Source organism: Aethalodelphis obliquidens, unplaced genomic scaffold, assembly GCF_003676395.1.
Source record: "Aethalodelphis obliquidens isolate GAN/ISIS:26980383/991018 unplaced genomic scaffold, ASM367639v1 scaffold10, whole genome shotgun sequence".
NCBI classification, from domain to species: Eukaryota; Metazoa; Chordata; class Mammalia; order Artiodactyla; family Delphinidae; genus Aethalodelphis; species Aethalodelphis obliquidens.
This window is the reverse complement of record NW_020837954.1, coordinates 20,234,283-20,372,765: the sequence shown is the minus strand read 5'-3', so window position 1 is coordinate 20,372,765 and position 138,483 is coordinate 20,234,283. Positions and strand designations below refer to the sequence as shown.

General features: G+C 35.7%; 4 protein-coding genes across 11 annotated transcripts in view; 1 reads left to right on the top strand and 3 right to left on the bottom strand.

The window, feature by feature from the left end:
• The window catches only part of PRPF39 (pre-mRNA processing factor 39), a 37,021-nt gene extending 25,998 nt beyond the window's left edge, over nt 1-11,023 (bottom strand). The window contains exon 1 of one of the 2 annotated variants that reach the window (XM_027111139.1): nt 10,877-11,023. The gene's annotated coding sequence lies outside the window, so the exon portion shown is untranslated. The remainder of the gene's footprint in view (nt 1-10,876) is intronic. The other variant, XM_027111140.1, reaches the window with a different exon arrangement.
• A 6,572-nt stretch (nt 11,024-17,595) lies between these two features.
• On the bottom strand, nt 17,596-99,243 carry TOGARAM1 (TOG array regulator of axonemal microtubules 1). 2 transcript variants are annotated; one of them, XM_027111132.1, is made up of 21 exons: nt 96,928-99,243; nt 82,120-82,276; nt 78,590-78,724; nt 72,130-72,435; nt 70,581-70,843; nt 68,375-68,607; nt 65,469-65,569; nt 61,679-61,831; nt 50,819-50,917; nt 48,582-48,754; nt 47,952-48,096; nt 44,328-44,481; nt 39,225-39,330; nt 36,913-37,148; nt 36,351-36,509; nt 33,162-33,288; nt 31,817-31,935; nt 24,661-24,850; nt 22,871-23,090; nt 20,171-20,257; nt 17,596-19,545 (listed from the first exon to the last, which is right to left on the bottom strand). In XM_027111132.1, exons 1-21 carry the CDS (start codon nt 98,971-98,973, stop codon nt 19,292-19,294), a joined length of 5,463 nt encoding a protein of 1,820 aa, XP_026966933.1. In that variant the 5' UTR covers nt 98,974-99,243; the 3' UTR covers nt 17,596-19,291. The 2 variants fall into 2 exon arrangements, with proteins under 2 accessions (XP_026966933.1, XP_026966934.1); XM_027111133.1 differs by having other exon boundaries at nt 19,432-19,545; nt 22,875-23,090.
• Nucleotides 99,244-99,388: 145 nt separating this feature from the next.
• KLHL28 (kelch like family member 28) lies at nt 99,389-124,916 on the top strand. 4 transcript variants are annotated; one of them, XM_027111136.1, is made up of 6 exons: nt 99,389-99,543; nt 113,953-114,023; nt 115,379-116,277; nt 118,555-118,998; nt 120,971-121,179; nt 122,303-124,916. In XM_027111136.1, exons 3-6 carry the CDS (start codon nt 115,379-115,381, stop codon nt 122,464-122,466), a joined length of 1,716 nt encoding a protein of 571 aa, XP_026966937.1. In that variant the 5' UTR covers nt 99,389-99,543; nt 113,953-114,023; the 3' UTR covers nt 122,467-124,916. The 4 variants fall into 4 exon arrangements, with proteins under 4 accessions (XP_026966937.1, XP_026966935.1, XP_026966936.1 ...); XM_027111135.1 differs by lacking the exon at nt 99,389-99,543 and adding an exon at nt 99,560-101,255; XM_027111134.1 differs by lacking the exon at nt 113,953-114,023 and having other exon boundaries at nt 122,303-124,771.
• A 12,891-nt stretch (nt 124,917-137,807) lies between these two features.
• The window catches only part of DORIP1 (dopamine receptor interacting protein 1), a 9,501-nt gene continuing 8,825 nt past the window's right edge, over nt 137,808-138,483 (bottom strand). For all 3 annotated transcript variants that reach the window (XM_027111130.1, XM_027111129.1, XM_027111131.1), the window contains one exon: nt 137,808-138,483. This exon is cut by the window's right edge and continues 1,476 nt beyond it. The gene's annotated coding sequence lies outside the window, so the exon portion shown is untranslated.

Genomic DNA, 138,483 nt, shown 5'->3' with positions numbered 1-138,483 from the left:
CAACTAGCAATATAAAATGGCAAAGGGTTAAAAACCAACTATCAAAAGGAAGAAGACAACAGTGTGGTATTGGCATAAAGACAAACAGACCAATAGAATAGAACACAAAGCCCAGAAATAAATGTTGGACAAGGGTCCCAAGATCACTCAATGGAGAAAGGACAGTCTCTAACAAATGGTGCTAGGAAAACTGGATATTCACATGCAAAAGAATGAAGCTGAATCTTTATCTTACAGAATACACAAAAGTTAACCCAAAATGGATTAAAAACCTAAACATAAACCCTAAAACTATAAAACTCCTAGAAGAAAACATATGGGAAAAGCTTCATGATATTGGACTTGGCAATGATTTCTTGGCTATGATACCTAAAGCACAGGCAAAAAAAGCAAAAATAGACAAATGGGGCTACATCAAACTAAAACTTTCATGCATCAAAGGACACAATCAACACAGTTAAAAGGCAAATAGCAGAAGAGGAGGAAATATTTGCAAATCTTATGTCTGATTAGTAGTTAATATATAGAATACATAAAGAACTCCCGTAACTGAACAACACTCAATTAAAAAATAAAAAAACGACTTAGACATTTCTCAAAAGATGATAAACAAATGGCCACCAAGCACATGAAAAGATGCTCAGCATCACTAATTATCACAGAAATACAAATCAAATTCACAATGAGATATCACATCAACACCGATTAGGATGGCTACTATCAAAAAACCCCAGAAAATAACAAGTTTTGTCAAGGATGAGGTGAAATTGGAACCTTTGTACACTAACTGTGGGATTGTAAAATGGCATAGAAAACCAAATGGAGTTTCCTCAAAATATTAAAAATAGAGCTACCATATAATCCAAAAATCCCAGGGACTTCCCTGGTGGTCTGTCCAGTGGTTAAGACTCCGCGCTCCCAATGCAGGGGGCCCAGGTTCAATCCCTGGTCAGGGAACTACATCCTGCATGTCACAACTAAAAGATCCCACAAGCCTCAACGAAGATTCCACACACAGCCATGAAGATCCCACGCGCTGCAACTAAAACCCAGCACAGCCAAAATAAATAAATATTAAAAACAAAAATCCCACTTGAGTATATATCCAAACTAACTGAAAGCCAGGTTTCAAAGAGCTAGCTATCTGTATACCCATATTCATAGCCGCACTATCCACAACCACCAAAGGAGCAACCCAAATGTCCACCAACAGATGAAGAAGTAAATAAAATGTGATATGTACATACAATGGAATATCATCAGTCTTTAAAATGAAGGAAATCTTGTCATGGATGAACCTTGAGGACATTATGCTAAGTGAAATAAACCAGTCGCAAAAAAAGACAAGTACTACATGATTCTACCTAGAGTCGTCCAATTCATAGAAAGAGAAAGCTAAATGGTGGTTATGAAGGAGTAGAGAGAGGGGGAAAAGAGTTGTTTTAATGGGTATAGTTTCAGATTTGTAAGATGAAAAAGTTCTGGAAATCTGTTAAACCACGTTAATATATGCAACACTACTGAACTGTACGCTTAAAAATAGTTAAGAAGGGACTCCCCTGGCAGTCCAGTGGTTAAGATGCTGCACTTCCACTGGAGGGGGCACAGGTTTGATCCCTGGTGTGTGTGGGGAGACACACAACTAAGATCCTACACGCTGTGCAGCATGGCAAAAAAAAAAAGATTAAGGTAAATTTTATGTGTTTTTACCACAATAAAGCTTTTTTTTTTTTAAAGGAAAACGACAGCTAAGCTATAACTAAATTAGAAAAGGCAAAATACAAGAGACTAGGAATTAGAATTTCCAGATCTTTCTTTCACCATAAGACAAAGTACAGTGTGGTAAATATTAGAAAGAACAAAGAGGTAGAGGAGGGTGAGTCCTACTTCTCTCCCTTAATAGCATGAGATTCTAGGTCAGTCTTACTTTTCTCACTTCCAAATAAGACTAGTAATACTTGTATTATCTGCTTCACAAGGCTGTTGAAAACTTCGGATGACATAAAAGCATGTGAAAGTCTTAAAAACTATAAATTCACATAAATGAAGATACCACTGCGAACAATTAATTCCCTGGAAATTGTTATCCAAACTTAAGGTGTTATACTTTAAAATTAATAACGAAAATAAAAGTGAACTTTACAATGCATTTAGAATTTGTTTTGCAGAGGTTTTAAGAGGAGGAAGAAAAAAATCTGTTGACTTTAACTTCAAAAAACTGGTAATCAACACAGCGTTTATCTGAGGGCATTATTTTATTTCTTGACTTTTCCATTTTAGATCTTTTTTGCTATTAGAGAAGATATGGGTTTAGTTATTATACCAAACATACATGCACAGCTTTCCTCTCATGTGCTCCCAATACAGTTCTATCAGGTTGGGCTTGAATCAATATTCAAGTTTATATTATTATGACCATGTAAACATTTTTTTCAAGCTATCTTGTAAACTATAATTACATTTCCTTGCTTCTCTTTCTTTAAATATTTCCTCATTTTCATATGTTTCATTGCCTTTGAAAAATGACCCCACATCCTTGAGGTCTTATAAAGGTCCTTCAAAAGCAACTGTCACTCATACTTATCAATTCTATTTTCCCTTCCGGAGCCATCCTTTCTGAAACCATCTAACCTTCTGCAACAGTTTAGACTGGCTTGTCCTGTCTAGGTTTGTCTCTTCATTTTGATCCAAGGAATTCCCTTCACTTGTCCCCTTGGTTGAATCTCATTTATAATAAAATCTTTTTCTTTGCTGATTTACTCCCTTTTGTAGAGAATCCTTTCTGTAACTCTGAAAAAGGGTATGTAGGGTGAAAAAAAGACTTTCCAATTCTAAAATCCTCATAACTGAATGACAGATTGTGAGTTTAAAATTCTAGAATGAAAATAATTTTTTCTTAAAAGTTTTGAAGGAATTTATTCATTGTTTCCTAGCATCTGACGTTGCTGTTGAGAACATCTGATGTCTTTTTACTTCTTATCCTCGATATGTAACCTTTTTTTCCTCCACAGAAGCTTTTAGTTTCTGTTTATCCCAGGTGTTCTGAAATTGCATAATGATGTGCCCTAAGGTGAGTCCTTTCCATTCGTTCTGCAAGGCATTCATTTGGAAGGCCTATTTTAATCTATTTACATCATTCAGTTCTTATGTTCTGTATCTATTATTTATTTGATAATTTCCTCCTACTGATTTTCTCTTTGTTGAATTCACGCTGCTCAGGTGTTAGACCTCTCGGATTGATCCTCTACTTTTCTTACCTTTCCCCACATTTTTCTTCTAACTCTTTGATTCATTCTACTCTGCCAAAACTCTTTTACTGGATTTTTAATGTGAGTCAAATTTTTTTTTTTTTTCGTGGTATGCGGGCCTCTCACTGTTGTGGCCTCTCCCCTTGCGGAGCACAGGCTCCGGACGCGCAGGCTCAGCGGCCATGGCTCGTGGACCCAGCCGCTCCGTGGCATGTGGGATCTTCCCGGACTGGGGCACGAACCCGTGTCCCCTGTATCGGCAGGCGGACCCTCAACCACTGCGCCACCAGGGAAGCCCTGTGAGTCAAATTTTTAACTTCCATTTTTTATTCTCTGAGTAATCAATATTCCTTTTTCACTGCTGTATCTCCTGCTATCTCTCTATAATTTACTTTAAATTTTCTTCTGTTCTCAGCACTATCTGTCTCTTCTGAGCAACTTCTGACTATTTATTTTGGTCTCTCAAGTACAGTGATTTTCAAACTTCTGTTCAAGAATAAGTGTGAGGCATTACAAAACATATTAGAGGCTGGATAAAGCTTGGCAACTGGTGGGCCTCAGTGCAGGATGGCATTCTTTTTTTTTTTTTTTGGCCACATCATGCAGCTTGCAGGATCTTAGCTCCCCGACCAGGAATGAAACCCATGACCTTAGCAGTGAAAGTGCAGAGTCCTAACGACTGGGAATGCCCAATGATGGCATTCTCTGAGGGGGGAACCCACTAAATGTCAGTGCTCTACATTATTTCCCTTGGGTTAAGTTTTCCCAAAGAAGAATGTTTCAACTTAAGTAAGGCAACAAGCATTCTGGGAGCAAAGAAGACAAACAGGGCTGGTGATTTCACCATTCAATATATAAACTTTCATTCAACTTCCCATTTTCGCTAAGACCCTTCACCCCTGCCCCACCTCCCAACAGCTGTGCTAACTTCTCTGCTTTTGCCCTCTTCAAATAACGAACATCCAGTTTTTTGCTGGCTATACTAGATGGAGAAGGAAAATCTAGGGTCTAAACTACTCTAGACTTTTAACAAATCTTACAATTTTTAGTTGCATTCAGCACTCCTATCTTCAGAGGCCCTTGGAACCTGAAATTCCTGAGCCTTTCTGGGATTTTGTGGGAATATCCATCTTGTTTCTTATTAACTTCCCTCTCTGCAGGCACTGAGCTGAACGCAAAAAAGTGAAAACCTAAGTTAATCAGTTAAAACTGGTCCATCTGCTTTCTTCCAAAACGTGAATTCTCATTTGTTGATACCTCCTCTTCTGTTCTTTGTCCTTTTGGGTTTATACTATTTTATTTCTTTCTTTCTTTATCTGATTTATATTTTTCATTTATTTTACTGAATTTAGGTATACAAATTACTCTATGCTGAACCCCTTTTATTTAGTATTTTTAAAAATCTCTAACCAATATCATATCCTAGTGTAATAATATTCATTCAACAGATATTTAATGAGCTAATTCTGTGTGTCGGACACTACTATTCTAAGCACTGGAAATTTAGCTGTGAACGAAACAGAGTTCCTGCTCTCAAGGAGCTGACGTTCCAGTGGGGAGATAGAGACTTTTTTTAATCTAACTATATTTCTAATATGTATGTGGTACCGAGTGCTAAGAACAAAATAAAAGAGAGGATGAGGTAGTAAGAAAGCCAGTCATGCAGCTGTCTGGAGGAAGAAAATGACAGGCAGCAGAAAGAGCAAGTACTGAGATAAGTAAATGCCTTGCCTGGCATGTTCACAGAAAAATAGATCAGCAAGAAGGGCAGTATGGCTGGATTTGCTTAAATATTCCTCAATTTGACTTGAATTCTTTCTAAGATTTGGCTTTACTAAGTATATCACAGTAAACTCCCTCATGTAAATGCGTATTTGTAAAAAGCAATTTCCTTTGGGTTATATTCTCAAAATTCAGTATGTAGCATAAACCATAAAGTTAAGCACAGCTTTGACCTATGTTTAAAAGAAAATATTCTAGAATTTTCTCCTTAAGAAATAATGATGAATCTACAGGCAAATTATTAGAAGTATTAGACTTACAAAGTTATTGGCTAAAAGAGAAATATGTAAGAATAAGTAACATTTCTATTAGAAATAATTTTTAAAGGCCATATGAAAGAATTAATCATGAACAACCATGTTCTACTGCAGTATTTTTCCTAAGAAAATAACCATTTGTTGGTACACTACGTAGTCCAGCCCATATCACTCCGATGAAAATACTAATTTCTCATATTGACCTAGCTGCCACAACCAACAGTGGGTCAGGCTTTATCCTCCTATATCTCCATTAATGCCCTATTTCCTTCTTAAAATTCTTTATACCTCCACGAAGTAAATCTATTATGTTACCATTCTCCCAATCCCCTCACCTCTTCTATTCTTTATTATTTTTTTAAATTTCTATTTTATATTGGAGTATAGTTGATTTACAACGTGTATGTTAGTTTCAGATGTACAGCAAAGTGATTTAGTTATATATACATATATCTATTCTTTTTCAGATTCTTTTCCCATACAGGTTATCACAAAGTATTGAGTAGTTTCCCTGTGCTGTACAGTAGGTGCTGTTGATTATCTATTTTACATATGTAGTGTGTATATGTTAACCCCAACCTTCTAATTTACCCCTTCCCCCCCAACCTTTCCTCTTTGGTAACCAAAAGTTTGTTTTCTATGTCTGTGAGTCTATTTCTGCTTTGTAAATAAGTTCATTTGTATCATTTTTTAGATTCCATATATAAGACATATCATATATTTGTCTTTCTCTGTCTGACTGACTTCACTTAGTATGATAATCTCTAGGTCTACGCATGTTGCTACAAATGGCATTGTTTCATTCTTTTTTATGGCTGAGTAATATTCCACTGATATGTACAACATCTTCTTTAACCATTCGTCTGTCCATGGACATTTAGGTTACCTCCATGTGTTGGCTATTGTAAACAGTGCTGCAATGAACACTGGGATGCATGTATCTTTTCAAATTATGGTTTTCTCCAGATACATGCCCAGGAGTGCTTTTGCTGGATCATGTGGCAGCTTTATTTATAGTTTTTTAAGGCACCTCCATACTGCTCTCCATAGTGGCTGTGCCAATTTACATTCCCACCAACAGTGTAGGACAGTTCCTTTTTCTCCACACTCTCTCCAGCATTTATTTTCTGTAGACTTTTTGATGATGGCCATTCTGATCAGTGTTGAGGTGATACCTCACTGTAGTTTTGATTTGCATTTCTCTAATAATTAGCAATGTTGAGCATCTTTTCACGTGCTTTTTGGCTACCTGTATGTCTTCTTTGGAGAAAAGATCTTCTGCCCATTTTTTGACTGGGTTGTTTGTTTTTCTAATATTGAGCTGCATGAGCTGTTTGTATATTTTGGAGATTAATACCTTGTTGGCCACATTGTTTGCAAATATTTTCTCCCATTCTGTGGGCTGTCTTTGTGTTTTATTTACAGTTTCCTTTGCTGTGCAAAAGCTTTTAAGTTTAATTAGGTCCCAATTGTTTATTTTTGTTTTTATTTTCCTTATTTTAGGAGATGGATCCAAAAAGATACTGCTGCAATTCATCCTGAAAAGTGCTGTTCTGCCTATGTTTTCCTCTAAGAGTTTTCCCTCACCTCTTGTATAATCTTCCCTCCCTTTTGCTCTCAAAGTATTTGTTCTGTACCCCTATTATAGCACTCCTATAAAAGTTTAAATACATAACCATTTTTTGTCTTTTGCTCTCTAAGTATTTGTTCTGCACCTCTATTATAGCACTCTTATAAGAGCTATATTATTTGTCCTCCTCCTTACCTTGGTCACAATGGATGAAGTATCTCTGCTGCTACAAAAGGTCAAACCCTGAACTCATGACTTGGATCACTTCTCCCACCCATCTTCTCAAGAATGTTGCTTCTTAAATTATCTTGACTCTCTCCTTATCAGTTTCTCTCAGTATATTAGATTATTTCCATTAGCCTTCAAACATGTAAAAATATCTCTCATCTTTTATATAATAATTTATAATATACATACTATAATTTAGTTTAAAAAACAACCAAAGGGCAATCATAAGCTATGTTAAGGATTTGGATTTTGTTCCAAATACAACGGGAAGACAATGAAGTTGTCTACTTCTACACCCTCCATTTACTCGTAAATTTGAATTCTTCTTTATCACGACTCTGAAATTCCCCCAAGATCACAATCTCCCTGTTTATAAATCCAACTGGACATGTTCTGATTCATCTTTCTGATCTGCTCATCACAGCATCCAACAGTAATGATGACTTCCTCCCTGAAAGGCTCTCTCTTCTTGCCCTTTACTGACATATCACAGTCACCTAGTTTTGTTGTGTTTTCCAGTTCAGCTCATTTCAGCTTCAAGGCCTTAGTGTATGCAGTTTCTTCTACCTGGAATGCTCTCCCACCCCTGTACCCCACCCCCACACTCCCACTCAGAGCCTTCAACCTAACTGAAGCCCACTCATTAATCTGGGCACATTTAAACATCCCTTCCAGAAAAGTATTCCCATACCCTCCAAATTAGTTAGGTTCCCCCAATGATGCTTCCATAGCATCCTTTTCCCCCATAGCACACATCACATTTGTGATACTCATTCAATGTCTATCTTCCTTTGTCTCAAATTCCCTGAGAGTAAGAACCGGGTCTACAAATACGTAGATATACAGTACACACGCAGGCCTAGTACACACTTAATTCACTGTATGATAAACAAAAAACACCACAGGCCTTACCCTCCACCCAGAGTCCTAAACCTAGTTTATTACTTTCAAAATCAATTGGAAAGTTGTATAATAAAGTGCTTGGGCTTTAGAGCCTGATAGAACTGAATTAAAGATCTGGCCCAGTTTCTCATTAGGGAACTTTGAGCAAGTTACTTAACCTCTCTAAACCTCGTCCACAAATAACCACACATACCTTGCTATAAAGATTAACTATCCTCTTCTTTTATACTGCTACTGTTACAATATAAATAATTATTCTCTCCCCTCTTGAATAATGTTTTTCAAACATTATTCAGAATGCTTCAAACCAGCTTATTTTTTTTAAAAGGAAAAATACAGAGTAGAAAAAATACATCAGAGTGCAATGCACACGTTAAGGGCATACTGTTGAAATACACACAGAATTCAACTATTGGATTATTGGATTGAAATGTTACACATACATCCTATTATGGGTTGCAGTCAAAAAACTTGAAAAACATTGCTACACTATTGCTACAGATAAATTAATATTATTAGAATATTAAATTCAGTGAGATAAGGGCCCTTGGTTTTGTTCCCTACTATGTCCCTAGAACCTAAAACTGTCTAGTATAAAACAGCACATAAATATTTGCTGAAAGACTTGAATGATATATCTGGTCCCAATTTAACTTTTCAAATGTATTAATCCTACAGTATTCCTTACTGTCATTTACAGAGGACAACACATTCCCATGCCTGAGCCTGGGCTCATGCTATTCTCTCAGAATAACAAAAGTTTCCTCCTTTTCTGAACTCACTAAGCCACTCAATGCCCTTTTACTACTCTGTACTTTCTTATATAAAACCATATGAGAGGTATAAAGTCCACAAGTATAAAAGAAAACATGATATATTAAAAGTGAATATGCAGTACATGAAAAAATACAGTTCTACATCAAGCTCATACAGTTCAAGTTTTAGTTCAGTTATGACATACATCTAACAATTCAGCATGCCATCTTAAAATTTAAAAGCTCTTTCAAGGAATGACTTAAATAACCCATACTCAATTAAAAATGAGAAGTCTGATCTATTACCTTCTTTTTCCTCTCTCTATAGGCATTTATGCTGACAGAGGTACTCAAAATCATACCACTGATTATTCTTTTCATAAAGAGGGCAACACATAAAAATCTTAAGTCATCACTAAGGAATGAAAGTCAGGAGTTTGAGTACTGCAATCAACTAGCTTTGCAATCCAGAAGTCACTCTGTGCCTCATCCACACATAAGCCAATTTGAAGACTCAAAATGTTTAGAAGAAAAGAGGCTATCATAACCACTAGTTTTGGAAATTGTTTTCAGAGGCTGAGCAGAATGTTCACACATTGACCTTTTTAAAGTTTCCACGTATTAAGCACTTACTATGTTCCAGAAATTGGGCTTTATTTATTTACATAAATGTTTCTATCATCTTTGGTCTTTGAAAAAAAAAAAAAAAACACCATTTGGCTGGAACTACTTTCTTCCCCCTTTGGCTACTTTTCAAAAAAAAAATTAAAATCCTATGTTTTATGCAGAATTATTTGTTAGCATACCACAGAAGGTTCTGTTCTTTCTCTCTCTTCTTTTTTTTAGGTTATTACAAAATATTGAATGCAGTTCCCTGTGCTATACAGTAGGCCCTTGTTTATCTATTTTATACATAGTAATTTGTATCTGCTAATCTTTCTCTTGAAAAAAAGCCACACACACTTTTTATCTTTCCCATATTCAACTACAAGTAAGCAAGTAAAAAGACTACCAAATATTCTGACACTAAAAACATTCTGCTTTTCAATTCTCACTTCAAATATCTCTCACCACCTACTAATTAGCCATCTTTGGTAACCCCTAATTATTCCAGAGTTCACAACCTTAAAAACTTGTCTTCTTTAGTACAACTCCTTTCATTCACTTTATCCCTACCAGAGGCTGAAGAGTGGAAAATTCCAACTTTTGCAATTTTAGAATGAGGTTATAAAGGGGGGGTGGGGAGGGACACCTGAGAGTAGTTGCTTGTTTTTTTCAATCCACTTAAGCTCTCAAAGCCAAAAACACTTAAGTTCCAACATGAGTTTCATATTTCCCTGTATGAAACCTGCTTTCTTAGGTTTCAACCTTTACAACTGTAAAAAGAAAAGTGTTACGTATTTCTGAACAAGGATCAGTTGCCAAATAACATGACGTCCTCAAAGAAAAGGCAACATGAATATTACACTAAAATTTTAGTCGGCATAAATATAGTACATAATATGGTACTTAATAACACATTAAGAGCAGTACTACTAATTAACTTAAAGATGTGATTTTTGGAACGAGAAAAATATCAGTGTTGGTCTCTGGCTACAAAAGGTAAACATTATTCTTTAATGTTTGGTTTTTCTGCTTCTACCCCATCCTGCCAAAAGCTTTAGCTGATATTTGGGGTGCTGTGACTCAGGGTCCCAGAGTGTGGCTCTGGTCAGAACGCGAAACGCGTCCTACAAGGCGCCTAAAAGTTTAACACAATTTGTATTATATTCTCCCAATCCTCTAGGTTCCTTCCACTTCCAGCCGTCCCAGCCACAGTGATTCCGAACTCTCGGGAAAGCTTTAGACTTACCCCCAAATCTCTTCCTAAATCAAGGTGGCGGCCCACATTTCCCCTCCCGTCCTGAAGCACCGGCAGACAAACGTGGGGTCTAAGAAAAGAAACCTCGCACCGCTCCACCCAACAGGTGGGAAGGAGGAGGGATGGACAGCTGGGCCCCGAGGCCAACGCAGGCCTCAAACAGGGCGGGAGTCGGAGGCCGCAGCCCTAGCGCGGCCTGAAACAAGGCAGGCGCCTTGCTGCCCCGCGTACCACCCACTCCGGCCAATTCCAAGGCGCCCGCCCCAGCTGACCTGACGATGGATGCCACTCAATGCCATGAGCCGCAGTGTGGGCCAACCGAGCCGAAGAGGGCACTTCCACCGTCTCTGTCCCCACAAACACCGGAGCAGACGCCACCAGCGCCACAGCCGCCTCTTCGAGAGTGCGGCGCGCATGCGTCGGTGTCCCCGGAGGCGAGGAAGTCACGTGGTTGCGCAGCGCGCAGGCCTCGCCCTCCGCGGGATCCGGCGGGGGCCGGTCCTGCCCGGCCACGCCTCGCCCAGCCCCGCCCCGCCTCGCCCAGCCCAGCCCCGTCCCCGCCCTGCCGCCACGGAGGGCGGGGCCGCTGCTCCAATTCAGTGTTTCCTCCTCTACGGGGACTTGCAGAGCCGAAGGAGAGTCTTCAGGGCCTTCCACACCCCTGATTTTAAACACAGACAGCGCCCCGCCCAGTCCAGGAAAAATACTGTTACTATTTTTTGGCAAACAACTGCCTAGGCTCCACGCCTCTACCTAAAAGTGGTCAGAAATTCAGCCTTAAACTCCTAAATCTCACGATGGTTTGGACTTTGGGTCCACCCAGGTTTCCTGAAGGTGAAACAATAGTGGAGTTAGGGGCTTGAGGAACTGATTATTAAAGGGATATGTAAAATTATTCCCTGGACAAATGAAGGCTGCATTATTTTGATAATCTTAGCAGTACTCTTCAGCTATACTCCCATCCTCAGTTTAAAAAAAAAAATTTTTTTTTTTTTTCAAATCTGGCCTCTCTCCTGTTTATATTTCGAGGCTCCTGAATTTACCAGGCAATCGCTTGTTCAAGATTCAGTAGTATCACAACTGGGCTGCAATTTCCTCCTCTGGAATCTGTCTGTTTCCAGAAATATTTCTCTGCAAGATGATGTTTTCTGTCTATTAACCTGTTAATCATAAATCTCCTCAACAGCTCCTTTGCTTCCAAATATCAAAACCAGTCTTATCTTTCACTTACATCAAACTGCATCTAGTTGCAGCTTTCCCTTTGCATTGCCTCTTCTACTCTTCAAGCTAACTTTTTTGAATTCTCTGACAGTGCAGCCATGCTTTTTACTGGTGTACCCAGTGACGTTTATGTTCACTATGGGAAGGAGCAGTTAAGGGTCTCTGATATATTGGGAAGGCATGCAGACTTTGCCACAAACACTGTCATTCAGTGGCTCTGAGTGCCACAGCTTTCACTTCTCTCCTGGTTCTTTTCAAACTTTCCTAAAGTAATCTCAAATTCTTCATCAGTAAATAAGATTATCTTTGAGATTCTCATCTCCTCTAAGAGCCATTTTCTAAAACTCTACCTGCTTCTTCAGCTTTATTCACTGTAGATTCATTGTTTCCCTTTATCTGGTTTTCTACATCTTAACCTTTCAAGCCAGTACTATTGCTTTCACGGTCCTGCTTAAAAACCTTCACTGGTTTCCCCCCATGCTTTTAAGAAAAACCTAAACATTTTAGCATTGAAAATATAGTTCTTCGTAATAACACCAGCCCTCTTACTGGTTTCTGCCTTCCCATAAATTTACAAAACCCACTGTTCCCTTTTAAGTGTCTATGTCCCTTTTATGTGTCTCAACCTTTCAGTGTGTTTTCCTCTGTCTACAGTGCTTGCTCTCCTCACAGGTGAAAACTCAATTTTTTTTTTTTTACTTGATGTAGCTTTAGTTGACCTTAAAAGAAATTGTATATCACAATTATAAGCTTTGGGAAGAAAAAAAAGATATTATACCAAATAGTGCAGTTTACAGGGTGGCAAGTTCTAAAATACAGTATTTAAAGTCAGGTGATTCAGAAACAGAACAAAAAGTTGGGACAGATGGGAAAAGGTGTTGTTTATTAATGTAATGGATTTCTTCCATTTGCCTCTCCAAATCAACTGTCCACCCTTCTCTATCTTGACCTTTGCTCGATGGTTTCTGGTTGGGTCTGGCCAACACGGTCCTGGAAGAACAGAAGAGAGGAGTGAGGTCAGAGTATTTATTCCCCTAGCTCCTTCCATGCGGTCTCCGTATCACTTTCTTCTTCCAGATTCCAAGTTTCCCTAAACCATTGTAAATAGTCCCTTATTAACCACTTCTCAAATTACCCTGATGTTGATAAGCCATGTATTTCCTTCTGGGATTGTGACTGATAAAAGAGCAAAAAACTTCTTATACCCAGTGTTAGTCGCAGCTTCTTTCTGGGCTATTCAGTAAAGATTCCTGTTTATTCTGTTCAAAATGTAACATGCAATGAAAAAGCACATAAAACACCACATGGCTCATTTATTACAGAACATATTTTCTCTAGGGAATGCTATTCATTTACATCATAAATAAATCCATCATTGAATAGTGGTGGCTCTTGTATTCAAAACATTTAGACTCCTGTATTTAGTGTTCTTTCTTACTGGTTAAAGCAAATAAAATTGTGGCTCTAGGAGATTTAAATCCAAACACAATATGGATATTGTCCCTCTCTACTATTATATGATCTGTGAGATTTAGTTCAAATGGTATCGCCTCAGTTCAGTCTTCCTGAGAGTTATTCGGATCCTACAATGCTCCAATTTGAATAATTTATTTTTTATTTTATTATTTATTTCGGCTGCTCCGGGTCTTCGTTGCACCATGCGGGATCGTTTAGTTGCAGTATGCGGGCTTCTTAGTTGCAGCATGCATGTGGGATCTAGTTCCCTGACCAGGGATTGAACCTGGGCCTCCTGCATTGGGAGCCCATAGTCTTACCCACTGGACCACCAGGGAAGTCCCCTGAATAATTTGTTAAATGTTAATCTGTGTAATGTTTTCCCAGCTGTAGAAATGTCAAAATGAAAGAAAGAGGGAGATTTGCATTTTAATTTCTCCCACCCCAGCCCCAATTTCCCTATTCCAAGCCTTTTTGTTCTCTTGTCACAGGGCTATGAAACTGTATCTGTAATTGTTCATGACTTCCTATAACAGGTCCTAGGGGATAAAAATCCAAATCCTTGCGTTTACCATTTTGTTCTTGTTCTTACCTCTACTTTTATCTGAAACCTCTCTGTCCTGCTCACTGTGACACATGGAAGATTGACTTCTTTCATCTTCTTAGTTTTTGATCTTTGCAGGTACTTAGAATGTGCTTTTCCTTTCTTTTCTCATTGTCGAATAACTCAATCTTCAGAACTTATTTGAAATGTTGCTTCCTTGAAGATATCTTCTCTGATCCCACAAGCCTGGGTTATGATACTGTTATTTTGCCCATTAAAAATCATGATACCTACATTTTCATTATGGATTTTATCTTTACTAGACATGGAGTGCTGGATATAGTATGTTGCAAGATTGAAGTAAGGCTGTATGTTGTTATAAGTTAAGGACTAGGACATTTCTACATTCTTCACAAATAATGCTGCAAAAAGAGAATAATGTGAATGCAAGAAGAGGATAGGGGTTATTCTTTCAGGGTGATTGAGTTTTCAGGCTTTAATAGCTAAATCAACTGGGGTACCATGAATGGCTTGTGAAAGAGATTGCTGATATTTGCAAATATATATTGTGTGTGTATGTGTATTGCTGTTTAGCTACTGTTTATGTATTCCATGTATATTCATACATATACTCTTTTTTTTTTATTTTTGGCTGTGTTGGATCTTCGTTGCTGCACGCGGGCTCTCTAGTTGCAGCAAGCGGGGGCTACTCTTCGTTGTGGTGAATGGGCTTCTCATTGCGGTGGCTTCTCTTGTTGCAGAGCACAGGCTCTAGGCGCACGGGCTTCAGTAGTTGTGGCACGCGGTCTCAGTAGTTGTGGCTCACGGGCTCTAGAGCACAGGCTCAGTAGTTGTGGCGCATGGGCTTAGTTGCTCCACGGCATGTGGGATCTTCCCGGACCAGGGCTCGAACCCATGTCCCCTGCATTGGCTGGCGGATTCTTAACCACCAGGGAAGCCCCATACTACTCTTTTAAGTATATTCATATTGCTGTGTTAGGTATATATTTTGCTTTTTAAAGTTTTTTTTTTTTCTTCAGGTATCAGGTAATAATGTGCCCAACTCCAGGAGCTGAATCATAATCAATACAAACCAACTGTGGTAATCCCATTCCTATTTGCCAATGACTGATTGAGGGATAGAAGGGGTGACCCAATTCTGGTCAACGAGACATAAAGAGAAATTGGCTGTTTCTATGGGTGAAGGAGAGAGAAACTAGTTCTAGACATTATTTGAGCCCTGAGTCAAGCCAGCTTTGAAGCCAGAGACTTTGACTTCTGTTATAAGCATCAATAAAAATAATTTTCCTTTTTGCTCATGCCAGTTGGTTTTTTTTTTCCTTTTCTCTTTCTTCTCTTCCCTTCCCTCCTTCCTCCTTCCTTTCTTTTTATCCTCTTGGCCATAGATTTAATAAATGTAAAGCTGTAATTTAAATTCAGAACTCTGCCGGGAATCCCCTGGCGGTCCAGTGGTTAGGACTCTTGTGCTTTCACTGCCGATGGCCCAGTTCGATCCCTAGTCGAGGAACTAAGATCCCACAGGCCTGGCGGTGCAGCCATAAATCAATCAATCAATAAATTCAGAACTGCCTTCAGAGTCAGTTCTCTCACAGGGGTCTGAAAGCATTACATTCCTCTTTTTTCCACCACCTGCTTCTCCTCCAGTGTTCTCCATTTCAGTTAATGGCATCAGCATTCACCAGTCTCTAGTGTGAGAAACTTCTTTAACTTTGACTCCTTTATGTTCCAAATCTAAGTATGTCATCAATTTAGTCAGTCCTGCCATCAGAATACCTTTCAGATCTATTCTTTCAATTCTCACTCTTGTTATACTATTCTTTAGACCTTTACTATCTAGAATCTGGCTCTGAGCCCTGGATAGTAAGATCACTATATTCTTTCCTATTGAAACTTGCTAGAACCTCACAATCTTTTTCAACACATTGAACAGGCAGACCTTATCTATCCATTAGGCTGGGACATCCTATGAAATCCATTTGCCACAGGAGGCCTTTGGATCGGTGTTTCCATCCAACTATCCCTCTTCTACTAGTTAACTTTTAAAATACACCACCCCCACCCTTGAAAACATTGCTCCAGAATAAATTTCAAACGTATATAACATTTTACTCAAGTACTATTTATTCGGCACCCAGTATAGGCCAAGGCACCCAGTAAATGCATAGAGGTGAACAACTCATTCAAGACTGGTCATACCACACCATTGTCTTCATCTTACATAACATTGTCTCACACATTCCATATTTAATAAGAAAAAAAAAAAGACTATTTGCTAAACCTACAATTCACTTTGAAATCTGTTTATCCCATTGTTGCCCAGAGAAGAGTTTAAGTATGAATTTAGGTATTCTTTTACAGAACACATTATGAGACTTGAATTCATTCTTGTTGATATAGTACTTAAATGATTTTGCCTTCGTTTGATGTATTTAACCTTCTAACCAGCAATGAAATAAGTAGAGTTAGCTTATCTTGGCTCTAAAGATCTCTGTAGTGTTTCTGCCCATCTCTCCTCAACTTCATTTGCTGCTGGGAATAAGTTACCTTTGCACAGAATTTGAGGTTTACAAATGCTTTCTTATACATAATCCCATGTTAATTTTGTACCTCACACCAACTGCAGGATATATGTAAGGTTTAACAAGTAATAGTAAACCTGGGTTCCAAATCCATGCTTTCTGAATCAAAGTCTTATGTTCTTTACCTTCACAATTTCTTGCTTCCCTTTCTTCTCATCTCTCTTCTAGTCGTATCACTGTCTACCTCCCTTAGCACTTTGATATTCACTACTGTCTCTTTTTTGCCATGTTTTCTTCTCTTCACTTTACCCTTATTTTCAGATTCTCCTCAGATTACCATATCGTCATTTAAACTTTATTACACAGGCAATACATGTTGCTCATTTCTGAGAAAATAGAAATTGCAGAATAGTGTGCTGAAAATATTAAAATAACTTCTTTACCCACAGATTACCACCATTAACATGTCGGTGTATATAATTCCAGTTCTGTTTTCTCTGTGTGTATATATTTAACAAATAGAGACACTGTATTTTGTAGTCAGGCTTTTTCCCTTTAACACATTGTGCACATGGCCCTGTGATTAAAATGATTAACATTTTTAGTAAATATATGCTATCAATTCCATTGGGTAAATATGCCATTTAAATTTTTTGCTGTTTATTTTTTAGTTGCAGTGCTGGTGGGGTTACACTTTTATCACTATCACTGCTTGTAAAAAAAAAAAACAAATTCCTTTATTTCAATTTATTCAAGCCTTCAGCTTTTCTTTAGTTCTTTCCATCAGTGATCAGTCTCCAATTCTTTTTGATTTCTGGGTTGGTTAACAGTTCTTGGCAACAGAATGCTAGACTTCTGAGTGCTCAATATCAAGAAGTTACTAATACAGAGAAAAAACTTTTAGGCGTGGGACTCTGTTACATTATGGCTATTTTCTTTATAATAAAAACACACAGATTGTGTGAAGTAAAGTTTCCACATTATTAGTAGCGATATATTTACTGTACTTTTTTCAATGCAAAATTCAAACTATATCTACTGAAAATAAGGGATGATTAAGCTTTAAATAACGTAGTGCTCTTCTTTGGCCTTTGAAATTTATATATTTCAATATATCCAACAATCAATCAATGGAAATTTACTAGGCACATTTGCAATGAAACAAGGGCAGTGGTAAAAATTAATAAAATTTAGAATCTGTAACTATTGTTTCAATAATGAATATCACAAAGGTTGAAGCAAAATTTAATAATGATTTCAGAGTTACAACTGAAGTCAAAAGAATCTAAGCCAGGTGTTGGCAAACTATGCCAGAGGCCTGAGCCAAGAATTTATTTACATTTTTAAAGGGCTGTAAAAAAACAAAAACAAAGAATATGCCAGAATCTGTGGCTTACAAAGCCAAAAATATTGATTTTCTGGTCCTTTACAGAAAATGTTTGCCAATTTTGGACCTAAATTATAGGAACATAATAAAATACATTTAGAAGAAAAGGAATTTTAAAAGTATGTATTTAATTATAAAACAGTGTATATAAACAGAAAAAGTAGCCACATCTTTACTCTCCTTTCAGATTAGCTTCAAACTTTTTGTTTTTTGCTTTTTTCCTCAGAAATTGCAGATAATACAAAGAATCACAATTTAAAAAGTAGCCAAATATCAATACATTAGAAAACTAGTCAGTGACAGAGAAGTGAAAAAGAATGAAGGTAGTTCACAATGGTAATAAAGTGATCTTAGAGTAAACTACAACATAGAATCACAGAATTTTAGAGCAAAATGGAACCTTAAAAATCATCTAGTCCAGACCTCACATTTTAGAGATGAGAAAATTGAGGCCTAAATCTGGCAAGTGACTTGCCCAAGGTCACAGAGTGAATTTTCTGTAAAGCTAGAACTATAACCCAGGTCTATTGTTAGGTCAATAGAGATAGGTCAATATTGTATCAAGTATAACAAGTGAAAATGATAGGTCAATATCAGAATACATATTTTCCCCATTTTAACAAATACGGAGTTGGAAAAATAGGACACCTCTCACACATCTACAGAAATAAATCCTTTTATTTTATAACATTCCTTTTCGTTTTTAAGATGCATACAGTACTTGTTGCCCAAGAATTCTGAGAAAAGCTATAGAACACCTGGCACTATATTTGAGAATTACACAACTGGGCAGCAAAATAACACCTTTATAAATGTCAGGACATATAGAAATAAAATTTAGTGTTTGCACACAAAAATAGGGAAATTACATTCAACACGTTTTCTTAAACGTGCATTTAAAATATTTAAATGTTTTCTAAAACTTTGGTCGTCATGCTTTATTATAACTTGTTAAATTTCACAATTATATAGATGATTAAACCCAAATGGTAAGCAAATATATCACATTAACACAGCAGCAAAAGCAAGCTAATACTGCACAATCATATTAGCAGACTGATTTCAGAAATACATGTTTTTCACAAATAGCACACAAAACTTTGTGATAACATAGTTCAGTGACTTTTCTTCCACTTCATAAAATAAGGCTGAGTAATGAGACATAGCAAAACATGATTACATAATAAACAGTATATTTTTAATTAAAAGTCTAATTGTACATATAGGGCAACAAATTTCAGTTTCTACAAAATAGTGCAAATGAGCAGGACTTTTCTCAAAAATATTAAAATTGGATTCATTCCACATGCCTCAGATTTCATGAATATTAGATTAGATTATTTTAGATTTTTGTGTGATGGGTGCAAATGATAGGGTTGATATAGGACAGATGTGTACTCATAGGCTGCAAATAAAAATAGCTATTGACTTAATTTACGGGATGAGAAGTACAGGCACTGAAAATCTAACTTTAAAAAACTTCCATTTGTCATCATGTAAACAGTTTTGTTCATATTTCATCAAAAATTCGTAATTCATTTCAAATTGTCATATCAAGCAATTCTTCTAAACTCTTTTTTATATGTGATGGTTGAGATGCAGCCTGATTTAACAGATTCTGACCCATCTGTGTAAAAAGTGCTTTTGATAATTTAGCTGTGGCTGTGCGTATATTTCCTCCAGCTCCAGGCAGCGAGCCACTATTTGTCATGTTCCCTAAGAGGTGCCATAAAACAACCAACACTTTCTGTTCTGTGGCATGGGGCTTCCTTTGATAAAGTTCCGTAACAATATCTGAAACACAAAAATATGGTAAACAGTGAGGTTAAAAAAAAGAACAAACAAATTCGAGTTCTGAGAATTAAAAAGCATATAAAATAAACGAAGCTTCTTCCCTATGCCATTTGCCCTGAAATGTTTGGTATCTTAAAAAAAAGTAAAGTCAGAAACTTTGCTCCCAAAGATTGGGATCTTCAAGTATTAGAAATCTATATATGACAGGCAAAAGTAGTAAAGACAGAAACCAAACCAAAAATTCATCACAATGTTTTCCAAATGTAGTTAAATCAAGACATATACAGTTTTAACTCATGGACCTTTTATTAAATACATAATTTGAAATAGTAGTTTTCCATCTGTACCAATATTTGATTTTAATGTCTTTTTATTTATCCTGTTTATTTCTACTAACAAGAAGACTAAACACTTACTGGGGAAAAGAGGAATAAAATTCTTTTGAAGAAAATTTTTGGGTAAAAGTCTTAAAAGGTCCTCTTTCGGATCATTATACAATTTATTTCTACTTCTTGGATAATGATATTGAATTTAGTAGCTATCCTAAAATTGAATTGAAATGTCCATCAGTTTATCCTTAGTCAATAAATTATTTCTTTAGAAATAACAATTTAAAAATATTTACCAGCAAGCTTTTCGGTCATATCCTGTTTTGCCTTTCCATTTAAAAACTGGGCTTTTGTGCAAAATGGCTGTAGAAGTAAGTAATTATCTAAACAAAAAGAATAACACAGAGGCACATGTTTAAAGAGTTACAAGATCTTATTTATTTTCCATTACACAGCATTGAAAGGAAAAAAAATCCATGCAAGTGAATGCAAGTGTGTTAGAAAGATTTAATCTACATAGTTAAACACTTTTTAAAATTCTCTATAAACCTTAACAGAGTAATATTCTTACAGCAAATGAGAAATAAAAATAGCTCACAGAATATTAAAGGAGCTGTCATACAGTATAAAAAAGAAAAAGAACTGCCCATCTCCTAGGCATCTTATTCCAAATGATAGTACATAGGTTTATCAGAAAAAAAAAAAAAAAAAGAATTGAAATTTTGGGGATAGTTTTTACCTTTACTGATTTTTTTCAAATCTCTAATTTCATAGTTTCACAGGAAGTTGCAAAGACAGTACAGAGAGGTCTTGTGTACTTTCACCCAAATGTTACATCTTACATGATTATAGTACACATCAAAACAAGGAATCTGACATTGGTACAATATGTGTATATAATTCTAAGTCACTTTATCACATGTATAGATTTGTGAAACTATCAGTACAATTAAGATACAGAACTATTCTATCACCCCAAAGATCTACAGTCACATCTAGCCACTCCTCCTAAACTGCCCTTAAACCCTGATAACCACTAATTTGTTATCCATCTCTGCAAATTTGTCATTTTGAGAAAGTTATACACATGGAATCCTACAGCATGTGACCTTTTGGCACTGGCTGTTTTTCACTCAGCATAATGACCTTGAGATCCATCCAAACTGCTTCATGTATCAATAATTCATTCCTTTTTATTGCTAACTAATATTTTATGGTATGGATGTATCAGTTTTTTTCACCATTAACACACTGAATTATATCTAGTTTTTTGCTATTACAAACAAAGCTGCTATGAACAATCATGTGCAGGTTTTTCCATGGACATAGGATTTCATTTCTCTGGGATAAAGGCCTAAAACACAACTGATGGGTAAGTACATCCTTAGTTTTTTAAGAAACAGCCAAACAATTTTCTAGAGTGGCTATGCCATTTTATTTACATTCTCACCACCAACGTAAGAGATCCAGTTTCTTTGCAACCTTGTTAGCATTTGGTGTTGTCACTATTTTTAATTTTAGCTGTTCTAATACTTGCTGTGGACTGAATGTTTGCATCCCCACTCAAATTTATATGTTGAAACCCAATCCCCAGTGTGATGGTGTTTGGAGGTGGGGCTTTTGGGAGGTAATAAGGTCATGAAGGTGGCACCCTCACGAATGGGATTAGTGCCTTTATAAAAGAGACCCCAAAGAGCTCCCTTGCCCCTTCCACCACGTGAGGACACAGCCAGAAGATGGCTATTTATAAACCAGGAAGAGGGCCCTCACTCAACACCAAATCTGCTGGTGCCTTGATCTTGGACTTCCCAGGCTCCAGAACTGTGAGAAATAAGTGTTTGTTGTTTTTAAGCCACCCAGGCTGTGGTAGTTTGTTTTAACTACCCGAACAGACTAATGTAATGATTACTTGTGTAATGATTATGGTCTTAATTTGTATTTGCATTTCCCTAATGACTGGGGATGTTAAACATCTTTTCATGTGTTTATTTGCCATCCATATAAGTGTTTCTTCACATCTTTTGCCCATCTTCTAATTAGATTTTTTTTTTTAATGTTGAGTTTTAAGACTTCTTTACTTATTATTTATTTATTTGTTTATTTATCGGCCAGGCCGTACCGTACGGCTTGCAGGATCTTAGTTCCCCGACCAGGGATCGAACCCAGGCCCCCTTACAGTGGAAGCCCGGAGTCCTAACCACTGGACCGCCAGGGAATTCCCAAGAGTTTTTTATATATTCTAGATATGTGTATTTATCAGATATGTGGTTTGCAAATATTTCCTCCAAATCTGCAGTTTGTCTGGGAGGATAATTGGGATGATGACATAGAGGATGACTTGTCCAATTAGTTACGAGCTACACTATAGAAATATGGTTCTAAGATGGAGACCTCATAGCATCCAGAACAAGTATGAAGCAACCTAAACTTGAATTGTTTACTAACTTCTAGGACAGAGAGCCCAGGATGGGACACTTAAAAAATATGTTTATTTCATTATCTGCTTGGATATATTTTTGTTTTTGTAACACAAAAATAAATATTTTCATGTAAAAAAAATAAGGTCTTTTGCAAAGTAAATGTTTTACATTCTGATGAAGTCCAATTTATAGACTTTTTTTGGATCATACTTTTTTCTTTTTTTTCACCAAGCACAGGTCCTAAGGATTTTCTCATGTGTTCTGAAAGTCTTACAGTTAAATTTTACATTTAAATCTGTGATCCATTTTGAGTTAATTTTGTATCAGATATGAAGTTGAGGTAGAAAATAAGAATTGAAAAAGTCAAAAAGAAGGGAAGAGAAAGTCAATTTAATGGGATGGTATTTAATCACTAAAAATAATTAAAACTTTTACTGAGAAAATAAAAAAAATTCTGTCACAACATGAATTGACAAAAATTTAACAGCTAGGTTTTCAGTATTAAAAAAATTTGTAGAATCAGAAAATACGAAAGTAAAGCCAAAATAATTTGAATGCCAAAGTAAGATTTCTTACCTACATGCTGACTCAGTGCCTGAACAACATTTGTGGCAGCAGCATAGATGCCTGGATTCTTGGAATTCAGATTGTTATCTACTATTGCTGGGATGAGCATGTTGATTATAGGAGATAAGTTGTCTCTAAGCAAAGGAATCATTTTGTGCATTGTTTCTAGAGCCACCAGGTTTACTTTACTATTGGAATCATGAAGTCGAGATTTAAAAGCATCAAAGATCTGGAAGTAAATTGGTAAATTATTTAAAGTGAAATAATGTTGATATCTATTATATTTAAATTCCTTATGACATTTCATAGTATCCATCCTACTAAAGGAGAAATGTACTATTTAAAAACACACACACATCTTACTTAACTTGAACTTAGATAATAGGAACTTTATAAAAATGTTGATGCTAAATCTAAGTGTCCAGTCTTCTTATAGCAAAAAGAGAAGGCTTCAAACATCACCTAAAAAGACATCCTACTAAATTAAGGTTGAGAAATTTGGTTCAGTACACAGATAACTGATTTACTATAAATGTGATAAAAATGCTGTTTTCTGAAATGTACAGGTTTAGCTAACTTTAAAAACTTAAGAAAAGTTTCTATTCTTTTCTCTATTTGTAACAGAAGTAGACATGTCCATTTTACTATAGAGATTTAATCTAGTTTCAGTTTAGGTTTCTCATGAGAATTTTAGATGCAATTTCAGAGTTAAGTTTTTATTATTACCTCTTAACCTGAGTACTTAAACAATTGTTCCTTGCTCTTTTAATTCTTAGCTTTCATAACTTCAAGATATAATAAAGTGAATGCTAAGCAATTCTTTACCTATATCAGGTGAGGGAAGAGCTATTCTGTGAAACCAAGACTATTAACTAATAATTCCTGATATATATAGATATAGATATATGAAAATTACTCAACAGATATCAGAAAATGTAACTTTCTGATTCCCATGACATGGTAACATGGTTCTTTTCTTCTGAAAATTAAGAGACACGACCACTAGAATAGAGTTGTTATAGTATGTTTGCCAAGTTTAATGAACCTAATACAAATTTAAAATGGAATTTAATGAATAAATTACTAATGGGATTAACTGAACTAAACTCTGATGAAGCATAAGTAATCTATACTCTGGTACCACTAACATTTATTAATTTACTACTGTCTCCCTTTCTATTGCTTCTTGTCTTCCTATACAAATTATAAAATATAAATATATATTTATAAATATATATTAACATAATATATAAAAATTAGCATATGCAGATTTCTAACCTACATATGAAAACTTTTATTAACTATTCCTTAGTAATATCAACTCTCTTAAATGCCCTGGTTTTTAAAATATTTATTGATTAACTCAGCAATTTTTTTTTTTTTGGGTCATACCTCATGGCTTGCGGGGATCTCAGTTCCCCGGCCAGGGACTGAACTCAGGCCATGGCAGTGAAAGCCCGGAATAATGACCATTAGGCCAACAAGGAACTCCCTCATTCAACATATATTTACTGAATGCCAGGTTCTAAGAGCTCTGAGAATACAGAGCTTTCAAGGAGTTACCATCTAGTGGGACGAGTCAAACAAATAAACCTATTTTCTTACCTTTTTCCTCAATTACTTTCAATTGTTCTAGAATGCTTTTAACATTGCAAAACCTAAGCAGTGCATTCTTTTCACTAAGTTTAACACTTTACAGTAATATATATATATAATATTAAGAAAAAGGGCAATTTTTTATGCTAATGAACCTTATTAACCACAGATTGAAAATGAAAATTAATTTTGACAGTCCTTACCTTCACAATGTTTCCAACAACAAGCTCTTGATTGTTTTCAGTATCTGATAAAAGCTGCTTAATCCCATTAATACGATCACGAAAGTCTTTTGCATTTAATAAACCTGTTATGACTTTAATGTACTCAGCACTTTCTAAGGAATTGCGGGGAACTGATTTTCTGGTGATTTCACGAATTTCAGTTACCTCTCTAAAGTGAAAGAAAGGTAAAACACAAACACAATGAATAATTCTCATCATGTATTCATTTTTGAAAAATTCAAAAAATGACTTAACCCATAGCCACGATACCTGTGTTGGGGGTCCCTAATATCTCCCCTGGGTTTGGTGATTTTCTGGGAGAACTCAGGATTCAGCACGTAGCTTTACTCATGGTTAAGATTTATTACAGCAGAAGGATATAAAGCAAAATCAGCAAAGGGAAAAGGTGCATGGGGTAAAAGTCTGAAGGAAACTAGATGGAAACTTCCAAGAGTCCTTTCCCTGTGGAGTCACACAGTATAAACTTAATTCTTCCAGCAACAAACTGTGACAACACATATGAAATGTTTTCTACCAAAGAAGCTTATTAGAGGCTCTGTGCCCAGGATTTTTATGGGTAGTTGGTCATGGGTGGTCCTCTGCCTTGGACATACCAAAATTCTAGACTCCCAGAAGGAAAGCAGGTCTTCAGCTTTAACCATACTGTTTGCCTAAATAATAGAGGCACAGTAAATTACTCTTATCAAGTTAAAGAATGGGGGGGAAATCCTCCTGAAATTCTAGTTTCCAGATGCTAGCCAAAGGCTAACCTCACAAGCTGGCCTTTCCAAGGATACCAGTCTCAGGCCCGATATGTCAATCCTTTTCTGAAAAATAGCCATGTGAATATGCCTGGGAAAATTAGAATCTCAAGACCAGTGGGATTTACTATTTCAATGACTTAGTATTAGTAACAATACATTAAAAGAATTATAGACAATGACCCAAATAGGATTCATCCCAGGGATGCAAGGATGGTTCCACATCCACCAGTCAATCAATATAATATATCACATTAACAACATGAAGGATAAAAATCATATGATCATCTCAATAGATGCAGAAAAAGCATCTGGAAAATTCAACTTCCATTCACGATAAAAACTCTCTACAATTTGGGTATAGAGGGAACATACCTCAAGATAATAAAGGCCATATATGACAAGCCCACAACATCATACAACAGTGAAGGGTTGAAAGCTTTTCCTTTAATCTCAGGAACAAAACAGGGATGCCTACTCTTTCCATTCTTATTCAACATAGTATTGGAAGTCCAAGCCAGAGCAATTAATCAAGAAAAAGAAATAAAAGGCATCCAAATTGGAAAGAAAGAAGTAAAATTATCTCTATTTCCAGATGTTATAATATTTTATATAAAAAAACTCTAAAGATGTCACCAAAAAATGTTAGAACTAATGAAAAATTCAGTAAGGTTGCAGGATACAAAATTCACATATAAAAATCAGTTGCATTTCTATATACTAACAACCAACTATCTGAAAAAGAAATTAAGAAAACCATCTCATTTATAAATGCATCAAAAAGAATAAAATACCTAGAAATAAATTTAACCAAGGAGGTGAAAAAGCTCCACACTCAAAATGAAAGAAATTGAAGAAGACACAAATAAATGGAAGACATTCCATGCTCATGGATTGGAAGAATTAAGATTATTAAAATGACCATACTACTCAAGGCAATTTACAGATTCAATGCAATCCCTATTGAAATAACAAAATTAGAACAAATAATTCTAAAGTTTGAATGGAACCACTAAAGCCCAATTAGCTAAAGCAATCTTGAGAAAGAACAAAACTGGAGGCATCACATTTCCTGATTTCAAACTATATTGCAAAGCTGTAGTAATCAAAACAGTACGGTACTAGTTTAAGAGAGACCCATAGATCAATGGAACAAAGTAGAGCCTAGAAATAAACACACAATTAGTTTATGATATATGGTCAATTAATTTATGATAAAGGAACCAAGAATATACAACGGGAAAGCATAGTCTTTTAAATGGTGCTGGGAAAACCAAACAGCCACATGCAAAACAGTGAAACTGGACCCCTATTTTACACCATACACAAAAATCAACCCAAATGGGTTAAAGACTTGAATGTAAGACCTGAAACCATAAAACTCCTAGTAGAAAACATAGAGGATAAGCTCCTTGACATCAGTCTTGACAATGATTTTTTGGATTTTACAACAAAAGTAAGGCAACAAAAGTAAAAACAAACAACTGGGACTACATCAAACTAAAAAGCTTCTGCGCAGCAAAAGAAACCATCAACAAAATTAAAAGGCAACTTACAGAATGGGAGAAAATATTTGCAAATTATATATCTGATAAGGGGCTAATATCCGAAGTATAAGAGGCACTCATACAATTCAATGGCAAAAAAACAAACAACCTGATTAAAAAATAGGCAGAGGAACTGAGTAGACATTTTTCCAAAGAAGACACAAATGCCCAACATGTACATGAAAAGGTGCTCAACATCATTAATCATCAGGGCAATGCAATCAAAACCACAGTGAGATATTATCTCACACCTGCTGGAATGGCTACTATCAAAAAGACAAGAAATAACAAGTATTGGTGAGGATGTGGAGAAAAGGGAACCCTGTGCACTCTTGGTGGGAATGTAAATTGGTGCAGCCACTATGGAAAATAGTATGGAGGTTCCTCAAAAAAATTAAAAATAGAACTACCATGAAGAACTCCAAGTGCAGGAAAGGGAGTGAGGCAGCCATTCACTGTTTTGGAAAATAACAACTGGGTAAAGAGGCCTCTAACTATGCCTCACCAGGGTCTTTAAAAAAAAACAAACTACCATATAATTCAGGAACTCCGTTTCTGATTAATATATCCTAAGGAAATGAAATCACTATCTCTAAAATATATCTGCATCCTCATGTTCACTGCAGCATTATTTACCATAGCCAAGACATGGAAACAACCTAAGTGTCCACTGACAGATGAATGAATAAAGAAAATGTGGTATATACATATACATTCAGCCCTAGAAAGCAAGGAAGTCTTGCTGCTTGTGACAACATGAATAGATCTTGAGGGCATTATGCTAAGCGAAATAAGTCAGAGATAGATAAATACTGTATGATCTCACTTAAACCTAAAAAACCAAACTCATAGATACAGAGAACAGATTGGTGGTTGCCAGAGGCAGGGGTTAAAGGGTGGGCAAAATGGGTGAAGAGACTCAAAAGATAAAAATTTCCAGTTGTAAGATAAATGAGTTCTGGAGATGTAAAGTACAGTATGGTGACAATAGTGTAGATTTGGAAGTTGCTAAGAGAGTAGGTCTTAAAATTTCTCAAGGAAAGAAAAAGAAATTGTAACTATGTGAGGTGACGGATGTTAACTAAATTTATTATTGTGGTAATCATTTCACAATATATTTACATATTAAATCATGCTGTATACCTTAAACTAATACAATGTTATTTTTCAATTGTATCGCAATAAAATTGGGGGAAAAAAGAATGAATGAAAATAGTTCATGGCAACATTATTAATTATACAATGTATAGACTATTCAAAGCAAATATTACAATAATGTATTGTGGGGATTATAGTATGTAGAAGTTAAATGCATGACAAAAATAGCATAAAAGGGGCTTCCCTGGTGGCACAGTGGTTGAGAGTTGCCTGCCGATGCAGGGGACATGGGTTCGTGCCCTGGTCTGGGAAGATCCCACATGCCGCGGAGCGGCTGGGCTCATGAGCCATGGCCGCTGAGCCTGCGTGCCTGGAGCAACGGGAGATGCCACAACAGTGAGAGGCCCACGAAAAAAAAAAAAAAAAAAAAAAAAAAAAGATGATAGGCTTAAACCCAACCATATGAACAATAACATCAAATATAAATGGTCAAACATCCCAATTAAAAGGCAGAGATTGTTAGACTGGATACAAAAGCAAGACCTAATCACATACGATCTACAAAAAACATACTTTGAAAAATTTATTCTGAAACTTGATAACTGGGGATTTATAGCCAAGATTGAGAGGGTCAGTGGATGGAAGATTACTAAGAGTAGACATCAAGAGTAGGGGGTTTCTTACTAAGCTGGTCTAACAAGATTTTTGCTGAAGACAAGCCAGATACTTATATATCAAAGATGGAGGATGAGGAACCTGCTCAGATATCAAGGGTGATAAGTATGAAGGGGTAGAAGGAAATGACTTAGCAGGATTCTTAACTAAGACTAGCTTAGGCAGGCCAAGGACATGGCCCAAGGATGAGGCCTGGTGTAAAAGAGGGCTCAGAGGAGGCTGTCTAAAGTTTGTCAAAGAGAGACTCTTTGTCAAATAAGAAACCAGTTTACACCTACATGGAAAATAACAAGTATTGATGAGGGTGTGGTGAAATTGGAACCCTCTTACTATTGCTGGTGGGACTGTAAAATGGAGCCACTTTGGAAAACAGTCTGACAGTTCTTCAAAAGTTTAAACACAGTTATCTTACTACCCAGCAATTCCACTCCTTATACCCAAGAGAATTGCAAACATGTCCACAACAAAACCCAAATATCCATCAACTAATGAATGGATAAACAAAATGTAGTGTATCCATACAATGGAATATTATCTAGTTGTAAAAACGAATGAGGTACTGATATATGCTACAACTTGGATAAAGCTTAAAAACATAATGCCAAGTCTAAGGAATCAGTCACAAAAGACCACGTATCATATGATTCCATCTGTATGAAATGCCCAGAATATGCAAATCCACAGAAACAGAAGGCATATTGCCTAGGGCTTGGAATGGGGGGGTTGCAGGGAAATGATAGTGACTATTAATGAGCATGGGATTTCTTTTAGAGGTGATGAAAATGTTCTAAAATTAACTGTAATGATGGCTGCACAACTCAGTGAATATACAAAAAACATTAAATTGTATGCTTTAAATAGGTGAATTATGTGTTATATGACTTACATCTCCACAACACTGTTATTAAAAAAAAAAGACATATCATGTAAACACTATTACAATAAAATGGTTAATACTAGACAGAGTAGACTTCAGGAAAAAGTGAGAGACTTCATAAGGATAAAAAGGTCGTTTCATCAAAAAGTCACAACTATCCTAAATACCTGAACATAAGCACATTGCATCAAAATACATAAAGCAAAAAATGACAGAACTTAAAGTATAAATAAAAAAATCCACTACAGTTGGAGATATTAATACTCCTATCTTAGCAATTAATAGAACAAGTAGACAGAAAATCAGTTAGGGTATAGAAGACTTGAACAACAGCTACAGAAGGCCACACCCCATGCAGAGAAAACCCAGCACTGAGGAACTGAGGCCTTGGACACGGAGGTGAAGATGCCATGAGAGAAGAAGAGAGAAGAGAGAAGAGAAGAAGGGAGCTAAAGTGCAGTGAGAAAAGTGGCCAACTGAGGAAAAGCAGGACCCTAGGAGGCAAGAAATGGGGCAAAAAGGGCCCACAGACTAATGAAGTCAATCAGACTGAGAAGGGTATTGAGGAGGAGAAAAGAGCTGAGGTGGCAGGTGAAATGAGCCCCTCATTGGTAAGGTCCTGGAAGTAGGCCCTATTTACTGCATGAAGAAGTCAGCGATTTCCTCTAGAGTCCTCATAAATTAAATAATAATTCATTCTAAAATAATTAAAAGAAACATAAATACACATCTTCTCTCACATTTTGTTTTGAAACTTTTGCCCCAAAGTGGTTTGGTCCTTCCAAGCTATAGAATAACGTGGCATACACAGTCTCTGCTCTGGAAGCAAACTAGTTCCTATAGTATATTATTTCCTCTAAAGAACTCTTTCAACATTTCTTGCAGAGCAAGTCTAATGGAAACAAATTCCCTCATTTTTCGTCTAAGCAAGACTTTGTTTATCCCACACTTTTTTTTCTTCCAATTTTATTGAGATATAATTGATATACAGCACTGTGCAAGTTTAAGGTATACAGCATAATGATTTGATTTGCATATCTCATGAAGTGATTATCACAATAAGTTTAGTTGCACCTAAAGAAACAGAAAAAAATGTTTTTAATAAATAACTTTTCTCCTTGTGATGAGAACTCTTAGGATTTACTTTCATATATAACGTACAGCAGCATTAATTATATTTATCATGTTGTACATTACACGTCCCTCTGTGAAGTACACTTTGAATAACAAAGTTCCAAAATTCCATTGATTTTTATTTTTTGTAAAATTTATTATCCAAAGACACACAAATATAGAAAATATGAAAGATACCTATGTATCTACTCATATAATTTTTAAAGTAATGTTTAAAATATATTTTAAAATATACCAGAGATCATAATAATTCTGAAAGATTTTTATAAGTTATATAATCAATCTATTAAATATTGCTAAATAGCTTAAACAGGTTATGCAATTACATATACAATTATATTTATAAAAATTTTAAGAGTAGTTTTTTTTCCTAGTTGGTGATATTATGTGATTGGTTAAATTCTTTTTTTTTTATTTTAAATTTTTATTACATTATAGTTGATTTACAATGTTGCATTAATTTCTGCTGTACAGCAAAGTTTATCAGTTATATATATACATATATCCACTCTTTTCACTTACTTTTTTTTTCTCCTTTTTTTATTTTTATTCTTTTGAATTTTATTTTTCATACAGCAGGTTCTTTTTGGTTATCTATTTTATACATATTACTGTATATGTCAATCCCAATCTCCCAACTCATCCCACCACCACCCCCCCGTTAAATTCTTTTAATGTTTGTATTTTCTCAAGTGTTTTTCCCCCTTAACCATAATTATGTATTACTTTTATAATCAAGGGGGGAAGTAAAGCCTATAAATTGAAAAAATTAATCAGAGTTGTCCAACACTGGTCAACTATTGACAAGTTCAATAACACTAAAGTTTTACTAATGTTTAGCTCATGTAAAAGCAAGTTGCTGTGAATATACAATTACCTTATTAAATCTAACTACCTCACACTTTCTAAATCCTTACCAACTTTTAAAACTCCATTAAATTTTGACAAATACCCCTGGGATAGTTCATGAAAACATTCAAATAGACTATCATCACTATTAGGGAGTAATTTCTGTAATAATGTGGACAAGCAAACGCTTCTACCTTTCAGCTGAATTGAAAGCATCTCTAGAAACAGATGATGACCTTGTATTTCCAACACTGCCAGTATGAGATCGTCTTCCTTTTGCTGAAGGAGTATCTAGTGGTATCTCTCCCAAACCCTATAAGAAAGGCAGTGTAATAAAAGTCTTAAAACTTGTAAAGTGAAAGAATGTGTACAATGGAATTTTCATAGCAGTCATTGTTGATCTCTTATGGTTGAAAGCATTTTAATAATCTGCTATACTTGTGCTTTAAAGGGTTTCAGATATGTAAACTATCTTGTAATTAGTAGTAAATTAACAAAATATGTACCCAACTACTAGGAAATGATATTGGCTTGGTAAAACTGTTTAAATACAAAACTTAACATCTATGTTTTGTAACTACTCTTCTTCAAGCTTAAAATCTATACAGAAAATATGAACACATTATATAAACAATGAATTCCTATGCAACACTAGTATGAAAATAAACATTTCGAAAGAACTATTTAAAACCTCTTTTTTTTCCTGATACCTGTACTTGAAATAACTCACAGATATAATCTGCCTCATTTTAGTAAGACAATCTTTTTGCATGGTTATTTTGATAAATTCTATATGAATTAAGCTGAAATCTTTAATATCAATAGGAAGAAAAAAATGCTCTAAAATGTTTACCACAATACATATTTGAAGTAGTATCCCTTCATAAATGAATCCTTTGCCTAAGCTTACCAGAGAGGAATAACATAAATTAACACAGAAAAATTCTACATTATTAAATTAAGCACATTTTTGCAAAAAACAATGTGTAAACAGATTACTTTATTATAAGACACTTTTCACATTTCATTTCACTTGATATTCCCTCAGTCACGCATTTTACAGACATTTTTGAATCCCCATTATCTGTCATGATATATAAGACATGGGGCTTCCCCTCAAGGATCTCCTTATCAACACTCCACAGTGTGGTAGGAGCTCTAATGGTAGAACGTACAAGGTAAAGTAGGAATCAATTGTAATAAACATCATTATCCTCATTTTATAAAAATAAAAATTCTGGGTTAAAGAAATGATGTGCCTAAGATTATATAGTTGCTAATTCTGAGTTGTGATTCAAACCTGTCTTGTAATTCCAATAAACCACACTACATTCTACCAAATATCAAGCTTCTGTTCAATAAACATCTACTGACACTATGAATGTCTACTCAGTACTGCAGTTGTTGAAATGCTACTGTAGATATATTCTAAATGGTTAACAGAAATAATCAAAGAAGTAATTATTTCTATCCTTTACCTTCCTCAGCAAATGAACTTTGTTTTTAAAGTTGTTTATAAAATAAACTTCTTCTACATACCTTTTGCCTTAAGCTTTTAACAGATTCCTTAATATATGGCAAATCTTTAGATGGGACATACTTTTCAAGCATTTTATCAAAGTTAGGATGACACATCATGAGGAAAAGCATCTTTCGGCCATAATACCTATGGATATTTAAGAAATACATAAATAATTCTATAAATCTTAACAAGCTCAGTTTCTGTCCTTAGATACAATTTTTTTTCCAATAGAAAAAACCTATCAACATCAAGATTATCATCTCTATTTTAAATAAGTCATTGAAATGTAGTTACACTAACTGGATTAGAAAACACAGCATTCTCTTGCCACCCATCTTTAAAAAAACATGGCTTCAAATCTTTTAGCTATGTGTCAGATCAGAGCCAAAAGCTCTGACTCTATTTTTCAGGCACCCGAGGGTCCATATCAAGGCTGGCATTTGGCAGAACTATGAATTAAGAGAACTGTGTCTTTGTCCTGCGCTCCTTGCTCGGTGACCTTTTGCTGCTCACTTGCTGGCCAGATGTTCTGGCCTGAGACAACCTTCCAAAGGTTTTGTATTGCCGACCCTCTCTCTTTTCCTTTTCCTGCCAAAACTTACCTGGGTTTCAATTCTTCAAAAACCTATTCTTTGCTACTTAAAATACAACCAAAGTTAGTTGGTAAATCGTGGCTGATATATTAATGAATGTCTAATGTTCTCCAAACTAGGTTTTTTATGCTATATGAATTTTAAAATAATTCTTTTAGGATAATACCTTAAGCCAAGATATCATTCTAATGGGTAAATGATATGGTGGAAGTGCATACTGGAGATATTTTTGGATGGGGTGGTCGGTATAGTACTTCATAATAAAAATACATTATTATTCTTCAAGGAGGCTTGGCCCTAAAATAATTACAGTTATACTTTTACCTACAACTTGGAATTATGACACTAGAAAAACTAGGGAAGGCAAGGCTTTTGTGGGGGAGATGAATAGGATGATCTCAGCATCATTTATATCAACCAGACTCCTTCAAATGTAGTGAAATTACAGAAAGGGAGGTTAATAACAAAGAATAAAAATTACTTTTCTTGCCCCACAACCAGAATAAGGTCAACACCCGGATAAGTAGCTCCTAATCAGTTATAGTTTCAAAGGTGACTCTGAAGTTTATCCCAGAATGTTAAGGACTGTAGGTCTATCATAGGCCTTAATGATATGGGAATGGCTAAAGCAAACAAGTAAACATGCAAAAGGGACACAAAGTGTAAGAAATACTAAAACTGGAAAGTTGTAATTATTTTGTAATTTTAAAATTTCAAATAAGAATCTAAGAAATGACAAAATGGATTAGAAAAGTTACTATGCCATTAAGGAAAGGTTAAGATGTACACAAAACAGCTATTGTAAATTTTATTTTGTTCCTAACTACTCTATTATGATCCAGCCCTCCTAAATTGTTTTGAACTTTACTGTAGTATGCAGAACTTCTAAAATGGTTCCCCCAAAGATGTCCTGCTCTAATTCCTACAATTTATGAATATGATGAGAAATAACTTCCAGGATTATGTTATATGGCACAGTTGACTTTAAGATAGGGGGATTGGGCTTCCCTGGTGGCGCAGTGGTTGAGAGTCCGCCTGCCGATGCAGGGGACATGGGTTCGTGCCCCGGTCTGGGAAGATCCCACATGCCACGGAGCGGCTAGGCCCGTGAGCCATGGCCGCTGAGCCTGCGCGTCCGGAGCCTGTGCTCCGCAACGGGAGAGGCCACAACAGTGAGAGGCCCGTGTACCACAAAAAAAAAAAAAAAAGATAGGGGGATTATCTGGGTGAACCTAATCTAATCACATGAACCCTTAAATGCAGAGAACTTTCTGTGGCTGGTAGAAGAAAAAGAAGTCAAAGAGATTCCAAGCATGAGAGGGATTCAACTTGCTGTTGCTGGCTTGAAGATGGAGTGGGTTGTGTGAGAAGGAATTCAGGTGGCCTTAAGGGAGCTGAGAGAGGACCCTCGCTGACAGCCAGCAAGGAAACAGGGACCTCAGTCCTATAATCACAAGAAACTGAAATTGGTCAAAAACCTGAATGAGTTTGTAAGCAGATTCATCTATAGAGCCTCTAGATAAGAGCCCAGCACTGTTATTACCTTGATTTCAGCCTTTTGAAACCCTAAGCAGAGAACCCAGTTGAGCATGCCAGACTTCTAACCTAAGAACGGTAAGCTAAAAAAATCTGTGTTGCCTTAAATCACTATATTTGTGGTTATTTGTTATGCAGCGACAGAAAATGAATATATCTACTTTCTATGTTAGCTTTTGGCATAATGACTTCCACAAGATTAACTGTAGTTACCTAAAGTACTGAATATCTTTGTCTTAAAATGTTAAAAGTTTGATATCCTTCTTTCCTTTTTAGTCTCCATGAAGTCAGGATCCTACCTTCTTCCTTTAATCTATGATCATATATAACTGCCATAATTTTTAGATTTTGTATGGGACATTATAAATATCTGGTCCAACCTTACTAACTTGATAGACGAGGAAACAGAGGCTAACAGAGGTTAAGTAACTTGCTTAGGGCAGACAGTGACTGGAGCTAGGAGTTGAACCTTGGCTTCTGACTACTTCCAAAACTTCTGTCAGCATTACAGCTATAGTACCATCCACATCTTAATTATTTTGTTATCTTTCTCTGATTGTTCTTAACCTTCATAAAACTATTCTTCAAGTACAGACAGCAATCAGAAATTCATGGAATTTTCTAAGTGAACGTATCTCATGTTATCCATTTTGCTTCCTGTATTTTTCCTTGATTTTACCAGGCTACTTGGAAAATATATCATTTTCCCCTAAAGGCATTACCTTACATTTGCCCACAATGAAGTTCTTCAGCCACTTTTCTGCCCACTCATACAGTCTTGTGCCATTTTCATGCAGATCATCCCTGTGACACAGCATCTCACTACCCAGAAGTATGTAGTGTCATCTGTAAATTTGGAGAATTCACTGTGCACTCCCTCAAGACCATTTACAAACTGGTTAAATAAGATCATCCCCCAGCACTAATCCCTGGGGATCCCACTTTTCCATTTAGAAAAATGTTCATTCTTCTTTAGCCTTTGTTTAAGCCCTTAAAGTAAGACATTTAAGCCCTTAAAGTACGCCATTTAAGCCCTTAAAGTAAGAGATTCAGCAAATACTATTAGCAGCTACTCACCTGGTTTCTGGTGAGCTGTCCTGAGCAAATTTAGCAGCAGCTGGTAATATACGGTCAGCCATATCCTTTGTTCCAGATAGAATACGCTCTGGTTCCATAAATTTTACTACATCTGATAAGTGCTGGGCTGCACATCTTCTTACCGCAATGTGTAAATGGCTACAGGGAAACGTGGTCAATTAAAATAGAGTTGATGTATAAACAATTTTTCAAAGATATACCTTAAAAGTCAAATGATTACTCCTAAGCCTCAGCAATCATTCTTGCAGGCTAAAATGACAAATTATTTGCATTAGCTATCCCTCCCCAAGAAGTTAAAAACAAAACTCATAATCACTGACATTTATTTAGCTCCAGATGTATGAATGTAAGTAACATTAGAATAACAATATTATCCTCTGTATGCTTAGTACCTAATATGATGTTTATCATGTAGGAATTATTTAATACATGTTTTTTGACTGAAATAACATTGAAATTTGCTTGTTTTTTTCCTATACCCCAGATTACAAGCAACTGTATTTTTAGTTTAAGGACATGTCCAGATTATTTTGAACATTACCTTTGTCCTCCATTGATAAGAGAAACAACTGCACGTGCAGGAGTTACATTAGTGATCATAGCTCTCAATGCCTTGTCAACATCTTCTCTTATAAATGTATTTGATTCTCCTGATTTATGCAACAAAACTTTTACTGTATTATCTAGTTCTTGATCCATGTTCTTTTTCAGGTAAGTGAAAAGGTCACTTAAACAAACCACAGCAGCACGAGAAACTCCAGAGCGTAAATTTTTCACCTAAAAAAAATTAACATTGTGAAGAATTAACATTGTGAAAATGACTCTACTACCCAAAGCAATCTACAGATTCAATGCAATCCCTATCAAACTATCACTGGCATTTTTCACAGAACTAGAACAAAAAATTTCACAATTTGTATGGAAACACAAAAGACCCCAAATAGCCAAAGCAATCTTGAGAACGAAAAATGGAGCTGGAGGAATCAGGCTCCCTGACTTCAGACTATACTACAAAGCTACAGTAATCAAGACAGTATGGTACTGGCACAAAAACAGAAAGATAGATCAATGGAACAGGATAGAAAACCCAGAGATAAACCCACGCACATATAGTCACCTTATCTTTGATAAAGGAGGCAGGAATGTACAGTGGAGAAAGGACAGCCTCTTCAGTAAATGGTGCTGGGAAAAATGGACAGGTATATGTAAAAGTATGAGATTACAACACTCCCTAACACCATACACAAAAATAAGCTCAAAATGGATTAAAGACCTAAATGTAAGGCCAGAATCTATCAAACTCTTAGAGGAAAACATAGGCAGAACACTCTATGACATAAATCACAGCAAGATCCTTTTTGACCCACCTCCTAGAGAAATGGAAATAAAAACAAAAATAAAAAAATGGGACCTAATGAAAGTTAAATGCTTTTGCATAGCAAAGGAAACCATAAACAAGACGAAAAGACAATCCTCAGAATGGGAGAAAATGTTTGCAAATGAAGCAACTGACAAAGGATTAATCTCCAAAATTTACAAGCAGCTCATGCAGCTCAATAACAAAAAAAACCCAACCCAATCCAAAAATGGGCAGAAGACCTAAATAGACATTTCTCCAAAGAAGATATACAGATAGCCAACAAACACATGAAAGAATGCTCAACATTATTAATCATTAGAGAAATGCAAATCAAAACTACAATGAGATATCATCTCACACCAGTCAGAATGGCCATCATCAAAAAATCTAGAAACAATAAATGTTGGAGAGGGTGTGGAGAAAAGGGAACACTCTTGCACTGCTGGTGGGAATGTGAATTGGTACAGCCACTATGGAGAACAGTATGGAGGTTCCTTAAAAAACTACAAATAGAACTACCATATGACCCAGCAATCCCACTACTGGGCATATACCCTGAGAAAACCATAATTCAAAAAGAGTCATGTACCAAAATGTTCATTGCAGCTCTATTTACAATAGCCAGGAGATGGAAGCAACCTAAGTGCCCATCATCGGATGAATGGATAAAGAAGATGTGGCACATATATACAATGGAATATTACTCAGCCATAAAAAGAAACTAAATTGAGTTATTTGTAGTGAGGTGGATGGACCTAGAGTCTGTCATACAGAATGAAGTAAGTCAGAAAAAGAAAGACAAATACCATATGCTAATACATATATATGGAATCTAAGAGAAAAAAACAAAAATGTCATGAAGAACCTAGGAGTAAGACAGGAATAAAGACATAGGCCTACTAGAGAATGGACTTGAGGATATGGGGAGGGGGAAGGGTAAGCTGTGACAAAGTGAGAGAGTGGCATGGACATATGTACACTACCAAACGTAAAATAGTGGGAAGCAGCTGTATAGCACAGGGAGATCAGCTCAGTGCTTTGTGACCACCTAGAGGGGTGGGATAGGAAGGGTGGGAGAGAGGGAGACGCAAGAGGGAAGAGATATGGGAACATATGTATATGTATAACTGATTCACTTTGTTATAAAGCAGAAACTAGCACACCATTGTAAAGCAATTATACTCCAATAAAGATGTTAAAAAAAAAAATTTCCAAAATGTACATTTTGCTGAAATTCTGAAAGAAAATCAGTAATAATGACTTTGAAACCAAATTTACTATCAAAGTAACGTGCTTTAAATATGTATTGTATTATTTCCTAAAAATATCAACATTTTATCAATTTTTTCAAATGTGGCAAAGTAAGGCATTAGTTACTTTACATATAAGCCTACTGATTTCATTTAGTACAGCTTTTCTAAGGTCAAATAAATGTGGCATATTTATACACTGTTATTCAAACAATCCTTAACTCAGCTGAAACATAGGATTACCTCTTGAAGTACTGCAAAATTTGTTTCATGCAACTTTGTGTTCAATATTTCAGAATGAAAAGCAGCTAAGCATCTAATAAAGTTCAGTCCCTCAATTTTCTTCTCCCTACGGGAAAAAGAAAGAAACAACAAAATCATGCATTAAATGGGGCTCAACTGGAACAGGATCTCAGATTTCTTCTTTTGTGTGTATGGAATACTGTCAACGAGAAGACCCTGGGTATTTTCCCTTATCATGTAGGAAGCTCAAATAAAAAGATATGGAAAGTTTTGTTCACTCCTATAGTTCTCTTTCGTGATCCAGAACATCTTTTAAGAGCCAAAAGCACTATTGACAGTCAAACTAAGTTCATGCTTTATAAATAAAAAGGAACATTTCTCCACCAGTAAGAATGTCATATTCTTTTTAGAGAACAGAAGGGAAAGGAATGGCAAATCAAATGTGAGGGAATCAGTAAAACAAAAATGGAAGGAGATTAAGTAACTACGTATTACTTTGTTGGTGAGTATATAATCCAAGTGCAGAAAACCATCAAGAGATGTTTCTGTAACTTGTATTTCTTTTTCATTATCTTACCTAATGAGCCAGATGAAGGGTAGGTGAATACTAACAAGACGGTAGATTCAAGTGGGATTGGGATATAACATTTTAAACTTGATGGTTTCCATCTTATATGTTTGAAAAATGCAAGCTGAGTTTCCTTAGTTGGTAATATTGATGGTGGTTATTTTTCTAAGCATTTAAATCCCCTGAATAAGTTACGGAAAATAGGGAGAAAAGACCTAAGATTCCAAGGTGGCAAGAGTAAACCTATTTAATAGCTGTCTGGTTCAAGATTTTCATTTTTTGATTAAGCATAAAACTGTTACAGTTACTGTTCAGATGCACAAACAACCAGATTCTGTACACAAAGTAAATAACAGAAAGTGGAGTCAAGAGAGAGGAAAGCAGAAAAAGAAATTAAGAAATAGTGGCTGAATTTTTTTCATCAAATCTATAAATTCTCAGATCCAAGAACAAATCCTAAACAGGATAACCATAAAATAAACACAAAATGGAACATCATTATCAAATTACTAAAAAGAGTGTTGAAGGGAATATTCTTAAAAGCAGCCATAGAAAAAAGGGCAAATTACACACAGGAGTAACAAAGATAACAATGATAAAAGACTTTAGCTCAGAAATATGCAAGCCACTGAACAAAATTTAAGTGCTAAAAAGAAACGGACAAAAAATCAACTTAATTTAAGGAGGAATATACAAATCTTAAACTATAGTTGGAGATTGCAAAAGCCCAGTAACTGATGAAACAAATAAACAGGAAGTCAGTAAGGATACAGAAAACTTAACACTGTCAACCACTACCAACCAACCTGATCTTCTTAACCTTTATAGAACACTACGAACAACTTCAGAATGCAGATTCTTTTCAAGTTCATGTGAAACATGCATCTGCATGGTTTTGACATCAGGGTATACTGGTTTCAAAGAATGAGATGCGAAGTATACCAGCCTCTTCAATGTTCTAAAAGTTTGTATAGAATTTCTTTCCTAAATGTTTGGTATAATTCACTAGTGAAACCATCCAAGCATGGAGTTTTCTTTGTGGGAAAGAAACTCAAATTCAATTTCCTCAATAGATATTGGGTTATATAGATTATCTACTTTTTGAGTGAGTTTTGGTAGATTCTGTCTTTCAAGGAATCTGTGCATTTCACTAAGTTGTCGAATTTATGGGCATAAAGCTGTTTATCATATTCCTTTATTATTTAATAGCTGTATGATCAGTAGTGATGTTCCTTCTCTCATTCCTGATATATTCATCTGTTTGTTCTCTTTTTTCTTCATCAGTCTGACTAGAGGTTTATCAATTTTATTTATTTTCTCCAAGAGCCCGCTTTTGCTTTCATTTATATCCTCTATTGTTTGTTTTCTATTTCATTGACTTCCATCATGTTGTTTATTATTTTCTTTTTTTTTTTTGCTTATTTTGGGCTTCATTTGCTCTTCTGTTTCAGTTTAAGATGAAAGCTGAGGTCACTGATACAATGTTTCATTCTTAATTTTATTAAGTTCAAAATATTTTCTAATTTCCCTTATGATTTCTTCTTACAGCCATGGGTGATTTATAAGTATGTTACTTAGTTTCCAAATATTTAGAGATTTTACAGGTATGTGTTCCTAACTTCTAATTTAATTCCACTGTGGTCAGAGAACAAAATTTGTATAATCTGAAACCTTTTAAATTACTTGTTTTATGTTCCAGAATATGGTCTTTCTTGGTAAATGTTCCTTGCAGACTTGAAAAGAATGTGAATTCTGTTGTTTTAGGTGGAGTGTTCTATAAATGTCAGTCAGGTCAAGTTGAAAGTCTTCTATATCCTTACTAATTTTCTTTCTACTAGTTTTATCAATTAATGAGAGGATTGTTTGAGTTCCAACTATAACTGTGGAGTTGTTTATTTCTTTGCAGTTCTACCAGTTTTTGCTTAATGTATTTTGAAGCTCCATTATATGGTAATATAATTTATATAATATTATATTATATAATAAAATATGGTTCAGGATTGCCATGTCTTCTTGATGAATTAACTCCCTTATCAATATAAAATGGCCCTCTTTATTCGTGATGTGATAGAATTCTAAGATGGCACCTTGATTCCTGTCCCAGGTGTACATGCCATGAATAATACTCTCCCCTTGAGGGTAAATATGATGGGATATCACTTCTCTCAATCATGTTACATTATATAACAAAAGGGATTTTGCAAGTTGTCCTACAGCTCACCGATCCTCTGTTCATGTCTTTCTTCTAGTTTCTTTAACACATGGATTAGAATTATAACTATAGTTATAATGTCTTTGTCTACTAATTCTATCATCTATATCATTTTTGGATTAGTTTCAATTGCTTTCTTTTTTTCCTTTTCATTATGGGTTGTATTTTCCTGCTTCTTTGCATGCCTGGTAATTTTTTATTGGATGCCAGGCATTGTGAATTTTTATCTTAGATATTTTTGTATTCCTATAAATATTTTTGGGCTTCATTATGAGATATAGTTAAGTTACTTGGAAAGTCTGATCCTTTCAGGCCTTGCTTTTATGCTCTGTTTGGAGAAACAAAACTAGTCTTTAGCCTAGGGCTTATTCATTCCATAGATGAAGCAAAACTCTTCTGAGTATTCTACCCAATGCCATGTGAATTATAAGGTTTTCCACGCTGCCGGTGGGGAGAGAAAGTATTCTTGCCCTTGTATACATCCCAGGGAACATTCTTTGTAACTTCTATGAGTGGTCCTTGTTCTGGTTTCACAAGCATGCCTTGACCAAATACTCAGCTAAACATTTGAGAATAATCTTCTGAAGGTTCTTAGAGTTCTTTAAGGAACTGTATCCTCCTCTGGCATTCTGCCCTGTAAGCTCTAGCTATCTTGGCCTCCCCAAACTCCCAGCTCTATCTCTATCTCTGCTGGTATCTACATGGTTTTCCCCTCCCTAAGCTGTGTAGGAAGTTAGCAAGGGCTCATCTTTGTTTCTCAGGGATCACTGTCTTTCACTGCCTGGTTAACAATACTCTGAAAACCACTGTTTCATATATTTTGTATTATTTCTTTAGTTCTTTCTGATGTGAAGGCAAATCTAATGCCTGTTAATCTATCTTGGCAGGAAGTGGAATTTCAAGAGTTCTGTTTTGGCCATGTTAAATTTAAGATGTCTATTGGCATCCAAGTGGAAGTCAAGGAGGCAGTTCAATTACAAGTCCAGAGCTCAAGAAGATACCAGGGATTCAGATAAGCATTTATGAGAAATCAGAGTACGGATAGAATTTAAAGCTATTGAATTGAATGAGATCATTTAAGAAAGGGGTTGGCAAACTATGGCTCACAGACCAAATCTAGCCCCATCAGAGTTTACTTCTATAAGTAAGATTTTTATAAGTAAAGTTCACTGAAAGACAACCGTGCCCATTCATTTTCACACTGTCTAAGGCTGATTTTGCACTATAACGGCAAAGTTGAGTAGCTGTAACAGAGACAAGTGGCCTGAAAAGCCTAAAATATTTTACTATCTGGCTCTTTATAGGGAAAGATTGCCAGCCTGGATCTATGGGATGAATGTAGATAGAGAACGCCAGTGGATTAAATTCTGGAGCACTCCTCAATTTTGAAATCAAACATTAAGTACTGAAGCAGGAAAAGAACCAAGAGTCTCAAATTTTTCCAGGGTGAAAAGAAAAAAAGTATATGAAGAAGGGAGTGTCAACTGTGTCAAATGATGCTGAGAGGCTAAGTATGATGAGGACTAATAAGTGACCAGTGTTTAGCAAATGGCCACTTCTGCAGTTTTAGTGAAGTGGCAGTCACAGTGGGGAGGGCTGAAAGCCAATCAAAGAAGGTTGAGAAGAGAACATGAGGTGAAAAAGCAGACACAATGAATTAGCCTTTTTGAGGACTTTTGCTAAAAAGGGGGGAGAAAAGAAATGTGAAAATGTGAAGAAGATGTGCAGTTTCGGAAGGAGTTTTAAAAACAGGAAATATTATAGCACATTTTTATGTTGATGAATATGAATCTAGAAAAGAAGCAAAACTGATGATGAGGTATAGGAGGTGGTTGCAGAGAGAGACTGAAGATTGACTAGGGGAGGAAATGGGACAAGGGGAGCCAAGAGATGTTCCAGCTGAAGCAAGTGGAATGCCACTGTCTTTTTTTTCCCCTTGAGTTATTGGCTGGGTTGGCTGGGTGGCTGTTGTAGCTGTGGTAGGAACAGATAAGGATTTTCAGGATTTTTATAGGATATATTTCACAGAGAAACACTTGGAGAAATGATGAGATTTATACTTAATACCAAAAGGTTTGCATAATCCATAATAAAGCTAACTATGTCCTTATGGTATGTAAGTTATAATATAACAGGTAATACAGTGCTATTAGGACCAGAGTTCAGCTACATTAATAAGTTGGAAAAAACTCAGACTGCCTAAGAAGTAAAATAATCATTCCTAAGACTATTTTAATAGGAAATGTTTCAAGGTTTCTAAAAATAAACTTTCAGAAAACTTTTGGAACTCAGCTTAGTTTTAAGTTAAGGATGGTGAACTCACCAATCCTCATCAGCTAAAAGCCTCAGAGCTTCTGTCAGTGCTACTTCTGGTTTGGAAAATGGCCGTAGTTCTGATGAATCCATTATTTCTGGACTATGAGTGACAGAAGGCATCCTTTCTTTATACTGTGGAATGGCTCCAGGAGATGCTTCATCTAAAACAAAGAAACATACTAAATAAAGCATCGAATAACTCTGATACAAAGGGGTACAAATAATATTCTGACCATAGACTCTATGAATATTTCTTATAGAAACTAGTAACTATTAGTTTAGTCTCTAACAAAATTGTAATACCTGGATACCAAAGCTATTTAAAACTATACTTTTTATATACAAAATTATTAAATTACATTTACTGTAAGTATATAAGTGGTTTTGCAGTCATGAGTCATATAACGAAGTCTAGCTTTAAGAGCTAAAAGTCAGTAAGAAGCATATGATCCCATTTTGTAAAAACATGTGGATATATACCTGTTTCACTGTACAACCGATAACAGAAATGAAGCTTTGTGACAACTGTATATAAATTACCAATTTTTGCTATTGTTATTGAATTAATGGTATACTAAAAATCCTAAGACCATGTGTAGTAATGTGGTCGATGTTTCTTCCATAATCAAACATTTACTTTCCATTTTCTAGATGTAAGGCATTGGCCTAGATATTGGGGAAGCAAATCATCTGAGTGCTCAGGGCACCCTTGAGGGCACTGCATAATGTAAGACACATGCAGTGAAGGTGTTAGAACGGAATAGACCAAAAAGATAAAATAGAATGTGTAATGGTTTTTGTAAATGGATAAAGGTTAGTTATTTTTTCATGTTAAGAGATAACTTTAAAAAGGTAATATTAAGCACTAGAAAATGACTATAATAAAAAGTATTTATCAACCATGCTGTTCTTAAGAAAATGTTAGATGAAACACATGAGATACACAAATATAAGAAATTACACTTGATGCTGTATATTAATTACATATTCAGATGCAATTAAAATCCAAAGGCAAGATATTAATGATATTAGTTAACACTTATTAAATACTTTGTGTTAGATGTTGTGATAAAGACTTTACAAACTTTACTACATTTAATTCTCTCAACAAAGGTGATGGATATTCTCATTATCTCTAATTTGCAACCGAGAGAAAATAACTGAGTTTTACAGAGGCTAAGAAATGTATTCAAGGTCTCAATGCTAATGAGTGGCAAAGGCAGGATTTTCATCTAGGTCTACTATCACCCTAGATTTTATACAAAGAGGTCTAAGACAGAATCCCTGCTTTCCAAACTTTATCACATACCCGATGAGAAGAGACATGCAAAAAGATGAATATGGTATTCTGGATTACTGTAGTGATAAACTTGTACCAGTTTTTGTTAGAGTAAATCACATACGAAGAAAATTATATGACAATTAATGAATATGATAAATAGACATCATTGATTTTTTTTGATGATTCAGATGCACCCTCATTAGGTTTCATATGTAAGACTGACATGTATTAAAAAAAAAAAAAAACCAAAACTCAACTTTGGAATTTTACAATCCAGAAAGAATAGCAAATAACAAAATAGCACTACTAACTGTCATTTATTGACATCTTGCCTGCATTGTGCTAAGTGCTTCACTTACATTATCCCATTTGATTCATTCAACAACCCTATGTGATGGTTACTATTATTCCTACATTACAGGTGAAGAAACTGTTGCTAAAGTTTTAAGGATTCCCTCTCTATATCTACTCCACCTCCATTCTCATGAGAGAATAATTCATTAGGAAGAGATGCAGATAAACACCAAGTTATCAACCTTGGGGTTATACCACTATTTCTACTGTTTTTACCTGAAAAAAGTGAAAAAAAACAAAACAAATACTACTCTGGAAAAGGAGGTGTACAGAGTATCAATCTAAAGCAGTGCTGCCCAAACTAAGGGTTTTTTGTTTAAACATCCCCTCCTGAAGCCTGCTACTTTTATAAAATACAATAAAAATGTTGTGGCAAGTCTCTAAAAGGTTACTCTCACTGTTTGTAGTTATCTTGTAAGCATATTCTTCTGTTCAAAATATAAGCATGATTTCAAGGAAGCACTCTCCTTATACTGCTTAGAAATAAAATCTGCAAAGCCTATATTATAGGCGAGAAAAATCACAAAATTAGTTGATGTCTCTAGCAAGAATGAATATGAAACAATTTATGATTTGCTACTCTTTGTATGATTTGCTACTATTTGTACTTTTATTCCTACTGTTAACTACTGACTTAGGTAAGAAGTTTTGTGGGTTTTTCTCCCCCTAGATTCTATGACAGTAATAATTAGTGAAACTATTTAAGAATGCTGAAAATAGGCTTAAATGTCACAAATGCCTAGATTTAACTGGTACTCAGGGCCGTGTTTAACCAGTAATTTTACAGGTTAACACCTCTCATCAGGCATACTCTCAATAATTACTAACTTTGAGGATACAGAATTTTTAAAACATTTTCTACACTTCCTGCATTATTAAAAAAAATACAAGCTAGGAAGAATTGCAAACATTTATCTAGTTCAATTCTCTTTTATATTTATCTTTGGGAGAGGTTAAGTATGTTGTCTAAGATCACATTTATAAATTTACGTTTTCTATACTTCTTGGGTTTTTTGTTCACACCTAGACTTCAGACCCAACATCAATTTAAGAATGTTTGTTATAGTTTATACCTTAGAAAAAAAATAACAAAAATAATAAGCAGTAATTTTTAATGTTTATTATAGTTCACACAATTTTTCATTTCAATTTCTGATTTTCCTAGCTGTTGCTATACCTAAGACCTATTCAATATTTTTTAAAATAGCACAGGAAACATGGAGCTTAATCTTGACCAGGTATAGAACCTATTAAGTACTCAATGACTAGCTGAATAAATGATAAATGCAATGATTTTTTTAATCATGATCTAATAAACCAGCTTCACAATCTCAGTTACCTTAGCTATAAAATGGAATACTACCCTCAGTGAAACAAGAATATTTGCAGGGAACAAAGACGAGATCTTTGAGATAATCTGGGCCTTTCAGATAGTTTAGATATTTTACATGGCCAGAAAATAGAGGCCTGTTTTCAGGTCACAAAGCTAATTAAAAGGCAGAACTAATATTAAAGAAGCCAGGTCTGTCTACTGACTCCTACTGGTTTAGTGTTCTTTCCATCACAAAATGCATTGAACCACATGTGGTCTCTTCAACTTAAATAAGCATTTGTGACATTACTCCCTATATTTAAACATATCTTACCTGAATCTGAAAACACTAAAGATGGTGACCTTTTTAAACTGGCCTCTTTTTTTCAATGGAGGGCTGAAGGCAATGTTTTCTAAAGGAGAGCTTTCATTTTTTTCATATTCCCACCTCATCCCCCAAAATATTTAAGTCTAGAAGGGAGAAAAACAATCAATTAGCTTCCTTTTTATAAGAAACAATACTTATTACAATAGTTAGAAGTAAATGGGTCTTTCAGATTTCAGTGTTGTAGTTCAACATATTCCACTATTAGCGATACAGCAACCTCAGTTAAACTATAGTACATTAGTTTTAGAATATTACGAGTTAAATAAAACCACAGCAAATGTTAAATTCCACTTACTTTCAGATGCCATTTTCTCAGTTCCTGTATGTTTCATTCGTTCCCAAGGATTCTTCTCACAATCTTTAATGTCAAAAAGTTCTTTTTCCTCTTTTCTCTTTTGTCTCATCTTGTCATAAGTAGATTTTGAAATAGAAACTTTAATCTGCAGGAAAAAGTTGAAATATCCGAAATCATTCAGGGAGTCTGACATTTAAAATAACTATCTTCATCTTAGATAACTGTAAGTTATACAAAATAAACTATACATTTCTTAGTCCTTATTTCAGTAATTCTAAAACTGAATAGAATTACCTAGTGCTAATCTCCAAATAAATTTGTGCCTGAAGATACTAGTTTGTTACTCCCTGAGGATATCCTAGGAAATTGTTGAATATATACATACACATACATATATGTATATAAAGTACATGTAGAGCATAAAGTACACTAGATACTTTATGCCAGAATGACAGCATATTTGGTGGGAAAGGAGAATAACCTATCATTTAAATGATTAAAGTTCAGGAATTTCAATTACACTGAGATTTAAAAAAATTTAATCAAAACACTTTCACTACCCCAAATCTGATATACACAAAACAATGATGCATCATTAAATTTATCCTAATAATTAGTAAATAACCTTACATCTTTTTCATTTTCAACATCAACACATGATGGAATACTCTGCTGGACTGCTCTTCCATAAATCCCTGATGGTGGTTCAGTACTTTTAAGTGAAAACGTATCCCCATTTTCCACAGAAGATATCACTGATTGGCTGCAGGTTGCTGGTGCTGGGACTGGACTTCCAAATACCCCTGGAAGCAACCAACCATCAAACTGTCATTAAGTATTTATGTGATGTTACGCTGGACAGCAAAGTTTTAAGACAAGGCTCTTGTCTTCAAGAAGTATACGATATAGTTAATAAGAAAAACATGTTAAATAATCACAAAATATAAAAACACTCTAACAGGATGATAATATGAGGTACCACAAGATATTTCATGATAATATCAAATGAGAACACCGTATTGTTAAGTTCTGAGTTCACAAGAAAGAACGGTTGGGTGAGCTGGGGGTTTAAGATGGTTTCAAAGAGCAAGGATTTGAGCTGGGATTAGAAGACACAAAGAATTTGGATAGACAAGTGAGGAAGGAGGGGAGGACGTCCTATGAGATGGGATGCTCATAAGCAGAGCTGAACAAGTAGAAAGCATGTATGTGGAGTGAATAAGTTTGGCTGGGCACAAGGCAAATAGAGGAAAAACAGAAAATAAGTTTACAAGGGTAGGTTGGAGCCAATCTGAGGAGGGACTTATTTTTTATTATATATTTCTTTTTAAATTTTATTTATTTATTTTTGTCTGCGTTGGGTCTTTGTTGCTGCGTGTGGTCTTTCTCTAGTTGCGGCGAGCGGGGGCTACTCTTTTTTTTTTTTTAAAGAAGATGTTGGGGGTAGGAGTTTATTAATTTATTTTATTTATTTTTGCTGTGTTGCGTCTTCGTTTCTGTGCGAGGGCTTTCTCTAGTTGTGGCAAGCGGGGGCCACTCTTCATCGTGGTGTGCGGGCCTCTCACTATCGCGGCCTCTCTTGTTGTGGAGCACAGGCTCCAGACACACAGGCTCAGTAGTTGTGGCTCATGGGCCTAGATGCTCCGTGGCATGTGAGATCCTCCCAGACCAGGGCTTGAACCCGTGTCCCCTGCATTAGCAGGCAGATTCTCAACCACTGCACCACCAGGGAAGCCCAAGCGGGGCCTACTCTTCGTTGCAGTGTGTGAGCTTCTCATTGCAGTGGCTTCTTTTGCTGCAAAGCACAGGCTCTAGGCACGCGGACTTCAGTAGTTGTGGCACATGGGCTCAGTAGTTGTGGCTCGTGGGCTCTAGAGCGCAAGCTCAGTAGTTGTGGCGCATGGGCTTAGTTGCTCTGCAGCATGTGGGATCTTCCCGGACCAGGGCTTGAACCCATGTCCCCTGCGTTGGCAGGTGGATTCTTAACGTGATTTTAACCACTGTGCCACCAGGGAAGCCCTGAGGAGGGTCTTAAATTAACTTAATAAGACTCTATCAAGCAAAGAAGTTAGGAAAGCTTTCTGAGCATTTCATTCTATTTACCAAAAATAAGATGTACACCCTCAATGTCTATCATCATATTCTAGTTTCTCAACTAGAATTGAAATTAAAATTAAACTAAAATTAAATTGAAATTTAAATTAAATTTTAACTTAAATTAGTTTTAATTTAATTAAAAAATAAAATTTAATTAAAAAATTAAAAAGGAATCTAGCTGGGTTGTGTTAATGAACTTGATGGGGAAATCCTTTCACAATGTATATGGATATCAAATCATCACACTGTACACTTTAAATATCTTACAATTTTATTTGTCAATTATACCTCAATAAAGTTGGGGGAAAAAAACGCTAGTTTTAAAGGATATTTGCAAATATGTTGTTCAAAGGTTTCCTAACTCCCCTAAAATATATAAGAGATATTAATTAAGATTTGTCTAGTCTTTGCATGGGAGACAATACAATTATATTAATTTATATTGATGACAAAGTCGATCAATAAGGACTACTATTTGAATTTAAACTGTGGTAAAATGGTCTAAGCTATCCTAAAAGTGTCTTAGAAGTACCTAAACTCCACCTGTCACATAATACATCTCTGAAAATTACTGACGTGAATTTACTGTTGTTTCATTAGAGGATAGAAATGTCATGTTATGTATTCACTTTTAATTCTTTCAATTAACGATTTTTTAAAAAGAAAGTTCTATTCAACACCTGAATCACACTCTTCTCTATTCTTTATTGATATGCTTTGCTTATACGTGAAGAACATATTCAATTAAAAGCTAAAAAACTTTGAAATACCTTTTCCAACAACTACTACTGAGTCTTCTGATAAGGTATTTGTAGACATGAAGTCAAAACTGGAAATTTGGTGGAAATTTGATGATGACCCTGTAAATCCTAAAGAAACAAAAAAACCCACATTAAAAAATACATATTTATATAGTATTTCAGGATATCATAACATGATCTTTTAAAACTGAAAACTAACTTCATACAAAGAATTTACAATTTATATATTTACGCATATTCATTAACTCAATAAATATTTATTTATTTATTTATTTATTGTTTTTGCGGTACGCAGGCCTCTCACTGTTGTGAACTCTCCCGTTGCGGAGCACAGGCTCCAGACACGCAGGCTCAGCGGCCATGGCTCACGGGCCCAGCCACTCCGCGGCATGTGGGATCTTCCCGGACCGGAGCACGAACCTGTGTCCCCTGCATCGGCAGGCAGACTCTCAACCACTGCGCCACCAGGGAAGCCCAACTCAATAAATATTTATAATTAGAATATCTGGTTTGTCCATTGTATATTCTTGCCTCCTTTGTCATAGATTAATTGACTGTAGGTGCATGGGTTTATTTCTGAGCTCTCTATTCTGTTCCATTGATCTATATGTCTGTTTTTGTGCAAATACCACGCTGTTTTGTTTACTGTAGTGCTGCAGTATTGTTTGAAGTCTCAAAGGGATATGCCTCCATCTTCATTCTTTTTTCCTCAGGACTGCTTTGGCAATTCTGGGTGTTTTGTGATTCCATATAAATTTTAGTATTATTGTTCTAGTTCTGTGAAAAATGCCATGCGTATTTTGATAGGGATCACATTATATCTGTATAGTTTGCTTTGGGTAGTATTAACTTTTAAACATTAACTCTTCCAATCCAAGAGCACGGGATAGCTTTCCATTTCTTAAAATCATCATCAATTTCCTTTATCAATGTTTTGGAGTCTTCAGCATATAGGTTTTTCACTCATTTCATTTCTTCATTTTGCCATACCATGAGGCATGTGGGATCTTAGTTCCCCCCCCAGTGATCGAACTCATGCCCCCTGCATTGGGAGTGCGGAGTCTTAACCACTGAACCACCAGGGAAGTCCAGTATTTTTTTTTTTTTGACGTGATTTTAAATGGGATTTTTTTTTTAACCTCTTTCTGATATTTCATTGTTACTGTAAAAAAATGTAACAGATTTCTGTATATTAATCTTGTATCCTGCTACCTTGCTGAATTCATCTATTAGTTCTAATAATTTTTGTGTGGAGTCTTTAGGGGTCCCTATATAGAGTATCATGTCATCTGCCAATAGGGACAGTTTTACCACCTCCCTTCTGATTTGGATACCTTTTGTTTCTTTTTCTTGTCTGAATGCTTCCAATACTATGCTCAATAGAAGTGGTGAGAGCAGGTATCCTTGTCTTGTTCCTGAATTTAGTGGGAAGGCTTTTAGCTTTTCACCATTGAGTATTATGTTGGCTGTGGGTTTGCTGTAAATGGCTTTTGAGATATGTTCCCTCTATACCCACTTGGGTGAGAGTTTTTACCATGGATGGATGCTGAATTTTATCAAATACTTTTTCTGCATCTATTGCGATGATCATATGGCTTCCTGTTGATGTAGTATTGATATATCACATTGATTGATTTATTATGATGAACCATCCTTGGGACCCTAAAATGAATCCAACTTGATCGTGATGTATGATCCTTTTTACGTATTGTTGGATTCAGTTTGCTAATATTTTGGAAAGTTTTCTTTTTTGATTGATTGATTGATTTGGCTGCATTGGGTCTTAGTTGTGGCACACAGGATCTTTGCTGCGGCACATGGGATCTTTCATTGCAGCACGCAGGCTCTAGAGTGTGCAGGCTCAGTAGCTGCGGCACAAAGGTTCTTTAGTTGTGGCGCATGGGCTCCAGAGTGCGCGGGCTCAGTAGTTGCAGCAAGCAGGCTCTCTAGTTGTGGCTCATGGGCTCTAGAGCGTGTGGGCTCAGTAGCTGTGGCGCACGGGCTTAGCTGCCCCATGGCATGTGGGATCTTAGTTCCCCGACCAGGGATCGAACCCACGTCCCCTGCATTAGAAGGTGGATTCTTAACCACTGGACCAAATCAAAAAATATTTGCTAATATTTTGTTGAGGATTTGTACATCTATGTTTATGAAACATATTGATCTGTAATTTTCTTTTCTTAATGTCTTTGTCTGGTTTTGGTATCAGGGTGACAGTGGCTTCATAGAATGAATTAGGGAGTGTTCCCTCCTCTTCAATCTTTTGGAATAGTTTGAGAAGGATAGGTGTAAGGTCTTGTATGTTTGGTAGAATTTCCCAGTGAAGCTGTCTGGTCTGAGATTTTTGCTTGCAGAGAGCTTTTTAAATTACAGATTCTATTTCACTTCTAGTGATCAGTCTGTTCAAAATATGTTTCTTCCTGACTAAATTTTGGCAGGCTGTATATTTCTAAAAATCTGTCCAATTTGTTGGCATATAACTCTTCATAGTATTCTCATGAGTTTTTGTGTTTCTGTGGTATCAGTTGTTATTTCTCTTTACCTTCTTATGTTTTTTCGGGGTCCTCTCTCTTTTCTTCTTGGTGAGCCTGGCTAGAGGTTTGTCAATTTTGTTTATCTTAAAAACAAACAAACAAAAAAAACAGCTCTTGGTTTTATTGATCTTTTTATTTTTTTTGATCTCTATTTATTTCCTCTCTGATATTTATTTATTTCCTTCCTTCTGCTGGCTTTGGGTTTTGTTTGTCCTTCTTCTTCTAGTTCTTTTAGGTGGTAGGTTAGGTTATTTGAGATTTTTCTTGTTTCTTGAGGAATGTCTGTATCGCTATAAACTTCCCTCTTAGAAATGCTTTTGCTACAACCCATAGATTTTGTAAAGTTGTATTTTCATTGTCACTTGTCTTGAGGTATTTTCTGATTTCCTCCTTGGTTTCATCGTTTACCCACTGGTTTTTTTACTTCCATGTTGCTTAGTATCCATGTGATGGGTTTTTTTCTTATTTTTCTTTCTGTGGCTGATTTCTACAGTTTCATACCATTGTGGTTAGAAAAGATGCTTGAAATAATTTCTATCCTCCTAAATTTGTTGAGGCTTGTTTGGTGACCTAGTATGTCATCTATTGCAGAGAATGTTCCATGGGCACTTGAAAAGAATGTGTATTCTGGGTTTTATCAATGTAGTGTTCTATAGATATCAATTAAGTCCAACTGGTCTATTGCATCACTTAGGATCTCTGTTCCCTTATTGACTTTCTGTCTGGAAATCTGTCCATTGATCTCAGTGGGGTGTTAAAGTCTCCTAGTATTATTGTATTCCTGTCAGTTTCTCTCTTCATGTCTGTTAGTATTTGTTTTATATAGTGTATTTAGGTGCTCCTATACTGAGTACATATATGTTAATGAGAGTAATATCCTCTTCTTGTATTGATCCTTTTATCATGATATAATGTCCTTCTTTGTCTTTCTTTATGAACTTTGTTTTAAAGTCTATTTTGTCTTTAGAAAATGGACTTGAGGACATGGGATGGGAGGGCAAACCTGGGGTGAAGTGAGAATAGCATCGACATACATACACTACTGAATGTAAAATAGTTGGCTGGTGGGAAGCAGCAGCATAGCACAAGGAGATGAGCTCGGTGTTATGCGATGATCTAGAGGGGTGGGTTAGGGAGGATGGGAGGGAGGTTCATGAGGGAGGGGATATGGGGACATGTGTATGCATATGGCTGATTTGCTTTGTTGTGCAACAAAAACTAACACAGTATTGTGAAGCAATTATACTCCAACAAAGATTTATTAAAAAAGAAAAAAAAAGTCTATTGTGTCTGATATGAGTATTGCTACACCCACTTTCTTGTTATTTCCATCTGCATAAAATATCATTTTCCATCCCCTCACTTTCAATCTTTATGTGTTCTTTGCTCTAACGTGAGTCTCTTGTAGGCAGCATATTGTAGGTTCTTGTGTTTTTATCCAATCTGCCATTCAGTGTCTTTTTTTTTTTTTTTGCGGTACGCAGGCCTCTCACTGTTGTGGCCTCTCCTGTTGTGGAGCATGGGCTCCGGATGCGCAGGCTCAGCAGCCATGGCCCATAGGCCCAGCCACTCCGCGGCATGCAGGATCTTCCCGGACTGGCGAACGAACCCGTGTCCCCTGCATCAGCAGGCGGACTCTCAACCACTGTGCCACCAGGGAAGCCCCCATTCAGTGTCTTTTGATTGGAGTATTTAGTCCATTGATATTTAAAGTGATTATTAATAGGTATGTACTTATTGCCATTTTAAAGCTTGTTTCCCAGTTGATTCTGTAGTTCTTCTTTGTTCATTTCTTCCTTTTGTTTTCCGTTTTGTGGTTTGATGATTGTGTATTATGTTGGAGTTCCTTTCTTTTTGGTTTTTGTGAATCTACGTATGTTTTTGATTTGTGTGATAAACTTGCTGGGTAGAGTATCCTAGGTTGTAGGTTTTTCCCTTTCGGGACTTTGAATATATCATGCCACTCCCTTGTGGACTGCAGTTTCTGCAGAGAAATTAGCTGATAGCCTTATGGAGGTTCCCTTGTAACTGACTCTTTGACTCTTTGTTTTTCTCTTGCTGTCTTTAGAATCCTCTCCTTAACTTTTCCCATGTTAATTATATGTCTTGGTGTGGGTGTTTGGGTTCATCTTGTTTGGGACCCTCTGTGTTTCCTGTACCTGGATATCTGTTTCCTTCTCTATGTTTGAGAATTTCTCAGCCTCTTCAGCAAGTGGTGTTGGAAAAGCTGGACAGCTACATGTAAATTAATGAAATTAGAACACTACCTCACACCATATTCAAAAATAAACCCATAAAGACCTAAATGTAAGACATGACACCATAAAACTTCTAGAACAGTACACAGGCAAAACATTCTCAAACATAAATTGTACTAATGTTTTCTTAGATCAGTCTCCCAAGGCAAAAGAAATAAAAGCAAAAATAAACAAATGGGACCTAATCAAACTTAAAAGCTTTTGCATAGCAAAGGAAACCATAAACAAGATGAAAAGACAACCTAGGGAATCAGAGGAAATATTTGCAATTGATGTGACCAACAAGGGTTAATATCCAAAATATACAAATAGCTCATAAAATTCAGTATCAGAAAAACAAACTCAAAAAATGGGCAGAAGACCTAAACAGACATGTCTCCAAAGTAGACGTACAGATGGCCAATGGGCACATGAAAAGATGCTCAATATTGCTAAGTATTAGAGAAATGCAAATCAAAATCACAACGAGGTACCGGTCAAAATGGCTACTATCAAAAAGTCTACAAGTAATAAATACTGGAGAGGAGGTGGAGAAAAGAGAACACTTGTACATTGTTGGTGGGACTGTAAATTGGTGCAACCATTATGGAAAACACTATTACATGATCCAGCAATTCCGCTCCTGGGTATATATCCAGAAAAAAATGAAAACACTACTTTGAAAAGATACATGCACCCTAATGTTCACAGCAGCACTATTTACAATAGTCAAGACATGGAAAAAACACAAGTGCCCATCAACAGATGACTGGTTTAAGAAGATGTGATGTATATGTATATATTATATATATATGTATACATACATACATATATACACATACACGATGGAATATTACTCAGCCATAAAAAAGAATGAAATATTGCCATTTGCAGCAACATGGATTGATCCAGAGAATATCATACTAAGTAAGTCAGAAAGAGAAAAACAAATATTATATGCTATCACTATATGTGGAATATAAAAAATAATATAAATGAATCCATATACAAATCAGAAACAGACTCACAGACATAGAAAACAAACTTCTGGTTACCAAATAGAAATGGGAGGGAAGGGAGGAATAAACTAGGAGTATGGGATTAACATACACACACTACTATACATAAAATAGATAAGCAACAAGGATTTACTTTATAGCACAGGGAACTATATTCAATATCTTGTAATAACCTATAATGGAAAATAATCTGAAAAATATATATATAATTGAATCACTTTGCTATATATGTAAAACTAATACAATATTGTAAATCAACTATATTTCAATTAAAAAAAGAAACCTAGTTCAGACTAGGCACTAGAGAGAAAAGAAACCTTGAAACACTTAAGGAGTTTATACATGCCAAGGTTAAGAGTGGGAAAGATGGCACTTCCCTGGTGGTGCAGTGGTTAAGAATCCTCCTGCCAATGCAGGGGCCATGGGTTTGAGCCCTGGTCCAGGAAGATCCCACATGCCACAGAGCAACTAAGCCCGTGTGCCACAACTACGGAGCCTGTGCTCTAGAGTCTGCGAGCCACAGCTACTGAGCCCACGTGCCACGATTACTGAAGCCTGCATGCCTAGAGCTCATGCTCTGCAACAAGAGAAGCCACTGCAATGAGAAGCCCATGCACCGCAACGAAGAGTAGTCCCCACTTGCCACAACTAGAGAAAGCCCAAGCGCAACAATGTAGACCTGACACAGCCAAAAAAAGAGAGTGGAAAAGATATACAAGAAAATAATCACCACATGATAATCAACCAACAAAAGGATAACTTTGAAGGAAAGCGTCTAACCCCCAGGAACAGATCAAGTCAATTTTACAGCAATCTGTACTTTCCTAGGTTAACTTCTAGCTCAGTTTGTGATTATTTAATTATCCTCTCTCCTACTAGACTGTAAGCTCTATGGGAATAGCATCTATGTCTAGTTTTGATTATCATTCTTTTCCAGAGACCGTTAGTACAGTGCTTGGCACATAGTAGGTGCTCAATAAATGTTAGATGAATGTTATAAGGCAGAAAAAATGGAAAGCAAAATATAATTAATTTAGGGTCAACTGACAGAAACATCAGGTAGCCCCAAAAAGTGTTTGGTGACAAAGAGAAACAAATCTCAGTAAATGGAACAATTTGCTCCACAATAGTTCACAAACATAAAATCTATACATAAACTATTAAGAGATGATTGATAATTAGACAAATCTCATGAGGAAACACATAAAAAACATATTTAAGTAGCTTAATTTCATTTATAAGAGAGGCTGACATAACACCATTTTTTGGTTGTTTTTATTTTTACCTTAACAAAACAAAGCTTTTTTTTTCAATCATATAATATTCGTTCTTGAAACAGGGGAGAGGTTCTGCTCCATATAATCCTTACTCAAGGACCAGGGTTCATCACCTAGAACGTCAGAATCATAGTGGCAGGAGGAAGATGGAAAAAGAGAATCATGAACCTGTTCTAAAGCCCTTCTACCCACATGTCACTTCTGATTACGTTTCATTGGTTAAAGAAACTCATGTGATCATCTAACTGCAAAGGGTCAGAGAAGTGTATTCCTGCTGATTAGCCAAAAGGAGAACTGGAAATAATTAATGAGCAGCGATCATAACATCATTTTTAATGTTACTTTTACTTTTTACCCTACAGTTTCTTCTAAGCAAAGAATTACTGAAAGAAATATTGCTCAAATCTCAATTCTAACATATAAAGAAAAAATATGCTTAAAAGATTTTTTGCATATGAACTATCCTTATATAATCTTTTTTTGTTGTTATTTCTGTCCCATTCATTCAAACAGAGAAAGAGAAAATATTAACTCATGGAATCTAGTTTGCTAACACTCCAAGCATCCATCTTAATCACTTTCTCAAATCATTAATTGGGGCTCCAGGTTAATATGCTAGAAAATGGGCAGGTTCAAAGGGACAACCAGCAGAGAAAAGGAAGAAGAGGTGGTTCTGAGAGCTAATCCTAAAAAAGTCTGAAGTTTCTTGTAAAAGGAATCCATTCACATTTGCCACTCATTGCCAATATTTCTTTTGGAAGTTTTTTTTATTCCTTTTAGCACTGCACTCAATATTTACTTTAACCTGATTATTTGAGGATGCAAGTTTTGTCTGATTGTGCCCAAGGCCACACTATTAGTTTTGGTTGGCTCATCACCACTCCATTCATTTAACATGTGGCATGAACACCATTATATACAAAGCATAATAGGGATATAAAGATGACAGTATCTTAACTTTATCTTATACTACTCCAGACCAGAAACATGGGGAAAGCTTCCTAAAGAAATGGCTTTTAGCCATATTCAAAAAACAGACATGATCTGGACACATTAAGATTAGGAAAGGGCATCAATGAAGACTGTACATACAAACCAAGAAAACTTCTAGTATTAAGAATTCTAGAGCATTGGGCATGAAAAGAAGTATAGTGAGAGGTAATTCAAGAAAGGTAAGCTGAGGCAAGATTATTAAGGGTCTTAAAAATTATGCTACAGAGTAGGAAATTTATTCTGTGAAAACCACTCAAGGCTTTGAGTATGGAAGAGATGATGACTGTACCTTAGAAAGATAATTCTGCAAGAGTATGTAGCCTTAATTAAAAAGAACTGAAAATAAGTGATAAAATGTCTTATCACAAGGCTACTGTAATTATCCAGGGAAGAAGTAATGAAAGCCCAAATTAAACTGAAAAGAATTGGTAAGATTGGTCACTGCCTGAACTTGGAGGATAAGGAGAAGTAGAAAAGATGACTGTAAAGTTTTAAGTCTCCGTAACTGGGAAAATGGTAATGCTGCTAATAAAAATAGATAAAAAAGGAGGAGGAGCAGGTCCAGAAAGGAAGGTAAGTTTGGTCTTGAACATATTTATTCTTGTTGGCCAGATAGACCTAGTATATGTTTGGTTTAGAGTTGGAAGTGTGAGTGTGAAGTAATTTTCTGGAATAGAATTAACTATTGATCAAAGATACAAATATTTTTATGAGTCTGTTGTCCAAAACAAAAAAAGCCACTGGCAGTAAATGAACATATTCAGCAATTATTTAAAAACAATTAAATTATATTACCTTTAGGAAGAAAAGTACTTTTACATTTGATTCTTTTATATAAGAAATAAAATATGTAAGTAAATATGAAAAAACCCTGTCATTCTCTTTTGTAAAAACAATGGACAAATGATCTCTCCTAAAAAGAACAGATACTATGAATTATATTAAGGATTAAATTTTAAGAAATTTACCAAAAAAACAAAAACAACAAAACACAAAAGGTTTCTAATCAAGTTCCCTCTTACTGAATTTGTGTTAGCTCCACAAAAAATATACATGTCTAAAATGCCTGATTACCTGCACATGTATGACTTAAGGTGACCAGAAACAAGAGAAGTTGACCTTACGATAACCAAGATTGCTACACACAAAAAAATGACAGCTCCTTACCTTTACTGATAGGTCACAATGCTTAAATACAGGTGACTTCTATTTACTCTATTGAAATATTTATACCCTTCAAAATCACTCCCTCTTTGTTTTTTGACCCACCTCCTAGAATAACAAAACTAAAAGCAAAAATAAACAAATGGGACCTAATGAAACTTAAAAGCTTTTGCACAGCAAAGAAAACCATAAACGAGACGAAAAGACAACCCTCAGAAGGGGAGAAAATATTTGCAAATGAAGCAACTGACAATGGATTAATCTCAAAAAATATACAAAGAGCTCATGCAGCTCAATATCAAAAAAACAATAAATGCTGGAGAAGGTGTGGAGAAAAGGGAACCCCTTGCACTGTTGGTGGGAATGTAAATTGATACAGCCACAATGGAGAACAGTATGAAGGTTCCTTAAAAAGCTAAAAATAGAGCTACCATATGATCCAGCAATCTCACTCCTGGACATATATCTGGAGAAAACTATAACTCGAAAAGACACATGCACCCCAATGTTCACTGCAGCATTATTTACAATAGCCAGGACATGGAAGCAACCTAAATGTCCATTGACAGACGAATGGATAAAGAAGATGCGGTATATATATACAATGGAATATACTCAGCCATAAAAAAGGAACGAAATTGAGTTATCTGCAGTGAGGTGGATGGACCTAGAGTCTGTCATACAGAGTGAAGTAAGTCAGAAAGAGAAAAACAAATACCATATATTAATGCATATATGTGGAATCTAGAAAAATGGTACATATTAACCTATTTGCAAGGCAGGAATAGACACACAGACGTACAGAATGGACGTGTGGACATGGGGGAGGGAGGAAGGGGTGGTGGGATGAATTGGGAGATTGGGATTGACATATATACACTACCATGTGTAAAACAGATAGCTAGTGGGAACCTGCTGTATAACACAGGGAGCTCAGCTTGGTGCTCTGTGGCGACCTAGATGGGTGGGAGGGAGGTCCAAGAGGAAGGGGATATATGTATACATACAGCTGACTCACTTCAAAGCAACTATACCCCAATAGTAAAAAACAACAACAACAACAAAACAAAATCACTTCCTCTTTACCCTGAGGAAAAAAATTTAAATGCAGCTGAAATAGGATCTCTGAATAAAACAGAGCAGTCACAGAAGTGCTGCTTGCTACTAAGTTTAAAAAAAAAAAAAGGAATGTAAATTATTAACAATGGTTAGTGATAACAAGGAAGCTTCCCAGGTTCTACCACAGGGAAATTATATTCCTGTTTCCACAGTTTTACTCCATAGTTACAACCTAAGTAGGCACCTAGGAGTCTTTTGTTCACATGATTTCACCGTTGCATTTTAATGGTAAAATGTCTGTATGTGTGTGTATGCGTGTGTGTATCCTGGGGCTAAAGGTCAGCAGGGAAACCCTAGTTTTAACCTCTTGGGTAACAGCTTCCCTGCATTGGCTCCTCAGACAAAACCATAAATTAATATGTGAACCTACGTGTTCTCCTATTTGGCAAAATTATTCAAACAACAACACAGCAGCAGAAGGGTAAGAAGAAAAATCTCAAAACTGAGACCTCAGTTAGTTTTTCTTTATTGGCATGCTTACAGAGAGACACTGAATCTTAAAAATGAACTTATGAAATTTACTAACCTTTTGTATGCTTATAATGTCTTGGGTGTTCCTTATTTTGTATTTTTAAAACACTAGGTGAAATGTCATGTGGCCTATCATCTTCAAAATCACCACATCCAAACCCATAGTTCACACGTTGACCAATTATGCTTACATTGGATGTTGTAATCCCTATAAAATAAATAAAATACATAAAAATATTTATTTGAATGATGTAATACCATAGGTACATATCTCTCCTCTAAATCTATCTTGGCTTCTAAACCTTTAAAAAGGTTCAATAACATAATAGTAAAAATTATAACATTACAGTAATTTTTTAAAGTTTTATCTTATTTAAAATTTTTATAATACTTTTTACCTTACTAGCAGATCAGAATATTTATTATAAGCCATACTATCACATTTTATAAAAGAGGCTTTAAAATTACAATGAAATACAAAATTCAATGTTTGAAAGAGATAATCAAATATATGTATTTTAAAAACATGACAGGCATTTAATGTTTAAATGACACTTTACAGCAAAACAGAATTTTTTTAAATCTAGAATTTTTAAACTGCTTCCTGAGAGAGGCCTATATTCTCCATTTCTCTCTTTTCTCCCACTCTCATGGTCTGGATTGTGAGGCAAAAAACTATATAGGAAAGGAGCTCAGAATCTGGAATTATGCTTCCTGGCTTTAAATCATAGCACTGCCACTTAAATTGCTGACAGAAGCTGGTCAAGACACTTAAGCTTATTTGTAAAATGGGGATAATAGTAGTAGCTCTTCCAGAACCTCTGTGAGGATTGAATGAAGAAAATGTAAAGGGGTTATTAGTACAGGGACTAGTGTACCATAAATATACAAATGTTATATTCCTAGTTAAAAACAAATCAAACCCTAATGTAGGCCTCCTTTTAATAAATATCTAAAATTTTAATCTACATTTGAATGTTTAAACTGAACACCCTATACTAATACTTTGCAGCTGTTAAAACCACAAAACTACTAAATGGAAAATCCTAGGCAATATATATTTAAGTCACCATCCATTTTTATGTATAGCTGCCATGTAAACCATTAAGTAATAACAATAAAATATAATTTGTTTTTAATACTGTTGAGGGTATTTTAATAAAAACAGGACAGCAGGGAGAGGAGGTGGCTGGTGGCCGCTGGGCTAGAGAGTACTGCAGAGTATAGGGCACTAAGTCAGATTCATTGAGAAAGATTTAAAAAATATCTGCTATTAAATGATAGAGACCTTCTGGGTGTAACATGGATATCTTTCTAAATTCTTCTTAATTTTGATAGTTAATTCATAAAGTAAGCCTCATAAAGATATTGGCTTTGGATGGAAATGCTTTCTACTAATAGTTGATACTAACGTAAAGCTACAGGAAAAAAGTTTGCTAAAACAACATTCAGGAAATTCAGCACAATGTGCTATAGTAGGTAGTAGTGGAATCTATGTGGAAATCTGGAAATGCTGATGTGAAGACAGAATGAATTTATAATTTTTACGTAATTATGTTTAGGTAGTCCTTATTCTGAGCATTACCATTTTTATGTTTCACCAATTAAACAATAAACTTGTAGAAATCACTTGCTTACTGAAAACAAAACAAACCCTATCCCAAAGAAACAAAAAATGTAAACCCAAATTTATAAAATCCTAAACCATTAGCAACTTAACATTTTGGAAGCATATTAAATTTAACCAAGAATATCTTACAGTAAATACAATAATAGTGTTTCTAAAACTTGATCCTAGAAATACCTAACTTATTTGTTAAAAATGCAGATTTCTAACTCTGAAGATTGATTCAGTAGGTATAAGGTGAGGCCCCAAAACCTGTATGTTATATGCATTCCTAGTGATTCCTAGGATTAGGCAAGTTTGAGAAACACTGACTATTAAACAAGTTTGGGAAACATTGAACATCGCATACAGAAGCGTGTATTACTGTAAGACCTATCACTCCACTAAAATTTAAATGACTCACAAGGTCATACAACTAGGGTCAGAGGGAAACTCAAATCTCGGTTTTCTAAATCTACCCTTCTCTAATTCCAAGAATATTCTTCCAAAAGAGGGTTCCATTTTTATAAACTAGATATAACCTGGCAACAAAGTGTCTCTTCAAACTTATATAATTATTTGTAAAGTAATAAATAATTTATTAGGATAATCAGCCTTAAAAAAGAATTAAAGAATAAGTTTATGTATTATATTTCTTTGGGTCTTCCCTTTTAGGAGAACAAATACTTACCAAGTGCCCACTATGTACTAGGTGCTTTATATATGTTATATACTTAGATCTTCACTACCCTTCTCAAGGTTTACATCATCAGATGAGGGAACTAGTTTCAAAGCAATTAACTTTCACAGAGCAAGAATATGATTATTAAAATATCAAACTGGGATTCCAGCTAGAGTCTTTCAGACTCCAAAGCACATATACATTGCCTTCCTGTGCCTAGTAGAATAACTATCTCTTAGTCTAACACACAAGCTTTGTGGAAGCCAGTATACCAGACACACATAGCTGAGTTGGGCTTTTATAATTATGACAGGCACTTGTTGGCAATCAGGGGTAAATAATCTCTGGGGATCAAGAATCTGAGAGTCCAAAAAAGTAAAACACTTTTTACTTATATAGTGCAATACCACTATAAAAATGTCAGTGCAAAATGTAATGATATTACAAAAGAGGTAATATCAATTTTATTTGTGAATTGGGAAGGCCTCCCAGAGAAAGCAACTGAGTTGTTTTCACAGCTGAATGGGGTGTGGTGTGGATTTGAGTTCATCCAGAAGAAACAGTACGTGCAACTGCAAAGAGATAGAAATGGTACTGAAGGTGGTTTGATTTAAATGGATCACAACATACAAAGCAGGAAATGAAAATGAAGCTGGAGATGTCTGCACGGCTCTGATCAAAGAAGAATGCTCTGAATAAATTTAGGCTAGGCAATATAGTCAGTTTTGCATTATGGGAAAGGGATTGTAAGTGGACGAGACTGAAGCTGGAGAGAAATGTTAGGCGGCTAAGTAAAAAATGAGTAAGAGTGATAGTGGGAATTACAAAGAGATGAAATTAAGATATATTTAGGAGGAAGAAATTTAAAATCTTAGCAAACAGTTAGATACACACACAGCTTTCTAAGAAAGTAATTATAAGGTAAACTTTAAGGTTGTTAGGACTTTCACACTGAGATCATGCGAAAATAAGTATCATATCCCAACTTGCTACAATTAATTCATAATTCAATAGTTTTACAAATCATAAAGAAGAACATACAGTTCCCATCCTAAATTGATCAGAATTCAAATATTTTTCTAATTTATTACTAATACCTGAATCTATTTTCTAAGAACTGCTGTTATAAATTAGTGATTTCCAGGTTAGTTTACAAAATGCTTAACACAAGATATTTACACTAGCTAAATATTATTTTTAAAAGAAATTGTCTTTTGTGGCCCCCGGTGGTTTCTAAACTATTCTGCACCTAGAGAGTTCTCAAAAACTTTGATGGCCAGGTCACATTCTGTATCAATTAAATCAAAATGTCCTGGTGTAGGAGCCAGACCGGGTAACTTATGGGTTTAAAGGGGTATCAATTATTCAGGTAAGTATTTTTTCTTCCAAGAATAGTAAGTATTCTTGCCAAAATGGCCTTTTAAGGAGTTAAGAAGATGGTTAGTCTTAATTAGTAATTACAAAAATTCTAAATCTAAAATACATTTGCCATCATTTTTTAATCATTTAAAAATCATACTTTCTATAAAACATATTTATAAAACAGTCATAGAATACCTGCACTGGGGCTTTGTTCAGCTACCTGAGAGTTCTTATTCTTTGCAGAAGAAAGTTTTGTTAGACAAGGTTTTGATCCAAATGTTGGAAATATGTCTGACCTACAATGAAACAAAGTAATTTCAATAAACATTGAAGATCTAGAGCTATTCAGCATTCTTATATCAAACATTCTCTATACTTTTATTAACTCACTAAACTTTGATAGTGAGGCAGCAACAAGTATGATAAACTATGGCTAAGAATATTTCTTATTGGTATTCCTATTTCACCTTTTGAACTTCCAACCTTTTCAACATATGGTCAATCCTTAATTATTCATGAGAGGATTACCAAAGGAAATGAAGACACTACAATTTGTGCTGTTTAATCTTCCTTTGGGTAAGGGGAAAAAAAAAAAAACCTGACCCAAAGACCGTCCATTCCAGAACTAAGCCAAATGATTCTAATCATATAGTATATTATCTACCTTCATATATAATATAAAAATAGGGACTTAATAATATTATAAGAGATCAGCAACAAGTGAGTTTTAGCAAATGCCGCTTTCTTCATGGACTATTTTTTGCTATACTTTCTTGACTTTATAAAGGCCTACAGGCCTTATTTCACAAAGAAAGTAAACTGAAGAATATTAAGTCTGTACATAAAGGGAACTGTTTAAAATCAGTAAGAGCTAAAATGCCAATAAGTCAGTGATGGATATTATCAAGAAGAGATTTTACAAAGGAGTACAATTCTTAGTAGTTGGGTAGGCATATTTGTTAATTGACCTAGTGAGAAATCAATGTTAAATATTTTAAAAGAGTAATTTCTCTAGACTAGATGACTGTCAATTTACATTTATATTGAGTGTATTTGACTTAGATGAAAGAAAATACTTCAGTCTCTAGAAAAGTGGTTCTCAATAATTTTTCCTTCCCAACCCACGTAAGGATGAAAGCCCTGCAGAAGTAGTAGTGACTTTCTTTGGACATGATTCTTAAGGCAGGATGTAAGCTGGTTGAGAATAATTGCTCTTAAACTAATAAAATAAAATGTGGAAATAGTAAATTCATTAAAGATAATTCAGTCCATAAATGAGGGTATACTGAACTCCTTTCTCACGGAGTTTAATATCTGAAGAGAATAACTCTATGAAACAATATTGCGAATAGTGAATTCTAAATGTTATATCAACAATATAAAATGAACTTTTCTTCCCAATTGCGTTCCAGATTACTTACAGAACCTTGAAACTGTAAGAGTATGTAACATAGAATTTCACATTCATGTAAGATAAAGGAAAAACTTTACGTCTAAGAGATAAATGTATATATTTTAAATGTGTGGTAACTTAATGTAAACATAATTACTTCATCAGCCCACATAGCCATTCCAAATTCATTTTGTAAATATATTGCATTATTCTACACAGGTAATTACAACAAAGGAATTTCCAGTAATAAAATATTTCCAACTGCAAAATAAGCTGCTGTTTCAGCTAAAAAATGTGGGGAAGGAAATCATGGAATGAGACAAACCTCTCACAATGGGACACAAAAATTTAGTTTAATTCTATGAACTGCTGAAATAAAACGCCCTTCTACATTAATGTTCAACAGAACATCATCTCTCCTTGGATTATGTAATCTCTACCTATTAGAGGTTCTAGTTCACTTAAGTAAAAATAATTTAAATTTGATTTTAAATATTTACCTGTATATGTAAACATGGTATGGATAAAATCAAAGGAAAATGAAATTAAACAGACTGACAACACCAAAGGTTAATAAGGATGTAAAACAACTGGAACTCTCATACATTGCTGACAGGAGTATAAAATTGCACAAGCATCTTAGAAAACAGCTTAGCACTTATTTAAAAAGTTAAATGTCCATCTACCCAAGACCTAGTAATTCTACTCCTAGGTTTCTGTCTAAAATAAAGAGGAATACACCTGAAACACAACACTGCAAATCAACTATAGTCCAATATAAAATAAAAAATAAAATTTAAAAATAAAATAAAATACAATAAAGAGGGAAAGGATTCCCCAAAATTCTAGAATAGGGTCACAGAGATTTTCAGAAATCAAGGTAGGATCACTGTTTAAGATTTAAAGGTTATTGAGGGGGCTTCCCTGGTGGCGCAGTGGTTGAGAGTCCACCTGCCGATGAGGGGGACGGGTTCGTGCCCCAGTCCGGGAAGATCCCACATGCTGCGGAGCAGCTAGGCCCGTGAGCCATGGCCGCTGAGCCTGCGCGTCCGGAGCTGTGCTCCGCAGCGGGAGAGGCCACAACAGTGAGAGGCCCGCGTACCGCAAAAAAAAAGGGTTATTGAGGTAATATGGAAAAGTTCGTCCAATTGCTATGCTGTCAGTATGGGGTGACCAGGACTCTAATTCTAGCACTGCTGCGGTAAGGAAACTCCTGAGAGGGCTGCAAAAGCTACTGCATGGAGTCCTAAACTCGCACAAGATAATGGAATAACAAAATATAAGAAATAGTTGGGTAATGGCTGGGTGGAATTTATCCATCGATTAGAGGAAACTGGTGCTGAGTTTTAAACGAAAATCATTAAACGAAAACAGTATATCAGCTATTGGTCAATCGTCAGAGTCAATGATACAGAAAAGAGCTAAAGGACAAGGAATATTAGAATAAATCTTAGGCATAAGAATAAGTGGGGCTTTGGGACTAGGATTTATATTAATTTAGTTGGGGTTGTGCTCTGTCTCTCCACAACCACCCCAAACCAAAGCCAACCAAGGTAATATCTGTAAATTTTCTGTTGTCTTTTAAATGTATTTCAACGTTTCAAAAACTAGAAAATGGTCTTAAAGTTTTTTTTTTAAATATGATATTAGAGCTTCAGACTACAAATTACAGATCAGAATTCATCTAACATATCAAAAAATAAAGTACATTATTCTCTTCCCCTGGGGAGTTGTCGACAGAGAAGAAGTCAAAGATTCTTGGCTGTAAACTCCACTTTCACTGTAAGAGCTGATGTTTGGAGAGGAAGATCGAGATGCAGAGTCCACAGTCAAGTCGAGCTTAATTGCAGAATCAGGGCTTTCAAGATCAGAAGTACTGCCACTCAGTTTTGCTCTTTTCTTAGCTGCACTATTACGAAGGGACCTAAGAGAGCTCTGCATCTAAAAAAAATTAAAACAATTAACTTTACAAAATAATTATATAAGTAAAAGTTATCCTTAAATTTCAAACTCCAATAACTATACCTAGCTAGCCACTCTTCAATCCAATACTAACAAGATGGATGTTAACATATCTGTACATAGTATAAATACAGATTTCATCACTCAGGTATTTATTTATAAACAACTTCCTAGATTATAAGTTCCTTAAGAGGAAGGATCTCAAGATATTATTCACCATGGTACTTCCAGCACTGGGTACAACGACTAATATATTGTAAAAATTCATTCATAGGTGAATCATTGAATCAGATAGTAGCACAGTTAAAGTCACAGAGGTCCATTTAACCTTAGGTCAATAGTGTGCTGATGTGGCTATTTAGAAGTTCTATGAGAAGGTCAGCAAAAAGTAATCAGCTTTCTAAATTTGAAGTTTACATCAAGCTTGCCAGTGTTAGAGTTCAGAGAATAACAGATCATTGTATGTAACTTCTGAAGACAAGTATCTATAAAAATGCAGAGGAGAAATCTTTATCACATATATATTAAGTTTGGGAATAGAGCCTTGAACAAATTAAGGAACTCAGAAATATACATAAGCTGTGTTTTGCTTATATTTTGATTATAACAATTAATAGTTGATTTGATAGTACAGCCACTTCCCTAGTAAATCCTTGGAAGGTTGAATATCTAAAAACATTAGTATCCACCTATATTTACTAATAATTATAAAAAAAGAAATTACCCTTTCAATTACCCACTAAAAGGACTATTTTTAAGTTATCATAAAAGACAATATGTAGGATCAGATGAAATTTATGAGTTACACAGGAAAATGCCTCTTCTGTAAGTTTGTTTCCTGTAAATAAATTCCCTTCATAGTACCACTGGACTATAACTGGAAAAACAAAAGCAAAAAGAAAAAAACAAGAAAAGATTTTACAAGCAATTAGAAGTTGGAATGACTAATTATTTCATTAAGAACCAATTTTGATTCTTTATAAGTTAGTTTTACACATGCTTAATGTTAAAGAAATGCTTTTTAAATGAATATGCATTAATTTTTTTTGAACAAACTATCAGTACATGATGCCTTACGTCTTAAAAACAGGCTAAAATAAGACCACAAAATATCATCACTGGGTGTTTCAGTTTACATATTTAATGTAAAACACTTTTCAACCTGACATCAGGCAAACTGAAATGATAAAAAGGAAGCATCTGTGGAAATACTGCTCTGAATCCAAAGTAACATAGCAGCCACATCCCTTCTCTGGCATAATTAATATGTAGAGTTATCATATTGGCAATACATTTTTATAGTATAAATGGAGTGATCTAGGATTCAAAGATAAAAATACAATATAATGTCAATTTCATAAACTTGCACATATGCACAAGGGACATGCTCAAGAATGTTTACTGCAGCATAGTTTGCAATAGCAAAAGACTAGAAATAAGCCAAAATCAATTATATGAGTACATTATAAATATATCAAAATACTACTATAGCAATATAAAAAGTACATAAAACACAAACTAATGGTAACAGTGGTGCCTCAGTGAAGAGGAAAGAGAAACTGGATTGGGGAGGGAACTATGTTATGTTTCATTTATTTAAAAAGTAGGAAACAAAAACGACAAATTGTTCATTTGGTAGGGGTTAGTGCATGGGTATATTGCTATATTATCTGTACTTTTAATTTGAAAAGGAATAATATATGCACAGATTACTGGAAGGAAAGACATTAGAGTGACTGATAAATTATTCTGGGTAGTGGAATTTGGTGTGATGAATTTTCTTCTTAATACTTCACTATAGTTTCCATGTCTTCTATTGTGAACATAAAATATTTTTACAAATAAGACACCATGTTATGGGATAAAAAGTACTTGATTTTTCCTTAAATAACAACTATTATTTATAGACAATTACAAGCATTTAAAAATTACTGAAAATATTTGGTTCTAACCTCTTCTTGATCCAAATCTTTATCCCTGATATTTAATTCTGAAAGATCAATTGTAAGACTATCTTTTTCACTCTTCCAAATGTCATCTGGCTCTTTCTTTTTGGGTCCCACTGTACTTAAATCAGCTTTATCAGGCAAAAGGCTGATGCCCCGTGGTATGGGAGGTACAGGCTTGGTCCCATTTAAGCCTCGTCGGGAAGATGGTGATCTCACCAAAGCAGGTGTAAGTTGAACTGGAGAAGGTTTCTCTTGAGAATTTTCTCCTGCATGAAAAAGACATATTTTATTCTTTTTTTTTTTCAACTTCAAGTTGAAAAACAGTTATCGATAGCGTTAAAATCACAAGTGTTTAGAATTAGGTGTTTTTAAATTAAAAAGCACATTATATTTTACTAGAAATAAAGATTGCTACTTGAGATAAAAATATCAGTGTCCCCTAAAAAGTATAACAAAAATGGACCACCCAAAATCCTTTCATATCAAATAAAAATATTATATACCAAGTGAATCTTTTTTTTTTTTTCGGCTGTGCCGCATGGCTTGTGACATCTTAATTCCCTGACCAAGGATTGCACCCGCGCCCTTGGCAGTGAAAGCATGGAGTCCTAACCACTGGACCACCACGGAATTCCGTGAAATTTCTTCATACACATCATCATGATTAATACTTGTAAAGTCCGTAATAAGCTAGAAGGGTTAATTATCTGGCTTGATATAACTATGTAAGCAACACTTGAATGACTACTATGTGCAAAGCAGTAATACTGGGCACTAGGGAGAACAAGTTGAATAATGTCTCAGCTTTCAATACAATATCTGATTTTGGAGGAAAGACAAATACAGAAATAAATTAAAGAAGAGAATGAACACTCAGTGCTAAGAGAAAGTAATAAAATCAGCTGACTATGCAATAAATTGACCTTATGGTTATAAACTGGAACATCTGTGTTGTAGGGTAGTTTAAAGGTGAAATATCTGATCTCAGGGGCTAGGGATAGGAAAGCATTTGGGACATGGGGCTTGCCTTTAAAAGACTTCTTATTTTGAGACTGAATCTGTCTTAAGTAAGCTAACATGCTAATTTTATAATTTTGGACTGGGCTATTGTTAAGAAAAGAATATTTTAGTTAATAACAAGTAGTAGAAAAACCATCAAAATAATTTTAACAGAGAGTAAATAGTCAAGAAATGTCAAATAAATACTAGACATTATAGTAAATATATGAATTATATTTTATATTTGTAAAGCTAAAACTTGTTAGTAGGATCTCAGGCTGTTCATGTTCATATACCTTATAAAGCATTATTATTTGTTTAGTTCCGAAAAAGGATTCTGAAGTGCCAATATAAGAAAAAAAAAGAAATGAGAATTTCAATTGAATTTTATATTACACATTTGATCTATTTAACTTTGTTAAATATTTTCTTAAATATTTACTAATTCAGAGAAATAAAACACAATTTACCAGCTTTTAAAGATCTAACAACCCGAACTTCAAAGTAATTATTCGAACATACAAATAAATTTGAACAAAGTATTAATTTTTACCATCATGTATACCTGTAGGATCAGATGACTTTTGGCTGACAAGCTTTTTCTGTGGACTTGGCTTTGAAACTCCTTCAAAGCTTTTAAGAGGCCAGGAATTTGAGAAATTAACAGAATTATCTTGGGACTTCTTTGGAGATACAGTAAGAGATGTGTGCTTTGGACTAGTTCGAGGTGATGAGAGAGGATAGGATGGAAGAATGAAGCCTCCTGAACTTGGATTTGGACCAGAGTATGATGAAGTCCGTTCTGTCTGACTACCAAATGTTTGCTGTGTCTTACTGCCAAAATTTAGGCTAGCATAAACTGTAATAAAACAAAAGAGAATGTAATTTATTTATACACATCTTCTAAGAGTTTTAAGTTTTTTTGCTTTTCACATTCAGGTTTTTAATCCCATCTGGCATTTATATTTTTGTATGATGTGAGGTAAAGACCTAATTTAACTTTCTGCTATAGAGATAGTCCAGTTTCCCCAGTGCCACTTTTTGAGCCACACATTCTCTTTCATCTATAAATCTCCCATATGTATATTTAGGTCTATTCTTAGGTGCTTCTTATTGGTTGCCTTAGTCTTTTTGTCTGTTCTTGCACTAGCACCACAATGTTTTATTTATCATCACACTAATAGGATGAGTCTCCTTCCATTTTTTTCCCAGTTTTATTGAGAGATGGTTGACATACATTACTGTGTAACTTTCAGGCACACACCATGATGGTTTGATATATATATATATATATATATATATATATATACACACATTGTAAAATGATTATCAAAATAGGTTCAGCGAACATCTACCTTCTGACATGGATACAATAAAAAGAAAAGAAAAAAGGAAAAAAAATTTTTCTCTTTATGATGAGAACACTTAGGATTTATTCTCGTAACAACTTTTCTGTATGCCACACAGCAGTGTTAACTATAGTAATCATGTTGTCTCCTTCCATTTTGATCTTCTTTAGAATTATCTAGGCCATTCTTGGTCCTCCATTCTTTCATATGAATTTCAGGATTAGCCTGTCAGGTTCCATAAAAGATCCTGTTGAGATTTTGACAGAAATGACACTGAATCTCCTTGTTTAAAAATATAGGATCTCTTTTAATTTATTCAGGCCTTCTTTCACGTCTCTCAAAAAAGTAACTTAGTTTTCATAATAAATGGTATGCAAATCTTCTGTTAGATTTCCAGATACTTACACATTTTGTTGATACTATAATTTTTCTTAAAAACTACATTTTCTTAATGTTGCTGGTGTCTGGGAGCTTTATTGACCTTTCCTTTCAGGTTTTATATTTGGCAACCTTGCTAAATTATTTATTATTTTAATAGTTTTCTGTATATCCTTTTGGATTTTCTACATAGATAATTAATCCAATAATGGTAATAATGATAATGATGAAGACTATGATGACAATAATGAGAGCTAATATTTATTGAGCTAATGTTTATGTGCCAGATGGTGTTCCAAGTACTTTATATGTATTAACTAATTTAATCCTCACAACAATTTTGTGGGGTTGGTACTATACTTATTTTATAGATAAAAAAATGACACAGTAAATTGCTAAAAATCGCACACTAGGAAATTATAAAGCTGGGATATGAACTCAGGCACTCTGGCTCCCAAGCCTGTGCTTTTAACCACTACATTGTATCATGTTTTATCTGCTTAGAAAGGTATAATCTCCCAAGACTGAACCAGGAAGAAATAGAAAATATGAACAGACCAATTACCAGTACTGAAATTGAATCAGTAATTTTAAAACTCCCGACAAACAAAACTCTGGTACCAGATAGCTTCACAAGTGAGTTCTATCAATTCACCTATCCTCGAACTATTCCACAAAATTACAGAGGAAGGAACACTGCCAAACTCATTCTATGAGGGCAGCATCACACTGATACCAAAACCAGACAAAGATGCCACAAAACAAGAAAATTGCAGGCCAATATCACTGATGAACATAGATATAAAAATCCTCAACAAAACACTAGCAAACGAAGTCCAGCAATACATTAAAAGGATCCTACATCATGATCAAGTGGGATTTATGCCAGGGATGCAAGGATTTTTCAATATCTGCAAATCAATCAATGTGATATGCCACATTAACAAATTGAAGAATAAAAACCTTATGATCATAGCAATAGATGCAGAAACAGCTCTTGATAAAATTCAACATCCACTTATGATAAAAACCTCTCCAGAAAGTGGGCATAGAGGAAACATACCTCAACCTAATGAAGGCCACATATGACAAACCCACAGCTAACATACTCAGTGGTGAAAAGCTGAAAGCATTTCCTAAGATCAGGAACAAGACATGGATGCCCACTCTTGCCACGTTTATTCAACATAGTTTTCAAAGTCCTAGCCACAGAAGTCAGAGAATAAAAAGAAATAAAAAGAATCCAAATTGGAAAGGAAGAAGTAAAACTGTCACTGTTTGCACATGACATGATACTATACACAGAAAATCCTAGAGACACTACCAGAAAACTACTAGTGCTCATCAATGAATTCAGTAAAGTTGCAAAATACAAAATAAACAGAAATCTGTTACATTTCTATACAATAACAACAAACTATCAGGGAATTCCCTGGTGCTCCAGTGGTTAGGACTCTACGCTTTCACCGCCAAGGGCCTAGGTTCAATCCCTGGTCGGGGAAGTAAGATCCCAGGAGCCGTGTGGCACAGCCAAAAAACAAACATGAAAAAACTATCAGAAAGAGAAATTAAGGGGCTTCCCTGGTGGTGCAGTGGGTAGGAGTCCGCCTAGCAAGGTGCAGTGGGTAGGAGTCCGCCTAGCAATGCAGGGGACACAGGTTCGAGCCCTGGTCCGGGAAGATCCCACATGCCGCGGAGCAGCTAAGCCCGTGTGCCACAACTACTGAGCCTGTGCTCTAGAGCCCGCGAGCCACAACTACTGAGCCCGCGTGCCACAACTACTGAAGCCCACGTGCCTGGGGCCCATGCTCCACAACAAGAGAGGCCACCACAACGAGAAGCCCACACACTGCAATGAAGAGTAGCCCCCACTAGCCGTAACTAGAAAAGGCCCACATGCAGCAATGGAGACCCAATGCAGCCAAAAATAAATAAATGAATAAATAAATTTTAAAAAAAAAGAAAGAGAAATTAACAATCCCATTTACCATTGCATCAAAAATAATAAAATACCTAGGAATAAACCTACCTAAGGAGGTAAAAGACCGATACTTGGAAAACGATAAGACACTGATGAAAGAAACTGAAGATGGCACAAACAGATGGAAAGATATACTGTGTTCTTGGATTGAAAGAATCAACATTGTTCAAATGACCATACTACCCAAGGCAATCTACAGATTCAGGGCAATGCCTATCAACATATCAATGGTATTTTTCATAGAACTAGAACAAAAAATTTTTTTAATTTGTATGGAAGCACAAAAGATCCCGAATAGCCAAAACAATTTTGAGAGAGAACAGAGCTGGAGGAATCATACTCCCTGATTTCAGACTATATTACAAAGCTATAGTCATCAAAACAGTATGGTACTGGCACAAAAACAGACACACAGATCAATGGAACAAGATAAAGAGCCCAGAAATAAATTCATGCATTTATGGTCAATTAATCCATGATAAAGGAGGCAAGAATAAACAATGGAGAAAAGACAATCTCTTCAAATAAGCAGTACTAGGAAAACTGGACAGTTACATGCAAAAGAATGAAATTAGAACATTTCTCTAACATCATATACAAAACAGACTCAAAATGGATGAAAGACCTAAATGTAAGACTGGATACTATAAAACTCCTAGAGGAAAATATAGGCAGAACACTCTTTGACACAAATCGCAGTAGCATTTTTTGGATCCAACTCCTAAAGTAAAGGAAATAAAAGCAAAAATAAACAAATGAGACCCAATTAAACTTAAAAGCTTTTATACAGCAAAGGAAACCATCAACAAAACGAAAAGACAACCTACTAAATGGGAACAAATATTTGCAAATGATATGACTGATAAAGGATTAATATCCAAGCATATAAACAGCTCATACAACTCAACACCAAAAAAACAAACAATCCAATTAAAAAATAGGCAGAAAACCTGAATAGACATTCTTCCAAAAGGGAAATGCAGATGGCCAACAGGCACATGAAAAGATGTTCAACATTGCTAATCATCAGGGAAAGGAAATGCAAATCAAAACCACAAGACAATAGATATCACCTCACACCTGTCAGAATGGCTATCATCGAAAAGAACACAAATAACAAATGTTGGCAAGGATGTGGAGACAGGGGAACCCTCAGACAGTGTTGGTAGGAATGTAAATTGGTGCAGCCACCGTGGAAAACAGTAGAGAGGTTTCTCAAAAAATTACAAATAGAACTACAATATGACCCAACAATTCCACTCCTGGGTATATATCCGAAAAAAACCCAAAAACTCTAATTTGAAAAGAAACATGCACCCCAATGTTCACAACAACATTATTTACAATAGCCGAGATATGGAAGCAACTGAAGTGTCCATCAACAGATGAATGGATAAAGATGTGGTATATATCTACAATGGAATACTACTCAACCACAAAACAGAATAAAATTCTGCCATTTGTAGCAACATGGATGGACTTGGAGGCTATTATGCTAAGTGAAATAAGTCAGACAGAGAAAGATAAATACTGTGTGATATCACTTACATTTGAATCTAAAAAATACAACAAACTAATGAAGGTAACAATAAAGAAGCAGACTCACAGATATAGAGAATAAACTAATGGTCACCAGTGGGGAGAGGGACGGGAGAGGAGGGGCAATATAAGCATAGGGGGTTAAGAGATACAAACTATTATGTATAAAATAAGCTACAAGGATATATTGTACAATGCAAGGAATATAGCTAATATTTTATAGCTATAAATGGAATATAACCTTTAAAAATTGTGAACCAGTATATTGTACACCTGTTTCTTACTTAATATTGTATTGGGTTGGCCAAAAAGTTTGTTTGGTTAATGAACATGCTGTTCAATAAAGTTCTTGGTGAAAACGAAAAATGTGTCTTTTATTTTTACTTAAAACCGAATGAACTTTTTTGGCCAACCTAATAAATCAACTATACTTCAATTTAAAAAGTCTATTTGTAATCTTTTAGGGGTTCCCTCAAATTTTCCTTAAATTTTTTTGAAGACTTTCTAAGACAACAGACCTAGCTTATGTATATAAGAAATAAAACATTTTTCTGAAGACTTAAATGACTATGTATATCATGTATCATTTACTTTTAATTCATATCTGACATGCTTAGGACCTCTACTTCTACCTAAATCTTATTGGAGACTTAAGTGGTCACAAATTGACATACACAACCTACTAGTAAGTTAAACCTTGACCTTAGAAAAACATGATATTCCTTTAGTAGCTGCTTTAACAGGTATTCTGAGAGGTTATAAAAACCAGAGCTACTATGAAGATCTGATTAAACACTGAGAGTGGAGGTAGTCTACAAAAGTAATGTAATCATTCAGGGATATCCAAAACAGGAAGAGGCTAAGCAACACAGAGAAGCCTCTCTGTTTCTACTAATCACCAGTCACAAAGGTATCTCATCAAGATTTGGGAAAAAAACCTATATCATTAAGAAAGATAAACTATTTTATTGGGAATAACACCATAAAGAAAAACTTTATGGAGTCATGTGGCCCTTTGGAGTGGGTGGAGGAAAGGATGGCTAAAGCGTAAGTGCTATACTATTAACTAAACCTTCACTAATTTCTAATGAGCATTATTTTTTCATCAACAAATAAAGACAGAAGTACAACCCTATCACTCAAAAAATTTTAGTAAAGAATATACAACAAAATCAAAATATCTCTAGAAATATTTGATTTGATTCTACTACTAAATAATAATTGATACAGCTATTAATTAGCATATAAATTGAAGAAACATCTTCATAACCAAAATTCATATGACTGACAGCCAGCCTCAAACCCTCCCTTTTGTTCTATATCTTATAAATATGTAAGATACCTGAAATGATAGCTAGTCAGGAAGTTATGGTTCCTAACAGGAGATATAATAGATTATTTAAAACTGTTATGGAAAATAACTGTCTTCTGCTAACACAGTAATCCTTAATGGATATTTAGGATATTATCCTAAATGGATAATTTTATTTTCAATTACTTGGTATTAAAATACTCATCTCTACCATGAGTTTCTAAGCTCTCAAATTTTAATTAGTCATATATAAATATATATATATCAAGATTACTAAATCTAACATCTTAAGATAACAGTTATAAAAAATTTGATTAAAAATTTTTAAAAAAATACAACATCCTTTTCTTTTCTGTAATGAGTATAATTACCCAAAATAACACATAAGGTAGATTTGGAAACCCCACATAATAATTATAAATCATCTGTATCCAAATAAAGTTGGAATTTAAACCTTTATCTTGATGACTGTTAGTTGTCCCCAGGTACTGTAAGTCAGAATCCACACTGCCAGTTTTACCACATATCTGTGAAAATCCAAGTTGTCCACGTTTCCCAGAAAGATTTGTCTGATGAGTTCCAGTGGTGCCTTTGGAAGGAAGGAAGAGAAAAACATAAAATCAAAAGTTAACTTTATTTCATGAACACATCTAATTTCACAAATGTTGGTATCATTTGTGTGGGAATAAATACAGGAGTATATATACACTGAGCCAGGCAGGCAAGAAAGGGATAAAGCTTTTGCTATTGGCAGATCTGATTAGTGACAGGGGTTAAATGACAGAAGACAGACTGGTAAAGTACAGAGAAAAGAAAAATATATTGAAAAATATGTACAAAGGCAGTTTCTTCCTACATGCTCCCTTCTCTCACCATGGAAGGTTTCTCCAGACCTGGCTTTCCTTCTTCCCAGTATTTGTAAGTACATTTACACTCTACCCAAAAAGGTCTACTGCAGGACTCTTCTTTCTTTCCTAACATGTAACACAGCATTTGCACAGCTTCGAAGCTTATCCAGGCATATTTCCCAGATCCCTTTCCCCTTCCTGTGGCTGGTTAAGGTTATTCTTGGGCAGGGGAATAAGTCTGAAGAAAAGAAGGTGATATTGACCTCTTTGGTATTTAGTTTATTCATCTATAAAATCCTTTGTATGTATTTCTAAAATTCTGATTTTTATAACTCTTCCTCTACAATTTCAAGCCCCTTTACCCTTCATGTACTGGACATCTTCTAAGTTAATTCTTACCTCCACGCTTCGGTTATACTTTCTCCTGAAATCTTGCCTCACTGCCAATCACAAACACTTCCCTTCTTTAAAATTCAGCTCAAGTCCAACCTCTTTCCTGGAGTTGTTGTAAACCACTTCCATACCTATGATCTTTTCCTTTCTTGAATCCCTATAGTACTTATAATTCATATCATTCAATCTATCATTAAATTACATGTTGTCTCAGTTATTTAAAATCTGTAAAATTATGTAAGAACTTCCAGATGGTACAAAAAAACATGAGCCTTATAAAAATCCCAAGTAATGGTACAAGCATAACGATATATTCTTGCATTTTTTTGTCTATTAAATAAACATTCAACTATACAATCATTATAACACTTCATTCTTGTATGAAAATATTATGGAATTTTACTGCATAAAGGTCTATAAATTCTCCTAGGGTAACAATGTTTTCTAAATATTGTGTCTGAACTCATAGCAAACAAATTTCAATAATGGATACCATTTGGATCTTAAATAAAAAACAAAGTCAATCTTTATCTTATACTCCATTTTCCCTTTCCTAACTGGTTTCGTTCTGTCAACACATTACCATTTTTCTAATTACCTGGGTACTAAGTCTTGAAATTTTTATTCCTCTTCTTTTTTATTTTATTTTTTTTGCGGTACGCGGGCCTCTCACTGCTGTGGCCCCTCTCTTTGCGGAGCACAGGCTCCGGACGCGCAGGCTCAGCGGCCATGGCTCACGGGCCCAGCCACTCCGCGGCATGTGGGATCTTCCCGGATCGGGGCACGAACCCGTGTCCGCTGCATCGGCAGGCAGACTCTCAACCACTGCGCCACCAGGGAAGCCCTTCCCTTATTTATTTTATTTTTTTATTTTTTTTGCGGTACGCGGGCCTCTCACCGTTGTGGCCTTTCCCGTTGCGGAGCACAGGCTCCGGACGCGCAGGCTCAGCAGCCATGGCTCACGGGCCCAGCCGCTCCGCAGCATGTGGGACCAGGGCACGAACCCGTGTCCCCTGCATCGGCAGGTGGACTCTCAACCACTGCGCCACCAGGGAAGCCCCGGCCCTTCTTTATTTTTTATATCCTGTCATATTTTCCTGACTATTCATTTCTATTCAATTTGTAAACAACCTTGTAACCCTAGCTTCTATTTTCCTTAACAGAAAAAATCTCTATTAGCTCCCTATAGCTTATAAGCACAAGCTCAAATTTTTGAATCTAGCACACAAGGGTTCCCCACATCCCAATTTATCTTTCACCATCTAAAATGAATCTTGCCTTTACACAGTTGCCAGAACATCTCAAGCCCATTCCTAATGTGAGCCTTTGCTCTCTTCATACCTCCCCTCTAACATCTTAAATCATATATATCCCAAAAAGATGCAGTTCAAGTACTATCTCCTCTTTAATGCCTTTTCTATCTGATAAGGCCCATGATAGTGACCATGTTCTCTGAACTACATAATATTTACTTTCTGTAACACTTACTTAGGCAATTAAACACCTTTCCAGTTGCTCTGGCCAAAAAACCTTAGAGCACTCTTGACTTCCCTCTCACACTCCTACACACCCCATCAGCAAATCATTATCAACTGTACCCTTGACATATATTCAGGATCCAATCACTTTTCACTACATTTACTGCTACACTGGTCGAAATCTCCATCAACTCTAGCCTGGATTACAACAGACTCCCTGTTTTCTCCCTTGCCTCCTTTAATCTATTTCAAATGTAACATCCAAAACAAGCCTGGAAAACAAGGCAACTGATGTTACTTCTTTCATCAAAAATATTCCTCACTCAGAGTAAAAGCCAAAGTTCATTCGAAAGCCCATTAGGCCTTAAAATAAGAACCCCTATTATCTCTTCAAGTTAATTTTCTACTTCTCTTCCCCTTAACGCTTTTCATTCCAGACTTACTAGCTTCTTTGATCTTTTTCAAAAGTGTCCCATACTCTGCACTGTTCCCTCTTCCAGGAATTATTTGCTGTTCTCTCTTGATATCTATGTGGTTGCTTCAAATATTCCCTCCTGAATATGGCCTTCTTTCATCACTTTATTTAAAGTAGCCCCTCCTCTATATTCCTCTTTTTGAAAGCATTTTTTTTTCCATAGCATTTATCACCATCTAACCTACTCTGTTTTGCATTTATTTAATGTTTGCTTTGTCCCAACTAGAATGAAAGACCCATTAGGCAGAAAATTTTCCCTCTTTTGTTGACTGCTATATCCCTATTACCTAGAAAAGTACCTGCACATATGGGCTTCCCTGGTGGCGCAGTGGTTGAGAGTCCGCCTGCCGATGCAGCGGATATGGGTTCGTGCCCCAGTCTGGGAAGATCCCACATGCCGCGGAGCGGCTGGGCCCATGAGCCATGGCCGCTGAGCCTGCGCATCTGGAGCCTGTGCTCCGCAACGGGAGAGGCCACAACAGTGAAAGGCTCGCATACAGGGAAAAAAAACAAAAGTACCTGCACATAGGATATACTCAGTAAATACGGGTTGTTGATTAAGCAAATATTGCCTTACATTACTACTTAAAGGATTTCAGTGAGAAACACTCCCAGGGTCTTATGAGACAATTATGTCAAACTGTCCATTCTTATCAGATCTTTAACAAATATTTATTGAATCTGAACTGTCTACTAGATTATAAGTTCTATGAGCTCTTAAAAGAACCATGAAGTTTAGAGGAATCTTTAACTTGGTTCAAAATTTCCATTACCTGCAACTTTCACTTACCAGTAGCACATGTAGGAAGAGAATCTGAGTTAAATTCCCAACTCTTCTGAAATAAGTTTCTTGACACTCTTTTTCTGCTAAAACATAAACCATCATTGACTGGCATTCCTTGAGAGGGCTTTAATTTTGGAGATGGAATGAAATCATTGGCTGAAAACTATAAGAACAGAATAATAAATTAGCAAATGTGGGTTAAGTCTACTTGGCAATAAATATGACACAATTTAGACCTAATTATGAAATTCAGATTAAAAGAAAAAAATTAAATTTATCAAATATACAATGATACAAATAAATGTCCATATACAGTATGGTACACTAGCAGTATTTTTTCATGCCATGATAGAAATGCTAATTTTTTTCCTCTTTCTTATACCTCACCCCAAACCTTTTCTGTACCTTACCTTCCTAGAGTACACACATGGCAGCTAGGAAGGAAAGAAAGCAAATGACAAAAACAGTGAAATGACAACTTGAATAGAGAAAAGGACATTTCTGATTCAGCAGCATGGCCAGTCACACTATGCCATCTTTGAGCATTGGACAATAAATGCTAATTGAAGATCACTGAACCTGTAAGCATCCCATTTTACTATTCTTAGTGAGACAAATTTACTATCCATAATTAGCAGCCCAAATGTAAATGTAACCTATGTCACGGTTCCCTTAGGAGATTTCTGTATGATAGGTCTTTCAGTCAAAACCAAGTACATAATACTTTATATACGTCTAGTACTGTATAGTTCCCAATTCCTTTTCCACATACCCACTTTGATCCTTAGGCTACAAAAGTGCCAGGATAGAATTTTGAATTTCTACCTAATCATAGTTAAAGAACTAAGTGAAAGCATGATTCAAGTGTTCAGAATTCTTCACCAACGACAGCCTCAATTGCTCTGGATCATTTCACATTGACCATAGCTATAGAACATTTTAAAAATTGAGTGAACACACAAGAAATTATACTTACTGTCCATATATTTATTTGGCGCTTACAGACACAATCAAATCTACACAGGCAGTGAACTATAAGTCTTCTCAGGTATCCTCTACAAACTTTGTCAAGTGTCAAATGGCAATGAAATACAATAAAATTAAAGATACATCTATTTGAAAATCTCTTAGCCACTTGACCATTACAAGATTAAGACTATAAACTACTAAATATACCTCAAGTAACTTCTTATTCCTCATCAAATTTTGTGAAAAACCTGTTAACTCCTTCAAAAATTAATCCCAAAACACCAGTGAGAAATAATGAATGCCTCAGCTGAAAAAGGCCTGACTTTACTTTCTCAAAATCCAATGTTATAATTTCTGTGACTGATTATATAGAAGGCAGTATGAAAAGGACACAATGGAATAAAAATGAAACCAATTACAGTCAACTTTTGATTAGATACATTAAAAGAAGGTATACTAACCCAGTTAAAATCATGAGTAATCCAGAAATAATTCTCCAGTATGGAATACACTTACATTAGAATTACTCCATAATTAATTTCTGCTTAGAGAATAGAACATGAATATGTATGACAGTGAATACAACAGCTAGTGGTAGTGGTGGTGGGGTGGAGATAATGGGGGCAGTGGTAGCAGTGGAGAATGTGTCTGTGAATCTGGCATTTTCAAGAATCTAGAAGTCAGGAATTACATTTTGCTGTAGAAAAATCTGCAAATATTTGAAAGCAGACTGTAGACACACCAATTATTATTAACATGAGAGGTCTCTTTTGGTCTCTCTTAAAAGCAGTCAAATGATTTTCATCAGGATAAGCTTTGATGGGACTAAACAAAAAAATAAAGGGAAAGGGAAATGAGTTAGCATAAAAAAGTACACATATTTTGAAAATGTTGTGAGCTAAATTTACAAAATACGAAGCAGTTTGTTTAGAGCACTTTATGACTCAGGAAAATGGAACTGAGTTTTAAGTCTTTGAAGTTAATATCTTAAAATTTAATTCACTTAATTCCTTACAGTAAATGAAACTGTTATAAAAGGCAAGTTTCACATTTAATATTAACAATGATTTGAAATTCACAGTCTTATCTACTATTTTAATCTTGCTGTTTATTATCTCTTAACCTTTACACTTGATTGCTTATATATTTTTCATAAAAACATTTATTTGACCTAACACATCTTAGTTCAGCTTTTGGCAAGGTATGTTAAGGACATCACAAAGATAGTTGTTGTTTTTTTCTTTCTTTTTTGGCTGTATGTGGGCTTTTAGTTCCCTGACCAGGGAAAGAACCCATGCCCCCTGCATTGGGAACACAGAGTCTTAACCACTAGACTGCCAGGGAAGTTCCATTACAAAAATAGTTTTAATTCCACTTTGGTATAGTTAGTAGCAAATTATCAGGAAAAGACTTTTTAATAGCTAGTTCTCTCAGAAACCACCTACACTCCTGCCTTTATTGAGCTTGTACTAAATTTATCCTAACCTCCGGCCTCCAGGTTTGGACCTATTCATATTCTACCAGTTCTTTCTGGTTTTCCCTGGACTCCAACCTTGTCCCTTAATGGTGGCCATTAAAAAAGTTTATTCCAATTACCTTCCAATTACCTCCAAAGTCACCTTCTGAAACATCTTTGTGTGTTTTTTCAAATCATTTTCTATGCAACCTTTAAGAAAACAGAGTTGTGATACCATATATAACAAGTTTTATACCCCAGTTTTGCACTTAACATTATAATGAAATATTATTATAAACATTATATTTCCCATGTTATTAAAACCTCTCATAAGTGCTACAAACTTTCATTACAAAAAGTAGTAACTACTTATAGTAAAAAAAAAAAAAGATAAAAAGTCAAATTCTTCTTTGGCACCCTTTTCACTAGAATCATGTGGATAAACTCTGTTAACAGTTCTTTCTCAATATATGTACATTTTTCAACAAGCAATTTTAAAAAGAAACAAAAGTAGATCATATACTACTCTGGCACATAGTTATTACTCAGCATATTGTAGACATCCTTCCATGTTAATCCGTACAAATCTTCTTACTCTTTTTAACTGTTGCCCAGTATTCCACATTATGGTTGGACTCATAGTTCCCAACTGATGGACATTTTCCTTGTCACAACTTTTTACTATTACAATCTTGTAGTGAACATGATTATGCACATATCCTTGTGCATTATATGCTCTACAGAAATATAATATTTATAAAGAGAAATATATAGTTCTACAGAAATACTAAAAATGGAATTGCTAGGTCTAAGGACATAAGCTATGCTTAAAGGCTGCATAATATTCCATTGACTAGATATGCCATTCTCCTATTATTGAACATTTGGGTTGCTTCCAAATTTTTTTTGTATATTGATAAGGAATTTCAATGAGGGAAATGGTACATACCTAGCATACGGTACCAGTGCTGATGGAAGGAGACTAGCAGACCTTAGAAAGATTGTTGCATAGTAAGTATTTTTTAAAAACAACTAAAATGGTTTCTTTGAAATCCTTAGTCTTCCTACATAAGAAAAGAATACCCAGACTGAACTCTTTGTAGGTATCAGCTAACCAGTTTACCCATAAAATGTGCAAACAAGACTTAACTATGTCTAGTCTGTAATAATTTTTTTCTCTTTTCTCACTCCTGGTTTTTCCTTGATTTAGCCTATTAGCTGACTCTCTCTCATGTAAGAAAACAAATTGCAAAATAACAAACCAAATGCTTCTGACTGCTCTTTGATGTCTATTTCTGGAGGTGTCAGTAATATACTGCCCTTCTGGGTCCTAACTTGAGAATCAAACACATGGCCTCAAAGCGTACCTTTTCTGAGACTTGGACCGTTGAGTCCTCAGTGAATCTTTCCTCACGTAACTCACTGAGCAATAGGGCTCTTGCAGTGGATCTGATTCTTGATAAAGTCTGTTTCTGGTTCTGATTTTGACTGGGCACATGGACAACAGTTTCCACACAGATGGCATCAATGGTGGAAATGGGTTTTGATTTAATGGTCTATCAGGTGATTTCTGCTGGATAGCAGTCTGCTTGTCAGGTGGCAGCTGACAGGGAATCTGGAATCTCGTTTCCTTATTGGTATGTTGTTTTTGCTTGCTTTGTAAATGTATGGATTTGAGCTCCTGTACTCCAATAACCAGAGTCCTCTTCCTCCATCCAAAATTAAGGTTTTCTTCATGTTTACTTATTATGGGCCCAATACCTGACAATATCTGTAAAAATCAAATTCTTATACCAAAAATAAAGAAAACAAAATCCTTAACATTCAATGGTCAGCTTTCTTCGATTTTGCTAAATAAATAACTGCAAGTTAACATTATTTTAGAATTCTAGAGCTAAAGAAAGGACAGTAAAGAAACGTAATTATAAATTAGAAAAACTTAGGAAAATGGTGGCTTCCAAAAGCCAAACAGCACAATATTTAATAGTTTTCCAAACCTTAAGCAAGTTTAGCCTTTTAAAAACTAAGAAAATTTAATGCCATTATTGTAAAGGATATGGACATTGGGGGAAAAAAAAAGTCTCACCAAATTCCTGGGAACCACAATTCTCAATCTAATAGTTATCTATTGCTGTGTAATGAGTTATCCCAAAATACAGTAGCTTAAAACAACAAACATAATTGTCTCTCTTTCTATGGATCAGACATTTGGAAGCAACTTATTAACTGGATGGTTTAGATATCTCTGAGGCTGCAATCAAGATGTTGGCTAGGCTGCTGTCAACTGAAGGCCTGACTGAGACTGAAGGATCACTGAAGTTCATTCAGGTGGCTACTGGTAGGAGGCCTCAGTTCCTTGCCATCTGGGCCTCTCCAAAGGGCTGCTCACAACATAGTAGCTGAGTTCCTCCAGAGCAAGTGATCAGAGAAAGAGAGCACCCAAGATGGAAGCTAAAATGCCTTTTTATGACCTAGTTTATGAAGTCACACACCACCATTTCGACTTTATTTGTTAGAAGTGAGTCAGTTAGTCCAGACACATTCAGGGAGAGGGGAACTGGACTCCAGTTCTTCAGGTGAAGAATTTCAAAGTATTTGTGGAAATATATTTAAAACCAACACACTCAACAATGATGCTTCCTTGATGAACCTACTGAATCTGATTATATTTTTGTTTCTTCAGCTGCTCAATATTCTTAATAGATTGGCACCTGCTTCTACCTTAAATTCTATTGATTTATCATAATTAGATCCTCTAAGTTACGTAGAAAGTAAAAAAATTTTCCATTTTATGAATATGAAATTTTTTGAGCAAATTGGTATATCTCGTTTCACTCTACACAATATTAATCGATCAGGATAATATCAACTGGAACAAACTCTTGTTCCAATTGGCTTATAAAAATCATTATTATTAGGTTAAGTGCTTATATCACATTAAACTAAGTAAAACCCAAAAAGAGAATTTAAGATTTTTTAAGATTTAAATGTACTGGTTCTTTAAGGAAAAAAATGGTCTTGCCAAAAGTTATACATTCAAGGGAAAACACAGACTAGCTGTGGGTTTAATTAATGACCGTGGTTACTAGGTTAAAGAACAAGGAAAAAAAAAGTTCTTAATCTTAAAAGTTTTAATACACTGCATATACTTGTATAGAAAAAATTCACATAAAAATTCTATTTAAGATGGCTCTTTGGGCAAATCAGACTCATTTGAAAACAGCTTTTTGTCTTTGCCCAGATTTTATCACCATGTAAAAATAATATTAGGGGGCTTCCCTGGTGGTCCAGTGATTAAGAATCCGTCTTGCAATGCAGGGGATGCCAGCTCGATCCCTGGTCAGGAAACTAAGATCCCACATGCCACAGGGCAACTACTGAGCCCATGCCACTAGAGAGAAGTCCATGCACCAGAATGAAAGATCCCGTGCACCCCAATGAAAGATCCCACGTCCCGCAACTAAGACCTCATGCAGCCAAAAAAAATAAAATAAAATAAATAAATAATATCAGTATGATATAATTGTTTGTGCAAACTTGAACTCATCCTCTCAGGAAACGCCTAATTAACTTAAATTTCTTAAATTTCCTCTACTGGTTTCACTGGTTGGATACATTAACATCACTCATTTTCAAAATATAAAATCGTGTTCAATTAAATTTTATAATAGATAATATCTTTATTAAAAGGCATCAATTCTTATAATGCCATAAATCTTATAATGCTTAATACATTAGCTTACATTATAATTTCTAGACTCAGTTAAGATTTTAGAATAATACAAAACTGGGGGAAAAAACAAAAAACTGGGTCTTCCCTGGTGGCGCAGTGGTTGAGAGTCCACCTGCCGATGCAGGGGACACGGGTTCATGCCCCGGTCTGGGAAGATCCCGCATGCCGCGGAGCGGCTGGGCCCGTGAGCCATGGCTGCTGAGCCTGCGCGTCCGGAGCCTGTGCTCCGCAATGGGAGAGGCCACAACAGTGAGAGGCCCGCGTATCGCAAAAAAAACCCCCAAAAAAACTGAATTAATGAAAAATCTTTAAAACCTAATTTCTAATTAAGATAAAAATGCAAATCACTGATCACAATACTTTTAAAAAAATTTTATTGAAGTATAGTTGTTTACAATGCTATGTTAATTTCTGCTGTATAGCAAAGTGACTCAGTTACACATATATATATTCTTTTCCATTATCATTTACCACAGGATATTAAATATAGTTCCCCATGTTAAATTTACCCTTGTCTGTTATAATTACAGGATAACCATCAAATAAACAGGTTAAAGTATATATAAATGCCTTTGGATGATGACAAATGCATGTTTATTTTTGCCACTTAAATCATTATGAAAAGGATATATATACTCATGGAGAGAATAAAAAGACAGTTCTTGGTTACATGACTTTTAGTTTTTTGTCTGTGAGGAAACAAAAGTTGGTGTCTTTGGGTAAGGTTATATTTAATATATATAGCTGATGCTGCCTTAGGTTAAAAAGTTACAGGGCAATAAAAATATGTATACAAGGGGGCTTCCCTGGTGGCGCAGTGGTTGAGAGTCCGCCTGCCGATGCAGGGGACACGGGTTCGTGCCCCGGTCCGGGAGGATCCCACGTGCCGCGGAGCGGCTGGGCCCGTGAGCCATGGCTGATGAGCCTGTGCGTCCGGAGCCTGTGCTCCACAACGGAGAGGCCACAACAGTGAGAGGCCCGCGTACAGCAAAAAAAAAAAAAAATATGTATACAAGGAAATGGGTATGTTTCATCCATTTATCAAGGGAATTGTTATAGCGTTTTTTTAGATCGTAAAATCAATATAATACATACGTTGTCTTATTTAATATGTTTTTTAAGGTTTATTTTTATTTACTATATTATTTATTTATTTATTTTTGTGGTACACGGACCTCTCACTGTTGTGGCCTCTCCCGTTGCGGAGCACAGGCTCCGGATGCGCAGGCTCAGCGGCCATGGCTCACGGGCCCAGCCGCTCCGCGGCATGTGGGATCTTCTCGGACCGGGGCACGAACCCATGTCCCCTGCATCAGTAGGCGGACTCTCAACCACTGCGCCACCAGGGAAGCCCTAAGGTTTATTTTTAAAAACTTATTTTTAAATTATTTTTAAGTTTTTAAATAGATTGTTTACTCTGAGAATAGATATGCTTTGGGGTTACTCATGATTTTGACAAGCATTAAAAATAAAAGTTTTTTTTGGAATTCCCTGGTGGTCCAGTGGTTAGGACTTGGCACTTGCACTGCCCTGGCTGGAGGTTCAATTCCTGGTAGGGAAACTAAGATCCTGCAAACCACGCAGCTTGGCCAAAAACAAATAAATAATTAATTTTAAAAAATTAAAAAGTTTTTCAAATACTTCAGATATCTCAATAAAATTTTAAAAAGAAAATTAATGACTATTTATTGGAAACAATCCAACATCTACATTGATATTAAATACGCTTTCAGGATTGTTTATGATTTTGACATGTTTTAAAACTAAGGGTTTTTCTCTTTCAGATATTCCAATTATATATATATATATATTTTGGCTGCATTGGGTCTTCCATTGCTGTGCACGGGCTTTCTCTAGTTGCGGCGAGCAGGGGCTACTCTTCGTTGCAGTGCATGGGCTTCTCATTGTGGTGGCTTCTCTTGCTGCGGAGCACAGGCTCTAGGCACACGGGCTTCAGTAGTTGTGGCACATGGGCTCAGTGGTTGTGGTTCATGGGCTCTAGAGCACAGGTTCAGTAGTTGTGGCTCACGGGCTTAGCTGCTCCACAGCATGTGGGATCTTCCTGGACCAGGGCTTTAACCTGTGTCCCCCCTGCATTGGCAGGCAGATTCTTAACCACTGTGCCACCAGGGAAGCCCTCCAATCATATTTTTAAAAGAAAATTAAAGACTACTTACTGGAAACGATGTACTATCCAAGGAAAATTTCAATTTTTAGGATTAAGTTCACAACAAATACATTAGTGCAACTTAATAATTTGCGATTTTCTATTATGTTTAAATTTGTCACATTAAGTATTCTAAAATTTTCCCACATTCTTCAAATCCCTGATCCTCTATTTTCCATTCTCAGCTTGCCTCTTAGTGTACCAGAATATGGAAGCCTAATATTAGAGCCCTGCCCTCAAAATGTGAATCACAAATCAGCAGCAGCAGCAACACCTAGAAGCTTACTAGACATGTAGTCTCAGAACCCCTCCCAAACTGAACCAGAATCTGTATTTTAACAAGATACTGAGGTAATTCATATGCACATTAAAATTCGATAAGCACTATTCCAGAGCTCATGTCTTCCTCTCAACTTCAAAAAAAATTTTGCTGTCTCAAAATTTTTCTGAATCCTAAGTCATCTTCCTTTTATTTTTCCTCCAGTTCTAGAAGAAAAGACTTCTGCCTCTATTCCAAAGCTAACCTCTCTATATACCTGTGTTCTTGACTCACTCAGTATTTAGGGACATTAATTCCTTGCCTTTCTCTCTCAAATTTGATTCTCAAATATGATTACAGGGATCAAATCATATGTTCCTTGCAAATCTAAAATCTACCACAGTACAAGACAGAGTAGGCAAGTTGAAGTCACTGGTGGCTTCTTTCTCTGCTTCTTTCAAATCGGGTGATTCCTATTTAAAAATAAAACATAGTAATAACTCATCCCACTACATCCTGCCATACCTTGCTTGGTCTTTTCTTTCACCCTCAAACACTTAGATTCTATTTTCTCACTTAACAGATATTTGTTGATACTGATTGTAGGCACAGCACTATGTTAGTACTGCTATATAAACAAACAAACAAAAACAGTCCCTATCAGCACAGTGCTTTACCATCATGGAGAAGAAAGAAGACATGGCTCACGTGCTAAATACCAACAGAGGAAAAAAATGCTAGGCAGTGCTTTAAAGAGTAATCTATAAGCTCGAACTTGGCTTCACACATAGTGGATGATCAATAAGATGTTTAGTAAATGCTTACTGCCTGTATTTCCTTATCAATTCATCTCATAAACTTATAAATTTGGTCTGTCTAAAACCACTTTCGTCCATGTCCCAATTACCTTCCAATAACCAAATCTTCTACCTTGAAAAAGCTACAGACCTAGTAACTGCATACACATAAAGCACGTATGCTCCTTACTTTTCAGTCTAGGTTACCGTAACTCTTAATATGTTGTAGAGAAATCTGTTAGGAAAAATATAGCTAACACGGCAGCCGGCTAGTGATGTCTGATTACTGGACCCCACTAAACCATTAAAAGTCATAAAAGCACAGAAAGAGATGCAAAGTTTCTGATAACCAGAATACCACAGGAATCTGGTTATCAGTCTATATGTCAGGGCACAAAAATAATCAACTAAATGGTGGAAATAAAAACAGAATTAAAAAGCCTAAATATTCAAAAGTAAGAGAACAGCTAAACAGACTTATATTATATGATCTAATATTAAACAGCCAATAAAGATCCTACTACAAATTATTTATTTTCAAGAAAAAAACGTTCATGGTAAAGTTAGTGAAAGGGGGAGACGTTTGTGTATGGAAAAAATAATCTACATTTGTATAAATAAATTGAAATGATACTTGAAGAACAGGCAATAAAATATTCACAGGAGGCCTCAGTAGTGAGATTGCTGAAAATTTTTAATTTCTTCTTTGTGCCTTTTTATATTTTCCAAATTTTCTATAATAAGCACTATAATTTTTTACAATCAGAAGGATTATTAAGAGGAAATTAAGAAAGATAAAATTATGAGAAAAGTACCTTCAAAAATTATTTTATAAGTAGCAGGCTGAATCTATAAGAACAAATCATGCTTTTTCAGATTTAATTCTCCTCAATCTCTCCTGCATTTAACAGTACTGATGTACTTCATGAAACACTTTCTTTACTTCACTTCTAAAACCTTTGTTCTTTCTTGGTTCTCTTCCAACTCTTAGGCACTCTTTCTCTTTGCCTTGTATGGTTCTATCTCCTACTGCTATTCCTGAAATGGGCCTGTAGGCTAAAATTGAGTCTTAAGCACTCTGCTCTTACTCTAAATGCCCTTCATTGGAGAGCCCCTCCAATCTCACAGTTTCAACAATTACTTCTCAATATGGGACTTCCAAGTTCTACATCTCTAGTTCTTTCCTTGTCTCTTGAATAGTGGTCTTCAACAAACTAAGCTGAATGTTTTATCTTCCTCTACCTAAAGCTCATTTTCCCCCAAATTAACTTCCACTTTTTTGGGTCTTGCTATTCATAGATTTATTATGCATTTTGTTACCTCATTCAAATTTGAGTTTTCTCTCTTTACCTTCCTCTCCTCCTCTATATTTTAGAGCAGTTTTAGGTTCACAGCAAAATTGAAAGTACAGAGGGTTCCCATATATCCCCTACTCACACCCACACATATAGCAGATACCCACCCTCCACTAACACCATCCCTACCAGGGTGGTACATTTGTTACAAATGATGAACCTACACTGACACATCATTATCATCTAAAACCCATAGATTTATATTAGGGTTTACTTTTGGTGTTGTACATTCTATGGGTTTGGAGAAATATATCCATGACCAGTATCCATCATTGTAGTATCATACAAAATAATTTCACTGTCCTAAAAATTCTCTGTGCTCTATTCATCTGCTTGAAAATATAGTATTTATTAATTTTTAAAAAATATATGTACTTTAAAAAACTGCACACATAAAAATATTTAATCCATGTCCTCCATTAAGATAATTTCCATTGTAGTTCTTCTACAGACCATTTCTGATCCAGAAAGTACAGTCAGCCCTCCAAATTGGTGGGTTCTACATCCACAGATTCAACCAACAGTGGATGGGAAATGTTTTTTTAAAAAAAAAAAATTCCAGAAAGTTCCAAAAAGCAAAATTTGAATTTTCCATTCCTTGGCAATACATAGCATTTACAACTATTTATATAGCACTTACATTGTATTAGATACTATAAGTAATCTTGAAATAATTTAAAGCATACAGGAGGAGGTTATATACAACTAAAATATACCATTTTATATAAGGGACTTGAGCATCTGCGGATTTTGGTATGCTTGGGTGTCCTGACACCAATCTCCCTCAGATACTGAAGGACAACTGTATAACTTAATTTCTGGGATAATTTTTAATTTCACCATAACTTCTTTCAAAAGCAATATATACTGGGCTTCCCTGGTGGCGCAGTGGTTAGGAGTCCGCCTGCCGATGCAGGGGACACGGGTTCGTGCCCCAGTCCAGGAAGATCCCACATGCCACGGAGCGGCTGGGCCCGTGAGCCATGGCCGCTGGGCCTGCGCGTCCAGAGCCTGTGCCTGTGCTCCGCAAGGGGAGAGGCCACAACAGTGAGAGGCCCGCGTACCGCAAAAAAAAAAAAAAAAAAGCAATATATATCTACACTAGAATTTCAGAAATGTGTTAATTTTTAGATTCTTGGTGCTTTAGCCAGCATTAGAATCTTAATACATTAACTTTTTCTTTTTTTAGGCCACACCACGCAGCTTCTGGGATCTTTTTTTTTTAATTTATTTTTGGCTGTGTTGGGTCTTCGTTGCTGTGAATGGGCTTTCTCTAGTTGCAGCGAGCAGGGGCTACTCTTTGTTGCGGTGTGTGGGCTACTCACTGTGGTGGCTTCTCTTTTCGTGGACCACAGGCTCTAGGCATGTGGGCTTCAGTAGTTGTGGCACGCAGGCTCAGTAGTTGTGGCTTGTGGGCTCTAGAGTGCAGGCTCAGTAGTTGTGGCACACAGGCTTAGTTGCTCCGCGGCATGTGGGATCTTCCCCAACCAGGGGAAGTCCTGGTTGAACCTGTGTCCCCTGCATTGGCAGACGGACTTTCAACCACTACACCACCAGGGAAGTCCCAGCTTGTGGGATCTTAGTTCCCCAACCAGGGATTGAACCCGAGCCACGGCAATGAAAGCACCAAGTCCTAACTACTGGACTGCCAGAGAACTCCTTACACTAACATTTTAGATTTGACACATAACAAGCAGTGTTAAAATAAATGCTTACAGAAAATCATTCATTGCCCGGTAGTTATATGAGAAATACATGAGAAAAACCATATGACTAAATTATGTAAATACGGAAAAATTATTTAAAATAAAAATGAAAAATTTTAGAATTAAAAGGAACAAGAGAGAACACAGTTCTCCTCCATCCATTCTGAGAAAGGCACGAACTACTTATTTACAAAAATGATCTCCATACTTGGTCCTTGCCTACATTTCTAGTTTCATCTTCTGTTGCTTCCCACCAAACTCATTGTTTCAGCTGTTTATAAATTCACCACTTTTTATTAACTCACTAAGTCCTTTTATAATTCAGTGTCTCTGAACATATATATTTTCAGTCTGAAATTCACCAGGATGCATCCACACTTAGCAAATTCCTATTCATCTTTTATCATACCATTTCGATTATAATCACCTATAAACCAATTAATTTAAGAAAAGTTTGACCATATGACTGTTGGATAATTCTAAGCATAAAAACAACTGCAAAGAAATCTTGAACTTTATTTAATAGGTAGGTAGTTGTATTACTGGTGTAATAATTATATTTTGTGTACTGTAGGATACAGCATATGAATAAATATAACTGATATTGGGGACCAGGGTTATACTGTGGGAGAAGGGAGATACAAATATGGACTAAAGGAAGATGAGTAAGAACCTTGTAGTGCTGGATTTGAATTGGAGGTATCAGTATGAATTTGTTTTAAAAAAATTAAAAAGGTATTGAGACCTCCCTGGTGGTACAGTGGTTAAGAATCCGCCTGCCAATGCAGGGCAGACAGTTTTGATCCCTGGTCCGGAGAGACCCCACATGCCTTGGAACAACTAAGCCCGTGTGCCACAAATACCGGGCCTGCGCTCTAGAGCCCATGAGCCACAACTACTGAGCCCATGCGCCACAACTACTGAAGCCCGCACACCCTAGAGCCCATGCTCCACAACAAGAGAAGCCACCACAATGAGAAGCCTGTGCACCGCAATGAAGAGTAGCCTCCTCTTGTCGCAACCAGAGAAAGCCCACGCGCAGCAACGAAGACCCAATGCAGCCAAAAAGTAAATAAAATTAAAATAAATAAATAAATAAATAAAGGTATTCCCTGGTTCTATCCACTGAAAGGACCAATGCATAATGATAAGCAATAGCAGTGAGCACATCTATACCCAGATTTTGGTTTTAAAATTCCACTCTCCACGAAAAAAAGCAGTTCTTGGGCTCTTGGAAAAAAGGTTGATTCCAGGTCTGGAGCAAGAAAAATACAAGGTAAGGCTGGGCATCATATTATGTTTAAGTTAAGGAAGTGTTCAAAGACTAAAGAGTCATGCGAAAGGACACAGGAGCCAGCCACTGGTCAAATCAATTTTAGCCTCAAAAGGAATACTAATGTATTTAATTATTACACATAAAATAAAAAAGAATGCCAGGTAACAAATACAGAAGGACCATTAGAATTTTCAGAAGTGTCACCCTTTTTTGTAGTTCCCAATGTAATAAATATACAGGTAAGGATCATTGGTGGATGCTAACAACAGGGGTGGAAGGTCGTTGACATATCCATAATGTCTCAAAGTATCATCCTGCAGATCATGTGCTAATTATAAAGAGGAAAGTAAACCTTTGCAATGGAGTGATATGGTTATCACCACCTTAACCAAGTGATAAAACTTAGCATCACCAATAGTGGGACACCTGATATTACATGCCTCATGAGGTGATGTCATGTAAAGTTCATCTCATTATAGATGGTAATGTGGTAAATACAGATGAAGCATATGAATATTCGCTGTACTATTCTTTTAAACTACAGATTTGAAATTTTCAAAATAAAAACTTGAGGAAAAAAATCTCAGTTCAGACGTCATATCTTATTGGAAGGTTTTTTTTTTTACTTTTCCAGTGGAATTATTTTTTCTATTTTCAGTATTCCCACAGGACCCTTTATATTTCTATTTTAGCACTTAACAAATTTGTAACTGCCTGTTTATAGGTCTGACCTTTTCCCTAAACTCTGCAGAACTGGTCTCATCTTCCTTCCCAGAACTTGGCTCTTTATCTGGCACCTACCAGGTATTCAGTGTTTGTTGTATGAATGAGATAACTGATATGCCAAAGTGACAGGCCAAAACTGAAATCCAAGCATTGTCTATATCAAATTGTGCCTCAAATTTAATCCAATCAATCAAGCAGGAAATCTACCTAACCTACCAAACCTCTCTCATTATAATAGATACATCAGCAAATTGACTTAAAAACAAAGCATACAGCCCTCAAGGAGCCTCACCTTTAAGTCATTACAAGCATACTTTCATTTTAAATTTTTTCATTGCTTCAACTCAAGGAAATTAGGGAAGATGCATACCTGTTCTATATCCTTTGAATTGGAGGTCTGGTTTTCTCCCGTGACTCCAGGCTGCTCATTTTCCCATGGTAATTTATTTTTTCCTTTTCCTGCACTTAGTACCCTTCGAGTACAGATAGTTGGACTATAAGATCCATAAATTTGCATGCTATCACTTGTGTGGTCACCACAGTGACAGTGTGCACTCTGAGTTCTGTTACCCGCCAAAAGCCAGTCTGTATCTGCTCCATGTGCCAAATGACTTGATCTACCCTGGGCAGATGATGGCATGAGTACTGCATACTCCACAAATCCCTGTTCTGTTAACTTTGGGAGGGTTTTCCTAGCCAATCTGGCCTGCACAGCATTCATCACTCCATCTCCGTTATCTTGCAGCTCAACAGTATCCACAGCTTTGAAAAGGATGCTGGTTTTACCTGAGCCCATTGATGATGCCAACACAGCAAAGGCTTCAAGAGCTGCTTGGCGTACCCTGCGTTTGCTATCTACAAGAGCTGGAGCAAGATCAAAAGATAGTTTGGATAAGTCAAAATCCTCACTGGGATAGGTCAGGAGGGAGGAGATGCAAATGTTCACCACTTCCTCTCTCACTCTGGAATGCTTATGTTTGAGATGTTCCAGGAGTAAGCAAAGCACCTGTTGAGGACCTACTTCCTTCATTAGCTTGAGGAAGATTTTCATGTATTCTTGTTTGATCACCAACTTGTTGTCTGTCAGCACTTTGACAGAAGCTGCTATAACTGGTCCCAAGAACTGTTGTACCTGCTCTCCAAGACGAACAACCAGTAAATGCAGGACTTGAAGTGTGCCATAGACCACTTTGAAGTTAGAATCGTCTAACAAATTATACATCAAACTAATGAAACCGACTAGGCTAGAATGAGAGGTGGAACTAGGGTTAAAGCGTCCCATCACCTGTTTTAGCTCCTCAATAGCCTGAGTCCGGTTCTTATAGTCTTCCTGATCTAACAACCTTGAATGCAGCTCCTGAGGAATAATCCCAAATTTAAGATTGCTGTTGGAAAGAGGCACTGCACTGGGAAGGGGATCTTCAGGAAATCCAGAGGCTTCAAGTTCCAAATAATAAGGAACCTGACTTCCAAACTGGGACTCCAGGCGGCGATTGTAGTGTCTCCTCAGGGCAGAAGGCAGGCGAGAGATATATGACTGAAACCTCTCTTGGCCAAGACGCTCCCCAATTTGTTGAAGTGCAGAGAAGGCTGTTTCAGATTCTTCTTCTATCTCCTGACCGCCAAGCTTTCGGGCTAAGGATATTATCACCTCGGTAAGATCTAGGCGGAGCAACAAATCCTCAGGAGTAAGCAAGATAGGGAACAGTAGTGCCGTGGAAGCTCTAAGCCGGGCATCGGTACTTTCCAGTCCTTGTTGTATAAGCATTCTCAGCACCTGTCCAGAACTACGTTTCAAACACACGTGTAAGATCTGCAGCGCATCTTTCCGCAGAGCTGGATTCTCTTCTCGTAAGGAGACAACTAGCTGAGGCAGAAGTGCTAGGCTAAAGGCCTCTTCCAACTGGTCTGCCTCCCCCTGACCCCGGAGAACGTCCGAGAGGAGTTGCAAGCAGAGTCGCTTCTCATCACTACCTCCTTCCACAAGCACTCGGCCCACGGCCCGATACAATGCTTCCTTTCGTCGGGGGAAGCCAAGTCTACCGCCCCGGCGCGGCAAAGCAGCCTGTAAAGCCTGAAAGGCCTCGGAAGGATCCGGCGCGGTCCGGAGTTGTTGAAGGAGCCGAGTCTCCTCTTCATCTCCCCCTGACAAACCACCTCCAGACCCAGACCAATTACTTGAGATTGCCTCCGAGGGCATCAAGAGGGTCGAGGCCAGAGGCGAAGGCGTCGGGGGGCAGGAACCGTGGTCTCCGGCAGCTCCACGGCAGCAGTAGTTTTTCTCGCCTCTCATGGCGCCCCTACCTCGTCTATCATCAGTCTCTGGGGCGGGAGGACGACTGCGGCTCTGGAGGCGATAGGCACAGAGGGCTGGAAGGGGCGGCAGCGGGAGCAGCGCGAAGGGCGCAGCCGCCATGAAGGGTCATCAAGTGGCGGAGCCTGTAGGAAACCATCATCTCCGAAGGGCTCGATGGAGCCCAGCGTTCCTGTTCTTCTCCAAGCCTCAAGCTTCAGGGGAGGAAAAAGAACAGCTTAAGCCCCCAACTCCAGGAGACTGCCTTCGGCAAAATGGCCCCCGTCTGAGCCCCAGACCCCACAGCTGCCTCCGGGCGTAACCAGGGGCACCACGTGACCAAACCGATCGCTTCCATGGTGATGTACCCAGAGCGGGCCTCTTGACCCGGAAATCAATCTGCCGTGATGAATGCTGGGTCATGTAGTCCACATCGGAAGATCGGACTAGGCAGAAGGCCCCTGGAAAAGGAAGTGAAAACGTTGCGAACGTAATGAGCGAATCTGGAGCGGAGAAGGGCGAGGAAGAGAGAAGGCATTAAGGGGAAGTGACGCTCTCCTTGCTCAGGGCGGAAGTTCCCCGCCCCACCCGTAAGAACTGGGATTTGACTAAAGGCAAGAGAGGATCTTGCCCGGGTTCCCGTTGTCCACGGCTCCTCCTCTTGTTACTGCGGGCGTGATTCCTGGGACTCAGGTATTTTCCTTTTGCTGTCCTGCGGCGCAGGCTTTGGCAGAGTTCTGCTGGAGTGCCGCTGGTGCTGGAGTAAGATGTAAAGAAATGAACGGGAGCAAGCAGGGAGAGAGGCGACATCTTCTTGTGCAGGGCTCAACCGTTGTAAACGCGTTGCTATCTACAGCCCTAAGTGCGATCCTTTCCGCCTGCCGTCCGCTTACCGGGACGGGAGATCCGGCTCAAGGCCAAGCTCAGAGCTCGCGTACGTTTTTTCAAATCCTGGTGTTTTAGGCTTTTACTCTCCTCGCCCTCCCCCCCAACCCCCTTTTCCTATTTCGCTTACCCTCCGGTTTTGGAGGGTTAATGGTTTTCTGTCATTTTTCCTTATCCTCATCACTTTAAGTTCTCTTTGAAAACGAACTTGATCTGGAGATAAATCTGTTTTTCCTTGTAGCTAACCTTCTTTCCCTCATAGGTTCTCAAAGTCTAATGCAGTTCCTCTGTGGGGCTCACCCCTTCCCCTCTTCCGCTCCCTCCGCAGCCCCAGCCTCCCTGCAGGATCCTCCCGCGTCTCTGCAGCCTTTCAGTATCCTGGAAACCGAGACTGCAAAGAATTTCAGCTGCTGTTGAAGTTCTTGGCATCACGGTCCTAAGAGAATTCTGCCCTGTAGATTTAGAGTTGATAATAGACGTTTCTTTGTTTTAGGCGAACTGTGAATTTGGTGAGCATTTTTTCCTTCTTGTAATTAAACTTAAGCGGAAACAATTGAAGAGCTGGAATGCCTGGTGTGAGGCTGAGTTCTTTGGAGTGTGGAAGAAAATATTTTTGGGAAGGAATAATACAGTTGCTTTTGAATGACCCAGTGAGAAAAGTCTGTTATCATTTGAAGTCCACAATTTATGCACTTAAAATGCAAGTGTTCCTACCCTGTTCTGTACCACATGTCTCTTAAATACTTTTTTAAGTCTTAGCATACCAAACCACTTTATAAATAATTTTTGCTGGACAATGGAAGTTCAAAAATAACTTCTGGGTGTTGTCTTAAAGCACAATTTGATTATTATAGGTTTTTCTTTTTTCTTTTTCCCCTTTCTTTTGGGAGTAGAGTAAATGTAAATGGGGCTTGTGTAAACGTGCATCCTTCTGTTTTGGTTTAAGTTCTAGGTTGTTACTTTGATTTTAATTAGTCATTTTGGTGTTTAAATGAATTTGCCTAAATTTGGTTTAACTAAAAAGAAAAAAAAAATTTTTTTAATTTTAGAGGCAGGGTAAGGGCAGGGGAGTGAAAACCAAGAGATGATTTTAGAAGTTGTCAATGAGAAGGAATGTCTAGTTCTCATATTTCCAGCGTAAGAAGTTCAAATTTATACTTTTACTCATGTATGCTCAGACTTCAGGAACTCAATTCAGACTTAACTAAAAGAATGATGTACCCATCAGAATGTACACATTAGAATGCCAGTTTATGTTGGAATAGAAGATAACCCTTTCCAGTAATCAGAATTTTCAGGTTGAAAATCCAGTGCACTCTTTCCTGTATGCAAGAACTTGGGAAGTTGTGTGGTAATCGTGGAACAAAGAAAGTGAACTTGGAAAGTCCTGAATTATATATCATCATCAAAATTATGGTAGAAGCTTAAGAATTACCCCTTCTCTCTATAAAGAATACTTTTTCAAGGGGCTTGGATACTTAAATCAACTAGTTATATCCTTTTCCTTGGAACAAAGCACGGTGAGTTTTCATTTTGACCACTTTTCTCAGGGCCCTGTAGATCACTATGTTATAGATTGCAGTCTATTTTATATCTGTTACCTTTAATTTCCTTGATGAAGACTTGGAAGATGCATTAGTCTTCATGGTGGATGGGACCAGGAAATGGGACCTTATCAGCACCCCATATATTACTATCTTTTAGAGTTATTTTGTGGAAAATAAATCTCATCCAATTAATGTATATTCTGTTTATTTCTATTATGAAGTAGATTTTTAAAAAATCTTATTCTTGAATTCTAGGAATTGTGTACTGACTAGAAAAGTCTTTTATATTTAACCATATAGAGAGGTAGGATAAAAATTTTTAAATCAAATTCCAGAACAGTGGAATACACTATTAGGTGTATTAATAGTACACCTCTGAAAGTTGAAAGGGAGTAATTAAGAATACATTGAAAATAGCAAATTCAGATAAAAGAAGTTAAAATAATAATTTCAAAATAATTTCAGTAAGTTCAAGAAAGTTTACTTAAATTAATGGATTAGTTAGTTAAATTAAGGAATGTTTCTGATACATACCTTAATTTTTTGAGCTGAAGTTAAGGTAAATGCAATTGCCCTAAAAGCATCCTTTATTTCCACAGTCAGAATAAAATATTAATTGGTTGGATGAACCACTATAGTTTTTTCCTTGTTCTTACTCAGATTTTACAGACATCCAGGAATATTGGAAACCAGTTTGAATTCTGTAAACTGTTAAGAATTTTGTATAGTTTAAGAAATTATTGTGAAGAATTGCTATGGAAATGAAAGGTGCTATTAACATTAACAAGTAATTATAATTACACTATTATTTGAGTGTTTGCTGTGTGCCATACACTTTGCTGGGTACTTAATGAATATTAACTCATTGAATCCTCACAACAATTTTTTGAGGTTACATCATCTACATTTGTACTGTGGCACATTTTGTGGGTGTTTGCATCAGAAAGTAATTACTCAAATGAGTCAATTTAGCTGTTTGCTTAGAGCTTTGGAAAACTTTTGGTGGGGGAGAGTGTTGAAACTATAGGATAAAATTAGATTTTTCCATCATTAATCACTCATATCTATTATTATGTATTATTTGATTATATGTATTTTAATCTTCGTCTTTGGGTTTATGTTCTGAACCCTTTTGGTTTCTTGTTTGAGTCACAACTTTAATAAGGTTAAGAAATTATGAGCTTATTTTTATACATGTAGGATTAAACAGTTTTTCTTGATGTGTATCAGTGTTATATTTCATTTACTTAGGTTTATGCTCCAAATCCGTTGTGCATTTCTGAGTCAAAATGCTACTTTTAAACAAAAAAAATTTTTGGTTGCATTTTAAGCACTAATCTGTTAACAGGATTTCACATTTTTTGTAACCAGTTTTTCAGTAGATGGTTTAATTATGTAACTTAGAGCTTTTAGTGGATGTAGTAGTGGCTTTGGGGACTTGCTTTCTTCTGTGTTATTTTGGAGCCTATGATATAATGACTGGTATTATAACAGGCTTCTAATTTTACTTTTGTTTCTCTAGATATAATGAAAGTCAATCTCAGAGAAAAGGAAAATATGCCAACTTGTTCCATAGGCTCACTGCCAAAATTATTATGCCATCATTAGTTGAATTCTTCTGTGAGGAAAATTGAACTGTGGGAAAGAAATTTAAACAGTTCTTATTTCTCTTGACCATTTATTTGCTCTCTTTGTAGCAGATGATTGCCTCCCAGCTGATTTCAGCACCACTGTTTTGTAGCTTAGGTGTCAATTAAGTATACTAACTCACAACTTGACCTTTAATAGCTTGATTTCAGAATCTAAAATTGTGAAGCTGCTGTAGACTATGGAATGTTTGATTTTATTTTAAACTTATCTAATGTTATCTTTATATTGTGGATATTTATGTAATAAGAATGTGATTAGAAGTGAAGTACAATGCTATTACCTTTTTAAAACTTTTCAAATGGATACCATTTATTCAATTTTGACTAATCAATCCAGTTACCTGGATTTAGAGTACTCCTAAGTATTTGTTTTATGGTACCAAAATTAAAAACAAAAAAGTATGGCAGGGATTTGGGGAAAGAAGAATCAATCCTACTATTATATAAATAACAGAAGGGAATGATTGTTCCATGGACCTCTCTTTATTTCATTTTAAAGCTCTGATGTATTCTTGTATCTGATCGACATAGTGTGTGTGTGTGTGTGTGTGTATATTTTATATATATGTATATGATCTGTCCTTTATGGGTTTCTGTTCTGTACCTTTCTAGTTTCTCGTTTGAGTTAAAACTTGAATAAGATTAAGAAATTATGAGTTTTGGGGCTTCACTGTTGGCGCAGTGGTTGAGAGTCCGCCTGTCGATGCAGGGGACACGGGTTCGTGCCCCGGTCCGGGAAGATCCCACATGCCGCGCTGCGGCTGGGCCCGTGAGCCATGGCCGCTGAGCCTGCGCGTTCGAAGCCTGTGCTCCGCAACGGGAGAGGCCACAACAGTGAGAGGCCCGCGTACCGCAAAAAAATAAAAAATAAAAGAAATTATGAGTTTATAAGTGAGGCAGTATAACATAGTATTTAAGAACTCTGGAGACAGAGTGCAAAGGTTTAAATCTTGCCTTAGGCTTAATTTCTCTGTGCCTCAGATTTCTTCATCTGTTATATGGGGATAATAATAATAAGGGTGCCTATCTCATGGTGTTACTCTGAGGATGAACGGAGTTAATACATGTAAAAAGCTTAGAACAGTAGCTGGTACATTATGGCAATCAAAGATATTCTAGATGCTCTTTATGGAATAATTTAGTCTTATCAGGAATAGCAACAATTATAAATTGGTTCAGTAAATATTTTAAGCAGGTCAGCACTGATCAGCATTGTAATTTTTTAATGTAATATGTAAAGAACATTGTTCTAAGGTTAAGAAAATATTATAGTCCCAGTAACGTCTTAACTAATTGTGTGATCTTGTTAATTCATCTAAACTCTCTGAACTTCAGGTTCTTCATCTGTAAGTCTTATGTGAAGTTTAGTGCCATATATTTTTTTCTTTATGTCTTTTTTCCTGTACAAAATCTCATAAACATGCAATTGTAGAATAATGTAATGAACCCTTATGTACCTGTCACCCAGCTTCAGCAGGTATCAACTCATGGCATCATATCCATTTCTATCCAATCCCTCATCCTATATTAATTTGAAGCCAGTCCCTGACATCATTTTATCTACCGATATTTCAGTATGTATTTGTAAAAGATAAAAACTCTTAAAAACAAAACTATGGTATTACTGTTCAACAACAAAGAATAAAATAACAGTGATTAGTTAATATAATCAATAATACAGTCAGGGTACAAAATTCCCAGTTGTCTCCTAAATGTTGTGTGTATGTGTGTGTATGTATATGATATGTGTGTGCATGCACCTGTATGAATCACAGGTTGTATTTGGTTGATAATGTCTTTTAAGTTTATAGTAATCTGTAGGTTCATTTTCATCGTATTTCTTTCCATTTATTTGTTGAAGCCGTCTACGTTACTTATGCCATAAAATTTCTCACAGGATGTTTTTGCTGACTGCATCCTTCTGTTATAGTTTAACATGCTTTTTCTGTTTTCTTTATATCTTATAAATTAATAGTTGGATCTAGTCTGTTGACTACATGTTTGATTTTGGGGGGTGTGTGTGTGTGGTGAGTGGGAGTATGCAAAAGTATTTATAGGTGGTATTATGATCTTCCATCAGAAGACCCTGATGTCTGGTTGTCTCTGTTTTTGTGACATTAGCAGCCCTTCATAATCAATGCCTACCTCTATTAATTCATTAAGATTGTAAAATGGTGATACTCTACCATTCCTTCTTTAATAACTGGAGTACTTTTATAAAGAAAAACTTATCCTCATCTATTTGGTAACCCAGTGGTACATTTGTTATAGGAAAGGCATGATAAATGCTTGATTCTTTCCCTTTATTTGCTAGGTTTCAAATAATGAGTTGATTCATTAGCATCCTCCAGTGGTGATCCCTTTTTTTAAATTATTGTAATTTTATTATCATTATGAACTCATGGATTTAAGCATGTCTGCTGTGTTTTAATCAATTGCAGTTACTATAATTGATGATCAGTTTGTCCCATCTCTTTGACTAATGAGAAGCCTATTCAGTTTGGCTCCTAAGTTTTTTATGACCTTAGACATCATTGATAGCTTTATTGCTACCTAGTATGTAAAGATTCCAAATTTATGGTGACATTTTCTGCCCCAGGTCTGGAATCAGCCATTTTTCCAAGGAGTTCTGTTCCCTTGGAAGGAAACAATATTTAGGGACCACATCTGGTGCTAGGAGGAGTGTTCTTTGCTACTGGGTTGGTTGTAATTTCTAGCCCTTTTCAGTAGAGCTAGGAAATACAATTTTTTTCTTAATGTACATTTGTATACATCATATATTTCATATGTATATACATATGTATTAGTGTATATAATGTTGTTTCTCTGTATATTCTGATATTTTTAATTCAAAATCAGACTACAAGGTTTATATTTAATGTCTCAGTCTTACATCTTTCTCTTCTCCCATATTGAGAATCCCAGATCACAAATGACTCTAGGAACAATAGAATTAGAAATGTCATGTAATTATGCATTGTGGCAATGCACAGTAACAGTTTCAGAATACAAATAACACTCTCACCAACAATGTGATTACTGAAAGTGGTGTAAAAATTTTTAGGGCATACCCCACTAGGGATGGACTATCAAATTACTGTTTTAAGGTTATTTGGAATGGTATGGTTAGGCTACTAACTAGATGAACATTGGGTTCCTTTGCTTCCTTTTATTTTCAAGTTTCTTATGGATTGTGTTTTTAAGGTTTAATTTTGCTTTATAATTGTGTAAAATAATTCCCTAATTCCACAGTCAAATCAATAAATGGGATATATTCAAAGATGTGTAGCTTCTATCTCTATCCTCTCCACTCTTTTCTCTCCCTTCTCTGTTAGGTAACCTTTTAAAAAATATACCATGTAATATTTCCTTTTTTTAAAAAAAAATAAGTAGGTATGTATATTTGTAACCTCCCCTTTCTTAGATAAATAGTGACATACTATACACACATTTCTCTTCCTTGCTTGGATCAGGGAGATCCTGCAGAGTTGTATATGCAGAGATTCCTCATTTCTATTCACAGCTGCATAGTACTCCATTGTGTGGATGTGCCATAGTTTTTTTCAGCCATTCTTTGGTTGGTGGGCATTAGAGTTGTAAAATTCTTGGTCAGTTGCCTCTTGGGCTCTCAAATATGAAAGTACAAAAGCATAAGGTATTATTCTTTAGCTTGTACAAATAGACCTACAATTATTACCTTATGCATTTGTCTTTATATATTTTTTGCCAGTGTATTTTTTGGATAAATTCTTAGAAGTAGGATTGTTGGATCAAAGGGTAAATGCAAATGTAATTTTGCTAAACTTACCAAATTTATCTCCAGAGGTCTGTATCATTCAGCATTCCCACAAGGATGTATGAGTGTGCCTCTTTCTTACAGCCTCACCAATAGTATATTTTCAAGAGAGAATTGTTAACTCCATATAGTTTTAATTCATTTGATTATAACTGAAGTTGAGTGATTTTTCATATACTTAAGAACCATTTGTATTTTTTAACCATCTGTTCATTTCTTCAGCCTAATTTTTCTATAGGGCTAGAGTATTTTAGGAATGTTTTATTTATTGCTGATACATCTTTTATATATATTGTAATTTTTTTCTCAATCTCATTTATATTTTGTTCTTTGCTTATGATTTTTTTAGCTATTCAAAGTTTTTTAATGTAATTGATTTGATCTACTTTTTAACTTATTGCCCCTGGGTTTTGTACCATAGTTAGGAAACTGTTCTCTAATCTCAAGTTGTAGAGGAATTCACTCCATTTTATTCTAATACTTGTATGATTCCATTTTTTACATTTATACCTTTGATCCATAAGGAATTTATCCTGGCATAGATATGTGGAAGGGATCTGATTTTATCTATTTTCCTGAGGCTCAGTTATCCCAACATGTTTATTTAAAAGTCCCTCTTTTCCTCACTGATTTTGAGATGCTGCCTTTATCATAAACTAAATTTGTATATATTAAATTATCTATTTCTGTATTTTCTATTTTTCACCATTGATTTGTTTCTCCAAACCAAACATTCTATTTAATCCACAACAAATTTTACAGATGAGAAAGTTCAAGTTTAGAATAAGTAATTTGCCCAAAGTCTACAGCTATTAAGTAGTCAAATGTTGACTTGAACCCACTAATCTCTCTGGCCCTGAAATTCACACTTTTCCTCACTGTTTTTTCCTGTTTTCTATGGTACTTGTTCTTCATTCTGCACAAGGTTGTTATTGAGATAAATGAAACTGCCAGTGTAAAACTGACAAAGGTTAGGTTTTGAAGATGAGGAATTATTGCTTCTGTGAGTTATCTTTAGCCATTTACGGGTAAATAACTAAGAACCAAGTATAGTCACAGTTGTAATTCATAATTTTGAAGGAGTAACAGTTATAATTTGCTATAATTTTTAAGCAGTTACACTTGTGCTGGAAATATTTTAACTGATTCTCAAACATTAGCATGCATAAAAATACTAATGCATTCTTAAAACACAGATTGCTGCCCCTTCCTTAGTTTCTGATTCCTTAGATGTGTGGTTGAGCTCTAGAATTTGCATTTCTAGCAGGTCCTAGGTGATGCTGATGCTATTGGTGCAAGGATCGTATTTGGAGAACCATTGTTTTAAAGCTCTCTCTTTTTAAAGTTCTGTTAATTTCTCTTAAGTCAGATTTCTTGAGAGAGAAAAGGAGTCAAATTTAAAATGTTAAGAATGATGTTATGGCAAACCTCCAATGTAATTCATTTTAAGTTCCCTATATTTACCTTGCCTTTTTCAAGTTCTTAGTTCAAATTGTTTTGGTTACATGTTAAGAGTATAATCTCTTAAACTTTATTCTCAATACTTCTTAAAGGGATTAAACATCATGTCATTTGAATCCAGTACAATGATAGAAATATGTATGGGTTTTCTTTTATGAAGTCATCTTTACCAGTATCCTTCTTGAGTGGTTTTTAACCCTTTGATCATTTTTATTATTTTGGGGGGTAATAGGAAAGTGAGATAAAGGAAAAATACTACAGAGGGTATAAGTGTAGGGGAATAGCTTCATCGTGGCATTCTGGTGACATTGTGTCCACATAGGCAAAAGCTTGGACTGTGGGACTGAAGCTTATCTGAGTCTTGGAACACCTTGCGATTCTCCTGGAACATGAGAGGATGGATGGTCTTTAAGGAGCTGCTGCAAGGCCATCTCTGACCTACCTCTCTGTCACCCCTGGGAGTCTGCCGTGAGACAGTTTCTCTTTACCTCCCTGGTGTGATGAGGTATGGGACTTTCGTGTCCCGCTGCCCCGCAGAATAGAGCTCCGGAATATAAAACTGCTGCTGCTGTAGTTTGGGTCCTTCACAACTTGTATTGCTGCCGTCCAGCCCCTTTTGTTTCTGTGTTGTCCTTTTTAGTATGTGGGACAAGGATCCAGGGAGCTTAGTCTTCTTTCACTGTCTGTAAGTAATAAACTGTTTAAATTTAAAAGTGGCTCGCTGTATCTTTTCTGGTCAAATTAGTCGGGTTTTGGCCTTGCCCTGTTTGTATTTATTCATTTGACAGTAAGTAAGCTTTGTTCCGTTTTTGGTGAGTGTGGAAGGGAGTCACATGGGTTTAGCTGGCAAAAACCGAGTCTTCTTAAGGAAGATAATGATAATAATAAATAGTACCTAATGATTATTGAGTGCTATGTGTACTATTTTGTCTGTGCTTTACAGATGAGAAAACTGAGACTTTAAGACCACTTTCCCAAGGTCACATAGCTATTAAATAGTACAAACAATATTGTAACCCTAGGAACCTGATTCCAGAGCCCAGTCTCTTAAAATTATACCATCCTGCATATCTGGATATGTGTCATATATACACAAACATATGTTCTTTTATGTGTTGCATGTGTACATATATATGTGTGTGTATGTATATTTACAAATCAATATTGTAGTATGCTTTTATATCATGTTGATGGTAATTTACCAGTCTTGGATATACAAAAATTAGTATAAAGATCTATTACTGTATGATTTCTATTTATACTAAAAATGAATCTAACCAATAACTCATTAACTTGATTTGAGAATCAACAATTCTTCAATACTTTGTGTGGTCCAAGATGTCCACTGACATCTTGTACAAAGATGGTACCTTGTACAAAGTAGATTTCTTACCCAGTAGTAAGAGATGGTACAACATAGAAAGCAAAATACCTCTTAAGCAAACAATGTAAAAAAAATCACTAGTAATAAGATAACTTATTAATAAATAAGATATTTATCATGAGCTTACTAAGTGATAGGCACTATTCTAAGCACTTTATATGCATAAATGCATTTAATCCTCAAAACAATCCTATATTATTGTATTATTACTGAGTAACTTTCACCCTTTGGTTTTTCACATAACTCTCAGATTTCCTTTTTTTTTTTTTTTTTTTGACTCAACACTCATAAGATGTCTTGAATTTCTTCTCTTCATCAGGCCTTTTACTTTGTTTAGATCCCTTTTAAAGGATGGTACTCCAAATCTGTATTCCAGATGTGGTCTGACATTTGCAGAGCCAAGTGGAATGTCTCCTCTCTAGTTCTGTATATTATAGTTCTATTAACGCACCTTAAACCTCCATAAGATTAGTGTGCTAAAGTATTACTAAAATTAAAATCCCTAAACCCTTTAAACACATCCTACAGATGAGTCTTTTCTCTCTTTTTCTGTACTTGTATAGTTGTTTTGGAATCCACTATAGAATCTTAACATTTATCCCTCTTAAATTTCTTCTTATTAGATGTCAGGTCTTTTGGGATCCATGTTTTGTTAGCTGATGTATTTGCTGTCCTCTGCAGCTTCATATCATCTGCAAAGCTGAAGAGCCTGCCTGCAGTATCTTCATCTAGGCCTTATGATATACCATCAGAAACCTCCCTCCAGGTGGACCTCATTTCATTAAGTAGTATATACTCTGGTGTGGTTGTCCAACCACTTGCTAATTTAGTTAACTGAAGTAGCTTATATTTTTTGGTTTTGTTCTCAAAATCATAAAAGCATTATAAAATTCTTTACAAGTATCTAGTTAAACATTGTATATTTTTCTGATCTGCAAGTCTTCTAAATACATCAGAAAAAAAAAAAGATTAATCTGTGACACGTCTTCTTGTTAACTCTTGCATCCTAGTCTTAGAGATCACTACATCCTCTTCTAAGTATTCACATTATCAAACCTTTGATCCTTTGTTTTAAAGTGTTATCTGAAATTAACATTAACCTTACCAGAATTTTAGTAGAAATTACACTCTTAGTTTTGAAAATAGTCTCCTGTCTTGTGGCACTGGCAATGATTCAGGGATCTCATTCACAGGTTCTTTTAAATATCTTGGAACATAATTGTTTGGCCTGGGAGAGATGTGAACTTATAAGGTAGCTAGGTCTCCTTTTTTTTTAATTTACTTTTTTAAAAGACTATTTTTTTTGAGCAGTTTTAGGTTCACAGCAAAATTAAGAGGAAGGTACAGAGGTTTCCCATTTACACCCTTTCCCAACACATGTGTACCTTCCCCCATTATCAACGTCCACCACCACGGTGGTGCATTTGTTACAATTGATGAACTTATATTGACATGTCATTATCACCCAAAGTCCATAATTTACCATAAGGTTCACTTTTGGTGTTCTGTATTCTGTGGGTTAGGACAAATATATAATGATACATATCTACCATTATAATATCATATAGAGTAATTTCACTGTCCTAAAGATCCTGGGTGCTTTGCCTATGCATCCTCCGTCCCCCTTAACTCCTAGCAACCGTTGATATTTTTACAGTCTCCATAGTTTTGCCTTTTCCAGAATGTCATATAATTGGAATCTTGCAATATATAGCCTTTTCTGATTGGCTTCTTTTACTTGATAAGACATTTTTTCCATGTCTTTTCATAGCTTGACAGCTCATTTCTTTTAGCACTGAATAATATTTCATGGTCTTGTTGTACCATAGTTTATCCATTCATCTACTGAAGGACATATTGGTTGCTTCCAAGTGTTGGCACTTCAGAGTAAAGCTGCAATAAACATCCATGTGCAGGTTTTTGTGTGGACATAAGTTTTCAATTCATTTGGGTAAATACCAAGGAAGGCGATTGCAGGATTGTATGGTAAGAGTATGTTTAGTTTTATAAGAAGCTAACAAAGTGTCTTCCAAACTGGCTGTACAATTTTGCATTCCCACGGCCATGAATGAAAGTTCCTTTTGCCCTACATTCTGTCCAACATTTGGTGTTCTCAGTATTCTGGGTTTTGACCATTCTAATAGGTGTGTGGTAGTATGTCGTTGTTTTAATATGCAGTTCCCTCATGACACATGATCTTGAACATCTTTTCATCTGCTTAGTTACCATCTGTATCTTCTCTGATGAGATATCTGTTAAGGTCTTTATTCCATTTTTTAATCAGATTGTTACTTTTCTTGTTTAATTTTAAAATTTCTTTGTTTATTTTGAATAACAGTTCTTTATCAGTTGTGGTTTTTTGCAGATATTTTCTCCCAGTGTGTGGCTTGTCTTCTCATTCTCTTGACATTGTTTTTCCCAAAGTAGAAGCTTTTTTGTGGTTTTTTGTTTTGTTTTGTTTTGTTTTATAGAGACATCCAACTTATCATTCTTTCTTGTGTGGATTGTACCTTTGGTGTCTTATCTAAAAAAAATCATTGCCATACCCAAGGTCATCTAGAATTTACTCCTGCGTTATCTTCTAAGTGTTTTATGGTTTTGCATTTTACATTTAGGTTTGTGATCCATTTTGAGTTAATTTTTGTGAAGGATATAAGTAAGGTCTGTGTCTAGATTCATTTATTACTTTACATTCCAGCACCATTTATTGAAAAGACTATCTTTTCTCCATCGTATTACCTTTCCTGCTTTGTTAAAGATCAGTTGACTGTATTTATGCGGGTCTGTTCCTAGACTCTCTGTTCAGTTCCATTGGTCTGTTTGTCTGTGCTTTCACCAGTACCGCACCATCTTGGTTACTACAGCTTTATAATAATGCTTGAATTTGGGTAGTGTCAGTTGTTCAACTTTATTCTTCTTTTTCAATATTGAGTTGGCTATTCTGGGTCTTTTGCCTCCCCATAAAAACTTTAGAATCAGTTTGCAACATCCACAAAATAACTTGCTGGAATTTTGATTGGGATTGCATTGGATCTGAAGTGCAAGTCAGGAAGAACTGACATCTTGATAATGTTGAGTCATATTATCCATGAACATGGAATATCTCTCCATTTATTTAGCTAGTTCTTCGATTTCTTTTATTAGAGTTTTATAATTTTCCTCATATAGATCTCGTACCTAATTTTGTTAGATTTATATCTAAGTATTTCAATTTTTAGGTGTTAATGTAAATGGTTATATGTTTTAAATTTCAAATGCCACTTGTTCGTTGCTGGTTTATAGAAAATCGATTCACTTTTGTATATTAACCTTGTATCTTGCAAACTTTCTATAATTGCCTATTAGTTCCACTGTCTTGGGTTTGTTTTTTTTTTTTAATTGTTCTGGATTTTCTACCTAGACAGTCATGTCATCTGCCAACAAAGACAGTTTTGTTTCTTCCTTTCCAATCAGTGTGCCTTGTATTTCCCTTTCTCATCTCATTGTTTTAGCTAGGTGTCATTTTTCATTTCCTTCTCTTATTTTCTGTATCATTCACCTTTCCTGTTTGTTCACTTTTCATCCTGAATAACATCTTCTTGTTGAATCAGACAAATGAGAGTTGAGAGGGGTATGTTTCACAAAACAGCACTTATAATTAAATTAATTGCATGTAAAGGAATTGAGTACTTAAATGTTTATAGACTTTCAGATGAAGTTAATTTTGAACCAGCCTTTGAAAATTTGAATTGGATGAAAAGAACACGGGAGAGGAGAAAGTTTATAGGCAAAATCTGGCAAATGTAAGAAAATATTTATATAGAGCTGTAGTAATTACATGAGCTTTATTGGAATGAAAGGTCATTATGGAAAGAATGGGAAATAGTGAAAGTGGGAATCATGAGAAGAGAATGAGACTTAAGTGCTGTATTCATAGCACTTCAAGTTGTGTGGAACTTTAAACTTTACAGAACAATTTTCATGTAACCTTCTGAGATAAGTGGGAGGTATTCTTATTTTATGGATGAAAAAATTAATACTTAGATTAAGAAATGTACCAATTCCATATAATAGTATATGACCCAGTTAGAACTAAAACTCATTATATTTCCAAGGTCCCTGTTCTTCGCTGATACTGTTACATTTCTGTTGCCTCACCATAGTACCCTGTACTCATAACTCTTACAGTTTGTTATATGTTCCTGTGCATTATCTAATTTGATCCTCAAAAACCTTGTGAGATATATATAGTTCAGGTATTATTATGATCTCACTTTACAGATAAGGAAAATGAAGGTAAGGTAAAGTTAATGATGTAAAGTAGCTAGGACTACTTTCTTAATCCTGTCACTTATTTGCTATATCTACTTGCTTTCCTGTTGTTCATTTTTCTCTTTTCAGTCTAGATGTTAACTTTTTCCATTAAACTGAGGCTAAAAGAAGTTAAACAAGTTTAAGAGGTCAACACTATAGTAAGTAAAAAGAACAGACCCAGATCTAAACATGTACCTTCTGGTTGCTGTTTTCTTACCAATATTCTGTTCTGGAATAAAGTACCTACTGGAAGACCAACAAGTTTCTTGAGACTTATCGATACCCTGATTGAGAATTATTCTGTTAGATGTGTGCAAGATTAGTTGGAGAGATCAGAAGTGGAGGCTGGTGATATCAGCTATAATGTGGTCATGTTAACAAAATTTGTTAATGGACATAAAATTCAAATGAAACAAGTGTGAAATGATGATGTTCTTAATGAAGATAAAAGTTTTAATATTTGTATATTTGCACTTTAAAATGCATAGGAATGAAGTGCTATACTCTCCCAGTCCTACCAAGATTTATTTTATTTAATAATGTTCAGAATTTTTAAGTCTATTTGATAATACTTTTAAAATAGGAACCAAATTTTCTGCTTTTTAAAATTATCCCCATTACTTGTATTTGAGGTATGAATGAGATAGGAAAGAGTTCATATTGTGTAGATGTCTTATATTCCTTTCATCTATTCTAAGCAACTGCTATGAGCCATTCTGAAGTATCCACGTGTTGATTTCTTATGGCTGCTATAACAAATTACCACAAACTCAGTTGCTTAAAATAACAGAACTTTATTCTGTCACAGTTATGGAGGCCAAACGTCTGAAATTATTATCACTGGGCTGAAATTAAGGTGTTGGCAGGGCTCTGTGCCCTCTGGAGGTTCTAGGGAAGACTGTGTTCCTTGCCTCTTCCAGCTTCTAGTGGCTGCCAATGTTAATTGGTTTGTGGCTGCATCAGTCCAAACTCTTTCTCTGTGGTCAGATTACCTTCTCTTCTTCTGTCTGTGTCAAATCTCCTTCTGCCTTCTTACAAGGTACATGTGATTGCACTTAGGGCCCAACTAGATAACCCAGGATAATCTTCCCATTTCAAAATCCTTAATCATATCTGCACAGTCTTTTTTTTTTTTTTGCCATAAAAGTACCATTCAAAGTTTCCAGGGATTAGGATGCAGATGTCTTTTGGGGGAACAATTATTTAACCTACCCCAGTCCTTACTGCCTCTCACTTTTTCTTCTTCTTTTCTTTCTAGTCTCTTTTCTTCTTTTCTATTTTTAATCTTGTTCATCTTCCAGAAGCACGGAGTGTGCTTAATGTCTATAATAAAGGAGTTGAATGATTATTAACTTCCCTTCTAACTCTAAAAGCCTCTGTCTAGTATTTAGTATTTAAAAAACAACAAACATGCAGATAAACAACAAATCTCAGTTATTTTGTGCTACCTGTAAAAGTAATCATTTGCAAGATTATTTTGAAATAACTATTCATGCTTTTTGTTTTTCTGTAGATGGACCACACATCCCCGACCTACATGCTTGCTAACTTAACCCACTTACATTCTGAACAACTTCTACAGGGCTTGAATCTTCTTCGTCAACATCACGAACTCTGTGACATCATTCTTCGAGTAGGTGATGTTAAAATCCATGCTCACAAAGTGGTACTTGCCAGCATCAGCCCATATTTCAAAGCTATGTTTACTGGAAACCTTTCTGAAAAAGAGAACAGTGAGGTTGAGTTTCAGTGCATTGATGAAACTGCTCTCCAGGCCATTGTGGAATATGCCTATACAGGGACTGTTTTTATTTCACAGGACACAGTTGAATCTCTCCTTCCAGCAGCAAACCTACTCCAGATAAAACTTGTCCTGAAAGAATGTTGTGCATTTCTTGAAAGCCAACTTGATCCTGGTAATTGTATTGGAATTTCTCGCTTTGCAGAGACATATGGTTGTCATGACCTTTATTTGGCAGCCACTAAATACATATGCCAGAATTTTGAAGCAGTTTGCCAGACTGAAGAGTTTTTTGAGCTTACGCATGCTGATTTGGATGAAATTGTTTCCAATGACTGTTTGAATGTAGCTACTGAAGAGACTGTTTTTTATGCACTTGAGTCTTGGATCAAGTATGACGTCCAAGAACGCCAGAAATACTTAGCACAGCTACTTAACAGTGTACGATTACCATTGCTGAGTGTTAAGTTTCTCACTAGATTATATGAAGCAAATCATCTTATTCGTGACGATCGCACTTGTAAACATCTTTTGAATGAAGCTCTGAAGTACCACTTTATGCCTGAACACAGACTGTCTCATCAGACAGTCTTGATGACACGACCTCGCTGTGCTCCCAAAGTACTTTGTGCAGTAGGAGGAAAATCTGGACTGTTTGCCTGTTTGGATAGGTAAATAGAAGGCTTTTAAAGGATTGATGCTAATAGATTTTATACTCTTAAAATTTGCTAATTTATTATATTTTTAAAATAGTTTGATTTTCCTGTTTATTTGCTTCTTTTTGTTGTTTTCTTTTTAAATCACTTACCTGATTATTTTAATCACATTGTCGTCCATTCTCTACAACACTCTCAATTTTAAACACCTCTCCTCCCTCCCAGTGCACAAACTTTATCCATACTGGTTATTCATGAACTTTTCTTCCATTTTATGCCCTTTTTTCCTTTGTGAAATCATTTACATCTTTCTTTATATGAGTCAGACCAGGTCAGAGGGGATTTATTATTGCTAGCTATATCAAAAAATGCTAAAGAGGAGAGCTAGGAATTTGTGATGAGAGCAGACTGGGACAAGAATATGTTTGAATGAATACAGTTAATCAGAGTAACCACCAAAAAAATAAAAAAAACAGGATATTGATATAAATCATGGACTTTACATGCAATTTATTTTCTTCAGCGTAAATATTTTTTTAACAACAGTAGTAAAAAGTGCTTTCTTTTCTGATAATTTAGAGTAGGAGTTGTCAGACTTTTTCTATAAAGAGCCAAATAGTAAATATTTTAAATTTTGTCGCCGTCATATGGTCTCTGTTGTAACTACCCAAGTCTGCCATTGTAGTGCAAGAGCAGCCATAGGTAATACATAAACAAATGAGCATGGCTGTGTTCCAATAAAACTGTACTTACAAAAGTAGCTGGTGGGCTGAATTTGGCCCATGGCCATCATTGATTTAGAGCATTCTACAAGTAACTTTTTTTGTTTGTTTGTTTATTTGTTTAATTTTTATTTTATATTGGAGTATAGTTGATTAACAATGTTGTGTTATACAAATAACTTTTATACATTGAAAATATAGCTGGATGTTACCTTCCTTTTCCCTTAAATGGGATTGCTTTATGAAAACTTTTATGTTTAATTTATTTCTTTAATATTTAATATTCTAAATATTAGAATAAATATTAGAATATTTAACATTCTAAAATATTTTGAAACATTGGGTAGATTGCATTTCTTTCCTCCAATAGGAGGAAACTGTTGATGTTTTATCAATGTCAATTGATATGTCCTTTATCTTTTAAAAAGTCTCAGTGTACATTTGAATTGTGGTCTAAAACTAGTATTGTTGAGATTGGGCTAACAATAGCTTTAAAGTTCCCTTGTGCCCCTCCTTTATGCCATCTCCTTCTCTCCCCCAGAAGTAACCAGTATTCTGAGTTTTTAATGTATTATTCTCTTGCTTTTTGTTATAATTTTACCACATATTATATGTGCCCCAGTATATAGTTAGGTTTTACACATTTTTATGTAAATGCAGTGGTACCATGTATATTCTTCAGAGATGTGTTTTATCATTGAGCAGTAAGTTTATGAAATTGAGATTGCATGAGGAAATAATTCATTTAGTTTCGTTGGCGTATGGTATTATAGTAGATGGACATAATACAACATTTTCTTTCTACTATGAATATGATGACTGAAAATTAATTGAAATGTTTCACATATACAGAAAAGTCCACAAATTCCAAGTGTACAGCTCAATGAATTATCACAAAGCAAACATTACAAACCATTTCAAGAAAAGAACATGAACAACACCCAGAAACCACCCTTAAGGTCCCTCCCTGTCCTCCCCAAAGGTAACCACCACCCTCATTTCTAATCTAGAGATTAGAAGTGTTTTTGAACTTGATAGAAATGAAACTGTACTGAATATATTCTTTTGAATTTGGCTTGTTTCCCTCAACATTATATGTGTAAGATTCATCGCTGTTACATGTAGTTGTAGTTTGTTCATTTTCATTGCTGTATAGTATTTTCTTATATGATATGCACAATTTACTTATCCATTTTATGGTTGATGAAAAATTTGGATTGTTTCCGGTTTTCAACTATTACAAATAATGCTACTGCGAACACTGTTGTACATATACATATGTGTGCATTTCTGTTGGGTGCATATCTAAGAATGGAATTGCTTTGTCATGGGGTGGGTATACCACATCTTATTTATCCATTCTCCTTTTGATAGATGACTGTGTTGAGCTGCTGTAAACCTTTCTCTATTTGTGTTCTTTTGCAAAACTGGCTGTAATAGGCATTCAGTAGAGTAGATACACAGGAATGAAATTGCTGTATCAGAGCATACGTGTATCTTCAGTTTTGCCAGATATTGTTTATGGGCCATTTTGATGTTTTAAATTTAATTTTTTCTGCTTATTCTTTAGTGTGGAGATGTACTTTCCTCAGAATGACTCTTGGATTGGTTTGGCACCCCTAAACATTCCTCGCTATGAATTTGGAATATGCGTTTTAGACCAAAAAGTGTATGTTATAGGTGGTATTGAAACTAACGTGCGTCCTGGCATCACTATCAGAAAACATGAAAATTCAGTCGAATGCTGGAATCCTGATACAAATACCTGGACTTCTCTTGAGAGAATGAATGAGAGCCGAAGTACCCTTGGAGTAGTGGTACTTGCAGGAGAACTTTATGCTTTAGGTGGTTATGATGGACAGTCTTATTTACAATCAGTAGAGAAGTATATTCCCAAAGTAAGAAAGTGGCAACCTGTGGCACCAATGACTACAACAAGAAGTTGTTTTGCCGCAGCTGTGTTGGATGGAATGATATATGCCATTGGTGGGTATGGTCCTGCCCACATGAACAGGTATTTAACTTAATCAAGTTGTATATGCTTGTAGATTTTTTAAAGTATCATTAACAATGATTTCTGGATTTTAAACAATTTGTGTATATGAATGAACTTCCCTTTTTAATTTTTAAAGTAATATTGATAGACATTTGGGAAACTTAACCGCTCCACAAGTATAATTGTAATTGGTTTACATGGAGATTTAATACAAACCGAAAACTCAAATCCCTTTTATTAAATTTTACATTCATTCATTCAATATAAATGGACTAGATTTTAGAATTCAGAAATCTGAAAATAAGATGAAGTTAGATAACTTTAGATTTGGGGTGGTGTGTGTATGTATAAATGTGTGTGTCTGTATGTGTGTGTATGGATGGATGATCTGTTACTATGTTGTTTAGTAGAATAAAAAAGTGGAAAATGTAATTTCTATATGCTTACACAATATTATAACACATCATAAACTTTAAGCCTTATTTAAATATTCCGTTCTGGATTCTTATTCTGTAATCATACATGTATCATTATGTATCTGAGCTGTGCTGAAATTTAAATGTGAGATTTCTGTATTTTATAGTATTCTCTGAATAAAGGAGAAATATATATATAAGAAAAACAAAAGCATAAAGTGCTTATATGGAAAATTAATCATAATTCTGAACCTTTGTTGAAAGTCGATCTTCCAAAGATTTTATCTCTAATAGTATTATATCTCTAATAGTGGTATGTGTTTTATTTATCGTGAGCATTTTAATAAAAGAGAGTATGTGGTGGTTTGTTAACAGGCTGAGAAAGTAATGACACAACAGCATTTCATCTATAAATTTTTATTTCTGTGTAGGCTAAATTTTTCTCCCTTTTTATTGTTCCTTTAGTTGAAGGAAAAGTATTTGGGACCCAGACATGCATTTCTATTTTTTGAAAAGCTGCTAACAGAAATTTCTAAGATAAAAGGTTAAGTACTTTAATTTTGAGATAATGCTTTTGAAGTTTGAGTTCTTGTTACAGTTTTTCACAGGATTTTTCTTGTCTAGTGATTTTGCTCTAACGGTTTTTATCCTGGTGTCCTTTCAGAAATAGTTGTAGTTTAGTCTTCTAGTCTAGTCTAGTCCCTATTCTGAACTTACTCTCAAATGCTTTAGGCTTTCTTGAGAAGTTAGGTTAGGACCAGAACAAGCTCAACCAACTTGCCTTTGCACCCCTTCAGGGAAAGTGTAGGCTTAAAGACCTTCTGGGATTTTCCAGGAAAGCTTATTTGGAAATTCTGATTTGATTTGAATTTCCATAATGCAACTTGGAAATGCCAAGAATTCTCTGGCATACAGACTTTATTTAAATCTGTGAATTCTCATAAATTACTCTGATTATTATAATCATTACGATAATCATTATGATTAGCCGGTTTTTGTTATGAAGTATATAGTGTTTGCTTTACAGTTAGTCACCATGAATTCACCTATAAGAAAAAAATTCCTTTTCTTTCCTTCTCTTCATCTTCCCTTTTCCTTAGCTGTGTGGAAAATCCTTAGTATCTTTAGGAACCATCTATATTCAGTTTGTGATTTTCAGAGTCCTTTCACATGCATACTCATTGGACTTTATTCATGAATCCTTGAGGTTATATTATTCCCATGTTTACAGGAAATGACTTATCCAGGAGAAACAAATCCAAAGTGATAGGTCTAAGTATGTAATATTAGTACTTGAACCCAGATTTTCTGACTTCAGATGCTCCATGCTTTTAATACACCTTGCTGCTTGTACAATATAATAGAGTAGGGTATGGCTATTATTGCACCAGTCTACAAGGTAAGCTTTTATCCCTGTGATTTTATCAGCAAAATCTGAACATTTGGGACAAACTACTCTTGTTTTATATCTGTCCGTTTGCACTTTTAAAACTCTGGTGGGTTTTAGTTGCTTTAGTAGGAAGAGTGACACAAAGGATATGTGAATTAATTCTTTCTTTTGTGAATATTTGCAGTGTGGAGCGTTATGATCCAAGTAAGGACTCCTGGGAGATGGTTGCATCTATGGCAGATAAAAGGATTCACTTTGGTGTGGGTGTCATGCTAGGCTTTATTTTTGTGGTGGGTGGACATAATGGTGTTTCACATTTGTCAAGCATTGAAAGATATGACCCTCATCAAAATCAGTGGACTGTGTGTAGACCAATGAAAGAACCCAGAACAGGTAATAATAACATACCAATTTGTAAACATATAGGACAATATTTTTTATAGTGATGTTCTTGAAATAGTAGTTTCTTGGGATATAACAGTAAGAGTATTATTACTTGTCCAGAAAAAACTTTTCTTGTGATAAACTTGACTGACAACTTGATTAGACAAAACTATATAGATTTTTTTACTGTGATTTTAATATGCCAATGTGCATATTGTTATTTTTTAAACTTCTACAACACATCTTGAGAAATGCTCATAATAGAAAGTATCTTATAGAAGCTCTTTGTGTCCATGTAACAAATGTAATTGTTTTATATGTTACACACACACGTGCACACACACCCAGGATCCTAGGGTTGTTCTATTTTGTTTTTTATTGTACATCAGCAGTCTGTATATTACTTTCAAATGTTCTCTCCTCCTAAAGGGGTATAGTTATAGTTGATCTAGAAAGAGTTGGGTTTCAGGTTTCATAAAGAAAAACAAATACACCTTTGAGGAAATTATCCTTAAACCCAAACTCAAATCACATTATTTTAAAAGGAACGTTTTAAGTTACTGGTGGAAATGCTTTAGGAGTATTCCTTGCATTTATGATTAAAGAAACTCCTGAAAAATAAACATACGAAGGAAATTGAAAGGCTTGTTTACTAGAATTAGTTTCTGTGGTACCATTGAGAAGGAAAACCATAAAACAATGAAAATGTAAAATATTTGGGTAGCCTTGTTCTTTTTAGAACTATATATATATAAAGTAAAATTTTTAAGCATAAATTATATAGTTTATATATAAAATTTTAACACATTTGAAAACAAAAATTAATGAATTTTGAAAAATATAAATATAAATTGAGAAGAAAGCATATGGGAAGATATATACTACATTCTTAATTAACTGTGGTGGAGAGAGGGAGAGTAGGATTGAGGAGAGATGAAGGAAGACTTCAGCTCTTTTACATATACTAAGGGATTTTTTTCCACTAAGCACATATTGCTATATTGCTTGTATAATTAATAATAGGTTATTGAAATGTATTTTAAGAAAACATTTAAATGCAAATTTAATTTAGTGCGAAGTCTGCTTCATGGTTAACATATTTTTTTCCCCTATTTTTACCCACCTTTCCTAGGAGTTGGTGCTGCAGTAATTGATAACTACCTTTATGTAGTGGGTGGTCACTCAGGGTCTTCCTATCTGAATACCGTGCAGAAATATGACCCTATCTCAGATACATGGCTGGATTCAGCTGGCATGATATACTGTCGCTGCAATTTTGGATTAACTGCACTTTGACAAGTGTGGACTTGTGGAAATAGCGTAGTGATGAACCTTGTGCTGCATGAAAGGATGCCCAGTTTTCTGAAGCCCAAAAGCTACATTGCTTCCTTTTTAACTTGAAATGGCATGAAGACTCATAGTTTTGTTGGGTACTTTGAACTGACAAGTAGCTTTGGTTGCTCTTGATTATACAGTGAATCGATAATCCAAGAAAAAAAAAAAAAAGGAAAGATCTTGCCAATTGAATTGTGCACTTTTTTTCCCTAATACTGGGATAGAATAGTTTTATGTTCATAAGTGTACATGTGGAGAAAACCTTGCTGCTTTTTAAAAAAAAATTAGCTTTCTTCCCCCTCCTTGTTCTGCACCGTTTTTTACCGGGATGAGAGATACTTAGATGCTGGAGTATACTGAGTGACTAGACAGAGTGCTGATACTATCTGTTGGATATAAATTCATATGCTTCACATTTTAAACAAAGGGCTGCTTTTTTTTTTTCTGGTACTTTTAAGAGTTGTAAATTACATGCCATACTGAGTCACCTGGATATTCTTACTGCTAAATGGCTTTAGGGCTGGGGATGTAATAAGTTTGCAAGATAAATGCATTTACTGTCATGATTTCGGGTCCTATTTTAAGCAATCAGATACTTACTGTGTATGCCTTTTTTATATGGGCAGGTTAATGCTGGATGAATTTAGTTACCCATCTATGGTATGCTAAGCATGGATAGAAAGAGTTAAGCATATCAGTTTCAATTTTTTTTTAGTAGTCCAGCAGGCTTCCCAGTGTTGATGTAAATATTTGACAAATGTTTAGTACCACTCTTAGTGCACATTGAGTTTTTTCATATATGCTTACAATAATTTTAGTTTTTTTAAGACTTTTGTTTGCTTTTTCAAAGTATTCAGATATAAAAATGGTGCTAACTGTAGGATCTGTAACAAGGCTATACCAATGTTCTTTTGGATGTTAAATATGAGATATGCATGACATGTTTTGATAGTATTTTTCATTTTTACCAGCTTGGTTCATTTGTGCTTATTAAAAATGTTAGTGTTTATACTAATATTTACATCCAAAAAAACATTCAGATGGCCTATTATGCTTTTCATGGTTCCTGAATAGTGATTTAAAGAAAGATACATTTTATCTTCTTTCTTCTTGTGCTAGATGTTATATGCCCTTCTTAAAAACAGAAATATATGCATTAAATATAAAGCACTAGGCAGTTAAGCATTATTTTGTACATTTCTTAGGTAACTGAATATTTTAAAGTTATTGAGGAAAACTGGAACTTGATGTTTACTTGAGTAATGGTTCTAAATTCAGTTCCACTTTGACTAAAGAAACGATCTTTTAAAGCAAAATTGTTTGCTTTACCCAGGTGACAGCTTATTTAAAAGAACTGGTTAATTCATTTTGTTTTGCATGTTTTAGTAAATGTCTCTTAATCTTGAATACATTACTTTGCATTTTATTAGGATGTTGGTACTTGTATTTTTGGTACTGTAGTCATTTTGTTTTCCTTCCCTTGATTTTTTCTTTCTCTTTTCTTTTTTTTTAACTTCCCACTATCTCTTTATAGTCTCTAGAAAACTATATTTGTTTCCTAAGAAAAAGTTCATATTGCATTCTTAAGTGCCATAATGTTCAGAACTATTGTTAAGAAGCCATTTGTAATTATAAAACATAGGTTCATTTCTTAGCATATATGTTATATCTTGAAAACTATTTATAGCCAGGCAATTTTCAGTTTTCCTTGTTCTTCCATAAACTGCCAGTTGTAGACTTAAGTATATACTGCAAAACTGTGTGAACTCATCTTTAATCATATAAGTAGTTTCATGCTTTATAAATATTTGCACAGATTATAAAACCTTGCAAGTGATTTTTAGTCTCTTTCTAATTAAGAACTCAACAGGAGCTACTAATAATATTGACAGTCTGAATATTTTCTATGTTGCTTGTTTGAATAACTTAATGATATATAGCAATAACTTTATAATTGATTTGAATAAATCTGTTGAATAGAAACAAGGTGCACTATTGTGATTGGCCTAGACTTTATTTAAAGAAAGCAATTTAAAATAGATTCCATCACATACTTAATTTTAAATCCCCATCTCAATTTTCTTTCTGTTTATATCAATCAGAAAGAATTGTTATTCTTGATAACATTAACAATGTTAATTATTAAATACATCCTATTACACTGTTTTTAAGCCCCTCTCCCCAGAAGATAAGGGAATTTGAAAGACTATAGAAATTTATTTTAATTGTAAACAGATCTATACTATACATTTTATTTTCACAATGTTTTCCTCACATATCATCCCCACTATCAAATTAGTATAAAATATATAATCGTTTGGTAAATTAGACCAAAGACATAAGTTGATCATTGTTTTGGAAGAATCCAAATTTCATCTCAGTGAAGACTAAATATGAAACATTTTGGGCAGTAGTAAGAGCAATATACTAGAGAACAAATTATGAAACCCTGTGAAAGGAAAAGAAAAAAAAACCCCAAATTTAGAAATATTTATTTTAGGTTTGCTAAACCTACTTAATTGTGCATAAGAACCAGAGGTATTATGACCTGACAGCTGGTAACTTTACAATAGAGCCTTCTCATTCAGCTTGTGAGAAGTTTCATCATGAATACTTTGCTGACAAATTGTGAATTTAACGCCACATTTCTAGTGTTAACAAGGTTCGAAATGTTTGATTATAAATTCCCAGGGTTAAAGATTTTAGAAATAATTTTATATACCCAGGCAAGGAGGAGAAAGCTATTTAAGATTGCCCAGAACTATTTTGGAAAAAAGTAACAGTGGGAAATAGAAATTAATTTAATCATTTAGAAGATAATTGCCTTCTATAATTATGTTATGAAGACTTAATCTGTTAGAAATGTTTGGCTATTTAATATTTGTTAAATATAGTAATAGAACTCAAGTGATTTTTAATGTAACCCAAAGGATAGTTATATAAATTCCATATATTATTGATAATACTGTTTTAAACATGAATGAATATTACATTTTAGGACGTGGTATCAAAGTAATAGGAGAATGGCATTAGGTTTTTGTTTTTTGTTTTTCGCGGTACGCAGGCCTCTCACTGCTGTGGCCTCTCCCGTTGCGGAGCACAGGCTCCGGACGCGCAGGCCCAGCGGCCACGGCCCACGGGCCCAGCCGCTCCGCTGCACACGGGATCCTTCCGAACGGGGGCACGAACCCGCGCCCCCCGCATCGGCAGGCGGACTCCCAACCACTGCGCCACCAGGGAAGCCCTGGCATTAGGTTTTGAAAAATTATTTTGATAACTTGACAAATATGGAGGGTCTACTATATTGGATACTGTGCTAGATGCTATGGGGGCTAGAAATATAAATAAGATATAGTCTTTTCACCCAAAGAGTAAAATATAGTAAGGGAGACCTGTACCCAAATAACTATTATGGTAAAGTGTGAATCTAATTCCTTATTTCCAACATCATGAAAAGTGATTGGAGATCCAATTTATGTATAAACATTTGTGTCCTCTAGCGTCCAATTAGGTTTTATTGACATGAAAGAGAATTATTTAAAAGCTAATATTTATAGAACTCCAACTTTCCTAAAATTGGATAATATATTTTCTAGTAGAAAAACAGAATTATAGAAACTTAAAATAATATTATGTTATCAAGGCTCTGGCTAACATTGAAGGAAATATATGTAAATATAATGCTGTTTGTTTTCAGTTTTGGTGTTTGATTTCTGGTATTGTCACCGAAGTGCTCATTTTCAGGAAAATCAGATTCTACAATAAATACACTGCTTAAAGTTCAATAAACTTGTGATAACCTCTATAACCTCTGTAGTTTGAAAGTTAATAACTTATAAAGATGTCACACGTCAAGTTAACCTCCAGTTCTACTTCTTAAACTTTTTTTTTCCTTTGTAAGACAGCACTTTAGTTAGACATGATTTAATTAGATACAATTATTCTGTGGCTGGATGTTTATTAGATTTTCACTTACAGTATATTGACTCAGTATTGATTCACATTTGAAGAGTGAGGAATACAATAAATTTTAAATATTGCAGGTTTACAGGTTTTCTTCCTGGTGTGAATATGGAGTCAAAAATCCAGTTTACATCTCTGCAGAGAGAAAAATTGTTATCCATATCTTTTTATTTTATACATATTTAACTAGAGATAATTTATTGTTAATTTTGTCAAGTTATCATGTGTTAAGTCCCATTTATTTTAAAATCCTAAGCAAAAAGTTCCAAGTTTGCCTTAAAAACGAGTGAAATTAAAGAACTGGATGATAATGCCTATATTTTTGCCTTATGAATTGTGCTGTATCATAAACCAGAGATGGTTTTGATTTTAACAGGATTTTGAAATTTTGTAGATGTAGAGTACTAATATCTGTACTCTCTTGCAAAGAATGTGATCTAGTTGTGGATTATGTTAATGTTTAAATGTTTTTGTATATGTATTTTACCTCTGAATATGTATCTTTTTAGCATCAGGGTTTTATTTTTGTTTACATAGTAAAGTGGCATTTAACTTGTTGAAGGTTGTATTCTTTTGTCTTTTATTTTTAAAGTTCTTTGTGTGTACTATTGTGGTAATGCTCTGTACTGAGTATGGTTAAATTTCATTTAATGTGAAATATTAAAAATAAATTTGAGAAACAAGGCTTTGTGTGTGTCCATTGTTGTGAATTGACCCAAGCTAACTTTGTCGTGCTTAACTCTTAGGTTCTTTTAGGTAGATAGTGGCCACAGAAGTTGAATTGGATTTGGGATAGCCACTCCTTTACATCCTGATTTCCAGGTTATAATGAAAACATGTCTTAGGCTAAATACTGCTGCACATTTAGACACTTATTAAAGAAACATTCATTAACAAAGCAGGCACAAAAGAGTTCAATTGATAAGTTCATTGCAGTCCCAGCTTTTTATCTTTTTAGATTCTTGAACCAGCCTTATAAGAGGGTTTTTCTTGAGGCAGACATGGCAACATTCTAGAGGTTTCTGTTACTTTTATGGCCAGCATCAGATAACCAATAGACCTCCTAAAGGAAGAGGTGTAAACCTAGGTACTATCTTTAAGGAAGTTGTGAACTACAGGCCTGAAAGGATTCTGATAACCTGTCCATACAAGGGTTGGAAATGTATTTGTAGACAGTCTACATATCTTGAAACTTTAATTTCACCAGTAAGAGCAACTTTTTGGTATCATGTTAGGCTACAAGCCACTATTTCCCAATAAATATCCCTGACATTTAGTATACTAATTAGCAAAACATTGGATACCGATCAAATTACGGATAAGAGATGTATTTGTAGCTGCCTTGAGAATGGGTTTCCTGGTTAGCATGCCAGCTAACCATCCCTCAGATGCATTCTTAATAAGGGCAACTCCTAGAGTTGAAGTAGAAACTTAACACATATGCTGAAGTATTTAAAGTATTATAGATGACATATATTAATACATGTTTTGAGAGTGCATATTAAAATATTGGATTTAGATTTCGTGACTGGATGCCTTTGAAGTTCTGCTTTTTAATTCTAAGACATGCACAGATAGCTCTTACATTACCCAGAAAATCTGTCAGCAGACAGTTATTAAGAGCTTAATATGTTTAAGACATGATGGAAGGTATAGAGGAGTAACAAGCCTTATCTTACAATCTGCTTGAGGAATGAAAAAGACACCTCGGTTGCTTTTTGGGGTTTTTTTTGTTTTGTTTTTTTCAGGGAGGGAGAATTGAAGAGATAATGCTACTCTAGCAGAGCTCTACTGGTGCCTCTCGTGTTCTTTCTAAAATTACTAGATGCTTCTCTTGTTTGGGGCCAGTGCAGTAATGGAAGTAGAAGTTTCAACTCAGTTTGGAAGACTGTGATGAGAGGATTGTAGGAATCAGCAATAGACTCATAATGGGATAAAAAACCCGTTCCAGGTGTCCAAACTCAAGGCTAGGAGTAAAATTGAGTTCTGCGTCAAGGTAGTATTAAAACAGTACACATGGGTTTTGATATGTCTTCCAGGCTTTTTTTTGAGGTGGGGGGGGGTGTTGTGTCTTCGTTTCTGTGCGAGGGCTTTCTCTAGTTGCGGCGAGCGGGGGGCTACTCTTCGTCGCGGTGCGCGGGCCTCTCACTGTCACGGCATCTCTTGTTGCGGAGCACAGGCTCCAGGCGCGCAGGCTCAGTAGTTGTGGCTAACGGGCCCAGCCGCTCCGTGGCATGTGGGATCTTCCCAGACCAGGGCTCTAACCCCTGTCCCCTGTATTGGCAGGCAGATTCTCAACCACTGCGCCACCAGGGAAGCCCCTTTTTTTCCCCCTCTTTTTAATAGAAATGGAATCTGCATGTACCCATCACCCAGCTTCAACAATTAAGCACATTTTGTTAATCCTACTTTTCCTTATCTATTCACCCTTTTATTTTTTTTGGCTGAAATATTTTAGAGAGAATCCCAAACATGCAATATAATATGACTGGTAAATGAGGCTGCATCTATAAGTGATAAGGACACTTAAAATTTTCATTCTGTAAGCTACACCAATATAATCACACTTAAAAATTGAATACTTTTATTTAGTATAGTCTGTATTCAAATTTCCCTTATTGTCTCAAAATTTTTTTCTGTTAGTTGGTTGAGTCAGGATCTAAATAAGGTTTATACATTGCATTTGACTGTTACATCCCTAAGTCAATTTTAATCTCTACCAGTCACTGCCCTCCTCCCCCTTTTCATGCCATTTACTTGTGAGTAAATGTGATTGTTTGTCTAGTAGTTTGTCCCACATTCTAGATCTGGCAGATTGCTTTTTGTGTGTTTTGTTTGACTTACTGTCCTATTCTGCAAATGTTCTATAAACTAACTGATGGCTGCAGAGTCTTCATTAGATTCAGGGTTTTTTTTTTGTTTTTTGGTTTTTTTGCAAGCATAGTTGATGCTGCATATACCTCCTATTGTATTGCATCTGAGGCATATTATGTCTGGTTATCCCACTTTCAGTGATGCTAACATTAATCATAGTTTGGGTTCCGTTGTCAACCTGATGCCTTCGTTATCAAGTTCCCCATCAAACTCTCACCAGATGGTTTTAGCAGCTATTAGTGACTACTGCTGGATCCATTATCATATTGAGTTGTAAAATAGTAGTTTTCTAACTCTGCCATTCCTTCTGCATTTATTAGCTGGAATTATATAAAGGAAAGCATTTCCTCATCACTTATTTGGGTACCTTGAGACAAGGTCTATTAAGGAAAGGCTGGGGAAATTGTGCGATTCATTCCTTTATCAATCTTTAATGAATTAGTGCCCTAAAAAACTCCAAAGGTGATCGTGTCATGAACTCATGATTTTTTTTAATATATTTGTTTGAATATATGTGTTTCAATCAACACATCTTAAGCCTATGTATAAGATTAAGTTCCATTGAAAGCCTCCTTGCTTTTAAAGAATTATTTTCACATAATTTAAAATAAAGACAAACTTAACAGAGAAATTGTAAGAGTAATACAAAAATTACTATATACCTTTCTCAAGGTACACCAGTTTTTGACATTTTGCCACACTTGTTTTATCATCCTTTCATCTTTTTCAAGCCATCTGAAAGTAGGTTGCATACATTGTCTTTTTATCCCTTAAGCACATATGTCCTAAGAATAAGGATATTCATTCTCTTCTTAACCACAGTTCAGGTATCAAATTCAAGCATTGTTGTGTTTTGGCTTTTCCTTTTCCTTTTCTTCCTCAGATCTAGAATCTCTAAATGGTATTTAGAGGTCCCAAGGTTTTGCTTGTGTTTTCTGCTACTGAGTTGTCCTTGCTTATTGGCTATTCAATAGGCAGAGTCAGGAAATGCGTCCTTTAAAATTTTACTTAAATTCTTTTATTTTAATCGTTTTTTTCTTAGCTTGAAAATCTTGGTTTCTATCAACATTAACATAATTTAATTACCTATTTGATTTGTTTTACAACATACTTATAATGTTTTCAGAATAATACTGGTATAAATAATAAGACCAATGAATGTAGTTGAGTCCTTTGTGACATTTTTTGTCCTTAGAATATATTTCACAAGGATCAAAAATAAAAACACTGGTTTTAGAGTCAAATGAAGTAATATTTTTATTTGGTTAAATCATAATTGATTCATGTACAGTGAGGCTATTTTAACTGAGGTTTTAATTTTTAGAAATATACTTTCTAATCTAATTTTATTTCTAAATTATATGGAATATTTACTTGACTACAAAGTTGAAACTATACGAGAAGATGCATTCACGGAAGTTTTGTCTGCATTTCCATCTCTTTCACTCTGTTCATTTTTATTACTGTATAGGTAATCATTTTTATTAGATGCTTGTTCCATTATTTCATTTTGAAAAAATCCTTCCCCATTTCCTTACCAAAAAAATAGCATACTATAAAAACACTTTTTTCCACTTAAAATATTCTGGAGATTATGTCATGTTAATATATTGAGATAATTCTTAATCTTTTTTACGATTACATAGTACCTCGCTGTGTAGATATACCATAGGACTTTTATCTAGTCTTGTGCTGATGGACATTTGGGTTGTTTTTAGACTTTTGCATTTACAAATAATGCCACAATGAATCACCTTGTGCGTTTGTGTTTTGAGCACAGATTTTTAGAAGTGGAATTTCTGGGCTGTAGATGATATGCAATTTTCCTAGATCATGCCTCTTTTAGTTAAGGCTGCCATAGGCTAAATACCACAGACTGAGCAGAAATTTATTTCTCATAGTTCTAGAAGATGGAAGTCCAAGACCAGGGTGCCAGCATGGTCAGGTTCTGGTGAGAGCTTCTTCAGGGTTGCAACCTGACAACTTCTCATATTGTCACATGAAAGAGAGTAGAGAGGGGGAGTAAGCTCTCTCATGACTTTTATAAGGACGCTAATCCCATTAATGAGGGCTCCATCTTCGTGACCTCATCTAATCATGATTACCTCCCAAAGAGCTCACCTAATACCAACACGGCAGCGGTGTGTGTGGGGGGGCGGGGGTAGGGTTTCAGTATTTAAATGTCGAAGAAACACAAACCTCCCGTCCATAACATTGCCCAATTCTCCCAAGACGTACCATTTTCCATTCCCATCAACAATAGAAAAGAGTACCTTATAGGCTGTTTTATTAGTTCACCTACTCAGGGTCCTATTAACAGGTAACACTTGGGGGCTTCCCCGGTGGTGCAGTGGTTAAGAATCTGCCTGCCAATGCAGGGCACACGGGTTAGAGCCCTGGTCTGGGAAGATCCCACATGCCGCAGACCAGCTAAGCCCATGCACAACTACTGAGCCTGCGCTCTAGAGCCCGCGAGCCACAACTACTGAAGCCCATGTGCCTAGAGCCCGTGCTCCTCAACAAAAGAAGCCACTGCCATGAGAAGCCCACGCACCGCATCGAAGAGTATCCCCCGCTGGCCGCAACTAGAGAAAGCCCACGCGCAGCAATGAAGACCCAACGCAGCCAAAAATAAATAAATAAATAAATAAAATTTATACATAAAACAAAGGTAATACTTGGTCTCATGTTCTTTTTGGTTCAAATTATGTCTAACATTAAAATATAATTAAAGACATGAAAAGCTTCTTATTTTTAGAGTACATGAAAAGTGCCTTAAACCTTGTTAAGGCAGGATCTAAATAAGGATGAGCCAATCACTTTTGTTGTCCTGATTAGAAAGAAAGTATTGGAAAGGATATTCTTGTGTGTGCCCTGAGGACAGTTAGAGTTTAAGTAAGCAGGGGTCCTAGAATCTAATAAAGTAGGTGTTTTCAATGAATAGAGGACTATGTCTCAAAAAGTTTTAGAGCCAGATGGCAGATAAACTATTTTGGACTGTATCTGGTGGATAAACGATTTTGAGCAGGAACAAGATATGATATTTCATTACTATTTAATATCTAGGAAAATTTAAGCTATTCACTTTCCTCCAACATTTTTACTTTTGCTTTATTTGTTTTTGCTTTTCAAACTAATTCATGAATTTAACTTTTTTCTTTTACTTTTCTGATATTATTGTTTGTTCTGTGAGCTTATTTGCCACAGAAAGAGCAACAATGGTTTTCAGTGTGAACTGAAAACTTCATTGTGAACTTGAAATCTTCACACAGAATTTATTCATCTCCTGCAGCAGCACTACTTATCTACTAATTTAATTTCTTAATAGAATATTGAGGACCTCCCTGGTGGTCCAGTGGCTTAGACTCCACACTCCCAATGCAGGGGGCCCGGGTCTGATCTCTGGTCAGGGAACTAGATCCCACATGCATGCCGCAACTAAGAGTTCACATGCCTCAACTAAAAGATCCCTTATGCTGCAACTAAGAACTGGCGCAGCTAAACAAATATTTTTAAAAAATAGAATATTGAAAGAGGAGTCAACAGTAACTGTAGCGGGACTTCCCTGGTGGCACAGTGGTTAAGAATCCGCCTGCCAATTCGGGGGACATGGGTTCCAGCCCTGGTCTGGAAAGATCCCACATGCCACGGAGCAACTAAGCCCATGCGCTCTAGAGCTTATGCTCTAGAGCCCGCGAGCCACAACTACTGAAGCCCATGTGCCTAGAGACCATGCTCCGCAACAAGAGAAGCCACTGCGATGAGAATCCCGCGCACTGCAAGGAAGAGTAGCCCCCGCTCCCAGCAACTAGAGAAAGCCCGTGCGCAGCAACGAAGACCCAACACAGCCAAAACAAAAAACAAAAATAACTGTAGCAAACACTTTTATGGTGCTTACTGTGTGCTGGGCACTAAGTGCTATAATAATAATTCATCAAATCTTCACCGCAACCTTATGAGATATATTCTATTATTATCTCCATTTTACAGTTAGCAAACTGGGAACAGAAGAGTTAAGTAATAGGACCAAAGCCACACAACTAATGACAGAGTCCAAATTTGGACCCAGGCAATTTGGTTTCAGAGTCTAGGCATTTAACTGCCATACTCTTGCCCCTAATTGACATCAAGAAAATCAGTAGTCGAGAACTGATGGTAATAAAGAGAATCCAGTGGTAATGTGATCACGTAACACGATTCACCTCAAAAGTCTGAAATTCCATTATTTTTTTCCTAGGTGAAAAATGTCAATCCTGAATTAAGTCTTCTGGCATTTTCCATAAACTCTCTAGGGACGGGAATTCCTAACCCTTTTCAAAGAAGAGCTGAAGAAAACAGAGAGGAGGCCAGAAACATGAGGGTTGTGGAAGTGATGAAGAAATCCCAGAAGTCAATTTACAGGTATAATTTGAGCTGGATTGTTGTTGGCAGAGAGCATAGTCAGCCTCACCAAAGACAACACCATTGTATGTTATCCCCAAGCTATGAGTGCTTATAGTGTCGTAGAACTGAGGGAAAATTGTGCTTGCCTTGCCCAAATTTTAAAGGCCAGAAAGTTCAGGAATGGGTCTCGCTCCATCCTGTACATTCTATATTGGGGAGCTTCTGCCACCTAGTGTTCATGTAGAAAATGGCAAGAGTTTGGAATCACCAATCCTGTCCCTCCACAAGTCCAGGAGTATTTAAAGAAGACTGGTCCCAATGGCTGTCTCATTTTTTTCTCAAGTTATCTTCCCTCCAGTGAGAATTAGAAAATATTTGATATTATTAATTCTTTGTGGAAGAAAGAATTAATAGAAAGAAAGAACTTCAGCTACAATAAATTTCTTTTAAAATTTGATGGGGTTTGAAATTTGTCTTTAATTTTAGGAGTTATAACTTTCTAATGGAAGTTTAAAATGGTTAGGCTTTGTAGTTAGACGTAGAGGCAATAATGAAGCAGACGGAAAGGGGACAGGGCACAACCTTTAAAAGAATGACATAGCCATTGAGGACACAACAAAAACTGGTTGGAACCAACTAGGTCCAAGATGGTAGAAGATTCAGCTTCCAGTAGAACTTGAGCCTCATTATACATTCATTGTAATGTATTAGCATGCTAAATGACACACCCACAGGCGCCATGACTGTTCTGAGACCAACCATAAAAGGCCAAAAAGTGGGTGGTGGCCCAATTCCTGGAAATCTCCACCCTGTCTCCAAAATAGTTGGAATAATCCTCCCACTCATTAGCCTGTGAAATTATCCAGCTGATAAAAACTAACCACCCCATATTTTGGGGCCTCTTGCCTTCTGAGATGGCCCACACTCTGTCTGTGGAATGTGTTTCTCCCAAGGCTGTTCTTGCCTTTTGAGATGGACCACATTCTATGGAATGTGTATCTCTCTAAATAAATCCACTTCTTACCTATCACTTTGTCTCTCACTGAATTCTTTTTGTGACAAAACATAAAAAACTTGAGCTTCATTAAGTCCTGAGACCTGGTGTGTGATCTCAATTAAAACGCAGTGGTTCAAGTCCCAATCTGAGTTGTGCAGTTTCAATTGCCTTTGAAATCACAAGTTGAACAATCTGTAGTCTCTTTCCTCCAAAATCTCCTCCAGGGATGCTAGGTAGCAACTGGGAAAGGACTGTTTCAAAGACCTCACAGCAGTTGTCTGTAGAACCGTCCCTCCTCTGTACTCAGAGCCTGAGGTGCTCACCCTGCCATAGTACTTCCCTCTGTACAGTCATCATTGATTGACTCACCGTTCCCCCTTTTTAGACATGTGCATACCTCCAGGGCAGAAATCATTTCTAATTCTATTAGCAAGTAGTGGATATTAAGTATTATTAAATGGATGCTGTAGAGAAAGTACGTCTGCTATTAACTTGTTCCAGCTTGTAGCCCTCAAATCAAACTTAGCCTGCTTGGGCAAAGATTTCCCTAACCAGCTAACTATTTCATTTAAGCTTTAACCTGGTGTCTTCTTTTTTTTTTTTTTGCGGTACGCGGGCCTCTCACTGTTGCACAGGCTCCGGACGCACAGGCTCAGCGGCCATGGCTCACGGGCCTAGCCGCTTCGCGGCATTTGGGATCCTCCCTGACTGGGGCACGAACCCATGTCCCCTGCATCGGCAGGCGGACTCTCAACCACTGCGCCACCAGGGAAGCCCTAACCTGGTGTCTTCTTGACCTGAGCACAAATCAACTCTCCTGTGTTTCTTGCCTTCACTCCTCTCCTCCTTTCCTTCCTTCCCGTATGTTGGTTATGCAGAACTATTTATCGTGCTGGTTCCCCCACTCTTCACAAACTCTCTCAGCCAACTTTTTCCTACTCTACTCTTAAAGCAAGCTAATTATGCTCAGTGTACTTTGATTTTTCTTTGTTACACTCTCTGTTAGATTAACAGGGAAATATAGAAAATCTATTTGGTTGTATCTGTTTGGGAACAGTCTATACCATCAGGATCTTCTTGCTTCCCGACTCTGGCACCTGGGATACTAGTTTTGAAATGTAGGTAGAGGAACATAAAGGAATGACATCTTTCATAAAATAGAATGAGTTCTTGAAAATTTGAGAAAATAAAAGCATCTGAAGGCAAGTGTCCAGGTAGAAAGAAATGTCTGAACAGGTGGCCACTGCAGTTTCCTTCAGAGTCTCACTTTCCTGTACACATTTTGTCAAGCTGATTACTTCTATCACTGCTATGCTGGCCCCCAGGAGTATACACGTCTTTCTTCAAAGCCGGAACTCCCTGGTTCTTGGTTTTCTTCAGTACTGTGGGGCCATGGTGGGCTTTTCAAAAAGTCTTTACCAGTATGAACCAATGATTATCATTGGGTGGAGAAATCATGGATGATCATTTTCTTCTTTACAGCTTTTTTGGTTTTATTGATTTCTTACTGATTTATGTATTATTTTTATAATCATCTGAAAAATTAGACTTTACAAAATTCAAAGGGAAAACAAGCAAGTAATAAAAATATAGCTAAGCATACAAACAGCAGGTTTCTAATTTTACCACACTGTTGTCTGCACAGCTCATCGGCTCCCCAAGCTCTTGTTCCATACCACATCATTTTTGAGGGCCTTACCAGAGTAGCTCACTTTTTCATTTTCAGTGGTACTCCTTTTGATACCTTATAGACCTCATTGAGAAAACAATGGATGGACTGTGGAACTGATTGCTCTTTGAGGGTAAATAATTTTATATCCTCAGGTAGATATCAGCATATAAAGAAAGCTTCTAGCTGCAGAGTCCTCCCCACCAACTTCCTCAACTTCCCAGAAATAAAGTAAAAGCGTGTATTTCCTGAGATCAAATTAAATTTGAAGTTAAAGGCCATCCAGTTGACTAGACAGTGAACCCTGGGCCAGTTGGGTGGGTAGGAACCCTGTTTGTTAGTAAGGGATCAAGTGGTTAAAATGAACTTCAAAAGCTATGTGATCTTAACTTTTGATTTTAACAAAGGAAGGTGAGAAGAATATAAATGTTTGCTTAGGCTGGAGTTTAGTAGTAGTAATTGCAGTCATTTTTACATGAACTGTTTACCTTTCCTGCTTAGGTATAGTGCATTACAATTACTGTCAAATAATTAAATGTTATTAACTCATTTAATTATAAAACTAAACTGTTGATATATGCTCAATACGTACAGCTTTTTATGTGTCACAGTAGTCATCTGCTTATATAGCTTAGTTGTTTGCTCATACTCTTAAGAATGAAATAGAACCTAGGATTCATCCTAGTAAGCATGCCTGTGGTAGTGATCTTTGTTCCTCTTTCTCTTTGATTGGATCCGATCCAGTGACAATGCCTCAGATGTTAAGTCAACCCTAATAATGAAAAGCTACTTTGAAAGATAAATCTAAGATTATTTGTTAAGTTTTGGGTGGCGGGTGGGTAAAGCTTCTTTGGCTGAAGAGAGGTTGGAGACTTCTTAAATGTTGGACATTTCCCCTTAAATTTGCTTTGTTTGTTCTTTTTCTCCCTTTGATTGAGGTGAGGGTTTTAAAATCATTTCTGCTCTCCCCATAGGTATAGTTGTGATTTGTGGCACTTTGATTAAAAATATATTCTGATTATTCCCTCGTATCTTTTGCCCATCCCCACCCCCAGGATTCCGATTTCTCTGTTTAAGGTTATAAAAATACCCTCACCTTCCGTACCCTCACCTTCACATTTTGTGATAATCTTGTTTACTTCATATTTTTTCATCCCTTTTCTACTCACTATTTGGTCAGCAGGGAATAATTTCTTCAATTACCACCATAACAGCAAAATACCTATTATCCTAACCATCTGGGGTCCAGAAGCCATACTTAAATTTCATTACACATTAATTCCGTTACTGATATGATATGTAGAAAGAAATGTCTGAACAGGTGGCCACTGATATGGCCATTACTGATATGTAGCTAATGACCTCTGAAAAGGTCATTAGTAATAGAGAATCAAGGAGACTTGCCTGTACATGAAAGAGGTAGAAAAAATATTTTTTATTAGCATGTTCAAGGTAGTCAAGATATTAACAAACATTTTAATCCTCACAACAACCCTGTGAGGTAGGTAAGTCATTGTTTCGTGACAAACTAGTATTATTCCAAATAAAGTGCAATTTATAAAAGAATAAATCTGCATCAGGAATAATTTTGTTAATGATACCATTTATGTATATGCTAATATTTGTGTTTTTGTGTACTTTGATTCATGCAGTTGATTCATGCAGTAAGGTGTCCCCAGAAAAGTTTACTATAAATCAAATACTATTTAAATACATGTGGGAACAATTTAAATAAACTCTGGGGTGAATTTTTTTAATAAAATAGATCACTTTTTGAGCAAATACTATGAATATTCCTTTCTTACACAAAATAAAAAGGCATCCTCATCAACGTTGCACTCACATTTATTCATTCTTCAGTAAGTTATCTCAACATGGCACCAATGCAATGCAAGACTTAATTTATTGAATTAAACCTTAGCAATTTGGTATATGGCAGTGAACTGTGTTGCTGTATAGAAATCTCCAAATATATTGCGCTCAATCTCAACCCAAAACCTAGGATGGACTAATTATTGAAAACACTAAAATAAATGATGACAGATTTCAAAAAGTATTGTCCCTTGAGAACATTACTTATTTTTTTCCTTTA

Excerpts from the sequence above, each read along its gene's own strand:
- TOGARAM1 (XM_027111132.1), bottom strand. The coding sequence starts at position 98,973 with ATGGCGGCTGCGCCCTTCGCGCTGCTCCCGCTGCCGCCCCTTCCAGCC. Across the intron at positions 70,844-72,129 it reads TCCTACAGGTATACATGATG|GAGAAAATTCTCAAGAGAAA; the intron begins GTAAAAATTAAT and ends TTTTTCATGCAG. Across the intron at positions 48,755-50,818 it reads AGTAGTAGTTGTTGGAAAAG|GGGTATTTGGAAGTCCAGTC; the intron begins GTATTTCAAAGT and ends GGTTGCTTCCAG.
- KLHL28 (XM_027111136.1), top strand. The coding sequence starts at position 115,379 with ATGGACCACACATCCCCGACCTACATGCTTGCTAACTTAACCCACTTA. Across the intron at positions 116,278-118,554 it reads CTGTTTGCCTGTTTGGATAG|TGTGGAGATGTACTTTCCTC; the intron begins GTAAATAGAAGG and ends CTTATTCTTTAG. Across the intron at positions 118,999-120,970 it reads GGTCCTGCCCACATGAACAG|TGTGGAGCGTTATGATCCAA; the intron begins GTATTTAACTTA and ends GAATATTTGCAG.